We start from the raw sequence: 144,179 nt of genomic DNA, 5'->3' as shown, positions 1-144,179 counted from the left end.
TCTGTAGATTTTGTCATTTTGGATCTGAAGTTGCTGTGACTCCATTCCTATCATATTAGCGTCCATTCCATTCCATGGCTGCTAATCGCTCATAAACTGTAGGGATGGGTCCATGACCATGTCCCGGAAATCTTTACGTCGAGGTTAATGTGTTCAAGTTGATGAAACAAATTCGAGAGAATGATATTGATGGTGAGATTAACATGATTGACACCCTCGCACAAGAATATTTAACAAACTCTTTCACGAAGATGAAGTACACCAATTCCATTCTTTTGGTGGTTTGAATTTGATGTTGATGATTATTCAAAGGAGGTACATGAGTTTTAGAATCAATACCACCAATTGACTCTACTACCATCCTATCAAGCGACTTGGGCGAACATAAATCTGTTTTCTCTGTGGAAGGCGACTTTCCTCAAGAATCTTTAATACCCGCTCCTCCCTTACGACTTAAAGCCTATTCCGCCGGACTTAAAATCGTACAATTAGATCCGGATGGTAGTCACCCAATTATCATATCATCACAATTGGCTGGCGATCGGGAATCGCGGTTAATTAAGGTCATTCAAGAACACCGTTACGCTATTGGATGGTCTCGATGACATTAAAGGCATTGACCCTCTTGTGTGCACTCATCGCATACATCTTGAAGACAATGCCAAGACATCGCGTGAACATAGCGTCGTCTAAATCCAACCATGAAGGATGTGGTGCGGGAAGAAATTTTAAGGTTACTTGATGCGCGGTATTATTTACCCCATTTCGGATAGTGTTTGGGTAAGTCCGGTCCATGTTGTTCCCAAGAAGTGCGGAATTACGGTTGTGCGAAATGATAAAGATGAATGCATATCCATTTCGCATTCGGTGAAGTGGCGAATATGCATTGACTATCGAAAACTTAATGCAGTCTTTCGTAAGGATCATTTTCCACTCCCATTCATTGATCGGATGCTTGAGCGGTTAGCGGGTCATGCATTTTCTTGTTTTCTTGATGGCTTTTCGGGATATTTTCAAATCGTCATAGATCCTGGCTGACCAAGAAAAAAACAACGTTCACCGCCCTTTTGGTACTTTTGCATATAAGCGAATGCCATTTGGCCTTTGCAATGCACCGGTACATTCAATATTTGTATGCTTCATATCTTGATGATATGGTTGAGCGTTTTATGGAAGTCTTCATGGGCGATTTCTCATTATATGGTAATTCTTTTGATAGCTGTTTATCAAATCTTGAAAAGGTTTTAATGCGTTGTGAAAGAAAAATCTCGTTCTTAATTGGGAAAAATGCCATTTTATGGTTACAAAGGAATAGTACTAGGTCACATTGTTTTGAAGGGACGGAATCGAAGTCGATAAAGCAAAGATTGAAAAAATTGCTTCCTTACCTATACCAACTTCGTTAGGAAATCGTGCATTTTAGGACCGTAGGGGTTCTATAGGAGATTTATTCAAGATTTCTCAAAGGTTGCCCGACCTTTAACAAATCTCTTACTTAAAGATGCGTATTTGACTTCACTTTCGATTGCAAACAAGCTTTTGAGACCTTAAAGTGCATACGACTACTGACTCCGATAATTCAACCACGATTGGTCTAAACCTTTTGAATTAATGTGTGACCACGGTGACTCGCTATTGGAGCTGTCTTTAGGGCAACGCCGAAGAACAAAGCCAATTGTCATTTACTATGCTAGTAAAACTCTTAATGGCGCTCAGCGTAACTATACCACCAGCGAAAAAGAATTTCTAGCGGTTGTATATGCCCTGGATAAGTTTCGTCCTTACCTAGTTGGTTCTTCTACAATAGTCTACTTGACCATGCGGGTACTGCGTTATCTATTAGCAAAGAAAGATGCCAAGCAGAGGTTGATCCGATGGATCCTCCTTTTGCAAGAGTTTACTCTAGAAATTAGAGATAAAAAAGGTTGCGAGAAGCGTGGTAGCGGACCATTTATCGCGACTTCGTTAATGATGTCAATAATGAGTCGAACCAATCTGCGATTCATTTCGGATGAACATTTGTATTCCATTTTTCATCTCCTTGGTATCTTTGATATAGTAAACTACCTAGTTACCAAGGAGGTCCCTTCATCTTGGACTCGAGCGGACGAAAGAAGTTCTTATCCCTGTGAAATTTTATTTTTGGGATGATCCCTACCTCTTTAAGTATTGTTCGACCAACCGATCGCCCGTTGCATTTCATTTGGGAACATAATGGCGTGTTATCCTTTTGCCATGAACAATCTTGTGGTGGTCATTTCAGTGGTAAAAAAACTGCAGCCAAAGGTCCTACAATGTGGATTTTATTGGCAATTTGTTTAAAGATGCACCACGAGCATTGCAAAGCATGCAACCATTTGTCGGCAACTAGGGCGCATTACTCAGCGCAATATGATGCCCTTAAATCCAATTTTAATTGTAGAAATTTTTGATGTATGGGGATCGACTTTATGGGTCCTTTTCAAATAGTCATGGCTTCCTATACATACTAGTAGCTGTTGACTATGTGTCAAAATGGATTGAAGCGTTGGCATGTCGTGTGAATGATCATAAAGCGGTCGTATTTTTAAGTAAAGGAACATATTTTTTCTCGATTTGGCGTTCCCAAAGCTATAATTAGTGATGGGGAAAACATTTACGTAATAAAATTTTTGAATCATTAGTAAAGAAATATGGAGTTACTCACAAAGTGGCAACTCCGTATCATCCTCGAACCGGTGGCCAAGTAGAAGTCTCTAATAGAGATTAAATCAATTTTAGAAAAGGCGGTTAATCCATCTAGAAAAATTTGGTCTCTTCGATTATCTAATGCCTTGTGGGCATATAGAGCGACTTTTAAGACACCTATAGGCATGTCCCCTTACGCCTCGTTTTTGGTAAACCTTGTCATCTTCGGTTGAACTTCGAGCATGGCGTGCTCTATGGGCTATCAAAAGCCTAAATTATAATACCCGCCGGCGAAGCGAAAATTGCGGTTAAATGAGCTTGAAGAGATTGAGGAGTGATGCCTATGATCTCTCGAAATCCTATAAAGCCAACATGAAAAGAGTGCATGATAAGCACATATTAAGAAAAGAATTCAAAATTGGTCAAAAGTTTTGTTGTACAACTTCGAGATTACACATTTTTCGGGGAAAACTAAAACTTCGATGGTGCGGTCCTTTTTCCTTTGTCTGGCTGTCAAACCTTATGGGGCTATCTCTTTGAAAAATGAAAAGCGATGATGGCCGAATTTCAAGTAAATGGCCAACGCCTTAAACATTATCATGAGTTGCGTTCTCCAGATGTCGAAAAGACTCTTCTCAAAGATCCAGTCTATAAAGACTAAAGATTCGCTGGTGTATTTTTTTTCCAGGTGTTTAAAACAAGGAAAGTACACCATTAGGGTAGCCGGGCCCTCTTCTATTTTTTTCTCTAAAAGCTCCTAGAGTGTGTGGTTGCAAGCGCCGGAACCTTAGTCCACAAAAACTCTATTTCAGAACTGAGTATAAATGTCTTCTGTTCATCGAGCAAACATGCCTTCTGGTAAACAATGGGTACCAAAAATTTCCCAGCCTTCCTTCTCTTCCCTTTTCTATTCTCTTCCTCGCGAACTCCAGCTCATCATTTGGTGTAAATCTCACCCATCTCGAATAGGTAATGGTAATAATACTTTTGCTTTCAGCGGCGTGCGCGAAAGGATGGGGTGGTGTATGAATTGTCAAAACACCTTTCTGTCAGTCTTGATTTACTATCCGATATGAGCGGTATAAGGTATATTATTGTCGACACACCAGCTCGGCCGGGATAAACTTCGTCGTCGTCCGAGGTGGGATTACTCCCGCAGGGGTGGGATTAAAGTCTTGAGGATCGGCGTTAAAAGACTCACATTCGTCTTGAGGATCGGCGTTAAAAGACTCCACATGTATATACTCGTGTATTTTATTTTCACCCTTGCATTGTGCACAAAGAGAGTCGTGATGAACAACACCGGATAGTCCCGTCGCGCGCGAGGCAATGGATTTCACCGAGGCCAACCCGAATAGTTTTCTATTTGATGACGGTTGGGCGGTTTGAAGGCTATACCATATGTACTAAGAGTAATATTATTATTAGACCATTGCACATTGGTCGGGGATGGTACCGATCACGAACCCTAGGCCCCAAAACATAAAGGTTAAAGCCACGATGGGTTTGGATTGGGTTAAGCCCGAGCCGACATGGCGGTTACTGATTTTCTTGTAATGATTTTTTTTTCTTGTAGTCGGTGTTGTTGTCACGTTCTTTTGTATAATGACACATACATCTTCCCTTGTACATTGCCACGTTCATCTCCACTTGTACATTTGTATATAAAAAATAAAATAAAATAAAATAATAAAAAAAAAAAAAAAAAGGTTGAAGGTGCCTTCTTCATATTCCGATGGATGGCATTTTTAATGCCGATCATTTTAGCATTCGATTCGTTTAATTTGGAATTGAAATGAATCGAAATTCGTGTTGAAATTTTGGGACATAAGCAAAATTTCGAGAATTCATTTGGGCTTGGACCAAAAATTAGAACCGACCCAAATCACGTGTGCGGTCACAAAACCCAAATGTTATCTCCATTAATTATTATTAAAAAAAAAGCGATTCGGATATCCACAAGCGGTCGGATATCCAAAGCGGTCAGATTTTTGCCTATAAATTCCGACACTCCTCATCACCCTTCACTCACCTCATTCTCTCACTATCAAAGCTTAATCTTCACATATTATCTTTTCATTCCAAACAATGGATCGATCGGCGATTGGAAAAGGAACAACGTGAATGGGAACATCCGCAATATTCGTGATAAAAGTATTTGTCATTATTCTCATCGATCATGCATAACTTCATCGAATATCTAGATCTATGTAACCTCCATATCTCTTCCCTTTGTCGCTTTGTATATTACTATGGTGTGTTAAATAATTCTCAACCATTTTATGCGGGTTCGTACTAAATGGAGGAGCATCCTTTTAATAAATTGGGTATATTAGTTGTATTTTTACCTTATCATAAACATAAAATAGTTATCAAAACCATAACAAATAAGAAAAATCAATAGCGCAATAAAATAAATCAAACTCAACTTATTGTTTTCAGAGAAGATTGCGACGCTACGGTGCGCCTAACACTTGTCGCATACGCAACTCAATTATTCTATCTATCTTCTATTATTGAGGTATGATCATAAATTTTGAAATTATGTGTAGGTCTAAATGCCCCCAATGAAACTTTCCTCGAATTCTCTATCATTTTAAGACCTCATTAATTGTTTTGGACACGACATGAAAAGACATACTATGGATACCCATAGTTCTTTGTACATAATTAGGGATACCAACATCACATGTTTCACTTGTAAGTTGAGATCTAGATGCACTTGACATCTGATTAAGTACGGATCCTATATTTGCTATAAATCTCTTCATTTCAGCCATTCTCATTACCACGGTTTCTACACTATCCTTCCATCAATTATCCTTCCAAATGGATCAACCAAGAAAGATAGTACCGAGAAGAACTACTTGAACATTTTTGATGATGGCGATTTTCTCCTTTTTATGACCACGAAATTATGCGTCGAGGATGGATGCCTCTTCTATATCATGCGAGCAGCCTATTCGGAGATTTGGTCTTGATGTTCTACCAATTTAGCGGACCTGAAAATGGAAAATTCTGTTTCCATGCCTATGGACAACGCTTTGAATTAACTAAGGAAGTTATCTCCGACATACTTCAAATTCAATGAATGACTCGGGGTTCGATCTTTTGAGTCCCCATTTAATTCCGTCAAAAATTACTCACGGGCCACCGTATCTCATGGCGAAGTCGGAAATAAAAATCCGTTGTTCTTCAGCGCTCTTTGAAACAAAATCAAGCGAGTGTGCTCCTTTGGTTGGGACACAATGTGGTGGAGTGCGTCACACCAATCTGAAGTCACCAAGCCTCAATTACACCTACTTTGGATTATCGAGAATCAAAGAGATGATTTTTATAATCCAACACCTACGGAGCGCAATCACCGGAAGAACAAAAGGTTAGCACCTCGCCTACTTTAGTCACGAAAATTATGATGCGTTGGGGTTATCCGGCGGTTTCTCGAAATACCTCTTCAAAGAGCATTTGTTACAATACTTCACAAAGGCTGTGCGGTGGTTCTTGGGCGCCCGGATACTCTGCCGGATGAAATGGATGGCCAAAACTCAAACTCGCACATTTCTTTGATGAAAGTGCCATCTGAGAACATTTTTAATCCCATGGAAGGTATTCAAATTCTTCATCAAGGAATGAGGGAACTCCGCCGCGTCGGGGAAATCATCATCAAAAGTCTTATGGATTTCCAAGAGCGTCAAGCGATGCATGATTTTGATCAAGAGGCACTATTGGAAACTCACTCACCGGTCATTAGAAAATCACACTCTTCTAATAGAGAATCAAACTACGATCTCGGCAGCGGGGAACCCTTCAAATCCGGCTTAGCCAACAAATTAATGGCTGAACAATGTTGTCCACAATCTGCATTCCCATCACCATCCTTATCATCATTCTGCACCATAAAAATAAAAAAATAAAAAAATAAAAAATAAAAAAGGGTTTGCGTTCTGTTTTTACAAAACTCAACTTTCCCCAAAATAAATAAAATAAAATAATTATTATTAAGTATTTCTGTTATCTTTGTATCTTCTTTTGTAAGAAATGCCTACTAGGATTGTCATATTTCAAGTTGTGATAATAACAATTTTAGCGTGTTCTTTTAAACTTGATTACGAGGAGGTTTTATCTTCTTGCATACTCATTCCTCCATCGGTCAAAATTTTCTTGGACATATTTCTTCTCATATCTTTCCCCATCACTCCACTCCATCAAACATGGCATCTTCATCAAGCGTAGCATCTTCATCAAAGCGGGACACCTCGAAACTCATCCACGAGCAATCATTTCGGGCCATGATGGATTCCAATACTTATGGACTTCATTTCGTGATTGCATTACTAACATCGGGTGGTCTTCCCTTGTTATTAATACGACCAAACTTATTCTCCAAGTTTGGCGGCCTACTTTTATGCTAATATGGAAGATACACCGGCATTCATATTTGCTCATGGTTTTCTTAGGCGGATTCACAATCAAAGTTGGTGGCACAAACCATGTCTTTTCAGAGGCAACACTTACGACTTTAGATCTTCCATATCGCGAGCGGCAACAACATGGCCATACATTTATCACAACTCTACTCGTTCCTTTTCATGGCCTGCTTTTAGCGCGGATATCACGGTGGCGGTCTTGAAATTAAAGATGAAGGAACTAAACTTGGCGGATGGCGGACATCACCATTCCCTTAGCCGGCATGACCATGAACATGGGAAATGCGATGTTGTTTGTCCTTCTTAACATCATGGGAGATTGGCATTTTTCTACCGCCAATGATCTTTGCATGTGTAGTCTTCAATCGCGCTTGCTTTCGAGGTCATACATTCTTTGATATCTTAAAGCGTGTTATCTCAATTTGAAGCGAGCTCGTACTTTTCGGGATCGGTATATACTTTTACAGAAGCGCTTGCGAATTATGAAGACACATTTCCCACAGTTTTTCGGCTACTTTTCATGGTTGGGTCAAAGTAGATTCTATGTGCCCGACAAACAAGATAATTCGTTCATTAAGGTTTAGGCAATGGAAAGCGTCTGCCGACGATACTTGAGACATGTTCGATTTGTTATCAGCGATGATAAAATGATGAAACATTTGAGCGAATCGGTGAACAAGAATGGGCCACCATTTGGGAATATGTTATCTTTTTTGGCGATACTAAGGAAATGCATTTCGAAGAAGAGGCGGACCTTCACCACATCTGGATGGTAAACTTGAGTAAGGAATTGTACATATATCTAACGTATATAATTGTATATAGTGTGTGCTTTTGTTTTTTTTTTTTTTTGTTTTATGTATAATATATTATGTTACCACAATTTTACGTTCGGCAATCCGGCTCTAATTTTGTTTACGGTTATCGGGTAATTCCTTTCTTTATCTATTTCTATTTTGAAGACTAATCATCACTCTGTTTGGGAGTGATATATATATATATATATAGGTAAAAAAGGCAAGGCAACTTAGTGCGTATATAGTTTCTATTTTCTTGTTAGTAAATGTAATTAGTGACAATGTCTTGTTTCTTTTTCAATGATGAAAATTATCTAGAAGTCTCACATTAGCATTTGAATTATGATTCGTTTTTAAGAAACTTAAGCTAATATGTACGCAATAGTTTTTATATCTTTTTATGAGTATTCATGCCTTTGAGTATCATTGATTGTACATGACAATAAGTTTACGGAAACCACGGTTAGTCTACTTAAACTATCAATCCTGTGAGAATCTAACCAAAAGCCTCGATATGAGTGATTTGTGAGTAATGACCACGAGGAGTAGTTTTTCGAATAGAAAATCAGCGATCGACTTACTTGATCACCATCGAACCTAACCGAGAATTTAGGCATTCTTTGGATCGACATAGCTATAAATTATTACCTATTACAAATTTTACCGCTAGTCACTCCCTTGAACCTTTCATCAAACCTTTCACTTTCACCAAAAATTCCTTACCCATATATTAACCCCAAATAAAAAAGAACCTACCTAAGTGATGAGTATGAGAAATAGGGCCGAAATGTAGAAAAATCAAAGAAGACTTGTTCCAAATAAAAGTTAGTTACTGCTTCAAAAAAAAAATAAATAAATAAAGCAGGATCATGTTTCTTAAGCCTTAAAAAAAAAAAAATGAAATAAGGCTTAAGAGCAAGGTAGGAAAACTCATGTAGGAGCAGGAAAAGAAAACAAGGATTTCTCAAGTGTAAATATCTTGAAGACCTTATTCTCTTATACTTATCATTTTTGATCTTCCACTTCCATTTCTTTCTACACTATCACCTAAGCCCCATAATACCTAATAAAGACCTCTAGCTCGATTAGGAGTAGGATGGTGTGATAATAAGTAGTAGATGTGATTGATCGACCTCGGCTCCTCGATTTGTCATCGGTATGTGAGGAAAAGTGTGCCCACCGCACTGCTGGAGTTAACAAAACACGAGTGGGAAAATTATGGCGAATTTGTGTTTCTACACATACATGTGAGAACCCATTTAGGTACACTCTCCAAAGAATCCAGAAATAGCCCCTGCTTGTGCAATTCAATGTAAATTCTGAATGCATACTCATATGTAGATGTTTTAATTATTGTATGCATATTAACTTGAGTTTGAAAGAATTAATCCTCGTTCCCGCTAAGGAGATGTATAGATATCGAGATTAATTTAGGAAACAAGCTTTTTGTTACTAAGTCATTGTAGTATAAATGAAGTTTGTGAGTATCTTCTTCTGGAAAACTCTCACGAGGCTATAACTTCGTCCACTAGGGAATTCCTAGTGGTTTAAGGCCTTGTTGCATATGGTCAATGCAACCGCGCTCTGAAACGAGACTTAGCTTAGAATGCAGTTTTGGCCACTTATCTGTTTTAATGTCTCTTCTTTGCTTGAGGACAAGCAAAATGCTGTTTGGGAGTGATGTGATAAGCACCCAAAACTGTATTATAAAACACTGTAGAGACATAACATTTCGGTCAATTTTGTGCTTAATAATCATGAATAATAATCGCATCTTCGCTTTTTTGCAGGTTGGAGCAACTAATGTAAAAATTATGATAAAGCCCGACATTTAAGCGCGGAATAGGGAGTATACACATGCCTTCCAATCAAGCCCATGTGAAGCCCAACAAATTCGGACTAAAGCCCAAAGACTCAAATAGTACGAGAATCCAATCGAAGCGGGATTACATGCGCGGAAGCATCAAACTTCGAAGCTCATATCTCTTGAACCGGGACTCGAATCGCGACGAGTGAGCTGCTCCGACGATCGGTCACGATGAACTCTACAAATAGGCGGGAAGTTGTAAAATGCCAAAAGACCGGACTGCTTTGGACGATCGTCATCGTGGACCCACTAAGCGGGCCCATAAGATTTGATGAGTCATCATGCAAGTCAAGACAAAGGTGCAAATAATTGGTGCAATTTTGACACCTTGCATGAAGTTAATGAGTTAGTTGGATTTAGGTGATGATTATCTAAAAAATGAAAGGTGTCAAATGGGAGTTAGTTGTGGATAAGTGAGAAATAAATGAGAGGAGAGTGTTTCGTGGGAGAAGAGAAAAAGGCTCTCTTATGTAAAGGGGGCTGATTTTGGGAGTTGGAGGCTTTTACTTCTTTGACTTTTACTTTTCATTTACATCCATGTCTTTAATTTTGTTTTTTAGTTCTTAGTTTTTAGAGAAAAGCTTGTAACTTGTTAATGGGGAACTCTCTCTAGTTTTTAATAAACTCTTCTTCATTTAGGTAAGCGGGTTGTAGTTTTCTTGTTTCATTCTCTTTCTTTTTCATTTCACATATCTTCTTGTAGTTTAATTCAATCCTAGGATCATGAGCTAAAACTCTCCCAAGGGGAGGGTTAATGATGCTCATGTGAGGATCATGCTACAAATTTAGGATTCCAAAATCACTACTTAAAAGACTTAGGTTCTATTTTTCATCCCGTCCCAAAATAATGAGAGATTGACAATTATCGATCAATTGTTGTAAAATAGAACTAGGAGTTGGAATGATATTTGAGAGATGAAATATCATTTCAATTCTACATGCTAGCATGATATGTTTAGAGATAGGTATATTATGTTAGGGATTTGAGATGGTAGTGACTGTTTCTAAAAGACTTGTAGCTAGGCCTTGCATGAGTAGGATTAATCCTTCCCTATCTCTCTCTCTCTTTCATTTAACTATAAACAAACTTACAAATTTTAGATAACTTGTGTAAAAATCTATCTATAAAATCCTTCTCACTTAGTTCTCCAAAGTGTAGATTCAGTTGTGATCATTTAAATTCTTGTCTTAGAAGTTGGAGCGAAATCCTACTTTCGAACTAGAGTGACATTCTCAAAGAAAAAAAATAGTGAGTAAGGAATTATTGAGTTTTAGCACGTAGTAAGTCAACTTCTAAAAACAATGAAAAGTGCAAAGATCACCAACCGAAGCCGAAAGAAGAGAACCAATATTGAAGAATCCGCCAGCACCGTTTCCTTCGAAACTAGTGAATACCAGAAAAGATGGCCAGTACAAGGAGATTTGCGATGTATTTCAGAATTTACATATTAATATCCCATTTCTGACTGCCATCAAGCAAGTTCCCTCATATGCCAAGTTCCTGAAAGATCTAGTAAAGAGGAAGACCAACATTCCGAAAGAAGCTTTTATCGCTCAAAGATGTTCATCGTACCTACAGAATCTATCGGTTGTGAAACTGAAAGATCCTAGAAGTCCAACTGTTACATGCAGAATTGGAGATTCTTTGGAGGAACAAGCTTTATTAGATTTGGGTGCTAGTGTGAATCTTCTACCATATTTTGTCTATGAGAAGTTGGGCTTGAAGGATCTAAAACCGACTGATGTTACTTTACAGTTGGCAGATAGATCAGTGAAGATACCTAGAGGAATCATTGAAGATGTCATAGTCAAGATCGAAGATTTCTATTATCCGGTTGATTTCATAGTACTAGACACAGAACCTACATCTGGTAGGCAGATACCAATCATTCTAGGCAGACCATTCTTGGCCACTTGCAAATGCACTCATCCGCCGTCGAAACGGTAATATGGCGTTATCCTTTGGTAATATGAGAGTCGAAACCAATATTTTCCATACGTTACAGCAACCCACGGAGGAGGTGTGTGCTGTGAGCAGGCTTAATATGATTGAAGTGGTAGCACGGGATTATCGGACTCATTCATATCCTGGCGGCCGAAGTGTTGAAAGCTCGGCTGATTTCGGTCGTGAGGAACTTAGTGTTGAGGCAATGCCTAATGGACCATATAAAGAGTTTAAGAAAGAGACGCCTAAGCTAGAATTGAAGCCTTTGCCGTCTACACTCAAGTATGTTTTCTTGGGAGATTTGGGAACCTACCCGGTAGTCATCATTGCATCGATTTGAGGAGCGAGGAATCCGTGTTAGTAGCACTTTTAAAGGAACACAAGTCAGCTATAAGTTGGACAATTGATGATATCAAGGGGATCAGCCCTATGATAGTTCAACATAGGATTCATTTGGAAGAGGATTCCAATACTTCTAAGCAACCACAGAGGAGGCTTAATCCGAAGATGAAGGAAGTAGTTCGAGAAGAGGACGTCAAACTCCTTGATGCGGCATTATCTATCCTATTTCTGATAGTCAATGGGTTAGTTCAATTCAAGATGTGCGAAGAAGTCGGAACCATAGTAATCAAGAATGAGAACAATGAGTTGATTCCAACCAGTTGATTTGGATGGAGAGTTTGCATCGACATGAGGAAGTTGAATAGCGATCGAGGAAAGATCATTTTCCATTGCCTTTCATCGATCGGATATTTGAAAGATTAATTTGGACAAGCTTCCTACCGCTTTCTTGATGGTTACTCGGGATACTTTCATATCCATATTCACCACGAGGACCAAGAAAAGACATTCACATGTCCTTTTGAGGATTATGCATCATCATCTCCTTAGTCCTTAAACGCGTTGTTGCGATACCAACTTAGTTACGGCTGGGGGAAAAGTGTCACTTCATGGTAAAGGAAGGGATAATCTTTGGAAGGAATTCTAGTAGATCGGCGAAAATGTCTACGAGGAAGTAAGCATGTTGTCGAAAGATCGTTTTGAGATGGAAACCTAAGTATTCCCCACTGTTAGTTTATGGGATTTACTCCTGTTGACCTTCAAAGGAAGATTATTTGTATGGCTCGTGTAGAGTTCGGTAAAAGTCCATTTGCACATAAGAGGAGAGTCGTAAGCTAGGTTCTTTGTAAGAATTGCCATTCTGAAACTTGTCTGGGTTCTGACCATTAAGAGAAAATTGTTGGTACAAGGTATACTTTTGTCAATCACATGCTGAGAGAGATCAGAAGAATTCCTACAAAGTGGAACCGAGTGGGTGGGAGTACTAGTCTTGAGGATCTGACTATAAAGGACTCAAAAGTCTTGAGGATCTGACTTTAAAAGACTCACATTATGTCTTGAGGATCTGACTTTAAAAGACTCACATTACGTCTTGTGGATCTGACGTAAAAAGACCTAAAAATTTGTTTCTTGAACTAATTATGATATTCGGCATCAATGGTAATATCCTACCTTTTTATCATCCATTTCATTTACTTCTTTATACATTGAGGTCAATGCATGCATAAGTAGGGGGAGGGTGTACTTGAGAAATGAATTTCGAAAATTAGTTTTCAAAAACTAAAATATTTTTGTTTCTATATCAGTAGCATGAGAAAAATGAATTTTAATGATGAGTCTGGGATATAGATTCTATACTACTTAGTGCTGAGTTTGATAGATAGTTGATATTATTGATTTCATTACCGCTTAGACTATTTATTATGCTCGGACATAGTTCTTATTGATAGAATTCTTTATCAAGGCACCACCATAGTACTTGGTCAGTTTTGTGTACTTTTGCTAGAAGAGAGATTTAAACCCCTAGTAAACTGGAAGTAGAATTTTTAGACTTGCCCGTGAGACTTGAGCTTTATACCCATTTTTTGGAGAGTTCTTACGAAAAATCCGAGTCTTAGTGACTTATCATCTTTCAGTTCTTTATGTCGTTGTAATATAGTCTCATTATTCTTTAAGTTGGTTAATCACGAAGTGACATCAACTGGGGAGATAGCCATTAGGTCTTGTAGTCTATTCAAAATAGAGTATCATACTGATAAGTCAGGTAGTGAACCCATTCAGCCTTTATCCCACCTAGTAGGACCATCATGTTAAACCCTTTTGAGCCTTACAATAAGCCATTTTCTTTCATAAAACCCTTTACCCGTCACCCAACTCCAGACAAGGAGTATAGCCAAAATCTTTATCAGCCATACCCATATGTTTCTGAGAATACGAGGGGCACAAGGAGGAAGAAAGACCACAAAAGGAAGATTACAATGAAATATCAGAGAGATACAATGAAGTCCATCATTCTGTTCAAAGTGAAAGAAGCTAGTGGAAAACAAGCATATCCAGTACTAATCAAGGATATACCACTCGAGCTTTTAAAAAAAAAAAAAAAAAAAAAAAGAAGAATGGATGGAAAAGCTAAGACAAAGGAAGAATTTTCTCTGCAATATAGAATTTGAAGAAATCTTCCAAAGAAAGAAGCAAAACCCTTAGTATTTTCAGAAACAACCGTAGAATCCTTTTTACCTTTCCTTCATAAACCAATACCCAAGCCAAGTTACAACCCATGACTTATCACTACAGTATGGTACGAAGTCTAGAATAGGTGAGAGGATGCTAAAGTGAAGGACCTGACACTTCATATGTGATTGACATTCTTTCCATGAGACTACTTTTATTCAGAAGTCCGTTTTTCAAGGTAGTATGTGGGATGTTCGTATGCATTATTCTTTTCCCCACATACATGAGATAAAATAGTAGACCATCTTCTGAGAGATTCTTTTCTGAGAGTATGACCGGTGAGGATTGAAAGTCGAGATTATCTACCTATGGTAAACTAGGGATTCCGTTTCTTGGATAGGAGACTATAGGAGATTGACTAAGTACACACATAAGCCTTGATTAAGAATTTTGTCAATTTTTACTATCTCCCATCATAATCTATGAGTCTTTGCAGCAATGTAGTTAGCAATGGAGACCGTCTGTTGGAGTAAGCACTAAGTGGGTAAGGAATTTCTCTCTCTGAAAAATACAATCATTCTTGAACATGCTATTGATTGATTTTGTGGGTATATCACCTGAAAACCCTCATGAGACTATAACTCGTCCTTTTTAGGGAACATAAAGGTTTAAAGCCTTGTTGCATATGGTAAATGCAATCGCGATGCCTGCGAAAATGAGTTAGGATTTTATTTTTGTTATTAGGATGTGATTTTGATCACTTATTTATTTTTTATCTTATTTGCTAAGAGACTAGCAAAAGGCTAGTTGGGAGTTGTGATAAGTGCTCAAAAAGTGCTATTTAACCCTCGATTATGCCTCTTGTTTAGCCATCTTAGTGGACTAATAGTGTTTATAAGTTGTGTTTTAAGATTCTGGTGAAAAAGAGAGTTTTGTAGAATATTAGAGAAAATGGGGTAAAACGAAGCAATTCGGAGCATTAAGGATCACATGGGAGGCCCGTGGAAAATCATGGAGAAGGCCAAGGAATTAGAGCTGTTAAAGATGCGACTTGGACCTATTTTAAAGTCTATTTGGAAGCCCAAGGCCAAAGGATTCGTTGTTTGGACCAAAGCCCGCAAAAGAGGATAGAAGGATAGAGCAGAAGAGAGAAAATCGGCTTATGCGTCTGGGACGCATGTATCGAGCGTCCAGATGCATTGAGTACGTCTGGGACGCATAAATCGAGCGTCTAGATGCATTGATTAAGTCTGGGATGCATAAATAATGCGTCGGACGCATGAATCGATTTCTTGTAGCCAATTCTTTCTCGGTTTGAAGGCTCTAAGTCGGACTCGGAAGAAGTCTATTTGTATTAGGAAACAAATGACGGTTTGGAATGCTTCTAGAGCTCATTGTAACCCCTATAAATAGAGGACCTAAGTACCTCATGTAATTGGCCAATTCAATTTATATTCTTGTCTCGAACTTGAGGAGAGAGAGATTAATAATAAAAGATAGGTTTTAACTAGCTGAGTCTTAATAAATTAGTCTTTCTAGTCTTATGTTCTTCAACTCTTCTTCTTCTTGTTCTTCTTTCTTTATGGAAGGCTAATCTTCTCCTTCAAGGGAGAAGATGAAGCTAGTGCTTAAGGTTTAATGATTCTTCTGGTTCATGGTGTTCTTCAATCAGGTTAGTTCTTTATGTTTTTAGTTATTAGTTCCATTGCCCACACCAGGGGATGGAAGTATAGAATAGGGTTTATGTTTTGCAATATTCATATCATGCTAGTGTTCTTTATTTTTCTTCTAGTAGTATAGTTCTTTAGAGTTAGGGAAGTATTCTTTGTGTTGCCTTAGAAGGGGTAGCTTCGGGGGGTGGCTGCCTAGGGAAGTATTCTTTGTGTTTGCCTTAAGTGGTGATTCATTAAATGGCGCCCTATTAGGAAGTACTCCTTGATGTTGCTCTTGGTAATACATTGAATGGCTGCCCGAGCTTACATAAAAGGAAAGAAGATATTAATAGCATAAACATAGGAACAACCTTAAGTAGAGTTAATTGTTAACGATGTTTTAGATCAAGAGGGCATCGACACTCGCTCGATTGCCTAATTGTAGTCTACTTGTAAGAACAACCATGAAGCAGAAGGTCATAGATCAAAAGTATTGGTGGATTCTAATCTCTTGAATTCTCTCTCTTATAAATTCTCAATAGTTTAGTTAGTTTAGCTTAGTTTAACATTAGAATCTACAATCTCTACAATATTAGTTGTTAATCCCTCAAACCCCCTTTCCAGTCCTGTTCTTCACATAACATACACTTAAAAGCGGAACGATACCCTACTCATCCTTTACTTAGTGAGGGATAATTAGGTTTTGATACGCTTCTCTTTTATTCAACGATCATCATCTATCTACATCATCCATACACCATCTAAACACACAAAAAGAGGGAGTGTCAACAGCCATCTCCGGTATTCTCGAGAAGTCACTGGCTCATTGTATAGGCAAGGGACATGGAGGGTCTCGCAATTCTCCCATGCATTCTGAATCTCAATAGCTTGGCAAACACTGAACCTTACCCGTGTTGGGTAGATGGTTAACATCGGCGGCTCTTGCTCAAATCCTAATTGTTTCATGGCCCTATCAGTAGGGTAGAAGGTGGTTTCAATTAAGCTGAGCAGTATCATGCAATTGGAAAATCAGCTTCGTATCCTGACATGACCAATAATCTTCCACCAGTTAATTCTCCAATTAATGTTATAAGATTGGACCATGTGAAATCTGTTGGCGATATGAGTTTCTGACGGAGAACCCGGGAGGGAGGTGCGTTGGGGATACATGGCAAAAACGTTCCTGGGCCTTCCCATTGGTTGAGTTCGCAAGAAGTATGGGTGCATAACCACAACTGTAAACAGTACAAGATGGTTAAAAAACAAAAAAAAACCCTTACCCAAAGGAGGTGTGTACTCCCGGTGAAGGGTTGATCGTTCGTGGTGTTATCGAGACCAATGATGGTTTCAGCAAGAACGAGTGCGGCTATATTGAAATTTATGCCTAAAGAATGGGTGGTAACCAACGGGATGAGAGACACCGTTTCTGATGCACGATTACAGAGAAGGACCTTGTCCAAGACATAGACACATAAGCCTATAACTTTGTTTGGTGCTCGTATGACTGTAGATGGAGACAAGTAATGGTGTGGTTCCGAGGAACGAGGGTATGATAGATCGCATTTCATCCCAGGGTGCCCGCACTAATTCACCTTGATCTATAACACCAAGCAGGGCGGCAAATTCCTTCACGGTTGGGACGAGTTCGGAGTCTCCGAATTGGAAAGTATGAGAGGAGGAATATAATTCCAGTACTTTAAAGCTAGCTTCATTGTAACCCAGTCAAGTTCAAAGGGCAGTAATCCCAGGGCATTTCCTAGGTTATACCCAGCGAAAGTATGCATCTCGCTGTCATTAAAGTTCTCCGCTATCCAGCAAGGTATGTCTACCTCTCCGGGAATAAGGTTTCCTACGATAAAGGGAAAGGAAAAGGTAAGATTTCTCTACTCAGAAATAGATGTGTCAGTAATACAGGCTAATTTGCATTGTATATTTGAGTCGTCATATAATTCATTAAGTAGGCCTGCATGTTGTACAGATCGTTTTCATGTTGTTTAGAATTCACGCATATGTAAGAATATTCATAGTCAGCATGCTGTCAATACGTGTGGGCATGGCCCCCACGTGCCCTAAGTTCACGATCATCAGTCATGTGTACAATAATCATGGTTAGTGTATAGATCATCATGCATATTTCGTTTACTTGTTAGGGTGTAAGGGATAATAATTCGTGGCAGTAAAGAAATCAAACGATAAAGAATGGTTTGTTTACATTTAGATTTGGTTGTCCTTAGAGCATTTGCAATGCAAGTGAATATAATCCCCCCCCTTATCACCGCCACCTCAGCACTTATTCACCATTTTTTCATCAAAACGGTGAAAAACAAGATAAAGCTGTGCAATGCAAAGGTGAATAAAATATCTCAGACGGGATGTTAGATTCTGCCTGGAGGCTTTTTGATCCAAACGGAATGTAACATCCTGTCTGGTATTTTGTCTGAAGTTAAAAAAACCGAAAAAAAATCGAAAAAACATGCGAGACGGAATGAGTGGGAAGAAAAAATCGAAAAAAACACACGAGACGGAATCCAACATCCCGTCCGAAGTTAACAAGTCAGCCACTATCTCGGTGGAAGGTTTCACCTTGAAATCAACTGGAAAAAATAGTCACCAGGTATTCACAACTGCATTGCACAACTATTTTTGCCAAAAACTGGTGACTATAGTCACAAACCCCTCATAATTCCCTGTATTGCAAATGTTCTTAACTGTAGTCTGTCATCTAGCATGGTTTAAGGATTTCGAACGTTCTTGTATGTTTTCATCTCATATCATCAGTAGGCCAAACAATAGCATGCATGTGTATATACTATGCCTTTTGTTTTGTTGGCATATAAAAAAAAACACATGACATGAACCAAAGGAAGAAAAGCAAGCTTACCATCGCTGGAAGAGGATGACTGTGAGGAGGCTGCCATATTAACTCTCTTTACCGGTTGTGAGAGAAGTTGTTGAGGTACGTATGTATGCACATCCTCGATCAGGTCTACATATAGCGTTCCTTTGCTCCAAGTTTTAGAAGTTGCAGGTCTTTGCTTAAATCACAAATGGAAAGTGTAGATAGGCCTATAGGGAATAAAGCCGGAATAGAACGGTAGGTGCACAAGGATGCTTTTGTGTGTGGGAGGACGTCATAGTACGTGTTCACGTGTTTTGTGAAGGTAAGTGGATTTGTAAAAAAAGAAAAAGAAAAGAAAAGAAGGGAATGAGGTGGATTTGGTTTCTTTTATGAGTCTGAAAAGTTCTTTTTGTCTCATTATTAGAATTCCTTTCTAGTTTCTAAATAAGAAGTTTTGTCCATTAATATTGGGATGTACTCACAGGCGGTGGGCCAGGTCCCTTTATTTGGGCTTAGTAAATTAACTTGATACAAAATCGAGTTAGTTTTGTTTGTCCAATCTAATCTAACATTTTTGACCCGTTTTCTTTTGGGTTTGTATAAGTCTGAGTGTCTGACCCGATTATATTAGTTCACCCGGTTGGCCTGGTTTAACCAGTTTGGTTCAGTTTAGCCCAGTTTTTCTACCCTTAAAAAAAAATGATAATAATGATGAATACTAGTATCATGGGGTTCTTACCCTCTAGTATGAGGAAATATTCATCAAATTTTTGTTCTTTCTATCGCACTATTGGCAACCACTTGATCATTAATATCATTTCGGTATCTCCATTTGTGCAACATTAAAATTGTTCGCAAGAACAATATCAGCTTTTACTGACAGCCTCACAGATGGATCAGCCTGAACTCATAGTGACAGTCTTTTCCAATCCGAGTACTTGAACGTAATTGATTGATTGATTGATTGAAATTGAATATCATCATCCCCAACATCCATCTTTCATCTCCATCACATCTCTTATCTTCCCCAGCAGTGTTTGTCTGTGTCTTCGTCCATCTTCTTTAGAATCTCATATCCCTTGTGGATCTTCTTGCTCTCCCCGGTGAGTTTTTCCTTTCGTCAGTGTTTGGTTATCACCATTATATGAGAATCTTTAATCTAAGTCAAAATCATGAATGAATTTATCTATCCATTTAATTTCACCATTTTTCCAAAATGAATTTGAAAATATCAGATTTCAAAAAAAAAAAATGTCCCTTGATTTCAAAAAGTTGTTCATCCTTATCCATCACCATTTTTGGCCTAAGCGCCACTATCCTAGTACACACTGATGTAATGAAAGGCGTAAAATACACGCATTAGAAGGTGTGATACTTTCGTTGAGTACTGAAAAAATGTAAGGCGTAAAACACGCATTTGTAAGGTATGATACCATCCTCTCTTAAATGACAACTATTTTCAACTGTGTTTTCACAAACAACTTGAAAAAAAAAAAAAAAAAAAAATTGAGGATTTCAAATATCCAGGGAAAGGCCCTCTTTCAAAAATATTTTTCAAATGAATTTTTAAAAAATTGCATGAGATCTTTTGGTTGGAGCTTGGCAAAAATGGTGTGTCTCCATGGCTTTGCCGTTCTGTTGCAAGCAACCTCTGCCAAAGAGGGGCAACTGTAGACACCCCACTTTTGCACCCCAAGCATAATTCATTCACGACTTCGCCTTGAATTAAATTTGATCATATAAGGTGATTTGCTTTCTAGAGTCTTCATTTCTACATCAAACTTCTTTCTTTTCACCTTCTTTTAGCGTCTTTAGACTCTCCTCATCATGTTCTAGCTATGGCTGAAGTTTCTTTGTTTTTTGAGTTTTGAGTTGAAAATGGCCCAAATGCCCCTGTAACCCTTTGGAGCCCAAATCTCATTTTTTTCCACTCTTTCTTTGGATGAGATTATTTCATATTTGAATTCCCCTTGAAAAATCCTTCGAAAGGAGTACAAGCTTGCCTAGGTTCCTTTTGGATTTCGGAAACCCTAATCTTACCATATCCTGTTCCAACCCGTTGTGCGCGCTGTTCAGTGCAATATATTATTGGAGTAAGATTTCGACCCAAGGGTATTTTTAAGAGTTCATGGGCCTTCCTAATGGATTCATGAACAACTTTTGTGAAGAAGGGTTTGCCTAATTTTGACCCGGTCAAAGGGAATTTGCAGTGTTCATAAAATGGTCCAAATGGGCATTTTTGTGGATTTTGGACCCGTGCTCATGTGCTGTAGATCCATCTTGAGTTGGACCTTTTCATTAGGGTGTCTAGCCCATTTTTCAAGCCTCCAAAAACCTAGAGAACCCTCTTTATTTGTTTGATTTGATTTGATCCCAAAAATCAAGAATATTCTAGAGAATATGCCATTTTGGAGCCATGTTTGGAAACATTGGATTGTGGGCTCATTGAGGACGCGTAGGGTTTGTTTTTTTCCCTAATCCATCTAAAAGATCCAAAAACCAAGGGCCAAGATCGCACCCCTTATTCCACCTCTTGAATCAAGGGCCAGATTTATGAGGTGCATCTAGAAAAATGTCAAGCCATTGGATTTTTCTTAATCAATACTCAGCCATTGGATCAAACTCATTACTATATTGAAATCCATCCCAAAAGCTATAAATATGGGTCTCATTCACCAACAAAAAAACATCTGGAGCTAGCATTTCAGAGTTAATAATCTGGAACTAGTTATTCAGAGCTAATATCCTAGTAGTCTTCTTTTCTTGAGTGTTCTTCTTTTTTTCTTTTCTAGTTCATCATTTTAGGGTATAATTTCTTTAGTTTAATCTTGAGTTGAAGGTAAAATTTCAACTTTGAGGTTTTTCTAATGAAGTTATTCGTGTTCTTCATCTTGAGTCTCTTTTTCTCCTAATTCAATCCTGAGTAGAAGCTCTATTTCACCAAAAGTTGTTTATTCTCCCAAATCACCTGTTTCAATCCAAAAATCAAAGTTGTCAATTTGAAATCAAATTCATTATCATCATTCATCAACAATCAATCAAGATCAATAATCAGTCAATCAATCTACAATCAAGTATGAGACAACATTCCAAACAAGGTGACATCTTTCTTTTCTCTTTTGTTTCATTTAGCATTGCATATTAGGTTATTTTTTTTTAGTTTTATATAGCATATAGTTATTAGTCTTTAAAAATTTAGTAAAGATCATCTAACTTGGTAGGTTAATTTTCAAGCTTTCTCCGTTCTCCTATCTTAAAACTTTACACCTCAATAGAAGTAAGGCTGGTTTTTACCAGGCGAGTGTGGGTGCCTAACACCTTCCCACATCGTACCTTGACTCCCGAACCCAATAATCACCTAGTTTCGAGGGCTAGTCCTTCACATAGGTTTTACTCAACTTTTCCTTAATAAAGTTAGTGGCGACTCTAAAATCAATTGCATAGACCTAGGTACACATTTTTGTGCATACAGACGGAATAAAAGCATAAAGGCTTTGTCAAGGTGGACCCCTGAAGAAGACATCATACCTTTTTCTTTTCTTAAAAGTTAAAAGTGGAATATGATTTTTGCATTATAAGGATTTTTATCCTTTCAAGACAGAAGTAAAAAACAAGTATGTTTTGTCATGGTGGCCCAGTCGGCTGCGACTGCTTTAGCACACGTTGCCATTTTCTGTGCGGACTCCAAATAATATTTTGAGATCCAACTAGTATAAAAGGGATACCTCACCTTTGTTGAGAAATATCTTTCATTTTAGCTTTCAATTTTCTCTTTGTTTTGAGTGATAAGTGTGCAATCTTTTATCCCTCTTGTAATATAATTCCACAAATATAAATAAAAGTTCAGTTTATATCAAGTGTTCTTACTGCTGACTGATCTTTCTACATTAATCAGGTGTTTTACCTGATATCTCTTTTTCTTTGGTATCAGAGCCATGACAACTTAAATTGAGGTTAGTTCATTAACGGCGAGGAAATATTTTACAGTTATATTTAATTGTTTTATTTCCTAAGAAAAGATGCAAGTAAAGGATAACCCCAGTATGATTAAGGAATAAGGCATGTGAAATACACTTGAGGACTACTTGTTAAAAGCTCAGTTTTCCGACAACAAGAATGTCCACCAATTTCGTAAAATACTGTTGACTCTTCCTTACCAGTATTATGAATAGTATCTTGTTAAAGATGGTATTAGGATTACTTAATTTCATTCTTTATGATACAAGACTATTGGCATAAACAATAGGTCATTGTTATTTCTTTACGTTTATGATGGTAACTCTGGGATGTCACTGATAAACGCGTAATTGTACGTTTTTTTGGTTTTTAGTTACTTAAGTCCGAAGTCCACAGTCCGAAGACCGAAGACCAAAGTCCACAATCCGAAGTCCGAAGACCAAAGTCCAAAGTCCAAAGTCCATACAGTCGTTCGTTTAGTCAAGTTACCTTACTCACGTGAGTTTGGTAGGATAGGTCAAGTAAGGGATCGTCCAAACCTTAGGGCTCATCAAGGTTCACAACTGGAATTACAACTTTTAGTGAGTAGGATTTTAGGTTTTTTAGTTGGTTTAATTAAATTGACGGTAATGTAAATAATGTAAATTACTAACGATGATTTCGATGTGAATAAACAAAGATAGAGAAACAGGGAGAGGGTTAATCATACTCATGCAAGAATCATTTTTTAACAGTTTATATTACCATATCACTACAGCTTTAATTCGTCTCGAGTTCATAAACAAACCCGAGACGACGTCGAGTATTAATCCCTAGCTTAAACGCAGCGACATCTCTCGAAGTCGCGATCGCACTAGCATAAGAAGTTGAACTAATATTTTATCTCTGGAATATCATTTCAGCTCCTGGCTCAATTCTACATTAGCTGGACAAATTGGAGAGTTGTTGGACACAAAAGAGTCGCGCGTAAGACATTTTGGGTCTCTCGCGAGACTGTTCTGGGGCATCAGCACTCCAAATTTGTACAGTCTCAATCATTTTGGGACCGGATGTATAATCTACACCTAATTCCTAAGTAGTGATTCTAGAATATTAAAGAGTCAATCCGATTTTTCACGAAGCAAAGATAAACCCTCCCCGGGAAGGGGATTAGCTCATAGTCATTGGAAGAATAATTAAACTTGCTGTATACATTAAATAAATAAATGCAGGACAGAAATTAAACTTGAAAAGAAATGAATTTCATTAAGAAGAAAATGACTTACAGTATTTAAGCTACTGAAATAAAAAGGACGGAATGTAAGTGCTGGAATGAAAACTAACTAAGGCATAAGCTAAAGCATAATTGCTGAAAGCCGAATAATGAAGACCCCCCTCACATATATATAGGCTAGGGACCCTTCACGAGAAATCCCAACAATTAATCAGGTTTTGTTTTTTAGCCCAATTCAGTTTGTTAAGATCAAAACTTCGTTTTTATAAAGTTTTGTTTTATTATCATTTGTTTTGTCCTTTTATGTTTTGGTTTTGTCTTTTAGCTCAATTCCATTCAAACATTAAATTGGTACGTGTCTTTCCTATTGCAAGGTGGCACAAATTTGTGACCATCACTTGCCACCTGCCTATGCTGACTCGTCATGCCTTTTGGGCCCGCAGAGTGGGTCCAGTGGCTGCGCTGATTTTGGCGTTTTTACAATTTTCTATCTTTGCGTAAGGTTCGTCGCCCTGGTCGCTCTGGCAGTTCACTAGCCAACGTCGGCATCTAGATTTATCAGATGTGAGCTTCGAAAGTTTGCTGCTTCTTTATATGTGGACCCATTCTGCACTGGTTTTGTTCTTTTGGAAACTTTGGCTCTAGTCAGGCTTTGTTGGGCTTCACTGGGGTTGAGTGGGAAACTTCAAATATTCCAGTATTCCCGTACTTCGATGCATGTTTTATTATTATATTCATGTTAACTGCGAAAACCTGCAAAAGTACGAAAATATAATTATTACATGATTATTAAATACATAATCAATCAAAATGCTATGTCTCTCGGGGTTTAATATTACAGTTTTGGGTGTTTATCACACCACCCCCAAATAGCACCTTGCTTGTCCTCAAGCAAAGAAGAGACATTAAAATAATAAGTGGTCAAAAATGTGTTGTCCTAAGCTAAATCTCATTTCGCAGAGTGCAGTTGCATTAACCGTATGCAACAAGGCCTTGAACCACTAGGAATTCCCTAGTGGACAAGTTATAGCCTCGTGAGAGTTTTCCAGAGAAGATACTCACAAACTTCTTTTATACTACAACGACTCGGTAACAAGGGTCTGTTTCCTGAAATAATCTCAGGTATCTAGACATCTCACTGGCGGGGGAAACAAGGATTTAATTCTTTCAAAATTCAAGTTAATATATATACAATAATCAAAACATCTACGTATGAGCATGCATGCAGTGATCTTATAATGACATGTACGAGCAGGGCCATTTCTAGATCCTTTGGATACCGTCCTTAAGTAGGTTCTCACAGGTATGTGTTGAAACATAATTTCTCTCTTATTTTTCCACTCAAGTTTGCTATCTCCAGTGTGCATTGGGCACACGTTTTCTCACATACTCAATGACAATCAGAGGAGCCGAGGTCGAGAAGTCACAACTACTACTTTTTTTTTTTTTTGGAAAAAGCTAGGGGTTAAGGATGCCCCAACCTTTATTCGATCATGATCTCAAGTACAACTTACCCTCTTCATCCTCTTTGACCAAAACATGCAGACTTTGGTCTAAAGGGGGAATGAAATACAAAACACTATCATCTATAGAATCACTAAGCTTAGATAAATAATCTGCAACCTGATTCCCTTCTCTGTAAACATGTTCAAAGTCCACCAATTCAAACTCGTCCATAATGCGCTTTATCTGGGCTAAGCTATTCCTCTCCGTCCAAGGTGGCTCCTCCTTCAAGTTCAGAATACGTACAACCCTCATGGAGTCAGAATGTACATGCAGTCGCTTTACTCCCAACTGGGTAGCTCCTTGTAGTCCTCTCATAACTCCTAGCAGTTCCTCGGCCGAAATCGGAAGGGATGTGGACGATCCAAGATAAACCAAAGAGGACCCGCCATCTGCGTTTTCAGATTAGCCCACCATACCCTGCCTTTGCCGAAGTTTCAAATGACCCATCGGTATTCAAAGACGTGCACGATCATTCGGTTTTGACCCGCACCTTAATCGTTCCTCAACCGGCCGGTAGTTTCCTTCTATGCCTAGTCTTTCCAAAGAAGATCCGGTAGCCAAGATAGCTCTCCTTTATAGACTGCATTGTTTTGCCAAGATAAACTTTCATATCATTTAGAATCTGCATACTCAAGATACTCGGTAATCTTTTCCTGCCTTTCTTTAGACGCCAGTTCCTCTCATTCCAAATCGCATGGACTGTTGCGCACGTGAAGGCCCGCAGAATTTCATTTTGCATTGAGTTCGCTCTGCATAGTCTCATTAAGAAGTACCACTCTTCATGTGATTTCTTCACCTGCCCAGACAAGCCCAAGGCTAGCTTTATCCTCGCCCAAACTTGCATTGAGAACGCGCAGTCAAAAAAAAGATGTGAAGAACATTCCGCGTGACCAGTGCATAGGCAACAGCTGGATACATTTATGACTTTCTTGAACATAAGTCGATTTTGGGTAAGGGGGATCGGAGAAGAGCTGCCATACAGTAAAAAAGTGTTTGGGCACCGATAACTTACCCCAAACAAGCTTGAACCATTTCACTTTTCCTCGAATATTCTTGAGCGAGAGATAAGCCGATGCAAGGGAGAAACGACCAGTGCTTGTTGGAGTCCAGATGACTCGATCCTCTGTCAAAAAGCTGTTTACCACCGTTTCCATGATACACTTTTTCAGTTCGCAGCTTGGTAATTGACAAATGGTATTTGACCAACTCCCATTTTCAATAATCGATCCAACACAAGCATCATCAGGAATAGTAGTCGCTAGCAGTTCCTTAGCTTGGGCGTTGAAGATCAAAGGACCAGAACACCACGGATCATGCCGTAAGCTTCGTTTTCAAACCATCGCAATCATCAGATCTCACACTCTTTCGGGCAGCCTCCCTGTGCCTAAGGATGCCTCTCCACACCCAGGAACAATCCTTGGGTTCTTTCATAGTCCAGAAATGTCCCCCTTTTATACGATGCTCCCATGTCCATTTCACCCACAAGCAATCATATTTCCGAGCAATCTTGACAACGAGCCCACAGTATGCCGCTTTATTCCAAGTTCTAGGATCTAGCAGCCCAAGCCCACCTTGGTCTTTGGCCACTCTCATGGTTTCATGACTCGCATGATGCATCTTCCTCTCCATGGAAGGTCCAGCCCAGATAAACCTGTTACATAGCTTTGCCACCTTATCCAGCACCGTTTTAGGCAAAACAAAGGTTTTCGCCCAATACGTTTGGAAAGAGGAGAGGACCGACTGAACAAGCTGCACCCTTCCTGCTCGGCTAAGAGCTGCATTTTTCCAATTTGAAATTCTCCCCGTTATTTTCTCAATGAGTGGGAGGCATTCCTTAATACCCAATTTGGTGGCCGTGAGAGGTAAGCCGAGGTAGGAGACTGGAGGAGTAACCAAGGAGATTCCTAGAACTTCTGCAAGTTGTAGCCCTTCTTCCTCAGACATACTACCCGTGAGGAGGGTAGTTTTTGCATTCTCGAAGTCAGTAGCCTGTTGCATTAGAAAATGCGCCAAAATTTCTTTTATCGCCCGAAGAGACTCCATATCACCTTTAAAGAAGAGCATAACATCATCGGCAAAACAAAGGTTGCGAGATACCAATCTTTCTACACTTGGAGTGAGCATGGATAGACTTAGACCTAAGCCCTTTTGCAGCATAGCACTTAACACCTCCATCACAAGAACAAAAAGATACGGAGAGACCGGGTCACCTTGCCTTAGCCCTCGCTTTCCTTCAAAATATCCTTCAGGTGTCCCATTAACTAGAACGGAGTAAAACGGAGATGAGAAGCACATCTTCAGCCATTCGACAAACAACGGGGGGAACTTAAATCTCTGTAGGATCACCAAGAGGGAATTCCAGCTTATAGAGTCGTAGGCCTTCTTGATGTCCAGCTTTATTGCACACCTCTTTGGTCCTCTCTTCCGGCCATAACCTCGCAAAAGTTCATGAGCAAGCAACAAGTTATCCTGTATAGTCCTCCCAGGCACAAAAGCCGATTGTGCACAAGAAATCAAAGAAGAAATACATAATTTCATTCTGTTAGTGAGAACTTTAGATACACATTTGTAAATAATGTTGCAACATGCTATAGGTCTAAAAGACTCAACACTAGAAGACATTCTCTTCTTCGGAAGAAGACTAAGGATTGTGGAATTTATACCTCTAGGCATCTATTTATGTTGGAAAATGTGCTGGATGGCTCTTATTACATCATTGCCAACAACATCCCAACACTTCTTGAAAAAGAAGGCGTTAAACCCATCAGGCCCCGGAGCTTTATTATCGTTCATATCAAAAAGAGCTACTTTTATCTCTACATCAGTAATAGGGGAAGCCAGCTGTAGACTTGTGCAATTATCCACTTCAGCGATACTAAGCTCATTCAAGACTGCACGGTCACAAAAAGCAGGTGAGGTGATGCCCAGAAGGTCCTTGTAGTACTCAATAAACGCATCTTTCACCTCCATCTGGCCTTCTCTGAGATATCCCTCCTTGTCTTTTATACACCATACAACACTCCTAGACTTCTTCTCCTTTATAGCATTAAAGAAAAAAGCATTACATTTTTCCCCAAAACACAGCCACTCAATATTAGTCTTCTGATAAAGGTCCGCCTCCTCCATCTTGATCAAAAGACAAAGTTTGCGCCTTGTGGCACTCTCTTGGCAGCATAACGAAGAATCTAGAGGGTTCACCTGTAGTCTCACTTGAAGATGTCTCAGCTCTTCTCTAGTTTCCTCCACAAGCCTGTGGGCATCATAACAAAAGGAGCGAGCCCAGCCCTTGAGAACAGCCTTTAACGCTTTCAGCTTGCATGATAGCATGTATGGTGGGTTACCATGGTCTTGGATGTTCCAACATTGAGCAAGGGTAGGTGCAAAATCCTCATGAAGTCGCCAAAAATTACAAAACCGAAAAGGTGGTCGACTTCTAATTTTATTCAGAAAAGACATCACTATTGGGCAGTGGTCAGAAAACTCCTGAGTTAGAAATTCCACGCTCGTAACCAACTGTAAGGAAGCCCAGGAAGAGTTCACCAGACACCGATCTAGCTTTGACCATTTCCTGACTACCTCACCCCCATTGTTCCATGTATAGAAGCATCCTGTTGCGGTATGATCAAAAAGCCCCGAAGCATTTAAGCAATTTGCTAGTGGAGCTGTTTCCCTCTGGTGGACTGCCACATCCCCAATTCTTTCATGTGAGAAGAGAACATTATTCAGGTCCCCAATAACGCACCACGGACCTTGAATGCCATGACTGAGAAACTTCAGCTCCTCCCAGAGGATCAGTCTCTCTGCATTGTTATTACTAGCATATATAACTGTCAAGGTAAACTGGAAATCATATTGTAAGATAGAGACCTTACAGTGAATAAATTGCGTTGTCTCCAGCTCTTTTGTAATCTCCATAACTACCGGATTCCATACAATCCAAACTCGACCACTATCATCGCTTGCATAGTTATGCATACTTTCCCACGAAGGACAGACTATTCCAGATATAGCTAGGAATTTCTCTCGTTTTACCTTCGTTTCCAAAATTCCCATACAACTAATATTCTTATTTCTACTAAACAAATTTAGCTGTCTAGCTTTTGTGTGGTCATTTAACCCTCGCACATTCCAGCTACACACTCTTATCATAATGAGAATCAGTGAGCTTTTCTCTTTCCTTGCCCTCGGCCTCTCTGTTTACCTCTATTACTAGAAACTGCCTGTGTTTGGTGTTGGTTGTCGTTTCTATTCTTCTTTTGGCTTCGAGTCTGTACTGACAGAATAGCTGGTATAGGAGGAGGAGTCCTATCACCAAAAACTCCGGTTCTGCATCAGAAATGTCGTCTTCAAGGTCTTCGCCTGCTGCAAGGCATTCAAACATACCCCCTTCACTGATAAACTATAGAGCAAGAGTGTTATCTGGTAGCAAGTGCTGTAACGGCCTATCTTCATCCCCACTCTGTACCCTCACCACCTCGCAGCTCAGTTCTACCTCTTGTAGCCCAAAAAATAGCTACCACTACATTCAGAAACTCCTACCACCATCAATTGGTTATCCCGCCTTGTTTCACCCCCGTGGAGTCGCCTCTTTGGGTTTGATAGTTAGCACCTTCATTGTGATTCCGACGGCCGCATTTCCACCTGCAGTTAGGTCCACCTCACCTACCTCTAACATTGGTCCAACAGCACTGAGTATCCACAATCGCTTCACCATAGCGACATCTTTGCTCACGTTCCTCATTGCTACTTGAATTGAAATCACTACAAATTCGCGATCTGATCTTCTTGGTTCTCTTGGTCAGTTTCGATATCAATCCCCTTTTGGCTGGGAGTAACTCCTCTTGTTCTTGTAACTCTTATGGTTTCTCCACCATTACGCGAAACTGCCCTCTGTCTCCATATCCTAGTTTGTCTACCTGAGCATTGGTCTGCTGAGTGCCCAAATTTATTACAGGTTGTGCAGGACTTCGGTTGCCATGGGTATTCCAGAGGTATAACAACCTCTCGGTTCCTTGCTTTCACTGTTATTACTTCCTTGTAATCATGGTTCACTGGGAACTCAATGCAGAATCTAGCAAAAGATAGTCTTTTCCTTTTAGTTGTTGCATCATCCATAAACATAGGTGTGCCACCCACTAAGCTTGCGAGGTACGAAAGTCCATCGAAAGTCCACATTTCTTTCGGGACATCCATCAGCTTTACCCATAGAGGAATGGAGGCCACCTTGTTCTTGTAATTATCAACCTCCACTGTCCATGGCTTTACTACAAACACTCTGCCCGCAATAAAAATCGGACCTTCATCTAAAACCATTTGGCGATCCTCTGAGCTCGTAAAACTCATATAGAAAAGCTCTTTATCTGTGGTGATATCAAAGGACCCCTTCAATTTCCACTTTATCTGCAACACTTCTTTTACCATCGGGAATGACAATCTTTTGTCCAGAAAATACCCAACCAAATACTCATCCCACTCCTTTTTACCTTGTTCCAGTAAATCCAATGGAAACTCAGCCACTCCATCAACATAGATTGGGGAGAAAGACTTAAAAACTACTGTGGATTCAGAAGACCCAGACCGACCAAATAGGGACCTCCGGACGTGGTTCGAGGGACAGCTTGCCCATTTGCACTGGTCGCAGAAGCCATGAGAACAAGCTAAGCTTAAAACTGTCCCAGGAGAAAGAGAACCAACACTAAGAATTACCTCAGTGAACTCACACTATAGATAGCGGTGGATTTTACCTTTGAGGCTAAAAGCTATAAACTTCCACTAATAAACTACCACTGTATAGCAATGGAGGATTTTACTATTAGTGGAAAGCAAAACCAGGAAAAACTAGATAAGAAACCTACAAAAGTTCAGTTTTTACTCTATTTTTGGTAAGAAAAGGAGCACCAGATCAAAGCAGCAACCTATGTTATCTCACAAGCTATCGCACCAAACACTATCCCCATGACCGAATAAGTTGAAGCAATCACACTATCCTACTCCTAATTGAGCTAGAGGTCTTTATTAGGTGTTATGGGTCTTAGGAGGTAGTGTAGAAGAAAATGGAATAGAAAATTCAAAAAATGATAAGTATGAGAGAATAAGGTCTTCGAGATATTTATACTAGAGAAATCTTTATTTTCTTTCCTGCTTCTAACATGGGTTTCCATACTTGGATTTTTCAAGCTTTTGTATTCTCTTTTGATTTGATTTTTGGGGGGGGAATTATAACTTTGATATTTCTTTTGATTTTTGGAAACATATTTCTATTTTTCTTTTCTTTTTTCTTTTCTTCTGAAACAGGTAACTAAATTTGATTTGTGACAACATTTTTCTCTTCATTTTTCTGCACTTCATCTTATTTCTCATACTCATCATCTACGTAGGCTTATTTATTTGTGGTTAATAAATGGGTAATGAATTTTTGGTGAAATAGAAAGGGTTAATGAAAGGTTTAGTGGGGCGACTAGAGGTAAATTTTTTTACAGGTGTGAATTTTTGGCTATATCGATCCAAAGAAGGCCTAAATTCTCGCCTAGGATTTGGGTAGTGATCAAGTAAGTAGGCGGTGAACTTCTCTATTCGGAAAAACTACTCCTCTGTGTCATTAACTCACATATCACACATTTTGAGGCTTTTTGGTTAGATTCTTATAGGATATGGAAACTAAGTTGTCTAACCGTGGGTCCTAGAAACTTACTGCTGTGTACATTTAATGATAGTCAGTGCATACGTAGTAAATTAAGTTTCTAAAAACAAGTCCTAATTCTGATGCTAGGGTGAGATTTCTAAATATTTTTCATCACAGAAAAGGAAACGAGAATTTGTCACTAAATACGTTTATTTAGACATAGAGTAAACTATATACAACTATGCATGCTTAACTTTTGCAAAAGGTTCTCACCGCCCCCAAACAGTTGGACACTGTGTCCTCAAAGTGTTAAGAGGAAGAAATAGTATACCTGAGAGGCTTTGAGCAAAAATATAGCTGACATCTTCCACAGACCGAGCCTTCTTTAGGTTCTCAATTACTAGGTCTGTGATGTCGAAGGCGGTATGTTGCTGGGCTAGTGCATGGAACATCTTACAAGCTAACTCTGATGCAGTGGAAAAATGCTAATCCCCCATGATGTTCAGAAGAATAAATAACATGGCAGTTCCAACATTCATGGTCATACTGGCAAGTGGAATAGTAAAGTCTGGCCATCGGCTAGCTACGGCACGTTCCCTGACCTGGGCAAGGCCATCGCCATAACAGGCGGCAAATTTTTCCCAAGAATAGCAACTATTGGCTCATAAAAAGAGTGTCAGGTGTTACCAATACGGACTGTAAATCCGTTCAAAGGGAAACTCTGTACAGCAGGTAGATCTTCTATATGATCGTAAAAATAAGTTGCCAAACCTGGGGAGTATGTCTGCTCCGGGTGTAGAATAAGAGAGTTCCAACCGACTCGAGTGATGTAGTCTCTGAAAAGATGTCCATATGCAGGAGAATTTAGCAACGAATGGAAAGATTGTTCTGGAATCATCTTTGGAGCTTCCATTGTAGAAGATGTGTGAAGAAAGATGCTACCTGTTAGACAAAGATAAACAAATATTAGAATATGATGAGAATAATTAAGAAAAAATGAATTACCATAGGGAAATAGCACTATATTAAAAAACTAAAAAGAAAAAATGACAAAGAATATAAAATTGCAAAATGTAAATTGTGTCATGGGCACAAGTAACGGCGAGGATCCTTTTGTTAAAGGGATCCATTTATAAGATCTTCAATGCCGTCAATTCTGGCAATAGCTCGTTGCATAATTTCACTCTGTGTCTGGTAAATCTCGGCGTGGTTTTCCATTATGAGAGTATGATTTGCTGAGAACAGGTTGTGACTGTGCAAGAATTGTGCTTGTTCCTCTTCCTGCATTGTCCGCAGGTCGTGAAATTCAAGGAGACTGGTGATGATAATGTTTTGACGTTTGTATAATGTCATCAGTCCTTGTTGAATTAAACGAAGGCCTTCCATAGGATTAAATACATTGCTTAATGCATTTTCAGTAAAGATGTTGTCAGCGGAACAAGCTTCTTCGGTTTCTGTACTGACATGGTTTTTTGCAACGTCGGGATTCCAGACCGTTCCTGCAAATTGAGTTAATGGTAAGAATGTTAGATGTTCTGAGAGGTGTATTAGGAGAACTACTAGAAAAACCCCAACGTATCATGATAAGTGTCACAATGGTTGGCAAAGGAGCTGCCTTTTTCCTCGCACGTGCGATAGCGTTCCAGATAAATTTAATAATGCAAAAATCATTGCAGTTAGTCTGCAAGACCCATAGTAGATGGAGGAGGGGCTTTGTTATTTCAGAAGTCTTAGACGTGCCGAGCACATTATGAGCCAGCCATTGGATCACAGATAATTGGTTCTTTTGCAAGGATCGCTGATAAACAACACGGTTTTTCCGGTTGTATTCACCGTGAAGGATAGTTGCAAACATCAGATGTCTGATATTGTCGAATGGTGAATCTTGAAGATGTATCCCTTGGTTTGTAATGGGAATTTGAAGTACCTCGGAGATAATATCCATAGTCAATTCACAATCGCATCCGTTTGCACGAACAAAGAATTGCCCGTTTTGGAAATAACCGCTTTTATAGAACAACATGACCAATTCTCTGGAAAAAAATGTATGTTTATGATGTAAAAGAGGGTACCATCCTCGACGTAAAATTTCTGTGTCAAAAAAAGGATGAAAAAGACCGTTTTGGAAATTTTCCATAAAATTTTGCTTGGGCACGAAAATTCGAGTGAGGGCCATTAAAGATGGAGGGGTAAAGAAAATTTTTAGTGGAAAAAGGGAAGTTGGTATTTAGGGTGTCTATCCTTGTTATAAATAGGTACCAATCCGAAGATATAGAAAATACGGATCGAGGTGTCACAGGGTAGTTAGACCACGTGTACTTTCTAAATATGATGCAAAGTGTGGATGAGAAGAATGGGGCATGTGACTACAAGGAGTTTTTTTTTTTTTAAAAAGAAATAGCGTAAGTAGAACGCAAAGGAAGGTGTAAATATATTATTACAATAAGATGTAAGAACGTACAGAGGATTGGAAACACATCATAATGATACGTGAAATAAAATACAAACCTAAATATTAGATAGAATTATATGCCACATTAACAACATTATTATAATAAAACAACCGATCATGAAGACTTGAGTAGCATATTCAATCTGCTGCTGCTCAAACTTTTCTAGTGCATCCATGAATCTTGAAACTTGGAGTGATCTAAAAACGTTTTTTAGAATAAAAAGTGGAGAGGGGAGAAAGTGAAAGGAGTGAAATATGAAGAATGTGTTGAACTTATTTATAGAAGAAAATTGAGCCATTTTCTGACCGTTTTTAGATGCGATTTCATGACCGTTTTTCAAAACATTGGTTTACGGTAAAATTTTGCCGTTAATTGTGACGTTAAAAATATATGTATATATTTTTATATATCTATATATATTTTTATTACTAATATTATTATATATGGTTCTACCTATATAATATTAGAGATGACTAAAATATCAAGGCGTAAATTTTTAGGAAATAACAGACTATTAAGTTGGAAATGCAAGTACGTAAATCAAATATCTGACATAAATATTATACAAATTTGGAAAAATAAACCGCTCTTGATGGTCCTCGGGGGTGCGCAGAAGAAGAACCAGGAGTCCTGCGACGTCATGCAGTACGAGCTCCCGTGGAGGCTAACTGCTCCTGGATATCACCCAGAGTATCCATCACCTGAGCCTGAAACTGATGGTGGCTCGCCATGAGCATGCGTTGGAACTAGTTCTGGCGAGTAGTCATATGGTCCTGAAATGCAGTCATGGAAGCTCGCATTTCCTGATGGAATTCGCCCATCGTCATGCCGCTGACTTCGTGGGCGAAAGTGGTCATATCCGTCCTTCACTTGCCCAAGGTATGTTTCATCAATACCTGGCGAGTGTACATGTCTCTCATGCCACTGTTCATAGCATGCAAGGCATCCATATGGTGACTCATCTTACTCATAGCAGTCTCATCAAAATAGGGTAGGTGAGATGGGCCTACGTTAGCATGCTCAACAGCCATTGGTGCTGTGGGTTCCCAAGGGGTCAGTATGCATTTCTTGAAGACAAGCATATTCTCATGTTGTGGTATGGGGAGTAGCGAGGTGGCGGACAGAAAACCCAAATTAATCATAACTTGCGTTACAAGAACGGCAAGAGGGGCTGACCTAAGAGTGGCATGTGTAATAATATCAAAAAGAAAGGTAACTATGCAGAAGTTACCCTTTCACTCCTGGAGGATCCAGAGAAGGTGGAGGAAGGTCTTGTTGATGTCCAAGGGCTTCGAGGTGCCAATGACGTTCAGTCCCAGCCATTGAGTCACCGCCAGCTGGTTCCGTCGCACCGAGCTCTAATACGCGCATTTCCCATCTATGTTGTACTCCCTCGATTAGCATGTTGAGCATTAGGTCATAAGTCCGTGAGTACACGGACTGCTGCTGAGTCAATACGTGGTCAACCAGAGGAATGCCTGTGATCCCGGAGATCAAAACAGGTGTGACTTCGTGGCGCACACCCTCGACGGTAACCCAAAAATGGTCGCCATTAAAGCTCCCATTGTCGTAGAATTTCATCACCAAATCCTTGGAATAAAGCCCGCCATTGGCATATAACAAGTACTTCCATCCTCTAGAGTGAATTTCATTATCAAAGAATGGAGCAAACATCCCATTTTCGAACAAATTTCCAAAAAATTTCTCCACACAAATTTGCCTGTTTCCAGCCATCACTGGTCTTAGGGAGAGGCTGGCTATTGATTTATGATGAGGGGGAGAAATGGGACTTGTTGATGGAAGGGAATTGGGGTCGGAGTTGTAGGAGTCTCGCGCAAGACCTGGATATAATGTGGGCCTGTCTCATGCGAGACTTAATCGAGAGGGGACAAGATCCGGAAATTTAGGAAGACGAAGTGTGTGATGGTGACGCGTGTGGTCGGATTTGTCGGGTTTAAAGGGCCCGAGATTTTGAGATTTGGTTGGGCCAAAAAAATTTCCCAAGCCCAAATCAAGCCTAAAGCCCGATTTAAGCCTAAAAAATCTAAACGCTCACCCATGACTCGTTTGGACTCCGAATTGGATGAACGAGATATCGAAATGATCTGCACGAAAAATTCTATCCAATTATATGAGTCATTCTCAAAGGTCACAAGAGTTTTGAAAAGAAAGAAGTGGTGTTTTATTTATAAACAAATGTTTTATTTATATACAAGGGAGATTACGTGAAAAACACTGGATGTCCAGAAGAGTCACCATCTAAATTCATAGGCAACTGTCATGTCGGCTCTGGAGTGAACCCAATCCAGCCAGACTGTGGCTTTACCTTTATGTATTATGGTTAGGGGCAGGACGGTACCATCCTGGACCGTGCGTGCTACGGTCTAATAATATTTCCCTTATTACATACGGCTATCCTCAAACCGCCCCAAAGGGAACTCAAAGTAACCAATTCTAGGGGTTGGTCTGGTGGAATCCATTGCCCATTTGTGTTCCAAGTATGTAACATCCGAGGTTGAACACGAATCTCTATGTGTACAACTTAAAGCACGGGGAATTTGTCAACAATATATACATATCTACAAGGTGAGTATTTTAACGTCAGATCCTCAAGACAAATCGAGTCTTTTATTGTCAGATTCTCAAGACGAGTGTGAGTCTTTTAACGTCAGATTCTCAAGACGATTCCCAACCCATGGAAGAAACGATGCGGCAGCGAAGATTATCCTGCGCAGCTGGTGTCAGACAAAAGTATACCTTAAACTGGCTAATAATGGATAGGAAGTCAAGACCTTGATAGAAGGGTGTTTGGCAATGCATACACCACCCTTTTCTTCGCGCGCATCATTTACGAGCAAAAGTACTACGACCATTCCCTATTCGTGATGAGTGAGACTTACACCAAATGATTAGTTGAAGTTCGCGAGGCAGAGAATAGAAAAAGGAAGAGAAGGAAGGAAGTGAAATTTTAGGCACCCATCATTTACTGACAAGCACGTTTGCTCGTGTTGCAGAAGACATTTATACTCAGTTCTGAAATAGAGTTTCCATGGACTAAGGTTTCGGCGCTGGCAACCACACACTTCAAAGAACTTTTGAGATCATAAAATAGAAGATGGCCCGCTACCAAAATGGCATATCCTCTATAGAAACAAGATTGAGTACACCAAATGAAACATCTAGTCTATGTAGACCGGATCCTAAAGAAGAGTCTGTTCAACATCTGGGGAGCGTAATTCATGGTAATGTTTTAGGCGTTGTCCATTGACTTGAAACTCGCTGCTATCTTGTGGATTAAGCAAAGAGATTGCCCCATAATGTGTCACAGCTGACATAATGAAAGGACCAGACCATCGTGTTTTCAATTTACCTGGAAAAATGTGTAATATGGAGTTGTACAGTAAAACCTTTTGGCCAATTTTAAAATCCTTACGCAAAATGTGTTTGTCGTGCACTCTTTTCATATTAGCTTTGTAGGATTTTGAGAGATCATAAGCATCACTCCGAATCTCCTCAAGCTCATTTAATTGCAGTTTTCGCTTCTCGCCTACCTCGTTGATATTATAATTGAGGCTTTTGATGGCCCAAAGGGCACGATGCTCAAGTTCAACTGGCAGATGACAAGGTTTTCCAAAAACAATGCGGTAAGGAGACATCCCTATAGGTGTCTTAAATGTTGTTTGGTATGCCCACAAGGCATCCGATAAGCGGAGAGACCAGTCTTTTCTTGATGGATTGACAGTTTCCTCCAGAATGGACTTTATCTCTCTGTTGGAGACTTCCACTTGGCCACTCGTTTGTGGGTGATATGGAGTAGCAACTTTGTGAGTAACTCCATATTTTTTCATTAAAAACCTAAAAAATTTATTACAAAAATGTGTACTCCCATCACTGATGATAGCCTTGGGGACACTAAAACGAGAGAAAATATTTTCTTTTACAAATTTCACGACAGTCTTATGGTCATTTGAGCGACATGCGAGTGCCTCAATCCATTTGGACACATAGTCCACAGCGACTAGAATGTACAGAAAACTTTGAGAAATCGGGAAGGGTCCCATAAAATAAATGCCCCAAACATCAAAAATTTCCACAATCAAGATAGGATTTCGGGGCATCATATTGCGTTTTGTAATTCGGCCTAAGTGCTTACAACGAATGCATGCTATGCAATGTTCGTGTGCATCGCGAAAAAGGGTAGGCCAATAAAAACCACATTGTAACACCTTGGCCGCAGTTTTCTTTCCACTAAAATGACCTCCACAATATTGTTCATGGCAAAAGGATAATACGTCGGTGTGCTCCCAGTCAGGAATGCAGCGACGAATGAGTTGGTCGGAATAATACCTAAAGAGGTAGGGATCATCCCAGAAATAATATTTTACAGCGGATAAGAACTTTTTACGATCAGGACGTGACCAGGAGGAAGGAACTTCCTCAGTAAATAAGTAGTCAACGATATCCGCGTACCATGGAGATGAAAAAATAGAGTACAAATATTCGTCTGGGAAGGAATCATCGATGGCTTAAGAATCACTATCAATGTCACCAACCAGCCTTGATAAATGGTCGGCCATGACATTTTCGGTTCCTTTCTTGTCTTTTATTTCCAGGGTGAATTCCTGCAAGAGAAGGATCTAGCAGAACAATCGTTGTTTCGCGTCCTTTTTCGCGAGTAAGTATCGAAGTGCGGCATGGTCAGTATATACGATGGTGGATGATCCAACTAGGTAAAGGCGAAATTTATCCAAAGCATAGACAACAGCTAGGAACTCTTTCTCAGTTGTTGTGTAATTGCGTTGAGCATCATTAAGAGTTTTACTAGCATAGTAAATGACAATGGGTTTGTCGTCACGTCGTTGGCCTAGTACGGTGCCAATAGAAAAGTCGCTAGCATCACACATCAGTTCGAATGGTTGAGACTAATCAGGGGGTTGAATGATAGGAACGGTAGTCAGGGCGGTTTTTAGCGTATCAAAAGCTTGTTTGCAATCGAAATTGAAGTCGAATACTGCATCCTTGAGCAGAAGATTGGTTAAGGGTCGCGCAACTTTAGAAAAATCTTGAATGAATCTCCTGTAAAACCCAGCGTGTCCTAAAAAGTCACGGATATCACGAACTGTACGTGGGAAAGGTAGCGAAGCAATTTTAACAATTTTAGCTTTATCAACCTCTATCCCGTCTTTCGAAACAATATGTCCTAGAACAAGTCCTTTGGTAACCATGAAATGACACTTCTCCCAATTAAGTACCAGATTTTTCTCTTCGCAATGCGTCAACACCTTAGAAAGGTTGGATAGACATTCGTCAAAGAAATTTCCATAAATTGAAAAGTCGTCCATGAAGACTTCCATATAACGTTCCACCATATCACTGAAAATGTGGAGCATGCAGCGTTGGAAGGTGCCCGGGGCATTCCAAAGACCAAAAGGCATTCGTCCGTATGCAAAGGTTCCAAAGGGACATGTCAAAGTTGTCTTTTCTTGATCGGCGGGATCGATGACAATTTGGAAGTAGCCGGGATAGCCATCTAGAAAACAGTAGTAAGCATGACCGGCTAAACGTTCTAGCATCTGGTCAATGAATGGGAGAGGGAAGTGATCTTTACGCGTTCTAGCATTAAGTTTGCGATAGTCAATGCAAATTTTCCATTTTAATGGAATGCGAGTGGAAATGCATTCACCATTTTCATTCTGTACAACTTGAATGCCGGACTTTTTAGGAACAACGTGGACAAGACTAACCCAGTCACTATCAGAGATAGGGTATATGATACCCGCATCAAGTAAACGTAAAACTTCCTCTCTCACCACCTCTTTCATGGCGGGGTTAAGGCGACGTTGCAGTTCTCGCGATGTCTTTAAGCCGTCATCGAGATGTATACGATGCGTGCATACTAGGGGTGGGAATTTGGCCCTAACGACCCTAACCCGGCCCTGACCGACCCGACCCTAAGCCCTATAAAGCCCTCACAACTAAAGCCTCCGCGAGTTTAGGTCGCCCGCCCGCCCTAATGCCTTCTCTAGGCGGGGCTAGGGCTAAGATTCTAAAACATAGGCCGACCCCTAATTCAGCCCTCATTAGCCCGACCCTAACCAAGCCCTAACCGGCCCTGTTTCACACTTTCACTATAAATACACATACCATAATTGTCCAACTTTTTGTTAAATATTTTCAATTAAAATAACATTGTCCTTTGTAATTTATCACTTACACCCAAGGGTACTTCCAATAACTTGTCTTATATAACAAAAACTTGTCAACTTAATAGCCATGAAGAACAATGAGCACTAGCCTAATAAAAAATAAGACTTTATTCCTTTGATCATCAAGTCAAAGTCCATAACTTATTATTCTCAATTTCTTTTTCTCACTTATTTCTTATAAATTATATTTTTATTCACATCCAAGCCAAGTCTAAAACTAAAGATTTCCTTCCACACCATTAAAGCAAAATACAGAGCAGACATTTGTAACATAGAAACCAAAAAACAACCTTTGTCAGAAAAATGACATTTGTAATCTCAAACCTTTCTCCATCACTTGTTCAAAAGCCAATATTTTCATTTCCATATACAAAGCTTGAATCACTTTTAAATTAGAAGAAAGGTAATATTATATTTGTTTGAATCTATTATAGAAATAATTTATGATATTACAAATAGTTTAACAACTTCCATGACCCTTAACCAAAACTATTATGTTTCTTCTTTATATCTATTACTTCTTCCTTTAAAATGATAATATAATTATTTGTCTATGTATTTCAATTTAAAATGTAATTTTAGTGAGGTTTGAGTACAAGGAAGAACAAATTCGAAACTCGATGTACTTGAGTTCATTAGATTGTGGATGTGCATTTTAAATTTTGGACTTATACTGAGGATTATTACTAGATTGGTTGGACTTTGAGTTTGTAGATTATTGTACATTTTTGTAATATAAATAAGTTTTAAAACTGATGTAGTAAAAAAAAAGAAAATATATAGGCCCGGCCCTAAAGCCCAGCCCTAAAGCCTTTAAAAAGGGCTTAGGGTAGGGTAAGGGCTTGAGGTTTAGACTTGTGACCCGGCCCGACCCGGCCCTAATATTTGAAGGGCTTTAAATGTTTAGGGCCGGGCTAGCCCAACCCGGCCCATTGCCCACCCCTAGTGCATACGCTAGGGTCTATTCCCTTGATATCATCTAAAGACCACCCGATAGCGGAGCGGTGTTCACGAATGACACGAATCAAACGTGCTTCTTCATTGGTAGTTAAGTGAGCATAAATTATTATAGGGTGACTACCATCGGGATCGAGATGCACATACTTCAAATTAGAGGGTAGAGGTTTTAAATTTGGAGTTGGAGGATTGGGGATTAAGGATTCGTGAGCAACTGTCTCTTCAATGGAAAAGATCAAGTCCGGTTCTTTTGGATCAGTTAGTACCGCAGTAGTAGGATTAAATAGTGGTACTGACTCTAATAATGCGTGGACATCCTTGATGTAACGAGTCATCGTCAAACTCAGGATTATCAAAAGAAAGAAATTGGTGTACCTCGTCTTCGGGAAAAGAGTTTGTGAAATAATCGTGTGCCAGACTATCAACCAAGCTAATCTCACCCTCCATTATAGGATCGGGAAATTATTTGAACACATTGAGTTCGACAGAAAGGTTCCCGAAAGACAACATTATCGAACCGTCCTGACAATTTATGAGAGCGTTAGCAGTTGCAAGAAATGGACGTCCCAAGATAATAGGAATGGAATCACATGCCACTTCGGTATCTAGAATGACAAAATCAATGGGGTAGTAAAAATCTTGAACCTTGACTATGACGTTTTCTACTATGCCCTTTGGGTACTTGATGGAGCGATCCGCGAGTTGTAGAGTCATATTGGTAGGTTTTAATTCATGAAGACCTAACTGCTTAAATAAGTAGTAGGGAAGTAGGTTAACACTGGCGCCTAGGTCTAAAAGTGCAGTAGCGGTATACTTGTTACCTAACGTGCATGGTACAGTTGGTCGTCCTGGGTCTTTGTATTTAACCACACCATTGATAGTAGTAATCGAGGGAAACTGCTTAGTGAGGAATGCTTATTGAGGAACATTCGTACCTCGTTTGGTGGTACACATGTCCTTCAAAAACTTGGCATGCTTAGGCAAATGCTTAAGCGCATCTAGAAAAGGTAAGTTTATGGTCAAATTTTTGAAGGTTTCACGGATCTCATCGAAATGTTCGTCACGTTTGTTCTTTACCAAACGGGCAGGGAACGGAGCTTTTGGGCGGAATCGCGCATAAGGATCAGTGGCGTCTTTTCCTAGGGAAGTGGGTGTAGATTTGGAAGGAACAACTTCGTCTGTTATAGGTTGCGAGGTAGGAGTTGGAAAAACATTAGACGTGGCTTCTGTCGATTCTTCATCTGGCATATGTATGTTATTGTCGATGGTTCGGCCAGAACGAAGAGTGGTAATGGCATTTACCTCACCCTGGCTTGGATTACTAGATCCTGGTGCATTGTTGAGTTTAAAGGCAGTGTTTGTAGGCTTAGGGTTTGGAACTGCTTGGCCAGGGAACACGCCCTTTTGACTTTTATCCCCGGCTAACAACCAAGAGACCGTTGGATAGATGCTAAGATTTGATTCTCGTTGATTCATGTAAGTCAGAAAAGTTTCAATTTGTTTTATCTAAGCAATGGATTGTACCGGTGGAGCAGTAGGAACAAGTTCACGGTTATTGTTTACAGGTTGATTTTGGTAGCAATATCCTTGATTAGCGGGAACAAGGTTGCGGTTGTTTTGATACCCTATATTTGCGTTGTTGGGAAAATTATTTTGCCCTTGCTAAAATTGTGGAGGATTTCCTTGATGGTAGGAATTGTAGTTCGCTGGTAGTCGTGCACAAGCGTTGTTGACACCCGGAAGAGCTTGTTGTTGGGCAGGGGGTGCCCAAGCCAAATTCGGATGTTGTCGCCAAGGTGCATTAAGGATGTTAAAAGCACAAGCCTCTTCAGAAGATTGGGGAGGGCACTCGTATACCAAGGGATAGTAATAATCGGTGTGCTCCGGACTTAAACAAAGAGGACATGGGGAAGCGTTGGCAGCCATGACCTGTTTGGGTTTTTGATCATTTACTTGAATCGAAAAAGCATCGACCTTATTGTTTAGGGACTCGATCAGAGTTTTTAATTCCGGATCAGGTTTGACCTCGAACATAGATGTAACCTTGGTAGGAGTGTGTTTAGAAGATCTGGAAGAATCAGTGTTTCCCCAATAGGTGCTTCGTGAAGCCTGTTTCTCAAGGAAAGTGTATGCTTCAGTAGCACATTTATCCATGAAACAACCACCGTTCATGATATCTAATATTTCCTTTTGATGGTCAGAGAGACCATTAAAAATGAAACAGAACTAATCTGGCGATTGTCGAAGTTGATGATGGGGACATTCGAGAAGCGGTCGATCAAGAAATCTACTCGGGCTTCGAAAAGGATTCCTGGGAATGTTGGCGAAAGAATTGAATCTTCTAAAGAATTTCTGTAGTTTTCTTCTGAGTATAGAATTTTATCATGAACGCTTGTACGAGTTTGGCCCATGTGTCAATGGATGCGGGCTTTGTCCGCAAGCCAAAACTGAAGCTTTATCAGCTAAGGTGAAGGGAAACAACCTAAGCAAGACTTGTTCGTTGGTAACGGTCGGATGGCGGAAAGTGGTGACTACTTGTTGCATCCGACGAAGATGATTGTACGGTTTTTTATGGTCTAAACCATGGTAAACAGGTAACAAACCGAAAATGTTTGGCGGAATGCGAAAATCACCTACAATCGCATCGAGTTTAATGCAGGAAGCAGGTCTTTCCTGTAAGGCAGTATAGAAATCCGAAAGGGGTTTCTTGACTGTGGGATTTTCCTCGACCATATTTAAAGGAGATAATGGCAACGAAGATGTTTGACGAGGTTGGTTTACGGAAGAGGAACTATGTCTAGGAGATAGCATAAGCAGTTGTTTATTGTATTTCCGACGCCGATATGTAAGTTCTAATTCCTTATGTTTACCAAACCGTAGTCTCATACAAATACAAATTTTAATTCAAGGCTCATAAAGAACGAATTATGACTAGAGATTTTAGAATTAAGGGAGGAGGGAGGTGAAGCACGTCTTCCTGAGTTGTTGCTAACTTGAGCAGGTAAGCTAGGACAACGTGTGAATATTCCAGCAGCCAGGTCACCTGATAGAATTGAGGGAGGTTGTTCGTGCTAGCACGTTCCTTAATTAGGCAACCTCAATTTTTTTCAAGTTTCCTAGGCACTGATGGAATAGGATGATGATTGTGTATTATGCGGGGTGTTATTAAGATGATTAAGATGAAATTTTAATTATTAGGATTTTTTATTTTTTATTTTTTATTTTTTTTATATTTTTTATATTTTTTAATTTTTAGTTTACATAATTAATATATTATGGAGACGTGATTACGAAACATGCAATTAAAAACGATAGATGTCAAAATAGAAACTAAACATACAATTAACACATGCTAGTTTTACCCAGGAAGTCTACATATGCAAATCTATGTGAATAGAAATGTGTCCTACGCATGCAATAATCTATAGCTATCAATACGTGCAACTTAAATGTGAGCTAGTGGAATGTCGAGAACGAACTCATACAAATGAATACCACGTACGTGAATTGATGTAACATACACATACAAAAATATTCTAAATAGGTGGTTTGAAACTACACATACATCCAAATATATTCGAATCATATTAATCGTGTTAACGTGAAGATGTAATGACGAACCCCATTTATATGCAAAAAGTTCTTATGCCAACACACAAACATGCAAGATAAAACAGGTTATAGCAACAACCAAATAATATTCTCGACAAAGTATGAGGAGTTTAAGAATTTGAAACCCTTGGCGTCCCGCGATTCCTCATATATTGATCGAACTAACTCCCGAGCTCGTGAACTTACTGGATAAACTGGACAAGAGAGTCCAAAAGAGTACTGAAAAGGAAAGTGGCTCAGACGCAAAACCGGAGTGTTGATACTCTCGGGTTAGTCTCATGTATTACTAATATAGTCTCGTCCGAGACTCTTTTGTCAGTTCAATGCTTTAAGTTCCTACGGAATACTTAGACTGTGCTAATGAAAATAAACAAGACTTGATTCACAGATATCTGTTAGTAGAAAAAGTTGGGGCAATAAGGTACGTAACACGTTAGTATTACAAAAGAAATGGAAATTAAAAAGATGGGGGAGTAGGGGAGGGGGTTTTTATGTTTGATGTATTCCAGTTATTACGTTAAATGTCTAGAGTCCTTCCCCGGCAGCGGCGCCATTTGATAAAATGATGATTTTTATACGTTTCTTTGGTTTTAGTTACTTAAGTCCGAAGTCTACAGCCCGTAGTCCGAAGTTTGAAGACCAAAGTCTACAGTCCGAAGTCCGAAGACCAAAGTCCAAAGTCCAAAGTCCGTATAGTCGTTCGTTTAGTCAAGTTACCTTACTCACGTGGGTTTGGTAGGATAGGTCGAGTAAGGGATCGTCTAAACTTTAGGGCTCGACAAGGTTCACAACTTGAATTACAACTTTTAGTGAGTAGGATTTTAGGTTTTTTAGTTGGTTTAATTAAATTGACGGTAATGTAAATAATGTAAATTACTAACAATGATTTCGATGTGAATAAACAAAGATAGAGAAACAGGGAGAGGGTTAATCATACTCATGCAAGAATCATTTTTTAACAGTTTATATTACCACATCACTACAGCTTTAATTCGTCTCGAGTTCATAGACAAACCCAAGACGACGTCGAGTATTGATCCCTAGCGAAATGCGCACATCTCTGAGTCTCATCGCACTAGCATAAGAAGTTGAACTAATATTTCATCTCTGGAATATCATTTCACCTCCTGGCTCGATTCTACATCAGCTGGACAAATTGGAGAGCTGTTGGACACAAAAGAGTCACGTGCGAGACATTTTGGGTCTCTCGCGAGACTGTTCTGGGGCATCAGCACTCCAAATTTGTACAATCTTAGTCAACATTTTGGGTCTCTCGCAAGACTGTTCTGGGGCATCAGCACTCCAAATTTGTACAATCTTAGTCATTTTGGGACCGGATGTATAATCTACACATAATTCCTAAGTAGTGATTCTAAAATATTAAAGAGTCAATCCGGATTTTCACACGAGCAGCATAACCCTCCCCCTGAGGGGGGGGGATTAGCTCATGGTCATTGGAAGAATAATTAAACTTGTTGTATACATTAAATAAATAAATGCAGGACAGAAATTAAACTTGAAAAGAAATGACTTTCATTAAGAAGAAAATGACTTACAGTATTTAAGCTACTGAAATAAAAAGGACGGAATGTAAGTGTTGGAATGAAAACTAACTAAGGCATAAGCTAAAGCATAATTGCTGAAGGCCGAATAATGAAGACCCCCCTCACATATATATAGGTTGGGGACCCTTCACATGAAATCCCAACAATTAATTAGGTTTTGTTTTTTAGCCCAATTCAGTTTGTTAAGATCAAAACTTCGTTTTATAAAGTTTTGTTTTATTATCATTTGTTTTGTCCTTTTATGTTTTGGTTTTGCCTTTTAGCTCAATTCCATTCAAACATTGAATTTGTACGTGTCTTTCCCATTGCAAGGTGGCACAAATTTGTGACCATCACTTGCCACCTGCCTATGCTGACTCGTCATGCCTTTTGGGGTGGCAGAGTAGGTCCACTTAGTGTGTCCAGTGGCGGCACTGATTTTGGTGTTTTTATAATTTTCTGTCTTTGCGTAGGGTTCGTCGCCCTGGTCGCTCTGGCAGTTCACTACCCAACGTCGGCATCTAGATTTATCAGATGTGAGCTTCGGAAGTTTGCTGCTTTTTTATATGTGGACCCGTTCTGCACTAGTTTTGTTCTTTTGGAAACTTCGGCTCTAGTCAAGCTTTGTTGGGCTTCATTGGGGTTGAGTGGGGAACTTCAAATATTCCAGTATTCCTGTACTTTGATGCATGTTTTATCATTATATTCATGTTAACTGCGGAAACCTGCAAAAGTACGAAAATATAATTATTACATGATTATTAAATACATAATCAATCAAAATGCTATGTCTCTCGGGGTTTAATATTACAGTTTTGGGTGCTTATCAGTCACCCAAGTCGCGTAGGGTATATGCAGTACCGTTTTAGCAGGATATGCATTTTAGGCCGTTTGCTCCCCGTAAAGCGTTGACAAACGTGGTTTTACTATTATAAACACTGAAAACTTGATTTTGATTTTACTATTTATAATACTTGGTGAAGAAGATGATATATCAATGATTACATCATGAATAGTTTTAATACTATTTGGTATTATTTTTAATTCATTATACTCTACCTATTTTTGCACTGACACCTCAACACCCATGGCACAGTCATCAATTGATGATATGAGTTCAATTAAGAACACATAATTAATTGAGTATGATCTCGACACACAGGATAAAATGAACAAATGGATGATTCCTAATACGGATCCCAAAACTATATATAGATATGGTAATTGGATTGAGAAATTGACAAGTAAAATTGCTGTAAAAACTATGGAGCAAACTATTAGTTTACATTCCATGAGTAATAACTTGAATTTATTAAATCCTCGTGATTTACATTCTTATATGAAAAACTATAAATTTATTCATGTAGGATTGATACAGGTTGCATTTAGACCTTTGACCTTTTTGGGTATGAATACTTGTATTCAAGCAACTCTAAAAGATGTCAGATGTTTAGATTATTTACCATCTCTTATGGGAGCAGTAAAGACTAGTTTTTGTTATGGACCAGTCTATCCTAATTTAAGTTTGTCTTTATCAGATAGAAATCTTTATGATTCTTTATCATTACAAATTCAAGCTAAAGGTTACAACTTTTTACCTGGATCTGAACTGATTGGAATTACTTACAGAATTCACTACAAGGTGTTACAAACTTTAACTCCTAATTCAAGGAATAAATCTACACTAGGTAAAACTGTGTTAATTGATACAAATCTTTTAACTTCTAGTGTAGCAACACTGAGGATGATTCCTTGGAGTGAAATTCAATTTCCTAATTCATGGACTTGCAGAAACGCTGTTCAACTACAGCCAATCATTAATAATGATTTAGATCAAATTATTCAATCAACAGAAGGTGAAGTTATATTAAACTTAAAGAAACCTTTTGTTAGACGTTTGTCCTCGAGGTCTTCTTATAAGATCTCTATACCACAATCTTCTAGGCATTCAGTATGTGAAGCTGAATCTTTATCTCAGTACAATCAATCTATAGAAGAGATTCGTATATCTAATCAACAAATACCATATGGTATTTATAGACAGAACGCTAGGGAATCTCCCACAACATCAGAAATGGAATTTGTTTTATAGTGGATTATACATCAACTGAAACAAATCAATTTTATAAATTAAAATATGAAGAGTTGAGTAAATATTTTACTCCTACAGAATTGAAACCTATGGTTCAACATTATCAGTAACATCTAAGGTTAAAATAAATAATGATTTTAAACCTATAGATAATTATGTTGGTGTTTTAGAATTTCATCAAAAGAATTGGACTACTTCTTATGACAAGGAGATGACAGCTGTTCATCCTCCAACAACACCTTTAAAGTTGAAGGATAGTCTGGAAACTGTGGCTTATATCAAACCACATGATGACCTTAACAAATCTATTCATACAGATGATGTTAATAAACTTTGTAAACAAAATAATTACACTAATTTATGTTTGCAAACTATAGGAGCTCAATTAATTAGAATTGAGAATAATACAGAAAATATCCTTAAGCATATTCCAAGGATAGAACCTAATAAAAATAAGGATAAAGAACTTATAAAGAATATTTCTTGAAAACAGCATATTTCATCTGGTCATATTAGACCATCTATCCAACCTCCCTTGGATGTTCCAAATTTTAAGATGGGACAATCGTCATCCAAGAATGACTTCATTGAAAAATTATATGGTCAATTAAGTAAATTAAATCTTAATATCTTATCTCAAGATTCAGATTCGAATGATGAGATAAACCCCAATAAAATTTTGGATATAGAAGAAAATTTTGGGTCTTCTACTATTAATAAAATATCTTATGTTAAAAATAATTAAATGATGAATTATGTAGGTTATAATAGGCAATATTACCCTCGTCCTACTCCACAAGATCTTCTTTATGAAGAGGATCTTTTTAATGATCAAGCGTCCTTTCATCCTAAAACCATTTATGCATGGAATATTGATGGTAAATCAGAATACCAGATTTATCATACTCTACATGAAATGCTCATGTATGCTAGTGTCTGCAAAGCTAATGGTAATACAGATGCGGATGTCTGTAAATTCATATGCCAGGGTATTGTTAGAACCTTGAAAGGTTGGTGGGATAATGTTCTCACTAATGAGCAAAGATATGAGATTTTTAACTCAATTAAAATTGAGTTAAATTCTGAGGCAAATGTTGAAGTATCTACATCAGATGATGTTTATACTTTATGTTTGACTATTGTCCATCATTTTATAGGACCAGAAGGAATGAACACTGAGAAAAATAGAGAACTTCTCCAAAATCTTAGATGTCCATCTTTATCTCATTTTAGGCGGTATAAAGATGTGTTCCTAGCCAAAGTGCTACAACTGCATGATGCTAATAATGAGCATTGGAAATTTAAATTCATTGATGGTCTCCCTAACTTCTTCGCAGAAAAGGTTAGGAAAAAGCTTAGTGACTTAAATGGAGGATCTACCATTCCTTATAATTATCATACTTATGGTAGTCTTATTAATCATGTCATTTAGGAAGGTCTTAGCCTTTGTAATGATTTAAAGCTACAACATCAACTTAAAAAGCTGAATCTTTATGGTAAAAAAGAGTTATGGGAGTTTTGTGAGCAATTTGCTTATGATATCCCTCATGAGAAGAAGAAAATGATTTCTTCTCATAAAACACAGAAGCCTTACAAGAGGAAATACTCTAGTAAGAATAGAAAGAATTTCAAGAAAAATTGGAAATCTAATAGAGTTTTATAATAATCCACATCAAAAAAATGTTACTTGTTTAAAATGTGGAAAAATTGGTCATTATGTCAACAGATGCCAGACCAAACAGAAGCTTAATAATTTAGAGATTGATGAACATCTTAAATTACAATTAAGTAAATTATTACTTAATACTAGTTCTTCTGAATCAAATAATGAGTCTGGTGATCCTTATTCTAGTTCTTCGGATAATGACTTTCCATGTCAATGTAACATTTTAAAATTAAAATATGATAGCATGGAAGTTATCTTACAGATGAATGGTTTGACAATTAATGTTTTAACCAATGATCAACAATCAGTGTTAGATCTTCTTGATACTATTACAAATCCTGACACTAATATTAAGTTAATTAAAACTTGTTTTAAAGCTGTTAAGAATGATATTGTTGATCCTTCCGAAGGTTATAACCTTAGAGAGGTTTTTGATCGACTAGGAAATAATAAGCCTACTTCTTCAAAATCACATATTCCTCTTACCAATGATTTGAAAAAATAGGTACAGAATCTGTCCAATGATATAATTCAATTAAAACAAAGGGTTTTGCAAATTGAATTAAAACAAAAAATAAATAAATAAATAAATAAAATAAAACAGTTATAAAAGAGAACTCAGACAAAGACTGTGAGAACTGTAATTTTATTTCTACTATATTTTTCAGGAAATGGAATATATTTATAACCTTGATTATTAACCAGAAATATATTCTTACTGATTATATTGCTTTAGTTGATATCGGTGCAGATATGAACTGCATACAAGAAGGTTTAATTCCTGAACATTATTTTGAAGCTATTACTCAAACCATGACTAGTGGTAGTGGTAGTAAAATTCTAATTCAACATAAATTAACTAAGGTTGCTATTAGTAAAAATGAGATTAATATACCTTTGTCCTTTTTATTAATAAAAAACCTTACCCAGCAGATTATATTGGGAACTCCGTTTTTTAATACCATTCTTCCTATTAATAAGATTGATAAGTATGGTATTTATACTAACTTTGAGAATCACCCTTTGGTTTTCGAATTTATTTCTTCTCCTTTGCAGGAACAGAAGAACCAAGATTGTGAAATATAATTCACAAACAGATTTTCTTATATGAGTATCCAAATATTTTGGAAACAACATACTCTTCATTCTTATCTAGAGAATATTTCTCCGGGATTATATCCTGTCAAATCTAAGATATTATTTCATATCTTTTGCTACAGAATACAGAATGCTCCAATTTGGTTCATTGGAGAATCCATTATATGGACAACCCTCAGAGCAACCACTAGTGGCCTCTGAATCCTTACAGGATATTGCTGATGTTGAAATTATCAACAACTTTGAGGACAATTTAGGCCTCCCTAATTGGGACTATTCCAAGGAGCCTGTTAATCAACCTAACATCACCAACAAAGGTAAAACCTTGGAGTCTAATTATATCAACACCATTACGAGTTCTTCACATTCTCTTTCTAGAAAGTCCAACAGTACTGGTAAAAAAAGTACAATTTAATGATCTAGAGTTACCTTATGTCTATGATAACAGGCATAAGTTCTTTACAAACCAGAAGTTTTACAATTTTCAGAAGTCCATTTTGGACAATGTTATCAAATCTTTTGAACAGAACGATAAAAAAAAGTCTTATCCAGACCCTCAAGGTTACTGCTAAATATTTTAGCAAGAATAACCAGAGTACCTTAACAACTTGGTCTGACTTCAAAAGTAAGTTTAATAGATCTTGTGATTTGAAGAGATCCCTTGATTGCATTTCTTGGAGTACTCTCTCCAGAGACTTCTCAGAATCCTTTTGGAATAAAGCCAAAATATCCCTTCCATCACCTTTACCATAACTAATACAGAATGTCCTCCCTTCACATTATCATAAATGGATTCAAAATTGGAATTCAATTGTTTTAGGAACTTGTCCTTTAATTGTTAAAGGCATCGCTCATATCACAGAAGGAACTCACAGCATGCAACCAAATTTGCATAGTTTTTCTCCTTAGTACATTCTGGCAGTATTTCAGGCTTTTGGATATGTATCTAATTGATGAACTATTGGAAATGGGATTTATCAAATCCATCACAATCAGTACAGTGGTATCTTTGGAAACAAGAGTTGATAACAAGACATTATTGGCTTTTCCTCTTGTTCAAGCCATAGATAATGCAATGATGAAATGGCATTCTGATGTTTACTGTGAATTTACCACAGCATGTCCAGAATATACTGAATATGAAACTTATCCTTCAGTTCATTCGGTCTGAATTTACAAACAAAGACCGACTGATATTTCAAAGGGTTTTTCCCTTTCGGAAGCAAAACAAAAGTTTCATACTATTACTACAGAAGACAGATTCAAAGAGATGGCATATATTCGTGCTATTGGTCTTCAACAGATTAAATGATTTATCAGATATAGTTCTGCACAAAAGCATCCAAGGTTCACACTTTTTTCTGAATCTGATAGATTTCTGATCCAAACAGAATCATTAGATAATTCCAATTGAACCAATTTCTATGAAAAGTTGGGCAGAAAAAGTTCTTTGGCACTTAGCCCATCTGCTCTTGAGACTTGGCAACTAATTAATGAAGAAGGCCTTTATGAATTCATCACTCATCTAGGTGGCTTCACTTCAGACTCAGAACCTGAAGAAGGGGAAAAATATTTCCTTTCCCAAGTTGATGAAAATTTACGCACTCAACTTGGCACTCCTGATCATACTTGATCATATTGGCAGACATCATGGCCTATGATAAGGACCAGAAACAGAATCAACATTATTTTGCCTAAGATTCTTATCCTTACAGCTGGAATCAAAACAAGTAATGCTTTGTCAAGAGGGACCCTTGAAGAAGACATCCTACCTTTTGCTTTTCTTCTGAAGTCAAAAGTCGAATAGGATTTTTACATTATAAGGATTCTTATCCTTTCAAGATAGAAGTAAAAGACAAGTATGCCTTGTCATGGTGGCCCAGTCGACTGCAACTATTTTAGCACACGTAGCCACTTCCTGTGTGGACTCAAAATTATATTTTGAAATCTGACTAGTATAAAAGGGATACCTCACCCTTGTTGAGGAACACCTTTCATTTTAGCTTTCAATTTTCTCTTTGTTTTGAGTGATAAGTGTGCAATCTTGTTGTTGACTGATGCCAGATGTCTAGATTATTTACCATCTCTTATGGGAGCAGTAGAGACTAGTGTGCAATCTTATATATAGCCCGGCTCCTAAAAAGAACTTAAAATAAGTACCAAACTAAATACCAAATCTAAAACAACCCACAACTTCACCTATAAAATGATTTAAAACCTAATTTTGTGTGGATATGATCTACTAACCATAAAGATCATCTCTACAAAAATTCAACTTGTTTGACAATTTTTAACATTGTTTGGTACTTATTTTAAGGTCCTTTTAGGAGTCGGGTTGTATATATATATCAGTTTGGCTAGGTAGACAGGCAAAAACGAAATAGCCATCAAACAGCTGAAACACAACCATTAGATTTTATCAAATCCAAATCAGGAACCTTAAGCATTAAATCACGAAATTTCAAAATCAACCCATTTTCGGCTTCAAACATAAAACACTTACGAAGGGTTTTCGCTCCTATTCCTCTGCCCAAATTTTCTCCGAAATCAAACCATTTTTACCTCCAAATTTGCTCCAAAATCAAACCAAATTCTAACAACCTTGATACAATTTGCTCCAAATCACCTCCAAATTCAAACACAAAATTCAAACGGAAAATCTATCTAGATTTGTCTTCTCCCTCCAAATTGATTTGCCTCCAAATTGAGAACTCAAACCCAAAATTGTGCATGTATGGAGTCAATGGCAGAAAATGTAACAACGACGAAGACGTAGTTGTTGGGTCTTCTTCGAATAAATTCCTAGATAGAGAAACGCATAAACTAGTTGCTCTGTTTGTAGGTATGGTTTTTAATAGTGTTGACCACGCAAAAACTTACTACAAACAGTATGGTCTATAAGAGGGATTTGAGACTCGTGTTCAGTCGACGGATAGGAAAAAAGGTGTGGATTTTGCTACGGGTTGTTTAATGGTTTGTGCACGTGAAAAGGTCCATAACAGCAAGAGAGAAGTGGGAGAAGTGGCTGTTTCTAGAAATATGAGCACTGTCAAGTGTAGTTGCCCCGCTAGAATGAGTATTACGAAAAGAAAACACAAAGAGATATACTCTGTAAGCTACGTTGAAAATGAACATAGCCACGGTTTGGTTAGTCTAATAAAGAGAAATTGCATGAGATAGAACAAAAATATGCTTGAAGTGGCGAAGAGGTTGACTGAGATTTTTAGTGAAAATGGTTTACCTGTCGAAAAGGTTGCAGCTATTTTTAGTAAGGAAAAACTTGGGTTTACAAAGGAGTGGTGGAACCATCATTATGGCTTAACTAAAAAGATGCCTAAAGAATGTGATGCAACTACTATGCTTAGATATTTTATGTAGAAGAGTGTCGAGAATCTCCAATTCTATTACGCTATTGATCTAGATCAAAATGGGACTGCAGTCAACTTTTTCTGCGTTTATGGGAGGTCTCGAATGCAGTGTGAGTATTTTCGGGATGTTGTCTCTTTTGATACAACATATCGTACAAATGCATACTTTATGCCTTTTCCCCCTTTTACTGGAGTCAACCATCATATGCAGTCGATTCAGTTTGGTTGCGCATTTTTGCTTGATGAGATAGAAGATACATTCATATGGTTGTTTAAGGCCTGGCCGGCTTGCAGCCATGGGTGGTCGTGAGCCAACTGCAATCATCACTAACCAGGATAGAGTGATGACTGCAGCCATTGCCAAAGTGTTCCCTAATACTCGTCATCGTTACTGTCTTTGGCATATTATGCAAAAATTTCAAGAGAAGTTGTCATTTACTAAAATTGAGACACTGGTAACTGACTTGAAGAACACTATTTCTTTCTCATATAGGATTAGTGATTTTGAAAGAAAATGGTGTACAATAATAGAGAATAATGAGTTGTCTGAAAATCCTTGGTTGACAGAAATGTATAATATACAAGAGAAATAGGTTCCTTGTTATCTTAGTGGCACACTTTTTACTGGTATCATACGACTAGGAGAAGTGAATCGATGAATTCTCATTATGACCAATTCGTAAATTCGACAACTAGGTTGATGGAGTTTGTACATGGTAATGAGAGGTCTTTGGCTTTGATTACTAGGAATGAAAGAGATTATGATTACCGCACCGAGTATAGTTCACGAATTGTGGCTAAAGATGTTTTTCTCCTTATGCATGTTGCGAAGGTCTATATAATTAATGCATTCAATAAATTTAAAGAGCAAATAGAGAAGGCAAAGATGGAGTACAAAATTAATGGGGATGAGATTGTCAACAATGAAATCAGAAGCTACATGGTGAAATTCAAAGACCCGCAGAAGAAGTCCGTTTGGAAAGTGAGTTTCAATAGAGGAACCTTAGAGGGAGACTGTGAATGTAAGTATTTTCAGTTTATGGGGTTACTATGTGGTTACATTTTAAAGATTTATTAGTGTTATGACATTGAAGAGATTCCAAGGCATTTTCCTTTGAAGGGGTGGATGCAAAAGACAAACACGTATAGAGCGGAGTTTGATACTGGATTAGTGGTCGGCCATGAAAACCATGAACCTTTGAGAGTGGTTCATTGTTTCAAGGTTGCTTCTCAAGTGGCTTACGATGCAAGGAATATTGTTCAGGCTTATTTATATTTTATAGAAAAGATGGATGAAATAGCTATTGGAGTTTCAAATTTAAATGAAACTTCTAGTGAAGGAGTCGCAGATAATGAAGAGCCTCCAGTTGAAAAGCATTCGATTGATACTTCACAGGTTAATTGATTTTAATGTTTAATTTGATATAGGTTTAATGTTTAATGTTATTTGATCGGTTTTAATATTTAATTTGATATACAAATTTATTTGATTTTGACTTCAAAATCTTTATTTCAGATATTGATTTTGAATCCCAACATTTCTCAAACAAAAGGGAGGAAGAAGAAAGCGAAAGTGGAGAGATGGAAATATGATATTACGCTAACTAGTGGAGGGATGAAAACACAATAGTTTTACCTACTCTTAACTAGTTATGCTATGAATAAGTAAAACTAAAGCTATTTACTAATATATGATCAAAGTTATCTACTCTCAATTATCATGCAATATGTGGAGTAGAGAATTCGTTCCACTATTAGTTTATTTAGACGTAAGTTTCGCTAGTTTAATCAATTCTAACAAAATCAATGAAAGTAATGGATTGTGATTATACTAATATGGGGATTTAACTAATTAAATTGTTCTAACTTATACTATGACAATTAAATACTAAGATGTGAATATGGAGAAGGAATTAGGGGGATTTGATTCCACTTAGATAAATTCCTAATATGCTAGTGTAGATTATTGCAATCCTAACCAATAAAGATTAAGTAATTGATCCATAATTAATCATGGCAATCTCTACCAACTAATAATTAGCATGTGAAGAAGTTCAACCCATTCTCATGGCGAATCAACTAACCTACTAGAATGAAACTTTTAAAAGCAATAATCGTAACTAATACATCAAGTCTTCATCAAGCTTCATCAAACCCCTCTAATAGACGCTTAGCTAGAAGTCATTAGACTATTATTAATAGATAAATGAGAAGAAGACATAATGAAGAACAATAACTTGAATTTTATTAATCTAATGGAATAGAGTTTAAGAATTGAAACTATATTAAAGACTAAATATTGAATAATCAACTAACTTAAAACTAATGAAAGAGTTATATGAATTAAATCCTAGATAGCTAAGAGTTATGCCTTAGTCCTCTTTATATAAGAGAGGACTAGGTTTACAATTTCGTGCATGAGCTTTGGAGCCATGTTTTGGGCCCTTAAATCAAGCCCAAAACCTAATTACTTAAGTTCAAAAGGGTTTCTATATTGGAAATTACTGCAACAGCCTTTTCGTCTACTTCTGCTCCTCTGATTGGATCAAGGCCTATACCATTAGAAATCTCTTTCCGTGCCGGTCGTTTTGACATATAATAGGCCCAATTCCGAGGTCTGAGTCCAAAAATATGGTTTATGGAAGTTCTATTGACTTTTCTGCTCTATTTCTGTCCGCGTTGACTTTGACTTTTCATCTTTGACTGGGCTTTAAAAAAGCTTTTTCTCCTTGAATCTTGGCCTTTAGTCATAGAACATTTTAGCAACCAACCCTTGCTCCTTTATCTCGCAAAAGTGACATATTTCTTGTCATATTCGACTCCAATGCCTGAAATACATAAAAGTACGTAAACAGTACTAACTCATCTTTTGGTCTAAATGTAATATTATTAAGGGGTTAAAACTATAGTTTTGGGCTCTTATCAAACCACCCCAAAATAGCATTTTGCTTGTTCTCAAGCAAATATGATAAATTAATATAAGTGACCAAAAATGGAGTTCTAATTATTCTCGTTTCGCCAAGTGCGATTGCATTGACCATATGCAATGAGGCCTTAAACCACTAGGAATTCCCTAGTGGACGAGTTATAGCCTTGTGAGAGTTTTCCAGAGAAGGTATTCACAAACTTCATCTATACTACAACGACTAAAAAATAAAACTATTGTTTCCTTATTTATGTATCAATTATCTATACATCTCACTAGCAATGAATACAGAATAATCAAGTCGAAATCTAAGCTAATATATACATAATAATCAATTATCTACGAATAAGCATATATACAATAAGTAATACTATGAAATACACTAGCAGGTCCGTTTCTGAAAACTCCGAATAGTGTCCTTAAGTAGGTCCTCACATAAATGTCAAGACAAAAACCACTCAAAAGGGGAAATGGAGTTTTATAAATGGGTCTGCAATTTTATTATTATTTTATGGGAGAATTAGTGATACCCCCCCACACACACACACACATTTAAAGATCTCTTTTGCGATACCCCCCACATTTGAAGATCATTTGCGATACCCCCCACATTTTCAACTCCGTCGGTCAACAGTTAGTTGACCGAGTCAAACCGTAAGAAAAAAAACTCAAATAAATAAATAAATAAATCAACCTAATTAAATAGTGGATGTTACCAAAATACCCCTCCACTTCGACCTATTATAGTATGTATCATCCAGACAATGGTATGCTACATAGTATGTATCATCCTTACTGTAGCAGACTAAAACGTAATTCCAGTAAGAATGGTGAGAACTAAGTGATAATGGGGATCAAGAGGATGTTATATAGTATGTATCATCTAAAAAATAGTATGCTACATAGTATGTATCATCCTTACTTTGCAAGATTCATCAACTTTTCAAAAATTGAATCCAAAAACTATTAAAATGAATCCATAAAATCTACATAATCCATATCTCTACATAAACTGAATCCATAATCCATATTCTCTAAAGAAAAAAAAAAGAACACAAAAATCCATACACAAAAAATAGTCGAGTTGCTTGCTTCAATTACTCGATCTGCTTGAAAAGTTGATGAATCTTGTAAAATAAAGATGATACATACTATGTAGCATACAATTTTCTGGATGATACATACTATATAACATCATGTTAAGTCCCATTATCACTTGGTTTTCACAATTCTTACTGGAAGTTTTAGTCTACCAAAATAAGGATGATACATACTATGTAACATACCGTTGTCTGGATGATACATACTATATAATAGGTCGAAATGGAGGGGTATTTTGGTAACCTCTACTATTTAATTAGGTCGACTTTTTTTTTTTTTTTTTTTTTTTTTTTTTTGAGTTTTTTGACTCGGTCAACTAACCGGATGTTGAAAATGTGGGGGTATCGCAAATGATATTTAAATGAAAGGGGTATCACAAAAGAGATCTTTAAGTGTGGGGGTATGGCTAATTCCCCCTTATTTTATTGAGGCTGGAAAAATATACTCCAAATAACGAGGGAAAATAATTCCCCAATAAAACTTTTACAAGGGGAATCAAACAGACCCTAACCGCCACTATTTTCTCTCTCAACTTTCTTTGCTTCCGCCAACTAATAATAATCTTCACACTTAAAAGTTATATTAATTTACAGGATCAATCAATGGGTAGAGAAGCAGCTTCTTATTACGTCAATTTCACTCCTCTTAGCAGCAGCAGTCCTTTCATCCGTAAATTCGATCAAATGTCCCCCACTGGTAATAATAATTACTTTACATTATATCTCAATTTTAACTTTTAACTCATGTACGTTTTTTTTTTTTGTACCGGCACAGAGCGTAACACGTCGCAGCGGAAAAGAATAAAGTACAGTGATGACCACTGGATCAACGGATTACATGCTAATTCAAAATACAAGAGAGATAAAAGTTTACGTGATGTTGTAGATTACTCTGACCCATTTTCTGTATCGAATATGATTGGAGAAGTAGATTGTGGTTTGTATGGTAGTGTTAGTAAAGAGATTGAACAACTCTGTATGTTAAGGTTACATATGTTGCAACCTGCATTTTCATTGTATCCAGATATTTTAAACCGTTGTCCTGATTTTACACCCCAATCACCTATTAGTGGGAGTGGGCAGACGGCGTCTAATTGTATTGTTGAGTTGGATGATGATTGTGTTGTTACGTGTCCTCCCGCAGTCGATGATTCTAAATTAGTTTGTATATCGTCTTTTGAAGATGTGCTGCAAGGTCATGGTGGTCGGAATTATAACAACAATGAGGTGGTGATTCTTGATTCAGATGACGAGGATGGAAGTTTTGGGAATATCAAGACAAGATTAGCTTTTGCATCCAATGTGGAGCCATTAAGGGTTGAAATGCCACAAGATTTTCAGTTACATTATAGGAATGATATGCGTGTGGTTTCTGAAACAGTTAGGAGTACTGTTCTTGATGCAAATCAGAAGGCTTCTTGGCAATATCAGGAGGTTGTCTTGATGAAGCCAATTAATGAAAATGGAACAATGGATATTGAAGTAAGTTATTTTTGTACATTAGTGTTTCAAACTTACAGGTTGCAAGTCTTGATTCTTAGTATTTCATCTTAAGAATGACCACTGTGAGCCCTTGTGGCTAGTTTACTTGTCAAGTATGGCACTGAGACTGTGCATATCACAAGCACAGTCTCACCTCCATTTTAAGTTGAGCCGTGCATATCACAACCACGGTCTTCCTCTTTTCCGAAAAGAGGCTTCAAAGCCTTCCTTGGTCCCAAGAGCAACTATAAGAGATGTCATCTCTGGTGACGATAAAGAGGAACAGTCATTCACACTCCCTTTGCTTAAACCTTTACTTTTAAAGAAGTTATTAGCTCACCCCTTGATGAGTATGGAGAAATGCTAGACAGAAATCCTACTGTAGGTGGCTCAGAACTTAGACGTCAAGGAAATTCCAAGAAAAGTGGTCATAAGCATTCATTATGTCAGTTTTATACACCTAAATTTTGCATTCAATAAATCTGGTGCTTTTCTATTGAAGCTCTTTCCGTGTTTGCTCTTTGTATGGTTTTATTTGTGTGTTTGCTAATATGATAAAATAGTGAGTGAAACTTATTTCTACCAGCAAAGTGTATCTCGTATTCTCTGCCACATCTAAACCTGTTCCTTTGATTATTTATCCAGTTTTGATTTCTTTTCTTTCCCTTTTCTTTATTTGATTGGTAGAGCTTATCGTAGTTTAATCCCTAACTTCTTAAACTCCTGTCCCTAGAAAAAGGTGGGAAAATTAACTCCCAAGACTTGACCAGCTTGCCACTGAATGTCTTTTATTTTGCCTATTTTAGGTTTTTGATACTTAAAATGCATTTGATTGATACGGACTTGAATATACATCGATTACCTAAATAGTTATCCAGCAGCTAATTACTAGGACCACAACCCAGACACAGACCATGCAGGACACAAGACAGCAAAAGGCAACGACCAGAACCAAGAAGATAATGAAGGCCAAAAATTCAAAAAAGAAAAACAGGAAGAAGCCAAAGTTCCACCACAGGATGGAGACCTTGTCCAGCAACATGTCACCCATCCTACCACCAGCAAAATCCCCTCTACCCTTCTCTCCACTACCCTGTTCCTGCATCAAAATTCACCATCCACCCTTCTTTTACCTTCTTATTGTAGTGAAGATTTACCACCCAAGAGATGTGTTTTAAGCAGGAAAAGAAGAGAACATGTAAAAGAATGTTCAAACATTGTAAAAGAACTGATATTGTTAGTTGTTTCCTTTGTTTAGATATTGTTAAATAAGGTGAATCTACTACATACGTCTCATATTTCTGGGGTTCCTTTTTATTCATTCTTTCATTCCCTTGACAAAAAATATAGTGCTTAGGGTATGGTTTTGTCAGTTTCTTCATTCTTCTTCTTCGTTCTTTCACTCTATGTTGACATTTGTTCTATAAAAGTAATAATATGTTGTTTTGTGAGTTTCTTCTTACTTGGAAGAGGCATTTTGGGATCTCATTAAAATCTAATTTGATGGATATATAATCGATTTCAGGGGAAAGATCTTCAGGAGGGTAATGTCGTAAGGGAGGAACAAAAAACTCTGAATAATGAAGCCGAAACAAAAAAGGATGAAGGTTTATATGTCGGTGTGCAGGATAATAAACTGAGCCATGAAAACAGTCCACAGAGTGATTCAGATGATGGTCTTGGAGACATATGGAGGGAAATGACACTAGCATTGGAATGCTCTAAGGTATTTTTACATGGCACTTTAATATCTACCCAACCCTACAATTTTTGGGTAGCATTTTGCCGTTGTTTTTTCGTTGTAATGAATATGTATGATTGTGTTGGGTATTTCGTCTACTTATGAATGATAGGCAACTATATTTTCCTTTTCAAATATCTTTGCAATATATACATAATCCATAATCATTAAACCAAGTTTGTACAACGCCACAAAATCGGACCTACGAAGATGAACTAAGACCTAGTTTTTGGTGGATATGATCTACCAACAATGGAGATCATCTCCAGAAGAATTCAGCTCATTTGAACATTTTTAACATTGAAATTTCAGGACGCTAAAAAGAATTTAAAGTTAGAAAATGAATTTTCAGATGAGCTGAAATTTGGTAGAATGTCCATGGGTACAAAATATCAGCCCTTCATTCATCTTGTGGAGGGGTGTTGTATATCTATATTCATTCTCTTCATTTATCTTGTATATACGTGTTATAATGTGTGTTCCCTGGTAAAGTCCATAAGGATTACAATTTAGGCCAAAAGGCCTTCCATTAGGGTGGTTTATATGGTACCTACATTGATACTTGATAACCTTTATCTTGTCTTCTTGTACAAAGTCCTTTGGCTGAGTCGAGATGTGGCATGAAGAAGCTACACCCATGAACCCTTTAGAGTGGAACGCAGATTACCAAACCCGTTCGCTTCTCTAAATATATGGAAATGATATACTTTATTTAATTCGCTTCTGCAGGATCCAAATTGCATGTATAATTTTCATTCTCCTCCAAGGAATTAGTTCCTTCTGGTAACCTTTACATCCCTAAAGGAGTCAGATGCTACCTCAACCTTCTGGTAACCTTCCCTGACACAATTACTAGTCCTTGTTTGGTTGAAAGCAGCTCCACTTTTAATACATCAGTTCCACAGCCCTGGGCATTTTAAGCACACAACATGTTCCAAGTGATCTCTCAGAACTCTTCACATTCAGCTCTATGCCCCTTTACAACTCTCCCATCCGAATTTATCTTCACTGCACCGTTTTCTTGGGGGATCCAGTGTTAAGGCTGTAGCTGTCTCCTCTTTAGCTGTATGTTCAGTCCTATACATGTAACAATACTTCTATTTTGTTGGTTTGTAAGTCTTCAATTCTTCATTGTAGGTTCCTCCTGATCAATCTGTTTGTTTGTAGTACGACTACCTTTTTGTATTTCTAAAGAGGCAATAATAATGTTTGGAGTAACTGATTAGATTAAGTCATCTAAAATGGAAAAAATAACAAGGCATGCGTGATCCAGAAGGGTTAGACGGTCCTTTTTTGGAAGTTTCAACCAGACCAAAAGGCAGCAACTAACAGCTCTCTTAAGTGTTCACTTTCTGTTACTTTTTTACTACAAAAAGCAGAACACTATTTCGACTGGAGAATACCCAGCAGGTCTTCTTCCTTCCTCTTCTTCTGTACAAGACAATGAACCTGATTTCTCTATCTTTATAAATTTTAATTACAAAAGGAAAACTGAACATGAGCAATCTTCTTTATAGTAGAAATAAAAAAATCCCAATTTGACACCCAAACTCAATTGTGTTAGACATAAAAAATTGAATGTTATTTTGATCTTCATAAAATTAGTTTTTTTTTTTTGGTGTAGTTATTTACAACACCTGCAGTTCAGAGGGAGACCGGAGTCGGCCAAAAAAAAAATAAGAAAAAGTTCCTATTCAATCTTCAACAACTAAACAAGAATAGAAAGCTTTGATTTTGGGTGTTTATAGTTTAGTTGATTTCGGTTAAAAGTTTTGCAAATTTCTGTTACAGGGAGAAAATGGAGGAAAAAACACTTACATATACTTAATGGCACGATTCATATGAAAGTTAGATGTGTCGTGTGCTTGATTAAAAAACAGGACCCTTCACTTAGACGGACCCTGGATCACACTCCTTGTCCAAAAGGGAAATGCATTTATATGTCTCTCAAGCTAAATCAAGCTATGATCACATTCATTTGTAACTCAAAAAGCTACTTTTATGCAGAGTTGACATTTGGATGATTTTAAATAAATAAATAACACAATCTTTGAAGATATTGAATCTTTATGTTGCTTAGCAGTATTACTATGTTCATACTTGAATTTTCTGTGGTCAAGAATGTGTGTTTGAATCGATTGTGTGAATTAGTCCATCACATTTGGATTTCGTTATTTCTAGGATACTACAGGAGACACTGTTGAACGCAATGAAGATGAAGGAAAAGATTGTGACCATTCTTTTATTCTCAAGGATGATCTGGGTTATGTTTGTCGCGTCTGTGGTGTTATACAAAAGAGTATCGACACGATATTTGACTACCAATGGGGAAAGGTTTGGACTTACATGTTCTTTTACATTAGTTGAATACTTGATTCACAAGCTGGGAGATATACTTCAGAGTGGATGTTCTGGTATACTGACACTTGCTTCTCCATTTACCAGGTTTCAAAGACCACACGCACTTACATGTCTGAATCTCGTAGTACGAAAGAAAGAGAAGATCGTGAAGCTTCTGCTTTTTCTGGAGTTAATACTTCTCATGATCTTGCAGTGTGTGATATATCCGTGCATCCGAGGCACATGAAGCAGATGAAGGCCCATCAGCTTGAGGGGTTTAATTTTTTGGTTAGGAATTTGGTATCTGGTGACCCAGGAGGTTGCATCCTTGCACATGCTCCAGGATCTGGTAAAACATTCATGATTATCAGTTTCATTCAGAGTTTTCTAGCGAAGTACCCACATGCTAGGCCACTTGTTGTACTACCAAAAGGCATTCTGGCTACATGGAAGAAAGAATTCTCTATATGGCAAGTAGAAGACTTTCCTTTATACGACTTCTATACTTCCAAGGCAGAGAGTCGGGAGGAACAATTAATAATTTTGAAGCAATGGGTTGAGCACAAGGGGATTTTGTTCTTAGGATACAAACAATTTGCCAATATTGTTAGCAAGAGTGATATTAACAGTAGTGCCGCTGCCTGTCATGACATACTTCTCCAGGTTCCAACAATTCTGATTTGTGATGAAGGCCACACTCCGAGAAATGAGGACACAGATGTCCTGAACTCACTTGCAAAAGTTCAAACACCTCGAAAAGTGGTACTGTCTGGAACCTTATTTCAAAATCATGTGAAAGAAGTCTTCAATATTCTAAATCTTGTCCGGCCTAAGTTTCTGAAGTCTGATACATCCAAGAGTATTAAAAGGCGTGTCATGAGTAGAGTAAATATATCTGGTGGGAGGAGGCAAGTTAAGGCTGGTGCAGATACACTATTCTATGAAATGGTTGAAGAGACGTTGCGAAATGATGATAATCTTAAAAGAAAAGTGACAGTCATACAAGATCTGCGGGAAATGACAAGCAATGTTCTTCACTATTACAAAGGTGATTTTCTCGATGAACTTCCTGGTCTCGTTGATTTTACTGTTCTGCTCAATCTCAGCCTGAGACAGAGACGTATCATTGAGGGTTTGAAGAAAGTGGAGAAGTTCAAGAGAACTGCCATAGGGACTGCTGTTTATCTTCATCCACTTTTAAAGGAGTTCTCTGAGGGTGCAGCCATTGGTGACAAGGGATGCAAAATTAACGAAGAGAGGTTGGATAAGTTGTTAAATAGTATAGATCTCAGAGACGGGGTGAAGGCAAAGTTTTTCCTCAATATCTTGGGACTGTGTGAATCTTCTGGGGAGAAGCTTCTTGTGTTCAGCCAGTATCTCCTTCCACTGAAGTTCTTGGAAAGGTTGGTCGTCCACACCAAGGGTTGGAGGGTTGGTAAAGAAATCTTCATGATCAGTGGTGACTCCAGCCCAGAAGAAAGAGAGGAGTCTATGGAGCGTTTCAACAGCTCCGCTGATGCCAAAATTTTCTTCGGATCAATTAAAGCATGTGGTGAGGGAATTTCTCTTGTTGGGGCATCTCGCGTCTTGATTATGGATGTGCATCTGAATCCATCAGTCACCCGCCAAGCGATTGGGCGTACATTCCGACCGGGCCAAGTAAGAAAAGTTTATACCTATCGACTGGTGGCATCTGCTTCTCCAGAGGAGGAAAACCACAATACCAGCTTCAGAAAGGAGTTAATTTCAAAGATGTGGTTTGAATGGAGTGAATTTTCTGGTCACACAAATTTTGACATGGAAACGGTCAATTTGTGTGACAGCGGTGACGAGTTTTGGCAAAGCCCTTCACTTAGGGAGGATGTGAAAGATGTGTATAAAAGGTTAGCAAAAACTCTCCCCATTGAATGTGTTATGGATGGTTAATGTTTGGTTTAAACATCAAAATTTCTTCTTTCCCAGGTAACTAATCATATCTTTGGGGGTTTGCTAGAAGAAGAGGTTGGTCTCTGAAGACTTCTTTTGGGAGACCTTGTGTTTATTGCATATTACCTAGGTAAGACAATCTTATGCCGATTTCCTCTTAAAGTCTTTGATCAGAATTTTCATGATGTTCTTCCACATATGTTTTGGTCGTATTTTTATTAATTTAGCAGATTATGGTGTTGGTGACAGGTAAAATAATGTTGCAATTATTAATTTAGCAGATTATGGTGTTGGTGACAGGTAAAATAATGTTGCGATTTGCTTGGTGGGGCTTGTAGTATTTGCAGTTGCTACTGCTTTTATATTACTAATGATGGAGACCCTAAGTGCTTTCCTCCATGCCTTGCGTTTTCATTGGCTGGAGCATTTTACCACTGTTATGGCTAGAGTCGGACCCTTCTCATTTGCCTCTTCGGCTAAAGAAGAAGTTTGGTCTTTTTTATGTATAAATCACCTTTTTGTTTTTCATTTACAGAAGTCACATGCAAAAAGAAATGAGAGCACCCATAGACCACAGGATAAGCCAGGAGTATTTCTGCTGGGTCGAGGCCGCGAAGAGCTGTTACCATTTTGCAGACAAATCCCTGCTAAGGATGTTTTGGAGGTGTTGTAACTTGAATTTAGAAAGAATTGTAGGCTCTATGAAAGGCAGTCAATCAACAATTGAACTCATGTAAAACTTTCAATTTGAGGTCAGTTAGTCAGTTAGTCAGTGTTAGATTGCACTTGGATTGAACTGGATTTTGCAAAGGAGAAATTATGTTGCGCCAGGAATTTTGCTGAAGTTTCTTTTGACCATTTTGGAGAGTGCGCTCTCTCTCTCTCTCTGATAATCATAGTCACAAATTCGGTATTCTGCATCAATTCGGCAAGTATGAAATCATTAATTTGTACAAATTCTTTAAAAAAATCAGTAAAATCATAAATAATTAAAACATAAAATAGTATGCAGTGGGTGATTGTGCATTATGTCATATTTTTTTTTTTTGGTAAAATGTCATAGTTATTTTGAGCATATATCAAGATCAAAATTTGCAAATATATATATGTAAAGTCTTGTTATTTCTTATAATATTCTACAAATTTTGCAATTTAGAAAATAAAATATTAAAATAAATGTTTTTTATTTTATTTTATTGCTAACCGGTAGGGGTGTTTATGGGTCGGTTTTTACTGGTTTCGGTTCTAGGTTTATTTTTAGCGGTTCCTATCTGGTTCGGTTCTTTCGGGTTTTTTCTTATATTTTGAAAACCCGGACCCATACCCATTAAATAAGTCGGTTCCGGTTCTGGTTTCGGTTCCTTATCGGGTTATATATTTTTATTGCTAAAATTATTTTTTTTAGTTATATAACCGATATAAAAGTTGGTTTACGGGGACTATAACACTTGTCATCGATATTTTTGTCCTCTCATAAGAAGTAATGGTCCTAAATTCAATAATAATATTTGAAAGTTATCTAAAAATTTTAAATACATTCTCATACATTATATGTATGTGTATATTTTAAATCGAACATATGTATATTATACTATACGTAATGCGTCATATATAGAATAAATACCACATATACCACAATTGTTAGTTAGCATTGCACGTATTCGTTATCTAATATATATACATGTAATATATCAAGCACGTACACGTTAATGTATTAGTTAATATAGACAGTGCATAAATTAATTCATAGTATACGACTATATGTATAGACGTAGATACGTAAATATTATTATTAATATTTATAATACACATATTTAATGTAATATTATAAAATATGCATTTAATAACACACATTCACTATTATGCTAAATGTTATATATATTTAGTATAATTTTACACCTAACAAATATAGACTATATATAATACTATATTTAATAATAATGTTTGGGTTTGTTTTTATTTAGTGTAATATAATACTAAATTCTATATATCAAAATCAAACTAATCGGTTCCGGTTTCGGTTCGGATACCCATCGGTTTTTTACTATTCGGTTCTAACAGATTCGGTTTTTTATCGGGTCGGTTCTTGAAGACCCACTTTAAAAGGGTATAATATTTTAGGACCCAGACCCGCTATAAATGGTTCGGGTTCGGGTAATTGGGTACCCATGCACACCCCTACTAACCGGTGTCTGGGCCAGCTTACGCGCACTTCGATTAATCCCGGGGTCCTAGCTGGAAATTTGACCGGGTATTGTCTCGCCAGTGGCCTTGAGGGGAATCGAACTAGTGACCATTGGGGAGCAAACCCAAGGTCGGACCAGTTGTGATATCCCTTCAAGCTATTAGGAGACTTTTACAGTTTTTTACAGTTTATCGTTTAGAAATTTGGTAACCATTGAGTTCGGGAACTTTTTATGTATTTTTTGTAAAAATCGGAGATTTTTGTGACTGAGTAATAATATTTAGGATTATTTTGATTTGCCCCCCTAGACTAACTCATCGTCATAGTCAACTGTCGTTGACCGTCATCTTGTGGTAAAGACAGTTGAAATGTCTTAAATACCCTTTTTAATGAAAAATTACCAAAATGACGGTGCGTTAGTCTGGGGGGCAAGTCTAATTTCGTTTTCAAATTGGGGAGTCAAAATAACCCAAAGTAACCTTTTTAAACTAGAAAATGTACATGACACGTGTCAAAATCTAATTACCCACATCTAACGACTCACATCACTCATTGATAATTAAGCCCTAAACCTTGAGTTCATTAATGGAGATTATTCAATTGTAATGGCGATTTGGGGGGGCATGTCTAATAACACAGATAACAATGATATACACGACACGTGTTAAAATCTAATTACTCACATCCAACGACTCACATCACTCATTGGTAATTAAGCCCTAAACCTTGAGTTCATTAATGGAGATTATTCAATTGTAATGGTGATTTAGGGGGCATGTCTAATAACACGTGTCTAATGTATTAAAGGTTTGTGACCGTTAGATTAGATAGGACGAGATGTCGACACGTGTCTCTTTCTTTCTTAAACATGAAAATGTGTCTTGAATTGCAAAACCAATATGTCATTTTGACTTGCCCCCCATTTGAAAACGAAATTAGACTTGCCCCCTAAACTAACTCACCGTCATTTTGGTAATTTTTCAATGAAAAGGGTATTTAAGACATTTCAACTGCCTTGACCACGAGATGACGGTCAATGACAGTTGACTATGACGGTGAGTTAGTCCGGGGGGCAAGTCTAATTTCCCTGAATTTGGGGGGGCAAGTCTAATGTCGTTTTCAAATGGGGGGCAAGTCAAAATAACCCTAATATTTATTACACTAGAATTTAATCCGTGGCTACGCCACTCAAATCATAATTAAATGAATACATGTAAATTTAACTTTTACAATAGAATTGAACCTTTATTTTCTTTGACATTTAAATTGAACTTGTTAGTGTCATTGTGATACCCTTAACTGAATATGCCTTAGAAAATCATCTTGGGCGAGTATATGTATTGAGAATAATTTGTTCATCTAGAAGCTTCATCCAGAAGCAGAGTGTACTTGCATTAAAAGAAAAAAAAAACGGAGTGTATGTAGACAGCTTTCACTGTTCATTCCTTGTGTAATTCATATTCAATTTATACACGTTTCTCAAACAGTGAGTAGCATTCAAATTTTTTGATACTAAACCATTCTATGGATCATAATCATGGCCCAAATTAACCTAGCAAAAGCGACTCAAGCTACAACAACATTTTAGTTAGATACTAAATCCTTGGTTACAATGAAAACTTTATACAAATACATAATGCTCTCTTATTAGAAATGATTGCATACCTTAGCAAATAAGGTGAGTGACTATTCATGAGCTGATGATTCTTGCCTCTACAGTGATGATGCACACTTAAAATTGCTAGAAGGTAATAACTATATTGAATTAATAAAAGGAGAAGAGTTACATTACAAAGAATTGAGAAATGAGTGTATATGTAATAGTTGATCGAGCCCATTATATAAACTCCATCTTATATAAACTCCAAATGAACTCCACCACCAAAAGTGGATTTATAAGATGAATTGAAGGCTGATTTTGGGTGAAGATAGTCTTTTCATAATAGAGAATCTTCCTACAAAAAATCAGCTCAAACAAAAATATTTAACCTTGTCAAAAGTTGTTTTGAAATTTAAAAAATTTGGACCATTGGATAATTTTATAACACTGTAAGCAAATTTTGATACGTTCGACATCTTTAAATGTGCTGATTTTTTTCTAAGGATGATCTATATTGTGGGAAGAACATCTCCACCAAAAATCAATTTCTAATTCATTATTTTTCATGGTGGAGTTTCTTTGGAGTTCATATAAGTGGAGTTCATATAACAGCCAGGATAGTTGATTATGTAATAGCATACCAACTACAATACATTAAGAGGAGAATCAATTATAGATCAATTATGGTTGTTCCACTGAAGTTAAGAAGTCTGGTATGCTATCCCACCACTTCCCAGTGCCATGAGGTAATTGTTGCTCATGCTGTTGCACATTTTTCGTGCCAAAGTTGACTTCATGTCCAAGCTAATGTGATAAAGAGCCAGAAGTTCTAATGCACTGATTGAGCAAAATGCTTCTACTGCAGCTATTGATATGAGACAAACCATAATTTAATCCAACTTGCTTGAATAGAGGTGCTACTTTTTAGTCTGTCTTGTGATCCCTACTCCTAAGATGGAGTAACAAACGAGGTCGAAGGAGGAGCTATACACTATTATTTAACCATGTCCATTATATTTATACCATGTTAGATATCTCGTTTTCAAAATTTTGAAACTATTTTTTTCCATTTTTTTTAACCTTAGCTTATAACTATTTTGGACTCCACCTAGAAAACCTGCTCTATGTGGCATTAGGTTCTCTTCTTGGCTTTGTTAGCTCTTAGCCTACTTAAGTCTAGCTCGATCAATCTGTTTGGATGTTGTTAGCTCTTGCTTAAGTCTAGCTCTGTCTAGAGGTGCTACTATTTAGTCTGTCTCGTAATCCCTACTCCTAAAATGGAGTAACTAACGTGGTCGAAGGAGGAGCTATACACTATTATTTAACCATGTCCATTATATTTATACCATGTCAGATATCTCTTACTGTTTCTCTTGCTGTTTTTAAAATTTTGAAACTATTTTTTTCCATTTTTTTTTTAAACCTTAGCTTATAACTATTTTGGACTCCACCTGATAACTATTAACTGAATAACGGAACATAGCAGATTGCAGCTAGCATAGCAAAACATTAGAGGCAATTTAGTGGCCAAGGCCATTCTCACAAACCAACAATCGTCTGAAGTACAAAGTAACTAAATACTTGTACGCAACTGCATAACAATTAAAAGTGTCTATTTAATCTCAATTTCAAAAGTTGAACCCCCTCATGTAATGTTTATTTCGTAAACAATTAAACAATTATATAATTTAATATGTGAAATAACTACACCTGATGAAGAGGCTTAACTTGGAGCGGTGGAGAAGAAGCACCCTTGTTGAATTTCTGGTTCTCTGAAGATTTTGCGTGAAGAAAAGGGGAATCATTGTTGAGTTTCTGGTTCTCTGAAGATTTCGCGTGAAGAAAATGAGAATTTTTTTTGGCTTGAAGATTTTTGTGAAGGTTTTTTTGGCGTGAAGAAAAAGGGTTTTGAAGGTTTAGTCGGGGTTTTGTCTATTTTAGAGTATTAGGTAAATAGGACTCTTCAAGTATTATAGTATTAGGTAGATAGGATTCTTCAAGCATATTAGGTAATTTAGAGTATTAGGTAAATAGGACTCTTCAAGCATTAGAGTATTATGTAGATAGGATTCTTCAAGCATTAGAGTATTATGTAAATAAGACTCTTCAAGCATTACCATAGATCTCGAGAAAATCAGGACCACTACTTAAGCTCTTATAACTTTACTTAAAAACTGAGCTGTTTTGTGGGATTTTGAAGGTTTAGTCGGGGTTTTGTAGGTTTAGTCGGGGTTTTGTCTATTTTAGAGTATTAGGGTAAATATGACTCTTCAAGTATTAGAGTATTAGGTAGATAGGATTTTTCAAGCATATTAGGTAATTTAGAGTATTAGGTAAATAGGACTCTTCAAGCATTAGAGTATTATGTAGAGAGGATTCTTTAAGCATTAGAGTATTATGTAAATAGGACTCTGAGAAAATCAGGACCACCACTTAAGCCCTTATAACTTTGTTTAAAAACTGAGCTATTTTGTATTATAGATTGTTTTAATTCTAATTAGCAAAATATATTATAGTATAGTCCGGAAAGGGAGTTTCAGGAGGTCCGTTGTCAATGTAACTACACGACCCATTTACATAGTAAATGGCTCGCTCTCCCAACTAGCAGGTCAAGTAATCCACTAAATGCCATCTATGCTGTCAAAAGGCGACAGACTGACTAGGCGCTTTTCATTGATAAGATTGTTGATTTTTATTTGAAATTGTATACCGAACCACATCCCATTAGACTGCTTGTTGATAATCTTGATGTAGTTCGTATTACAGATGAGGAAAGAGATATTTTAGAGGATGACATGCAAGAGGAGGAGGAGGTTGGGAAGTCATAGAAAGTTTGAAAAGTGATAGATTTCCAGGTTCTGATAGCTTTCCCATTGAATTCATTCTTTAGAAACCTAATTAGATGGGAAGACCCTAATTTCCCATCTAGTGGGGGGAACGAGACTAGAGACTAGTTTTTTTAACTCATAGTCTTAATTGAACTTTTGTGAATCTTGTCCCTAAAATGCGTTGAAAGTATTGGCGGCTTGTGTCCTATTAGTTTTATTGGGAGTACCTATAAGATTATTTCGATTCGTGTAAAGAAAGTGTTATCTCAGGTGATTGCTCATGAACTAGGGGATTTTGTTTTTGGGCATCAGATTTTGGATGGAGTGTTAGTAGAAAATGAGGCTATTGATCGATGATAGAATTGCGAGCAAAGTTCTGGAGATTGTGTGCAAGATTAAATATGACTGAGACATATGATCATGTTAACTGAGATTTTCTTGATTATATCATGAAGCGTATGGGTTTTGGATTGCGTTGGAGGAGTTGGGGTGAGAAGGTGTGTCTCGTCGACTTCTTTTTTCTATTCTCATTAATTGGTCTTTGACGGGTTTTTTTTAGGAGCTCCAGAGTATCAGGCAAGGAGATCCCTCATCTCCTCTCTTATTCTTTCTGGTTGTGGAAGTTTTTGTTAAGATGGTCGACAAAGCGAATCAATTGGGGGCTACAGAGGGCTGTAGAGTTGGTCAGGGGGCAGGTATTAGTTTCTCATTTCCAGTTTGTGGATGATACGGTGGTTTTTTGGGGCCGGGCTCTTTGTTTCACTGCTAACCCCAATAAGTTTCTTAATGCTGATACTTTCTGGCATGATTTGGGTCAGCTTAGATTTCTTAGGGGTATTTTGTGTTGTTTTGAAATTGTGTCTAGTCTTAAGGTTAACAAGGGTAAGAGTACCATTTATAGTGTTGGTCAGAGGGACAATCTGAATCACATGCATCTCGCTCCCTCTGTTGATTGTGGTGGACACCTATACTCTGCCCCGCCTCCATGGATTGTCTTTCTATGGAGGCAGAGTATAGGTCGGGGTCGGGGGTGGACGAGGCGTTTTTCTGCCCTATGGTGATGAGATGATTCTGATAAAGAGTAGTTTGTCTAGCATTTCTGTTTAGTATGTCTCTCTTTCACATGCCTCTGTGTATATATCTCAGAGAGTGGAGGCGATGATACCAAGGCCTGTGATTCCAAATCCCAAGTGCATGATCAAGTAGTAAATACTTGTACTATTAAAAGCATTTTCACTATTAATTACGTACACCACTGCAATATGAATAGCAGCTACTACACATGCAAAGCTGGTAGTTAGGTTGAATCCAAACACAATGAGTAAACAGGAGTTTAGCAGGTAGGAACATTGACTCACAGAAGTTTTGCTCCAGGTGTTAGTACCAGGTGTGATGATAACTGAGAGCGTACAAGTTTGGAAATACGTATCCCCAAAGTCATCATATATAAATTAAGTCAAGCGTGGTCAGCCAGTAGAAGACAAAATAGACTTTAGTTTTGTTCCAATAATAATAATATAATTTCCACTCGCTCATTTCATCTCATTTTGAGTTTCATCTCATTTTGAGTACGTCACTCTAGGTACGCATCTAATTATTTATAATTTCTACCTAATTTTTCATTCTCTATAGTAGTCGTAGTGATTATTATTATGCTCATAGGTGGGTTATTAATTTTTGTTGGGTTTTACATTTTTAGGGTTTTGTTATTCTACATGTCTGGGAATCTTTATACAAACAATAACGACACGCAAGGGAATTTAATTCACGAGATTGTATTTGATGATTTTGTACAAGAGAATGTAAATGTTCAAACTGGTGGGGATCTTGAAATTGAAGACGTAAGAATGGATGAGGTCTCTTTTTATAATGTTTCAGCTGCGACTAGTGGGTTTGAACCAGAAACAATTGCGCTTTTTGAGGACGAACAACGTAATGATGTAATAATGATGCCTATAACTGAAATCTGTGCCGGTGCTAGTACTGTGGAAGTTGGTGGAAGTACAAAATCTGTTTCACATGAGCAAATTTGTACCAAAGGAGAGGAAGTTACTCTGGTGACTGAAACTGAATGTACTCGTGTTGATGGAGATGAGAGGATGGACACACATTCTGTCAAACAGAATCCAGTAGACCGGCCTGGTTCTAGTGCAGATTTGAATTCTGCTGTCGAGGTTATTGGTGGATCTTCTGATGCTAGCAGAGTTGAGCTGGATACCACTGGAATTACAGAATCAGTTGAGAATTTCGAGGATGGTATATCAAAAGCAGAGGTTGTTCGGAGTCATACTTCAGAATATAATGCTGTGGATCAAGATCAAGCTGTTGCACCAGTTGAAAACATAGAATCTTTCGCTCATGATGAACCATGTCCTACACAGAATATTTCCACCCTAACATTACCTGAAAAAGTCCTTAATCAGGTAGAAGTTAATGAGATGCCCTGTGATTCTATAAATTCAACATTATTGCCTAAAGTGATTGAGGAAACTCAAGCTACAGATACATGTGATCTTCCTAGTGAGGTAAAGTCTGATAGCACTCAAAAAGCTACATCTGTTGGGCCTTCGGGAGAAGATAGTTACTTTTCAGAGGTTCAACTAGCTGAAGGTCATTATACAGGAGATGAAGAGCAGAAAATTGGAGTTAATGGCGGCAGCACACGTGTTGGGTTTTCCAATATAATTAGTGGATCATTGGTTGATGAAATGAGAGTTGGCAGTGGAGAGGAGCTTGCAGCTGTGGAGGAAGGAGTGGATCTTGAAGTGAGAGATGTAATATCTGAAGTTTATACCTTGGATGAGGTGGTGCTGGGTGGAAACATTGAATCATTTTCAAGAGAGAAGCTTGTTTTCGAGGAGGATACTTGCACTGTAGATGGGCGTGATACAGTTGTCCACATATCTGAAACGGTACCTAATCAGCTCAAGGAGAATCTGGGCGAAATCTGTGTTACAGTGGATTCAAGCCAAGTACATAATGTTGGCGGTCAATCTGAAACTTCTTGTTCTTCTCAGTTTTGCAGGGATGAGCCTGAAATTGATGCTTCTGTTCCCCGTTCAGCAGATGTCAATTCATTCTTGGAGATTGGAGTTACCAAAGGTCATCCTTCAGAAGATGAAGAGGGAGAAAGTGGTGTTGAAGCTGTAGAGGTGGGGCATGTAGCGGCTACTCATGAAGTGTTGGTTGAGCAAATCCAAGTTATCGTGGGAAATGGATTTGGAATGAAGGAAAAGGTTGAAGAGAGAACTGATGCCGGGGATGAGAAACTGTCTTATGTTGAAGAAAAGCAAATCTTAGAAGCCGAGGCAGTGAGTGGCTTCCCTGAATCTCTTTCAAATGGGATTCTTAGTCACAGAGACGAAATTTCTGCTCAAAATAGAGAGCAACCGATGGTTGTTGAATCAACTGAGGAAGTTCTTAATAAGGTAGTTGGGAATGAGACAATGGACTCTCAACTCGTTGCAGATAATATGAATGGGAGAGTTTGTGTTATTGCAGATTCAAACTCATCTGTCAAGGTCATCAATGAATCTCAAGCTGCCGATGCATGTGCGTTTCAAAGTGGTGAGGTTGAGACTGTTTTTGATCAAGCTAATGAATCTTCTGTGCCTTTGGTAAATGTTCTACATGAGGACCAGAACATAGGCACTCATTTATCTGAAATTTATACTAGTGAAGAGTGGAATCAGACTAGTGATGCCAGAGGTGAAACAGATATTGTAGATGGATTGTCGGAACCCAAAGTTGTTGAAAGTTTAGATAACTTTCCTTGCACAGATGGCAACCAGAATAATGGAGATGAGGTTAAAGAGATGGGTGATTCTGTGAAGTCTTGTTTGTTGGATGATTCATTAGCAGACAGTGTTAGAGAGTATGATTCTGAGATAAGGCAAAATGTTCATATATCAGAAAGGGCAACAGAAATTACTCAAGCGAATAGTTTAGAAGAACAGGCTGTATATGTAGATACCTTGAAGCCCGAAACATCCCATGGAATTGAGCATGCAGCTAATTACACCATGTGTGCAGAGAAAGAAGGCGAGTTTTCAGTTTCTGATTTAGTCTGGGGTAAAGTCAAGAGCCATCCTTGGTGGCCTGGACAGATTTTTGACTCTCCAGATGCATCGGAACAGGCAATGAAGTATAGAAAGAAAGACAGCTTTTTGGTAGCTTATTTTGGGGACCAAACCTTTGCATGGAATGAAGCATCATCACTGAAGCACTTCCGAACACATTTCTCCCTAATGGAGAAGCAAAGCAATTCAGAATCTTTCCATATCGCTGTTAATTATGCTTTAGACGAGTTCTGTAGAAGAGTAGAACTGGGGATGGTTTGCTCGTGCACACCAAAAGCAGCTTATGCGAAGGTAAAGTCTCAACGTATTGAAAATGCGGGATTAGGGAACAGGCAAGAGTAAGGGATGGTCTGAACAACTATCAATGTGTGACGTCTTTTGAGTCTGGTAAGCTTCTCGAATATATCAAAGCATTAGCTCCAAAGCCATGCAGTGGAAGTGATAGACTGGAACTTAAGATAGCTCAGGCTCAACTGTTGGCTTTCTACCGTTTGAAGGGCTATTCTCGACTGCCTGAATTTTATGTCTATGGAGGGTTACTGGAGGAAAATGACAACAGTCTGATACCAGGGGAAAGGAATCAACCCCAGCAAGTGATTGAGCATGAACCTCCAGTTTCTTATAATGATGAAGAAGCGCTATCTGAAAACGCTAAATTGAGAACTCAAGATCAGACTACCAGTAAACATGAGTATGGTTTTGATGGTGGTCTGCATCCTAGCAAAAAGAATAGAAGTTTGTCAGAGTTAATGGCTGGGAAGAAGGCTTCTAGCAGAAAACGCATGGCTGTTGATTCCTTTTCCGAAGAAGCACTGAAAAGCGTGAAACGGATGCCGTCTTTTTCTACAAATGAGGATGCCAAAACTTCAACTCCACAATCTTTCAAAGTTGGAGACTGTCTCCGTAGAATTGCGAGCCAAATGACGGGTTCTCCTCCTATACTCAAATCTAGTGATGTAAGGTTTCGAAAAGGTTCTGCTAAGCTAGAAATGGACAATGAGAAACTTGATGGGAGTGGTGGTTCTCCCTACATTTCTGAGGGGTCGCACAGAAGAAGGGTCACCCTTCCAAAGGAATATTCTTCTCCAGATGAAATGCTATCACAACTCTGCCTAGCTGCAAGAGATCCCATGAAAGGGTACAGTTTTCTGACTACTATAGTTGGTTTCTTCACGGACTTTAGAAATTCTATCAGCCTTGAACTTTCCAATTCAGGGAAGCACAAGAGGTCTGATAAAACAAGTGGTGGGAAAGCTGGTACTGGAATCAGAAAACCTTCCAACATGAAGACCGACTCCACTAAAACATTTGATTTTGAAGATATGGGTGGTGACTCTTATTGGACTGACAGGGTTGTCCAAAGCAGTCCCGAAGAACAACCACCACGTAGGAACAGGAAGAGGAAAGAAGAATATCAGTTTGCGATCGCTGCAGAGTTGGATACTTCGTCGTTTGAAGCCGAAGTTCCTGTTCAATTTAGCCTTGCTTTAGATTTTGAAGGGCAGAACATTGATGAAAATTTTGATCTTGCAAAGGAGAAACCATCTCGCAAGTATCGGAAAAGGAAAAGTAAATCTCAGCATGTGCTTCCAACGGATGAGGACACAGCCTTGAACTCTGAACTCCTGGGTCTCTGTGATTATGATTTGGTATCAGACATGCCCACAAGTAGTTCATACGAGTATGATTATGTGAATGAATTTCCCCCTGCAGCACTTTTGATGAGCTTTCCCGAGTCAGGTTGTATTCCCTCAGTAATGAATCTGAATAAGATATTCAGACGCTTTGGAGCTTTGAAGGAATCAGAAACAGAAGTTATGAGGGACATGTGCAGTGCGAGAGTGGTTTTCAAGAAGCAGAGTGATGCAGAAGTAGCTCTTAGTAGTGCTGCAAAGTTTGGCATTTTTGGACCAGTACATGTCAGTTACCAGCTAAGGTATTAATCCTTACTGCCATTTATCTGTGCAAACCCATTAAGCTAAGAAAGATGCAAATATGTGGGAGCTGAGTAAACATGATGTCTCCATTGCTGAACACTGTGCTGATGGACCTTTATCTATGTAGGAAGTTAATTCCACTTCTAGCAAAAATGGCTATCACACAAATAGACATGTCCTGTAGTTCATGAATCCAGTGTCCCAGATAGGAGATCCTGTAAACAAGAATTCAGCACATTATTCTGAACTGCACCTGAAATTTGTTTGAAATATTGTTAGGGATGAAGAATGTTTTAAAAATAAATGGAGTGGTCAGGTAACTTGAAGCATCGATTGGATACTTGGATCAATCATTTTAATTAAAAAAAAAAATCACTTTGGCTTTTTCGCTGGCTATATTACTCTTTGTGGTGAATGTTTGCTGCACTCCTACTGATCGGCATCTTCTACTTCACATAATGTTTTATCTTCTTATTGTTTCATTTATTTTCTGATGTTGTGCTTTATTTGATTGGTAATATTCAATGCAGTTTTCAAGCTTAACTTGGGTGGAGATGGAAGAACAGCGTCAGAAACCGTGAAAATTTCAATTAGGACATACTGATTAGGTGGTGAAGGTAACTAGACTACAAACCTCTGTCTCTCTTTTATATCAAGTTTTAGAGACCATGAACTTAGAAATTTGGTTTAGTTATAACTTGTATGCATGACCTTGGGGGAATTTGAGTAAAGCTTGATTTATTTCTAAATATAACTACTTTAGTTTGTTATTAGCACAATGAAGCTGCTGGTGTCGAAGGGTTAACATAACCATTCAATACGATTTCTGGGCATGCAAAATCCTTGCAGAAGGTGTAGTTACTAACTTACTATTATAACCACAATCTTCTTCATTTATTATATATATTATAATTCACGTACTATGGTTATAGTGCAGTGGAAGTGACTTGAAATGAACTGAGGGGATCGTAGGACTTGATATTCATTTGTTGTGAATCGTTTATAGTCTAGTCATACGTCCAACTACCCATGAAACTGCATCATTTTGACCATTGCTTTCAAAGCTACTTTTTAAACTTTGATATGAATCTTTATTCATTTATTCATATAACAAGAGAACAGTACGCAATTTAAAATATTGAAGAAAAGTATAATAAGGCTGTGAATACTCTTTGCCTGTGTATGTGAAAAGGTGAAATTGCTTTTGGACAATGACAACATACATATAACATAGATGATATGAACTGAATCTATATATCTAGTTCGAAACCTCGGCATATGGTTAGACAGATATCGCCTAACATAGATGATCACAGTAGTAGTAATATTATTGTTAAACTCGGGTACAAGGTCTGGTACAAAATGGACCAGTAAAGAAAACTGTAATGTGGATTACCATTTTTAATTAAACAAAACAATTCATATTTTCACATATCAATATGTTATACTTGTCGATTTTGATGAAGCTTCATCCTATGTTAACTACTGTAGATGCTTAATACTATGTTGATGAGTTTGGAATGGAGACTTTGATTCAAAATGTAGGACAACTTAGACTTGAGGGTATTTTGTCAATTCTTATACATCTGCAGCATTACCTTATTTCAATTTTACACTTTCTATCAGCACTGCACCTCAAACGACCTAGTAGAATCCTTCATCTGTATCTGCGAAAGTGTATGCTCTCATCTTTATGCTCATACCTAAGACCAAGTAGTTCTCATCCTCAAAGTGATGGGCACTATCTAGAGTAAGGCCCTTTAAATGTCCTTGGCTACTGTGTTTATTTTACTTGCATCTCTGGTTGGTTTTGTGGTTGGTGCTCTGCCGGTTTAGTAGATGTAATTGTGATGTAACCATCGTTGGAAGTGTGAGATTGTAACTTGCAGGAGGACCACCATCACCAGATTTGTAGACTTTTGGACAGCTTTGGTTGTGGCACATGATAATCGGCCCAAGGGTCTCAACCTAGTTGAGACATGATTTGCTTGTAATCTCAAGTTTATAAATTATAATCTGTAATTTCTTCCTAGAAGGAAATTTCATAGATAAATAGAAAGAGTGCCTCTAGAATAAAGTTTCACCAGCTGAAGAACTTTTTAACTATTGTAATTGTTTTGTTTTCATTCTCATATTTTTGCTTTCTTGTTGTCCTCATATGGTAGGATACATCTTCCTACAACTCTCTTGCTTTGATTACTTGTAATATATCTGTACAAGTATGTTTTTAACTTTTACTCTTTTGCCCTTCACTTTGTATCTCCTTCATTGTCAGTTATTATTTATGAACATTAGTATGTCGTTCCAAAAAACGTTACGAATGTTGGTATTAAAACTTCAAAGACATGGATTGAATGCTTGTTAAGATTGAAACTTTTGGATGCTTTTGTAGGAGTAATGACTAATGAGGAATCGAGATTCTAAGTCTCCATTATTTGTTTAAATTTTTCTCTTCCAAAGCTACACTTGTCATTCAGATTGGTTTCTGATTTTGTTTGTCTGTGTTTATTGATATTTTTTCCTTGTTGATTATCTTGTTTGTTCAAAATTATACTGCATACTTTGCTCCTTTACTTCGCGTGTGATGTTATGAAAACCTAAAATACTTTGCTCCTTTACTTCGCGTGTGATGTTATGAAAACCTAAAATATTTTGCTCCTTTACTTCGCGTGTGATGTTATGAAAACCTAAAACTGTAGTCCTTTTTGTGGATTTATGTCATACACTCTCTTCATAAAAGTTCGGTTTTGAGAGTTGCAGTTTTAATGAAACCGCTGCTAGCTCCTCTAGCTTAAAGCCAATCCGGACTAGGAGTTTCTGTAGCTTTTGCACGACTAACTTTTGTACTTGATGTTTATTTGCAGACTCTCAACAAGTACTAGCGAGGATATGCCACAGATGGTGTAATTATGGACTGCATCTGCATGACTGCATGGTAGCGGGTGGCCATGGAATGTGTAGAAATCGGCCCTACTTAAGATTTAAATTTTGGAGATGCAATGACTACAAAAGTTCCCTGGGAGGCTATTCAAGTGTGTAGGTGACCAGTTGTCGGGAGGTGATCAAGACAGAAAGGGATGTAATTTATAAAGGACAGGAACAACCTTGTGTGGAACCCAAAAGGGCAGGCACCATTTTGTGATCGTCCCCATCAATTGATATCTTCCGGGGATAAGCTGTAAGAGGGGGGGGGGGAGGATATTGCTCTGTTGCATATTTCAAAAAGTGTGGTTTGGGATACAAATTTCATGCATTTGGCCTCCTAGTTGCAAGTACGGTAGCCAAATAAAAAACTCGTGTTCATGTGATTATCCGAGTCCCATAGATCTTGTATGGACTTCGCAAACTGGCATGAGATCTTCTTGTCTACCTTTCTGGGACATTCAATAGTTTGTATACCTCTTAAAAGATTTACCCAATTGTATAACACCTTGACATTTAGTCCTATTCCGTACAGTGTAGGTGATGAACTGGCAGTGACCAACTGAGTTCACGTGGGTATTGTTTGTTGCTTTTCTACAGTACTTGAGCATACAGTGCTTTGGTACGAATTTCCGTGCTACTGCCTTTTTGCCTTTCGCCTTCCCACTGGCTGTCATTTTAAATGACTCATGGAGTCAAGGGTACGATCTCGTTAATGGAAAGTGTCGTGCTGGGCTGCTGGCCCAGTTGATCGTAGTCATAGGCTTGTGACTAACTAACTCCACTAGATACTAAGAGTCTTGAATCTTGATGATACGCAAAAATTGATCTCAAATTAAGTCATCGCTGATAATTGGTCCGAAATTCTTTGAGGGAGTTTTGAGGCAACAATAACTACTTTCAGTTCTTGGACCTTATTCGGCCGTTTTCATTTTGGTTAATGGAAATCCGAACAACACAAAAATCTCACTTCTCAAATTACGTTGAACGCTTGAATCTGATTTTGAGAATAGTTGTCCTATGCTAATTTGATTCAACACGGACATAGGACAAGGAAGAAGCACGGATATAATGAAAATTTGATGTAGAAACCTCAGATTGTACACTCTATGTCTCTAAGCATATTTCTGAATTGATCAGAAAGTTGTTTTTTCCCCAAGGAATTGGTTATAACTTGTTTAGCAACCATATTTTGGTGTAAGCCTTTGCTGTTTTGCCCTCTGCAAGGGTTCCCCACTTCCCTCCCTCACTTGATGCAAATGATTATACAATTTATGGCGTATGTATTTTCTCAAAGATTAAAAATTCTTTATCATCCAATGATAATTAAAAATAATTCTCTAATTTATCCATATCCGAATTTTGTACAAGGTTGAAACATACATCAACTTACACATTAACAATTCATAAATTACTTCAGAGTAAAAGATGATGAACTACATCAGGATTCAGCAAAAAACTGGGATATAGAAGCAACGGAGGAATTGATTACTCCTTGTACTTCTCGGACCACTGTCCCCAAAAAGAATCGAGTAAGGGATGCTCCTGGATGACGCAACAGGGGTGCAAGGGAAGGAAAAATGAACCTCCCCAAAGTGCTCAAATAAATTGGTTCAACTGCTAAAGCGCAAAGGCCAACAGTACACTCCGGGAGGCAAGTCAAACACGTAAAAACAAAATTGACAGGGAGCATAACACTTGTGTCAAATGATGAAACAAAAAACTAGTAAAAAAAACTACAATCTTACTGGATCTATATAACCACTGTCAAAAAGAACTTTGTATTGGATAATAATCCACATTAATCCCTACTTCTTGTTACTCTCTGACCTGCGGAAAGGTGGGTTATCATTTCCATGCAAGATGCAGAGTAAATCTTGCTAGCTTTTTAAAGTTTCACAAACAACGGCCTCATGGGAAGGAACTCTGAAATGAGAAGACAATAATGTCAGTAATGAAGTTTCTAATATGAACTGATTCAAAAGAGAGCATAAATCTGTTTCAAAGATGCAAATGGACAAATGCTTTCAAATGAAGTTTGTGAAGATTTTCTCTCATAGCAAGACACTTAAAACCTGGGCGAACCATTTCAACAATTATTCATAACTAGGAAAAATAGCTACTTAAGTATAAAGATACAATTTCAATGGCAACATCGGATATGTTAAAGAGATGATGGCGCAGGTTTGATTCCAGTATTCCTATGTCCAAATGTTTGAATTACAGCAAACAAACACAAATATGAATGGGAAGAAAAAAGGGAAAGGGGGAGGAGGAAAAACATATTAGATGTATAGCGACTTGCAAGGCTATACATCTGATAGTTAGACTGCATCTTTATATCCCAAACAATAAGAACAAAAAAAATTTACCCAGTCAATTATGAATAGTATTAGTACCCTAATTGTATATACAGGAAAAGTGAACGCCCTTTCACAACCAAATCCCACCAATTTCATCAACTCAAAGCACATGTAAGGTTCCTAATAGCCTAGAATGTTATAAAAACTATTCCCTTCTCAAACCCCTTTAATGTCCTCAGGCCTTGGCGAGCAGAAACTTATAACTGACATACACCTTTGGGAGTAGCAACTTTGGTCTGAAGAAGTGGAAGCAAAACGCCACCAGATTAATGTCATTCCAATGTGGATTAAGATCTCTAACATTCCAAAGCAGCTATGGACTGATCAACGTATTGCTACTTGCTAGTATGATTTGGTACCCCTATTTGCCTCTGATGGCTTTACGCTTAAAGAGGCAAATACTTAATTTTTCTAGAGTTTGTATTGAATTTAATGTCAATATAATACTTAATCTGCCATAACATATAGAATTGCTGAAAAGGTGGTGACTGTGGGATTTGAATACCCACACAGAGTTACTTCTATCTGGAACCTTAGGCGGTGTAATGATCCCTCAACATTGGGGCATCCAACATCCAACTGGTGATGAGTCAGGAGGCCCAGGAACTTTTATACTATAATGCAAGGCTCTAAACATCCCATGTGGGACTATACTAAACATCTCAAGCGTTACTTAAGCCTAACACGTGGAACATACTTGGGCGGCATGGAGTAGACGGGCCGAACTTTTAAACTATAATGCAAGGCTTAAACATCCCATGTACGACTATACTAAGCATCTCAACAATCCCTTTAAAGCCAAAGAAGATAGTAAAGTAAAGATAGAGAATGATTGATATTTATATTGTCTACTAGAAATCAAAGTGAGGAAAGATAAGTTTGACTTCGTTAGAAACATTTGTTATCAAGGGAACTATTGTGATAATTATAAGAGTGATCCAAGTGCAAGGATATGGATATGTTGGGCTGCTGCTTTTCTTCATGTAGAGAAGATATCGCAAACAAGACAAAGCATTCCTACTATTGTTGCTGTTTTATCAAATGGTATGAAGTTCCAACGTACAGTAATTTATGCAAGTAATGCAAAGTCCGAATCATTAATTTTGTGGAGGTTACTAAAACATATTAGATTCAGCTTCTCAAGACCTTGGTGCGCTGTAGCCTTGTAGGTGACTTTAGTAATGTGTACATCTCATGAAAGATTTGGATGTGTTTCTGTTCACCCAAGAGAGACTGAAGACTTCATATATTGCCTAGTCAATACAGGAATGATCTAAAGTTTTTTGGTGGTCTTTTCACATGGTCAAATAATGCAGATGGAGCTTCCAGGGATATGTCCATAATTGAACGGCGTCTAGTTAATATTGCCTGGAACGGTTTGTTCTCAACTGAAGCTGTGTTCCCCCCTCAGGGAGTATCTGATCATTCCCCAATATGCTTCTAACAAGTTATGGATTACCATTTAGGTTTTGCAATATATGGTATATGCACCCTGAATTTCAGGCAGTCCTTCAAGTCTGGAGCACGCAATTCTATGGGAATCCTATCTATATTCTCAATGCCAAACTAACACTATTCAAGAAAGCTGGTAGGAGTTGGTCAAGAGGCAAAATTTCTAAAAGAGTTAAAAGTACAAAAGAACACTTCGAGCATCACAAACTGATACAAATTAGTCCTACAGACTTTCAACTTGCTCAGAAGGAAAGGGAGACATAACCAAATATAGAGATCTTGCAAGAATGGAACAGGTAGACCTCAGGCAAAAAGCTGATGGCGATTTGCTTAAATTTGGTGATCAATGCAACTCTTGCTTCGATAATGCCATACCAAAAGAGAAGGGGTAGAAACTTCATCTGGGCCATTGAGAATAAAGATGGGAACAGGGTGAATTATCCGGAACTAGTGGCAAAGGAATTTTTCACTTTTTATCAATCTTTGCTTGGCCAATAATCCATAATTGATAATGGTGTTGATTTCTTCAATAATCTACAAGTGACAGGTATTATCTCCTAATTAGCTGGTGAAGAACTTGACAACGAGATCACTTCTGAAGAGTTTAGAAGAGTCAAAGAGACTTATTGAAATGGAGGATAACAAATCTCCTAGAACAGATGACTATAATGCCTTCTTTTTCAAGAATTGCTGGTCCATAGTAGGTGATGATTTCACTAATTCTGTAAAGTACACGTTCAAAGATAACACCATTCGTAAGAGTATTAACTCTACTTTCATATGCCTAATTCCAAAGATACACAACCCTACAAGAGTAGGTGATTTCAGACCTATTGTATGCACTAATGTACTGCTTAAATGTGTAGCTAAAATGATTTCTCACAGGCTTAAACATTTCTTGGATAAGCTCTTAGAAGCCAGCCTGCATTTATACCAGAAAATTCTGTCCAGGACTAAGTTACATCGACACGGATAAGTGTGTCCGTATCCGACACGTATACGAAGTGTCTGACACGGCAAAATATAAAAAATTGAGGTATATAATATACAGTGTGTCGGATATGTGTCCGACACGGACACATGGATACGTATCCAACACAGATTATTTCAAAATATGGCGTGTCCATGTAACATAGGTTCAGGAATCAGGAGAACATTTTTCTCCCTCATGAACTTCTTAGAAGCAATACAACCAAGCATGAGAATCCTAAATGTGCAATCAAGGTGGAAAGCCTATGATACTGTGTCTTCTGAAGCAATATCTCACATGGTGAACATTTCTGCTCTCCCCCAAAGTGCAATCAAGGTGGAAAGCCTATCTACTTTTCATCTCCTTATTTCTATATATTAGCAAATTTAATTCCTCGTGGCTACGTCTTAGGCATGAAGTACTCAATTGTCTGATGGTGAAGAGGATGAGTGATAAAACTATCTCTTTATTCGTATCATGGAAGTACTCGATTGTATGATGGCTAAAGGGATGAGTGATATAACTATGTTTTGCTGATGACATCCCCATTCTTTCTGAAGGCAGTTTATCTCAACTTTCGGCTGCTACAGAGTTGAAGCCATAAAGGCAGTCCATCTCAAATTTCTGCTGCTACAGGGTCGCATATTAATCTGAACAAAACTTCAATGCTTGTTGGAAGTATGACCACCGAAGAGAGACATGCTCTAGCAGTCTAGCTGATGGAATTCTAGTTGTAGCTCCTCTTATCAAATACTAAGGCCTATCCCTGGTGTCATCTAGGCCTATGAAGCACCGACACTCCTCTAGAGGCAAAGTATCGGTGTCCAACACCGCACGTGTCCGACAAGCGATTTAGAGTGTCGGATTTAATAATTAATTTTTTGAATTTCCGACACACCGGGGACACGTTGGGACACTTGTTAAGGGGATTTTACTTCACTCGCGTGATTATGAGAAAGGAGACATGATTGCACCAGCACCTTTCCTCGTTCTTCGCCTCCTTTCATCTGGTTCGTCTCCAATCTCCATCACCAGCACCTCTCCTAGTTCTTCGTCTACATCAGGTAGGTAGGTCTTCTCTCATCTCTCTCCGTTCTCCTCTCTTACCCTCTCCTCTTGAATTTCTCTTTCATCACTAAGCCTTAATTCATTTTTCTTCTATTTCTTTTGAACTTCTTATTAATTTTCCATTGCTTATTCCACTTCAAATTATTGTACTTAACTTCTTAAAAGTTATTGGGCTGTTAGACATGTAAGTTGATGCTTAATGTGTTAGAATTGGCCATGTTATGAACTAGAGTATATAGAGGGATAGAGCCACATTCTTATGCGCACATTATAGCCACATTTTCGACATACAAATGCATTAAGACCTGATATTTTATGGAGATGATCTCCCTACCATGAAGATCATTCTCACAAAAAATCATAATATTTAGTTATGTCTAACCATGTAAAAATTAGTGTTCATTTTTGAGCTTTTCATCTAACGCTCCAAAATTTTTGTGAGTATGTCCTAAGATTAGATTTCTTTGAATGAATTAAATTTTTGTGAGCATGTTCTCTATGGTGGGGAGATCCTATCTACAAAAACTTAACACTTCATTCAACTTTTAGGTCCACAATTTTGCTTGGATTTGTTTACGATGTGGCTAGAATGTGGCTCTATCCCTCCCTATATATATATATATATATATATATATATATAATTTTCCATTGCTTATTCCACTTCAAATTATTGTACTTAACTTCTTAAAAGTTATTGGGCTGTTAGACATGTAAGTTGATGCTTAATGTGTTAGAATTGGCCATGTTATGAACTAGAGTATATAGAGGGATAGAGCCACATTCTTATGCGCACATTATAGCCACATTTTCGACATACAAATGCATTAAGACCTGATATTTTATGGAGATGATCTCCCTACCATGAAGATCATTCTCACAAAAAATCATAATATTTAGTTATGTCTAACCATGTACAAATTAGTGTTCATTTTTGAGCTTTTCATCTAACGCTCCAAAAATTTTGTGAGTATGTCCTAAGATTAGATTTCTTTGAATGAATTAAATTTTTGTGAGCATGTTCTCTATGGTGGGGAGATCCTATCTACAAAAACTTAACACTTCATTCAACTTTTAGGTCCACAATTTTGCTTGGATTTGTTTACGATGTGGCTAGAATGTGGCTCTATCCCTCCCTATATATATATATATATATATAGTCTGGATCTTAGAAGTACATACTTATTTTAAATTCAAATACGTACGTAAATAAAACTTCACCTAGAAAATGAATTCAAACCCAATTTTTTGTAGATATCATCTACTTACCATAAAGACTATCTCCACACAATTTTAGCTCATTTGGAAATTTCTAATCTAGATAAAAATTGTTGTTATCTTTAAAAAGAAATCTAACGGTCCAAAAATAGTGTTTTTGCAATAATCTTTTGCCTAGGTTAGAGATTTCCAAATGAATTGAAATTTGATAGAGATGATGTTTATGGTGACTAGATAATATCAACAAAAAATTAGGTTTTAATTCATTTTATAGGTGAAGTTTTACTTACGTACTTGTTTTAACTTAAGTACGTACATAATATATACAATATATATATGTGTGTGTGCGTGCGTGTGTGTGTGCATTCTTTTTGAGATGTGTATACGTGAGTATATGATGTGTTAATATTGTTTCACCAATGGGCATGTGTAAAGTTGTTTTCCTAATATCACGTTATTAATGATTAAATAAAATAATTGTGATAATTGTTAGTTTTAAACTATATTGGGATTTATGTAGAGGATGTCTTTATATAATGATGATCTTACTTCAATAGCAAACAAATTTTTTATTTTGTCTTATAAGTGTGTTTAATTCCTATAAATTATGACATGATTGATAAATATTGTTAAATTAGTTTCATATTGATTTTTGCATCTTCAAGTATTTTTAAACATGTCTTGGATTTATTGTTCTTAATTAGTATATTGAATTTTATTCATGATAGTATAACTTGTTATTGGTGATATATTAGAAGTGGGTTTATATTATCCTAATTTTTTAAAAATTCGTGTTATAAGGTAGCAAATCTTATTTTAATTGTCATTGTATATGAACATTGATTTTTTAACTTATTCTCTGTTTAAAATTAAGAATTAGTAATAATAAAAATAACAATGAATGTTGATTATTTCTTCTTAATTGTTTTGTTTCAGTGTTTGTTTCAGTGTATGTATTTTTGATAGATGTATATAAAGAATTATTTTTGAAATACGTGTTATATTTGATCTAGTTGCATGTATGAATTAGGATTCAATGGTTATTTTAAATTTAATATTTCTAATTTCTATAGTTTTAAATGATTCATTTTTGTTTGCTGAAATGAGAGTATTATATGTTTGATTGCTTATTTTTCTTTATATGTTTGAATCATAGTTGCAGAAACTTGAATTAGAGTTCCTTAATATTTTGTTTGACAATAGAAAGAAATAACATTTGTAAATACAATAAAATAATAAAATAAAAGGGTTTCTGATAGCATGACTAAAGTAAATATAAAATTTTATTATTTGAGGTTGTTACTATCCTGTGAAATTTCAATAGATTTCTCATATGCATAATAATTAATGGAATTCATCTGTTCTCTATACCTTTTATCAACTAATTAATTTTATTCTTGTATATTTAAAGTGCATTAGTGTGCCGACATTTTCTTACACCACGTTTATTCTCATGGTTTACCATAATTAGTTGTCATGAATGAAACTATAAATTATATGTGTTTTGTTGTTTAAATTTTTTTATGAAATACGTAACATGTCCGTTGCTTAAATTGTCATCCATAATAATAAGAGAAACTTGATTTGTTTGTTTATTAAGAAAATAAGAAGAAAAAAATAGTTAAAAAAATGATTCTCGCGTAATATATTTATAATCTCGATTACTTCAAATTTTTACTTGTAAATGAAAATGAATTTTGATATATTCATGAGAAGAAATTGATGTAAAGCTGGATAAAAGTATTTTTATATATATATATATATATATATATATATATATATATAGCCCGGCTCCTAAAAAGACCTTAAATAAGTACCAAATCTAAAACACCAACAATTTTACCTACAAAATAATTTAAAACCTAATCTTTTGTGCATATGATCTACTAACCATAAAGAACATATCTACAAAAATTCAACTTATTTGACAATTTTTAACATTGGCAAAAGATGATTGCAAAAACTAGGCATTTCTGGACTATTAGATATTTTTTCAAAAGTGAACAACAATTTTTATCTAAGTTAGAGGATATCAAACGAGTTGAATTTTTGTAGAGATATTCTTTATGGTTAGTAGATTATATGTACAAAAAATTAGGTTTTAAATCATTTTGTAGGTGAAGTTGTGGGTTGTTTCAGATTTGGTCCTTATTTAAGGTCTTTTTAGGAGCCGGGCAGTATGCGTTATTGATGACGATACATAAGTGTTTAGATTAATACAATGTTATTGATTAATATTATTGTTTATATTTTTAATTTGATGTTTCCCTTTCACTTTGACTCATATATTTCGCTTTTACTCATATGATTTGACGGTTTGGTGCCCCGACAAGAAAGTGATCTTTTCTACCAAGTCGTTCTACCTTTCTCGTCGTTCTTAGTATCCCCCAAACAATGGGGTTGTTTCCATTTCGCATTTTCCAAATTCAAGAATTTGGGGTTCCAAAGTCCCTACTAGAATTGCTTTCTTTGTTTGGTCTGCAGCTTTAGAGCATATTCTTATTGTTGATAATCTTTTAGAATTTTTTTTTTTTGGGGGTCTAATTTTAGACTTCTATCCCTTATTTTCGAGGAGTTGGTTAGTCATGTGCTTTTGTGTTGTCCTTTTCCTTTACTGGTTTGGCATTGCTTTCATTGGGACTTTGGGTTGGATTAGGTTTGTCTCAATAAGGTGGTTGATCTCCTTACTCAATGACACGCCGGGCCATTTTCATCTAGATGGCAGAGGATATGAAACATGTTACCTTTTGCAATCATGTGCGGTATTTGGTTGGAACATAATATACACAACTTTGAGGGCAAAGCTATGGAGATCCAAAAAGTCGTACTAGCCATCAAAGGGCTTCTTTGTTATTGGAGTAAAATATTTGTAGACCTCATAAACATTCGATTTGAACAATTTGTACTTAGATGGTAGAATATTATGTATAGAGTCTTTTTTAGGGTGGCTGCTTCACTTTTGGATTGTTTATGTCTATTTATACTGTGTAATTGTAGGTTACCTCGACCTACGTTTCTTTGATCTAATACAATATAATTTTTACCAATAAAAATAAAAAAAAAAATAAAATAACTTGTTTCTTAAGCTAGATATATCATAAATCATAATAGCAGCCTTCTAAACTTATTAGAACTCAAAAATAAGACTTCTAGACACTTATAAAGTAGGCTAAACAAGATTAACTTATTTTTAGTACATATGATTTTCTAAAAGCAATTAAACCATAAAAAGAAGTGTGAAATCCTAGCCCAATAAATGTGAGAAGAAAAAAGCACAGAGTGGATAAATTGTAGTCTACCAGCATGACTCAAGAACCTGCTCTTCCGGTTTGAGATCCTGTTAGTAATCTTCTCCAATAAAGGAAGGTAATCTCTAATACTTGGCCTAAATCTATGAAGCACGGACACGCGACACGAACAAATATTGGGCACGGATACGTCATGGACATGTTAAAAATAAAATAAAATAAATAAATATATATATAAACATATGCCTACCGTCCTGCAACAATGTTAATTTAATGATAACAATAAACATACTCATATCAAATAAATCCACATAACCAAGGTTTACGTCACATCTCTTAGTGAGGCAAAGGACATTTAGTACCTCTCCTAAAAGATGGAACCTAGCCATAAATTCTAATCCCACATGTACGTCACATCTCTTAGAGATGAAATATGTTATCATCATGAGTATGAGAAATGTCCATCTTATTCTACTGAAGTCATAGTTATTCTAATGATTTCACATCCATATATTATATTAATTACAACAAACAAAATAAATTTCCAAGATCAAAAGTACTTCCCGTGCAATATTTCCTATTTCACTCTAAAAAGCTATGGTTTTCACAAACTAACTCAATTGTCATGCCAACATACTAGTATTATCAAAATCACACTTGAGATAGATACATAACAAATTCTAGATTGTATAAAATCATGCACAATAACTGAAAAGAACAATAAACTCATAAAATAAACCATTTTCCATTTACTACTTAACCAATACCAAAAGGCTCGTCTTTCCATGCCTCGACTGACATCCCACCGTTGGATGGGCTTGAAATCTTAGTGGGTATGACTACTATGGTGCTAAATATATAGATCAAATTTGAGGAAAATCCATAACTAGATCATCCTTCATCTATGCCTAAATTTATGACTACACAGTGCAATTTTCTGGCGTAGTTTATACTACGACCAGTCACGATTAGGCGTGCATCGATAGAAAACCAACCATTTTGCAAAGATTGGTTAGAGATTTGACTAGAAAAGAAAGTTTTTAAGTTTTGAAAACATTGCTTGTGTAGAGATTTTGCATGTAAGGAAATATTCTTTTGTGAGGTAACAATTTCTTAATTTAAGGGAGAGAATATGGAAGGGTTTTATTATAAATGAATTATACCTAGTTGAGAAGAGAGATTTTAAATTATAGAAAATAGTTTTATTTGTATAAGGAAATAAATGTGTAGAGAATTAATTGATATGGAATGGTATTTAGCTTAATTTTGGGATCTAAAAGAAAATGATTTGCTTAGAATGTAAATAAACAAAACAAGAAAAAAAGTGGAAGAAGAAAGAAATAATGAGAGAATGAAAACAAACTAAAATTAAAAAGAATAAGGCAAAAGAAAAAGAAGGAAAAAATGAGAAGATAAGAAAATGGTTTTCAACATTTGGTGTTTCTTTAAGATTTTCATATGGAGTATTTTTATTGCTTAGTGTTGCTTTGATTCTACGTGCAGTTTTCTTGAATTCTATATGGAGTATTTTATTGCTTGGTGATATTGGACTTTATGTGGAGTATGGCTTTCTTGTTCTATGATTATTCTTTCGCGTAAACTAAAGGTGAGTAGACCTCACTTATTATTATTTTCAAATAGGAATTGTCGATTAATTTTATACATTTGTATAAAATGATTGAATATGAGGAGATATATAATTATGCAGTTTAAATTTTAATAAATTAATTGGTATTAAGCTGCGGTGTACGTATGAATAAGTATGAGAAGATGGTAGCATATATTAATATTTCGATTTAATTGTATTTGCATGAAATTTATTATCATTACTTTGTTCTTATAAATGATGTATAACCTATATGAGAATAATAATGGGTGTGTCTTGTCATTGTGGTTTGAACCATTATGTTGGGATTTTAAAATAAGTAATGTTGGTTGGGTTGAAATAATAGATTTTTTTTTGAGTTAATTGTGAAATACGTATTAAGTGAGATGGGTAATATTGTTATTGATTTTGATGACATGTGATATATGTAGTAATACATGAAGAATATTGTAACGGAAAATTTATTTGTTGTTAAGATGTGTTTGGTGTTTGGAATGGATTAAAAAATAATTTAGACACGAATCAAAGTGTATGTATATTTTTGGTGTAACATAACACTTTTGAAATGCTATAAACCTATTTCTTATTTTTGATATGTGATAAATTCATACTGTAACCCACTATGGCATTTCTGTAAATGTTGTAACATATTGTTTGGTACTGTAGCATTGTACAAATGTTGTATTACTACCTGCAGTACTTTTCAGACAATTTATAGTATTTAGTGAAAGTTATAATTGTGCTAATAATTACTAGAACCGTTTTTGCAACATTTTTGATGAATCATTCACGACATTTTATAGGTGTTATTATTGTGATTATCAATGCAATGATTTGTGATGTAGTATACTCTTATCCATTATGACTTATTTTATGATTTATATAATTGTGAGGTGTGATTTTTAAAGTAGCGTTGTTTATTACGCAACATTTTAGGAGAAATGATTACGTAATAAAATTGGCATTATGTTTATAATTGAGTTGCTATGAAATACTGTAACCATGTTTTTAGATAAATTTAAGACAAGTTTAAATATGACATGCATGATATATTCAAATGTGATGTTTAGTATAATATATTTTATTAACACGTGATAAAGTGGAATAGATGATATATTCAAATGTAGTGTTTAGTGCAATATATATTTTATTGGCACGTGATGAAGTGGAATGGATGGTATATTCAAACGTGGTATTTGGTGCAATATATTTTATTGGCACGTGATATAGTGAAATAATTATGAGAAATAAATAAACGATATTTGAAAAAATTTCGTAACGAAAATTCTAGCTCCTAGCTACAACAACTGTTGTGATAAATATGAAAGATGTCGTTTTAAGAGAATGTGAATTTAAAGGAACTTAGAACCCTTGTAGTCAAATGATGACTTTGATTATCTCATTACCAATCTAGAATAAAACGCGCGATATTTTAGGCCTAATAAAGGCTTACTCACATAGTTTTGACATCCGTGTGGGGGTTATTTTGTATGAGGCATCCCGCTTAGGATAACTGCGCCGGTGTGGTCTATTATGTGAGTGAGGCATGCGGATGTGCATGGTCGGCTCGATAGAGGGGAGCAATTGTGGTAGATAGGAGGAACCTAGGTAAAACATAGAGACGACGTTATTCTAAAGACACTTGAAGAAACTCTAAATAATAGTTATTATTTGTCAAAGTTTATGTTAACACAATAATAAATGATTGACTATGGTTGTGAAATTTGTCGTAGAGTTTGTTTTCCTTGGTTTGATGGACTGATTTGGTTTTGTATATGATATATTTTGTTTATATTGTACTTTCTTTTATTGTATTTTAGTTTTATTAAATTGTTTTGCAGAAAGGTGGGTTAAATTAATTGTTTTTGCAGGAAATGACCAACTCTGTAATTTGGCCAATGTAAGTGTAAGTATATTGTAAGTTTCATTTTTGTTATTATTATATGATGTGGATTTAATCAGAAGCTAAGACACCTTGGTGGAGAAACTAAATGCCTTAATATTATTGAATTGGAAGCTAAAGCAACTAAGTGAAAGAACTACTTGTTTTAATTATTATATGTATGGTTGTTGCGTGATTAGTTGGAAATTAAAGCGCCTCGATGGAGGAACTATATGCATTATTGATTACTAGTATTTGCTCGTCGTGTGACGGTACGATATAGCGCCTTTGTCCCCTTTGTCCCCCGACGCACATCATACGCGAATTTTGGGCAGACGCATCCGCTCCCCGATACACATATCCGGCGCTAATAATACTATAACATCTTACAACAAAGGCATAGATATGCGTGCCTTTGGTGCCCCGACGAGCATCTGCCCCTGTAAGGCACAAATACGCGCGCCTCCGGCACCCCCGATCGCATCCGCCCCCCTACTAAAAAAACTCCAACCGAAACCCGACTAAAAAAACTCCAATCGAAGCCCATTAGAAGCCCGACAAAAAAAGCCCAACCGAAATCCAGCCGCATTTGTTGATTTCATTGTTGATTTCAAGAATGATGCAATACTCTTTTTCCACACTATTAAACAACCCACACCTCATAAGCCTTAGGATTCGCCACCTCATAAGCTAGATCCAAAGGTTAGGGGGTGGTGTTGCACCACCCTTCTTTGTTGCTAGGGTATGGTATGCGCCTACGCCCGGACCTCGAGACCTCACACACTCATGCACTACCCGACGACAACTCATCGCGCTTCGTCCGTATGGCGCATTACCGCATCTTAGGTGCAAGACCTGCGAAACAACTCAATTTATAAGTTCAGCCGTAAGGTCATCCCAATTACCCATTATCTATAAGCCCAAATCAATTGGAGGCCTAACAGTTTATGGGCTAGCCTAACAATTTATAAGCCCAGCCGCAATTGTTAACTTTTAGTTGATTTTTGGATAGATCCCATGGTATTGATTACACTTAACAAAATTACACAAACTCTCCAAACACTTGGATCTGCCATCTCACAACTTACTAAAAGACAATAACAACCACTGGATGGAGGCCCTGCGGGCCCCACACCATTGTTTTTTATTATATAGATGTATATGTATGTATAAGATTGATCTGTATTTTAAGACTGCTCATACCAACATTGTTCATAATGTTGACCCATGCCTCACTCACATAATGGACCACATCGGCATAGTTACCCTAAACAGGATGTCGCATACACGGTAACCCAGGTACAGTAAGATTTTTGAATTCGTTGTAAACCAGATTTTTGCGTTGTAAACCAAATTTTTGAATTCATTGTAAACCCAGGATGACTCAGATTTCCTTGTAAACCAGGTGCAGTAAGATTTTTGAATTCATTAGCGTTAGTGCTTTGCTTGATAAGTAGTAGGATTTATTTTACCTGTATAACTAGCTGGTGTGGATCAAAGAGAAATTTTGATTGTTCTTTTTACTATTTAATTATGTTAACAGATTGGTGGAGAGATCTCAACAACACATTCTTTCTTCTTTTTCTTATGATCGAGCTAATAGGAGTTGTCATCAACAAACAAACTCTTTCTACTAGGTGAGTTCAGTGATCATCTTCTTATTCGTATTCGTTATGTGTATTTTAACTGTTAAACTGTTTGAATATTTTGGTAATGTTATTTAATACTTTACACACTTTTCTTTTTCCCATTTCTGTTTGTTCTTTCTATTGTCTTAACGTTTCCTAGTGTACGATTTAGAATTGAAAAGTAGGTGTGAATTAGTGAGTTACATTGCCAATATGGTGCCTCGTAGAGTGGCAATATTCAATGTTAAGGACGGGTTAGGGGTGACAAACTTCATATATATACATTGAAACCCTTTAATTTACTTTATTTCTTATTCAAATAATTTTTATAGCTGAGCAATCCTAATGTATATACATCATACCTGTTCTCATCGGAGTGAGAACGATACAACATTTTTCAATTCCTCTCCCATCACACTTATAACAAAATTCAAGATGAATATCTCTCATCATTTCTATAATTGCATGTTATATGTTGATGTATGAAAATATCCGTTTGATGTTGGAAACACTATGATAAAATTAAATATGCCAAACACTACCAGCCCGTGAAGGACTTTTTAATTTTTTTTAGGGAATTGTTATATACATACCCCATATATCTCAAGGCAGACCCCATTTTAGAAAATTTTAATATCGGAAATGTCCCCAAATAATCTCTAAGGGCATACTCCACTTAAAAAGTGAAAACATCTAAATTTCAACTTTTGTCTTTTTATTCTCTCTCAAGAAACCTTCCTTAAACCCACACTTTTTTTCCACTCCACACGGATGCCAAAACTATGTAAGTATTTATTATGTATAAAATATTACACATCTCATTCTTAATAGGCGACGAGATAATCAAAGTCATCATTTGACTACAAGGGTTCCAAATTCCCTTAAATTCACATTATCTTAAAAAGACATTTTTCATATTTATCACAATAGTTATGGTAGTTAGGAGCTAGGATTTTCATTACGTAACTTATTCCAATATCGTTCATTTATTTCTCATAACCATTTCACTATATCACGTGCCAATAAAATATATTGCACCAAACACCACGTTTGAATATATTATCCATTCCACTTTATCACGTGCCAATAAAATATATATTGCACTAAACACCACATTTGAATATATCATCTATTCCACTTTATCACGTGCCAATAAAATATATTGCACTAAACATCACATTTGAATATATCATGCATGTCACATTTAAACTTGTTTTAAATTTATCTAAAGACATGATCACAGTATTTCACAGCAACTCAATCATAAACATAATGCCAATTTTATTACGTAATCGTTTATCCTAAAATGTTGCGTAATAGACAACAACACTTTAAAAATCAAACCTCACAATTATATAATTCATAAAAGAAGTCATAATGGATACGAGTATATAACATCACAAATCATTACATTGATAATCACAATAATAGGACTTATAAAATGTCGTGAATGGTTAATAAAAAATGCTGCAAAAACAGTTCTAGTAATTATTAGCACAATTATAGCTCACTAAATACTATAAATTGTCTTAAAAGTGATGCTGGTAGTAATACAACATTTACACAATGCTAGTACCAAACACTAATGCTACAGTACCAAACAATATGCTATAGCATTTACAGAAATGCTACAGCACCAAACAGTGAGTTACAGTACGCTACAGTATGAATTTATCACATATCAAAAAGAATAAATAAATCTATAGCATTTCAAAAATGTCATGTTAGACCAAAAATATACGTACACTTTGATTCATGTATATTATTTTTTAATCCATTCCAAACACCCTTTAAACACCAAACACATCTTAACAATAAATAAATTTTCCAATACGATATTCTTCATGTATTACTACATATATCACATGTCATTGAAATCAATAACAATATTATCCATCTCACTTAATACGTATTTCACAATTAATTCAAAAAAATCTATTACCAACACTAAATTGCTTATTTTAAAATCCCAACATAATGGTTCAAACCACAATGACAAGACGCACACATCTTTATTCTGGTTATACATCATTTATAAGAACAAATTAATGATAATAAATTTCATGCAAATACAATTAAATCGATATATTAATATATATGCTACCATCTTCTCATACTTATTTATACGTACACCGTAGCTTAATTAATTTCTTAAAATTTAAAACCACATAATTATACATCTCATATTCAATCATTTCATGCAAATAAAATTAATCGACAATCCCTAGTTGAAAATAATCATAAGTGAGGTCTACTCACCTTTAGTTTACGCGAAAGAATAATCATAAAACAAGAAAGCCATACTCCACATAAAGTTCAATATCAACAAGCAATAAAATACTCCATATAGAATCCAAGAAAACTGCACGTAAAATCAAAACAACACCAAACAATAAAAATACTCCATACGAAAATATCAAAGAAACACTAAGTATTGAAAACCATTTTCTTATCTTCTCATTTTTTCCTTCTTCTTTTGCCTTCTTCTTTTGTTTTCATTCACTCATTATTTCTTTATTCTACCACTTTTTCTCTTGTTTTGTTTCTTTACATTCTAAATTTCTAAACAAATTATTTTCTTTTAGACCCCAAAATTAAGTTATATACCATTCCATATCAATTAATTCTCTACACATTTATTTCCTTATACAAATAAAACTATTTTCTATAATTTAAAATCTCTTTTCTCAATTAGGTATAATTCATTTATAATAAAAACTTTCCATATTCTCTCCCTTAAATTAAGAAATTGTTATCTCACAAAAGAATATTTCCTTACATTCAAAATCTCTACACAAGCAATGTTTTCAAAACTTAAAAACTTTCTTTTCTAGTCAAATCTCTAACCAATCTTTCCAAAATTAAACTTTTACTTTTTAAACCAACGGTTCGATTTCTGTCGAGGCACGCCTGAGCGTGACTGGTCGTAGTATAAACTACGCCAGGAACTTGCACTACGTAGTCATAAGTTTAGGCATAGATGAAAGATGATCTAGTCATGGATTTTCCTCAAATTTGATCTGTATATTTAGCACACATAGTAGACCCACTAAGATTTCCAGGCCCATCCGACGGTGGGATGTTAGTCGAGGCATGGAAAGACAAGTCTCTTGGTACTGGTTAAGAAGTAAATGGAAAATGATTTATTTTATGAGTTTATTGTTGTTTTCAGTTATTGTGCATGATTTTATACAATCTTGAATTTGTTATGTATCTATAGTGTGATTTTGATAATACTGGTATGTTGGCATGGCAATTGAGTTAGTTTGTGAAAACCATAGCTTTTTAGAGTGAAATAGGAAATATTGCACGGGAAGTACTTTTGATCTTGGAAATTTATTTTGTTTGTTGTAATTAATATAATATATGGATGTGAAATCATTAGAATAACTATGACTTCAGTAGAATAAGATGGACATTTCTCATACTTATGATGATAACGTATTTCATCTCTAAGAGATGTGTCGTACATGTGGGATTAGAATTTATGGCTAGGTTCCATCTTTTAGGGGAGGAACTAAATGTCCTTTGCCTCACTAAGAGATGTGACGTAAACTTTGGTTATGTGGATTTATTTGATATGAGTATGTTTATTGTTATCATTAAATTAACATTGTTGCAGGAGGGTAGGCATATGTTTATATATATATATATATATATATATATATATATATATATATATATGCCTAGGTATGTCATAGATGCCTGAGATTACCTTCCTTTATTGGAGAAGACCTCAAACGCGCGCTGACTGCACTACCCCGATAACTTCATGGTTTAATTGCCGTTTGCAAAAAGTACATGCATCTTAGGCGTAAAATATTCGGCGCAAGACCAGCGAAACAACTCAATTTATAAGTCCAGCCGCAAGGTCATCCTAATTACCCATTATCTATAAGCCCAAATCAATTGTAGACCTAACAGTTTATGGGCTAGCCCAACAATTTATAACCCCAACCGCAATTGTTGACTTTTGGTTGATTTTTTGACAGATCCCATAGTATTGATTACACTTAACAAAATTATACAAACTCTCCAAACACTTGGATCTACCATGTCACAACTTACTAAAAGACAATGACAACCACTAGATGGAGGCCCTACAAGCCCCACACCATTGCTTAATATATATATATATATATATATATATATATATATATATATATATATATATATATATATATATTTAACATGTCCATGACATATCCGTGCCCAATATTTGTTCGTGCCGCGTGTCCGTGCTTCATAGATTTAGGCCAAGTATTAGAGATTACCTTCCTTTATTGGAGAAGATTACTAACAGGATCTCAAACCGGAAGAGCAGGTTCTTGAGTCATGCTGGCAGACTACAATTTATCCACTCTGTGCTTTTTTCTTCTCACACTTATTGGGCTAGGATCTCACACTTCTTTTTATGGTTTAATTGCTTTTAGAAAATCATATGTACTAAAAATAAGTTAATCTTGTTTAGCCTACTTTATAAGTGTCTAGAAGTCTTATTTTTGAGTTCTAATAGGTTTAGAAGGCTGCTATTATGATATATCTAGCTTAAGAAACAAGTTATTTTATTTTATTTTTATTTTTATTGGTAAAAATTATATTGTATTAGATCAAAGAAACGTAGGTCGAGGTAACCTACAATTACACACTATAAACAGACAAACAATCCAAAAGTGAACCAGCCACCCTAGAAAAGACTCTATAAATAATATTCTACCATCTAAGTACAAATTGTTCAAATCGAATGTCTATGAGGTCCACAAAAATTTTACTCCAATAACAAAGAAGCCCTTTGGTGGCTAGTACGCCTTTTTGGATCTCCATAGCTTTGCCCTCAAAGTTGTGTCTATTATGTTCCAACCAAACACCGCACATGATTGCAAAAGGTAACATGTTTCATATCCTCTGCCATCTACATGAAAATGTGGTGGTCCTTCTTTGGAAAGTATAACCGAGTAAGGAGATCAACCACCCTATTGAGACAAACCTAATCCAACCTAGTGGTCCTAATGAAAGCAAGACCAAACCAAAGAAAGGAAAAGGACAACACAAAAGCACATGACTAACCAACTCCTCAAAAATGGGGATAGAAGTCTAAAATTAGACCCACAAGTTGTAAAGAGCTTTGTAAAAAAAAATTTCTTTCTAAGATTATCATCAACAATAACAATACGTTTCTAAAGTACGGACCAAACAAAGAAAGCAATTCTAGTAGGGACTTCGAATCCCAAATTCTTGAACCTGAAAAATGCGGAATGGAAACAACCCCATTGTTTTATATATATATATATATATATATATATATATATATATATATATATATATATATACTAGGGTATGCCCCTTGAAGGACCAACAATTGTTTTTCTTGAGACCTCAAAGTTGGATCGAAAAAACTTTGCGCGCAGTGTACTACCCCCGATAACTCATCGCTCGATGACTTTTAGAAATGAACAAAGCATTCAACCTCTTCCAAAGTGAATTTACCGCATCTTTACATTTCAATGAAGTAAAATATTATCGTAGCGCACCAAATTAAACAACTCAATTTATAAGTCCAGCCACAAGGTCATCCTAATTACCCATTATCTATAAGCCCAAATCAATTGTAGACCTAACAGTTTATGGGCTAACCCAACAATTTATAACCCCAACCGCAATTGTTGACTTTTGGTTGATTTTTGGACAGATCCCATAATATTGATTACACTTAACAAAATTATACAAACTCTCCAAACACTTGGATCTACCATGTCAAACAAGTAAACTACAAAAGTCATAACACTTCAAACAAAGATCCCTAATTAACACAAAAGAATCCACTTACTATGTATTGTCTTGATTCTCGCTTAAAGACAATGACAACAATTTGGATGGAGGCCCTCACACCCCACACCATTGCTAATATATATATATATATATATATATATATATATATATTAAGCAATGGGCCCGTAGGGCCTCCATCCAGTTGGTTATCATTGTCTTTATATATATATTTAACATGTCCATGACATATCCGCGTCCAATATTTGTTCGTGTCCTAAGGGTGCTTCATAGATTTAGGCCAAGTATTAGAGATTACCTTCCTTTATTGGAGAAGATTACTAACGGGATCTCCGTAGGAAAAAAGGGGTTCTTGAGTCATGTTTATAATGACTACAATTTATCCACTATGTATATTTTTTTCTTCTCACACTTATTGGGCTAGGATCTCACACTTCTTTTTATGGTTTAATTGCTTTTTAGAAAATCATATGTACTAAAAATAAGTTAATCTTGTTTAGCCTACTTTATAAGTGTCTAGAAGTCTTATTTTGAAGTTCTAATAGGTTTAGAAATTTTCGCTAATTATTATGATATATCTAGCTTAAGAAACAAGTTATTTTATTTTATTTTTATTTTTATTGGTAAAAATTATATTGTATTAGATCAAAGAAACGTAGGTCGAGGTAACCTACAATTACACACTATAAACAGACAAACAATCCAAAAGTGAACCAGCCACCCTAGAAAAGACTATACATAATATTCTACCATCTAAGTACAAATTGTTCAAATCGAATGTCTATGAGGTCCACAAAAATTTTACTCCAATAACAAAGAAGCCCTTTGGTGGCTAGTACGCCTTTTTGGATCTCCATAGCTTTGCCCTCAAAGTTGCGTCTATTATGTTCCAACCAAACACCACACATGATTGCAAAAGGTAACATGTTTCATATCCTCTGCCATCTACATGAAAATGTCCCGGCGTGCCACTGAGTAAGGAGATCAACCACCCTATTGAGACAAACCTAATCCAACCCAAGGTCCTAATGAAAGCAAGACCAAACCAGCAAAGGAAAAGGACAACACAAAAGCACATGACTAACCAACTCCTCAAAAATAGGGGATAGAAGTCTAAAATTAGACCACAAAAAAAATTTCTTTCTAAGATTATCAACAATAACAATACGCTCTAAAGCTGCAGACCAAACAAAGAAAGCAATTCTAGTAGGGACTTCGGAACCCCAAATTCTTGAACCTGAAAAATGCGGAATGGAAACAACCCCATTGTTTGGGGGATACTAAGAACGACGAGAAAGGTAGAATGACTTGGTAGAAAAGATCACTTTCTTGTCGGGGCACCAAACCGTCGAATCAAGATCCTGCTGGTTGAGGTTTACCACTCCAAACCGAGCAATAAGAGAGGCTAACTCATCGATGACCCCATTGAAATCCCTACGAGAACCGAGGTTCCAAGAAATATCTCCATTAGATCTAACCATGCATTCGCTAATTGTGCGCCTCCTATGGTGAGACATGTTGAGCATATCAAACGTCTCTTTTAGAGGCCTATCTCCCAACAATGTCTTTCCTAGAAAAGGATCTGATTATCACCTGAACCAAGACTATACCTAATACCTCTTTTAAAAATGGGATTGATGCCCTCCAAACACCACAACCATAAGGAATGCAAACAGGATCCGCTCTCCAAAATTTGTCTAGTAGACAAAAGCTCCTTGCTCATGCGAGATCACACGACTGGTCACTCTCCAATCTAGACGAAAGAATTTTTGAACTGATTTTATAAGCACTCCCAATTAAACTAAAAGACGAAGAGCCCCAATGTCCTCCACATCATCAACTTAGGACCAAAGTTCCAAAAGCATTATCAATGGTATGAGCAAGAAATCCTGAACAATTAAAACCCACAACCATATTCATAAAATCAACACTAATTATCTCCCAAGATAACAACCTGTAAAACTCTATGGGAAAACCATCTGGACCCGGAGAACGATTGCACCCTATACTACAAATGGCAACCCAAACCTCATCCTCATCAATGTCTCTTTCCATTTCCATCTCGTATCTATCCTGCAACGAGATACAACCGAAACGAAGATCATCTACCAAAGGTCATACTTGAGATGGCTCAGTATAAAGATCTGAATAGAAATTCACAATTTCTACTATGAGACAAGCTTTCCCTCTTATATCTTTGCCCTTGATGTTAAGACACTCTAACTGGTTTATCTTATTTCTGACGCTAGCCATTTGATGGGAAAAACTCGTATTCTGATCATCTTCAACAACCGATTTAGTTTTGCTCTTCTGCCTCCAAATGCCTCCAAGAAATCTCTTCCCTCCTAGCTAACAACTCAAACTCAGAATTGAGTTCAATCCTTCTTCACCTCTCGGGAGAAGAAAGAGTATTCTCTTCTTCCTACAGGTCAAGAATTTGTATCTCCTTAAAAAACTAATTTTTTTTCCTATCCACCACTAAAATATTTCTTCATCCAACACTTTAATCTTTTCTTTCAGAGCTTTCAATTTATTAGCAAAAATAACACCTAGCCTATTCTCAAAATAAAATTAGTCACACCAATCTTTAATATTAAAGATGAATTTCGGATCCTCAAACCAATCCACATAGGGCTCAAATCTTAATGGGGAAGGTCTCCTAACATCACACCAACACTCCAAAACAATTGGATGATGATCTAGAGTTGCATACAGGACAATATACTGGTTTAGTCTAGGCTACTCTTCCTCCCATTCAATCAATGTTCACCAAAAAAAAAACGGTCCAATTTTGAAAGAATAGAATTGTCCATATAGTTAGACTAGGGGTACTTGCCACAGATAAGAGGGAGGTCCATAAGTTCACATCTATTCACGAACTCTTCAAAAACTTCTCATCTTATTACTAATATGACTCCCACCTTTTCTATCACGGGAAAATCTCATAACATTGAAGTCCCCACCTATACACCAAGGCAACCCACTGGCAAAACCGAAAGTACAATCAAGTTCACCCCAAAACATATCTAAATTATTTCCATAAGCAGGATGACACACACTGGTGATAGCCTGACGAAGGAGCCCTTAAACACACAAAAAAAGAAACATAGAAAGAACTGATTGCGGACTCAGACATTTGCACCTTATCCACACAAATACCCCCAGAGGTATCTTAAAATCCAATCAACAATAGGAATCCCCCAAATATCGTTAACCAAGCGAGAAGAAATAGATTCCAACTTGGTTTCTTGAATGATGGCCATACCAGCCCAATGAATACAATCCTTGACAACGGGATGCTTAGATTCCACACGATGACCTGTCGTGGTGGTTTGGGATTCCGTGGTTGTCGTGGTGATTCGGGATTCGAGATATGGTACTTCTCGTGGGAATTTTTTGTTGCCAGTGATTCGTGGCTAGGCCTTTTGTTTTCTTTGGCAAACTCATGATTATTATACTCACGTGTCATCATGAGTTTGAGAGGGGGTGTGAAGGGTACAAGTGTGAATAGATTGTATGTAAGGGTATTACAGTAATTTGGTATAAGTATGGTTCTAGCATATATGCAATGATGTAATAGTTGGGCATTAACAAAGCAAATAATATAATGTAGCCTCTTTTGTAATATGATAACACAGAGAATTACATTGGATTAATGTCTTACTATTACACTATTGAATATATATACATAAATCCTAGTTACAACATGTTACTACAATAGTTGTACATAACTACCTGATTACAATTCTATCCTTCACACCCCTTCTGATGACACGCCCGTAAAATCATGAGTTTGCCAAACAAACTGAGATAGCCTAGCCACGAACCACCGAATTGCCACGAGAAACCGAATCACAGAAAACTCAAACCCACTCAAACCCGGGAAGAATCAGGAATAATCACGAAAATTCAAAAGCACCACAAATGACCACAATAAGAACTACCACAGATTAGCAAAGGAACCACCAGAAAATCACCACAAGAGCCACTTCAAGAAATCACAATAACTGCAAATGGAAAAGAACATCAAAAGAACCCGAAAGAACCTGAAATCATCAAAAAGAACCCCGAAAAGAAATCCGAAAGAACATCAATAACGAAATTAGATCCACAAAATAGACACTATATCAAACATCAAACCCCATCAAAATCATGACCCACAAATTACACGTCGAAATCCATTGGAAAGTCACCAAGAAAATCAGATCTAACACACTGAGAAACCTCCATAACATACCCATAAACTCTTACTGTAAAACTCAATTTTCAATCTTAGATATCAACTAAACATACCCATTCCCACGACCCCAAGAGCCATAGCTCCGATACCATGATAACACAGAGACTTACATTTGGATTACTTGGATTAATGTCTAACTATTACACTATTGAATATATACATAAACCCTAGTTACAGCATAGCCATTAGACAGGCATTTCCTCCCTAGAATCTTCTAATGCATTTTAGCAGGTTTCTAATAAGTTATGAAAGGGGTTATTATATAAAGAACTCCTATTATCAATAAACTCATTCTCAAATTTATTTTCCCAGTGTTCTATTGAATTTTTTTCTATTGCTCCCGCTACGTTGTGCTGCTTAGAGCCCTAAAATAAGTATCGGTTTGTATGGAGTGGACCTAAGATGGAATGAAAAATGCATCAGACTTATAGAGAAAATCTCCTTTACAACAGGAACGAAGATGGGCCTTGGCATTATTGATCAAGTTACATGGAATAGAAGTGCTTATCGTGGACTATTATACAAAATCACTAGTACTTACAGGAGCTTATGGGCTAGTTGGATTAGGAGAAATTAGATCAAAAATAAATTCTTCTGACCTATGAAGATTCCCAATACTATTCTTAAGTAGCTCCAAGGAGTACATCTATTCTTGATTTAAATTGAATAAGATCACCTCCAGTTACCATTTTCTTCAGCATGAGTGGAACTTTTTTGTCATTTCCGCTATGTTATAACCTGACAACCACATTTTATGTGTTGGCAGTTCAACAAGCAAGAAAAATAGCCAGGAGCAAATACAGATATTGAGGCAATATCGACATCCATCATGATTATAAAGGATGAAACAATCATTTTCACTGTGATTAAAACCTAACCTCGACTCTAAAAAGCTAGTAATCTCCGGTTTTGAATTCTTACCTTGTTTTAGGTTATTTAAGGCCGACTATTATCTGCAGGGTAGCTTCCAAGAACTCTCAAGAATGTAGCGAATTCCTGTCAAAGAACTAAGCATTTTAATAGCTTTTACTTGTCTCACTCACCTGAACAAAGGACGAATTGGAAGAAACCATACCTCTAAATGCCTAAGTGCATTTTGAGAATTGGGATCAGCCATTGAGGCTTCAAAGTCCACATAAAAGAGATAGTCGAAGTACCTGGATAGTCAGAATAAAGACTTTGAATCAGAGTAGTGTCTAGTGCAAAGCATTGTTCTAATAGGGATTCTACACACAGTTATATCTCGGTGTACAATGTTCTGTAGAACTTAAAATAGTGCAAAATTTAGAGTCTTTGTAGTAATCACTTTGGAGATCCATTATCGTTGTCATCAGATGCTCGCATAGGTTGCTTACGCCGAGGACGGCTTTCAATCTGGTCAAAAGAGGCAAAAGCCATGAAAATCAGTATCATCTCTCATGCATCAAACTAAGATGAAAACTCCAAAAAAGTGGTTATAAAAGGAAAAATAAAAGGTGCTTACCTTTGTCAGATTAATTTGCCTCATTGCAAAAACAGCAAGTGCCTTGAAAAGTACACCAGGCCCCTCCTCTAAAGAGAAAACTATACTCGTCTGTGAGTGATAAATGAGATTTAATACCAATGCAAATTCATATGACAGTAGATGACTATACTTTGGTCCAGGTTCTGGGACACATCATGTAACAGTTGATAGGGTATGTGACAATGACAGCTCAAGTTCTCATTTCTCCATACTTTTAAACTAGATTTTGATCCTTCTACTATAAAGAAGACGCACCTTGAAGGGCCTATCAGTTCTTGGAATAATGGGTTCTCTTGCCAGCATCAGAAATCGAGTGACATTATCAGAATCATCCTACAGGAGATATTGTAAAAGAATGACTTTACAGGTTTGTGAATACTGAGGGTCTAATCAATGTCAAGAACAATCAGATACAGACCTGAATATCTTCGGCAAGAATATTCAACCCATAGATCCTGGAAGCGCCAGAACTAGCCACTGCTCCTGCATCTTGAAGTTTGTGGAGAGCAACATGCTACACAAAACACATCACTTTTGACTTTTTAATGATTTTGTTATAAGAAAAAACTTTTAAAGGGTCTTCTTTTCTACAAGTCACGTCTCGTGAAGTAAGTCTGTCAGCAAAAACAATTACAAAATAGGATAACTATATCTTTATAATTTTGTTAACACTTATTTATTAGATGCATGGGAGCGCCCACTTGGGTAGGCCAATATATCACCTTAGGAACAGTAGACGACACAAATATATCCAATATGTATCAGTCAGTATTCAAGTGTCTGAAAACTAACCACTACAAATCAGATCCACAACACTTTAAAACAGTGTCCCTTATTTGAAACTTGAGACATAGTATGGGAAAAGAACGGCAATGCTAAATAAAACTTCAAAAATAAGATAATATGTAACATATAGATTATAGAAGCACTACCGATTTATAAACATATGAAAAGTTGAAATTATTTCAAGAAGTTACTATAGTTTTATACAAAACGCAGTAATGTTTCTTTTGAAAATGAGTATAAAACATCATGTCGCTGAGACCCTCACAGTCTGGTCACAATGACACCATTATCAGTGGCATGGTCTAACATCTGTCTTAAATGTAAAAGTCTCGGAAATTTAAAGTCTCTAGCTAAATGGTTCCATAGTAAAACATGCCATTATAGACATCTGAACCATAAACTCAGAAAACCATAAACAAATTTACAAACCTGTGCAGCACCAGCAGTGTCATCTACAGCTTCTCTCACTACTCCCAACTTTGTCAGTGTGTTTTCACATTGTGCAAGCGCCTGAGACATAACTAGGATTATGACCATATAGTTTTTTGACACGAAGAAGGGAAAAAAAAATGTTTCAAACCAGACAGCATAAGCACCTGTGGATGGCTAAGTACCCTTTTCAGATCTTCTAATCGTACACCGTGGTTAGCTAGTAAACAATGTCGTACTGAAAGTCTTACTTCCCCAACAATATGCAAGCTGTGTCGTAGTAAGAGGTCATAATTTCGATGAATGCTACCCCCCAGGGAATTCTCGATAGGTAAAACTGCCCTATCAACAAGCCACCGTTCAACGGCCTGCAGGTTGTAAACTAAAGACAAGTTATAAAATTGCATATTTCTTAAGATGACTGTTGTTATCAAAGACACGCAGCTTCAAGCTAAAGCCTATGTTTCACCTGATGGATGAAACAACTCTATCCGGAAAGAAAAAAATAAATTAAAGTATATATAAACAGAATGTAGAAATGCAAATTTCTAGATTTCTCAACCGCATTCTATTCCATAGCTGTGAAGTCGTACATCACATCTGCTTTGCCTATTTATTTTCTTGGAATACATTCTAAAATAGAGTATTTGACATTGGATTCAAAGTTCATGTGCGTACCACTAAGGGGCATTGAACAAGTAACAGTTCTGCAAATCATTTTCGTTAAGTATAACACAACACGCACACAAAAATGCAGCAAAACCTAATATTACAAACTTCAGTTTTCTTATGGTGATTGTTAAGAAAGACAGACAGAAACCTAATATTACAAACTCTAGTTTCTTAAGGTGATTGCTAACAAAGACAGGCAGCTTCAAGCAAAAACCTGTTCTTCACCATGATGAAATAACTATATTTATAGACTTTAGCCTGTGTACTTATAAAGAAAAAAAAAAAATCCAAGGCTAAATTAGCATATTGACATGTGTCTTTTTCTCATTGTATTCCACACTCGTTCGTTACGCGTATGTAGCCTATATACATTTTTCCAAATTGCATTCTAAATTATGTAACAGTGCTGCCACCGACAACCAATCTTATTTAACATGCGCGTAACGAGGGAGTAAAAACATTCAGAGAGAGAAAGAGAAAGAACAATTACGGCAAAAGCAGTCTCGAATTGTTCGCAAGGAACCGCTTCACAATTAGGATAAGCTTTTGCAGCAGCAGATTCACTATATGCACCAGGCAGTCCCTAAAAACAAAAAAAAAAAACAATTTAATCTTAAATAAACACATCCTAATTACTTCCAACCATTTAATTTCACATATAATATATATATATTAACCTGGTAAGCAACTCGAAGAAGACGAGATCCCTGATTAACTGAACTCGACAAATCCGTTACTGATAACGGCCCTGCAAAAAAAAAATGTGAATAAATTAATCTTAAACCTCCTTAAAAGAACAGAAGTACAGTTTGAGATGTCTTCTGTTTTGTTTGCTTACGTGGACGAGATTGAGAATCTTCGAAGATTCTCTGCAACTCTATAGCTTGAGAAGAGGAGTTGTTTTTGTTTTTATCTCCTTGACTCGAAGAAACAACCGTCTTCTTATACGTCGAGATTCTTTGCGTGAAGAAGAATGTTGTAGTTCGTTGAGAGTGATGAGAAGAAGAAGAGATTCGTTTTGAGGTTGTGTGTGTTAGTGAAGGTGGAGATGATATTGTTGCCGCCATTTTTATTACAGTTAAAATGAGAGAGAGTAAACAAAATATTGCAGAAGAGAAAAATGAAACGGCAGCTAGCTGAAAGCGAGAGATTGCTCTATATTTATAGTTGGCCTAAGGTTCAAGTTTACGAAAATACCCTCGTGAATCCACGTGTGAAACAGGTTCTCAATATGCCCTCTGAATATTAATTAGTTGAAGGCATTGATTTTTGTCCACACAAGTATTCGTTTGACCAAACTGGTAATCCTACTAAAATCAGATCCTAATTCGATTATTTGGAACAAATTAAAATAGACCAAATGTCATTATTATGGATGATTATTGTCTGCTGGTGGATTACCAACTGCAAGACATTATTGGTTAACACAAGAGAAAAGATTATCCCCACAAATGAGAGAACAAAATATACAAGAAAATTGTGAGGTTGCTAGAAGCTTAACTACATGATGGGGTTATATACGGGTGATAATATCTCCAGCAAGAGTGGCCAAATTTTAATGTTAGAAAAATGATAATATTTTTAGGGAACTGACTTTTCTAGGAGCGTTTTTGTCATTTCTATGGACTTTTAGTTTATTGGACATAAATACCCCTAATATCTATACTCGTATTTAAATTGAGGATAGTTTTGTCCAATACACTGAAAATCCCTAAAAGTGGTAAAAAGTCCGTAGAAAATTATGCTCCCTATTTTTACTACGAGTATGCGAACCGTGCTACGCATCGGTGTTTTTTCAAATCTTTAAACCTGTCGCTCTAACATCTCTCTGATAGTATGATTTTTTGAATTCTAGTTATAATCTAAAAAATAATATAAAAATATTAGGAGGGGTTGAATATAATTTGAGTGACGTAAATGAAATTTTTAAAATTATTTTAAATAATATGAAACTAATTCTAATTTCAATAAAGTGAGAGAGTTTTTGATAAATTGTTTAAAAAGGAGGGAGCTGATTATAATAATTAAAGGAGGTGGTTCTAAAATCATAAAATAGAGAGATTACAAATACACAGTTCGGTTTAGAGATTTTCTAAATTATTTTAAATAATATGAAACTAATTCTAATTTCAATAAAGTGAGAGAGTTTTTGATAAATTGTTTAAAAAGGAGGGAGCTGATTAGAATAATTAAAGGAGGTGGTTCTAAAATCATAAAATAGAGAAATTACAAATACACAATATTCGGTTGAGAAATTTTCCTCTTAAAGATCCAATTTAGTATGATTTTTTGAATTCTAGTTATAATCTAAAAAATAATATATAAAAACATTAGGAGAGGGTTGAATATAACTGAAAGTGATGTAAATGAGATTTTTAAATTATTTTAAATAATATTAAACTAATTCTAATTTCAATAAAGTCGAGAGAGTTTTGATAAATTGTTTAAAAAAAAAATGAGGGATTGATTAGAATAATTAAAGGAGGTGGTTCTAAAATCATAAAATAAAGATATTACAAATACAAGTTAGGTTGAGAGATTTTCTAAATTATTTTAAATAATATGAAACTAATTCTAATTTCAATAAAGTGGGAGAGTTTTTGATAAATTGTTTAAAAAGGAGGGAGCTGATTAGAATAATTAAATGAGGTGGTTCTAAAATCATAAAAATAGAGAGATTACAAATACACAGATTCGGTTAAGAAATTTTCCTCCTAAAGATCCGGCTATGAGAAGTTTTTTTCTTGTTTTTGTGATTTACACGAGTATGCGAACCGTGCTACGCATCTGTGTTTTTCAAATATTATTTAAACCTGTCGCTCTAACATCTCTCTGATAGTATGATTTTTTGAATTCTAGTTATAATCTAAAAAATAATATAAAAACATTAGGAGGGGTTGAATATAATTTGAGTGACGTAAATAAGATTTTCTAAATTATTTTAAATAATATGAAACTAATTCTAATTTCAATAAAGTGAGAGAGTTTTTGATAAATTGTTTAAAAAGGAGGGAGCTGATTAGAATAATTAAAGGAGGTGGTTCTAAAATCATAAAATAGAGAGATTACAAATACATAGTTCGGTTGAGAAAATTTTCTCCTAAAGATCCGGCTATCATATAGTGTAGAGATATCATATTGACTAAGTTATATGCTGCAGTAAAAGATGTAGCCATTCTTTGAACTCGTCGTACTCATACGTACTTTGAATTTATGAGTCATCTCATCTAGAAATGGCAACCCATTAGAGACAATCTCATGACTTTGACCCAGCCATTTATACTCATATATGACTCTAAAGATTGTTAGAATATATCAGTATTAGAATATGTCAGTATTATAATATGTCCAATATGGAAAGTCCCATGTTTCTATAAGTGTGGACATCCATATCTAGTAGTTTCTATTATTATGTTTTAGGTTAGTATAAGTATGTAACTCTGGGTAGATAACAATCTCTCTCAGACTCTCTCAACCTAAGAACTCTTTAACCCTAATAAATCTCTAGTCTTCTTTGGTCTTCTTCTTGGTGTCTTTAATATATCAATATCACAACTCTCCTAGCATCACCACTAACACAGAATTTAACAAAGATCTAGTCAAAAGAAATTCGATTAACATCCAAAATTTTAGCTTGGATTTTCATTTTTTTTTCAACAACGTCATACTTTAGTAAGTATTTTAAATATATCATACAAAAGTAGTAGCGTATAAAGTGATACAAATTACACTGCAAGCCCCTTCTGAATAACGAAAGCAATTTGCCAAAATACATATTCATTCGAACCATCAATTTGTAGCATGTTTGTCCGCTAATACTTTTGTATAAACTATATATTGATATTGAATAAACTATATCGTTGTTGAAAAATATATATGAACAAACAAATTAATTAACTCACCTATTTTTTTCAACTCGCCTATTTTTTTTTTCAACTTGCCCATTTAACCTAACTCTTTAACAAACCCTCATACACACGCCTTCATGGATTTGAATGTTCGGTTCACTCATTCCCCTAGCAAACCAAAGTTCATATTGTTAAGATTGTCGAACATGTGACTCAGATAGAGCTCCAAATATTCAAACATGAAATGGATTCAGCAAAAGCCCTCTGTCTAGAAACATTGATCGAATACATTATTCATTGACGCAAGAGAACCACAAAACCTTAACAAAACTTTGAAGGTGTGAGCAAAACACTAAATGAATGTGTTGGTGGAAGCCGAGGATTTTTTTTAACAGTTTTCTTTGGGAAGTATGAATTGACAAGGATAGCTAAACCCTTGTTCAAGAAAGTTTGCAAGGTAGTTGATTTCCCTCATACTCATGAACTTGCATAACTGTTGGGAGATTTTACTAGAAAGTCACACCTCAATATAGCTACTTTCTATCCCAAATGATTTCAACTTGGAGTTCACACCAAGGAAATCACTCACCCAAGACTTTGATAGTTATCACAACAAACTCAAACAAATAAAGCCACTAATTTATCATCACCCATTACAAGCAAACAAAAAAGAAGGAAGTAAATATGCAAAGAGACACAAAGATTTAGGTGGTTCGGTAAATGTTACCTATATCCGCACAAGAGCCAAGTTTCCTTTATAGCAAAGATTGAAGAGTTTACAAGAGATATCAAGAATCAATAACAAGAGGCCTCACTCAAACCCTAGCTCAATAGAGTTCCCACAATCCCCAAGAAATGAATCTCTCAAAGTTGTCTCAAAACCCTATTCTATTTTCTTTATATAGGTACACATAGAAAAAGGTGAGAAAATGGGCTTTGGACCGAAATATCAAAAATCAGTGAAATTTTTGGAAAGCATGAGCGCGGGTGCGCCCTGACCAAGGCATGGGTGAGCGCGGGTCGTGCCCAACTTCCAGTGTTTTCAGCGCATGTCGCGCCTTGTCCAAAGCATGGTTGAGCGCGGGTCGTGCCCCCTTCTCCAAACTGAAAAAATGAAGGTAACAAGGTCGGACACCGGAGCAAAGCTCGACGGTTCCACAAACCCAACAATCTCCCACTTGAAACTTTCGAGATTCTACATGCACATCACATCTCAATTGTAACAACTCAATCCAAATCCAATTTACTAATGAAACACTTGGCTCATCCATCATGGTCTTCAAGCAAGAAGACCCACCGAAGTTAAACACAACTTCAACTTCTCAGTAGGCACGGTCTTGGTCAACATATCCGCCGGATTCTCACTCCTTTGGATCTTCTCAAGTGCTAAAACCTCGTCCTCTAACAGAGATCGGATAAAATGATATCGGAGACCAATGTGCTTGGTCCTGGAATGAAAGGTGGAATTCTTAGCAAGATGTATAGCACTCTGACTGTCACTGTGTAACACACTCCTCTCTTGCTTCATCCCAAGCTCTTCCATCAATCCCCTCAGAACCAAATCATCTTTTGCTTGCCTCAGAATGGACTACATACTCGCTTCGTGGGTAGACAAAGCAACAATCTTCAGAATCGAAATCCAACTCATCTGCGGAGTACCCCATTTGTAAAGACATAACCAGTAGTGCTTCTTCTGCAATCTACCTCACTTGCAAAATCGGCATCCACATACCCTTGCAAGTTCACAACACCCCTTCCATACACATAGGCATTTCTCTATAGTACCTCTCAGATATCTCAATATCCACTTCACGGCTTCCCAATGTTGCTTTCCAGGATTAGACATAAATCCATCGACAAATTCTAATGCTTGGGCTATATCCAGATGCGTGCAAACCATGGCATACATAAGACTTCCAATGGCAGAGGCGTATGGTACCTTAGCCATGAAGTTTCTTTCCTCGACAGTCTTGGGAGAGTGTTCTTTGGACAACTTGAAGTGGATTGCCAAAGGTGTGCAAACTGGTTTCGCACTACCCATGTTGAACCTCTTCAATACCTTCTCAACATACTCAGTCTGAGACAACTCCAGAATACCTTTCTGCCTATCTCTTCTGATCCTCATCCTTAGAATTTGTTTCGCTGCACCCAAGTCCTTCATAGAGAATTCACTTGCCAACTTCTCTTTCAATCTCCCAATTTCTGACATATCAGAACTCGCTACTAACATATCATCAACATATAGTAATAGGATGATGTAACTGGAGTCGAAACTCTTGAAGTAGCAACAATGGTCAGCATTGCACTTATAGTAGCAATTTCCTTGCGTTAAGTTATCAAACTTCCTGTACTACTGCCTAGGGGCTTGTTTCAAACCATGCAAACTCTTTCTGAGCCTGCATACCATATTCTTTTTACCCTTCTTGATGAAACCCTCCGGTTGCTGCATGTAAATTTCTTCAACTAGGTCACCATGGAAGAAGGCGGTTTTAACATCCAACCGCCAAGATACAAATCTTCGCCGCAACAATACTCAACACCGGCGAATAGTATTGGTTTCACCACCGGGAGAATATCTCTGTGAAGTCAACGCCGCTTTTCTGAAAACCCTTGACTACTAGCCTCGCTTTGTATCTCTGGGAACCATGTTCCTCTTTGACTCTAAACACCCATTTGTTCTGTAGAGCCTTTTTGCCCATGGGTAGTTTGGCTAACTCCCACGTGCCATTAGAGATGAGGGACTTCATCTCATCTTGCATAGCAAGCTCCCACTTGCTTGCATCACTCGCCTCCAATGCTTCATCATAGCATTGAGGCTCGCCTCCATCAGTAAGTAGCAAGTAATTCACATAGAATGTGGCCTGGATGTCTTCCTTGGGGCACGAGGTGGAGATGGACTCGGTGGTGTAGTATCCTCATTATTCTCTGAGTCACTACTACTGTCATGTTTGACTGTGGAGATCCCACTGTACCACGACTTACATCGAAGTCTTCTAACTCAACATACTCTGTGCCGCTCTCTGTACCCGATTCCTTGGTTTGTGCTTCATCTTTGTCTTTGTACATCACCTTCTCATTAAACACAACATCTCTACTACGAATGATTTTTTGATTTTGATCATCCCAAAAGCAATACCCAAAATCATCACCGCCATAGCCGATGAAGGTGCACTTTAGTGACTTAGCATCAAGCTTGCTTCTAGCTTGGTCACTAATGTGGACATAGGACACACAACCAAACACCTTCAAATGGGAAAGGTTCACATCCTTCCCACTCCACACTTTCTCTGGAATCTTAAAATCCAAAGGTACTGATGGTCCTCTATTGATCAGGTAAGCTGCTGTGCTAACACTTTTTGCCCAGAACTGCTTGGGCAAGCCTACTAGTGTACGCATACACCTAGCTCTCTCTGTCAGTGTTCTATTCATCCGCTCTGTAACCCCATTCTGCTGAGGTGTCCCTGGCAAAGTCTTTTCCATCTTGATGCCATTGTCAGCACAGTACTTCTTAAAACCTGAATCCTTATACTCTCCACCGTTGTCGGATCTCAGCTTCTTTACTTTCAAGCTTGTCTCATTCTTAACCATGGCCTTCCAAGTCTTGAACACTTCAAATACTTCTGCCTTGTGTCTCAAGAAATAGACCCACACCTTCCTAGTATGGTCATCAATGAAAGTTACAAAATATAACTTTCCGCCAAGTGAAGAGACATTAGTCGGCCCCGGACATCTGTATGAATCAACGGGCCTTCTAGCTTTTGAGTCCGACCCATTCTCTAAAAACTCACCTTACGCTTTCCAAATATGCAGTTCTCCACGAAGCCAATTTCGGTCGGATCAGTAACTTTGGGAGTTTACCGTAAGAGTGAAGGATTTTCATTCCTTTCTCACTCATGTGACCAAGTCTGCGGTGCCAAACATTCGGATCCTCTTTGCCATGTGCCACGACAATCGACTCACACCCATGTGTAGTCATGTAGAGAGTATCATCTTTCTTACCATTTGCAACAACCAATGAACCCTTCGAGACCTTCCAAGTGTTATCGGTGAAGACTGTAACAAATCCTTCACTCGCCAATTGCCCCACAGAAATCAAATTTTTTCTCAAATCCGGAACGTGTTTGATGTCCCTCAATAACCATGACGAGTCATTCATCTTGACATACACGTCACCCTTGCCGACCATGTCACAAGATTGGTCATCACCGAGAAAGACCGTTCCAAGGTCACCTTTGGTGTAGTTCTTAAAAAACTCTCGATGTGAGGTAGCATGGAAAGATGCGGCGAAATCAAATACCTAAGACTCCTTCTTTTGCTCCATCGAACATATTAAGGCATCATCTACACTACAAGAAAAAAGGCTTTATATCACTGTTAAAAACAGTGACAAAAAATCTTTTGTCACTTTTTTTTTTCCAAAACCGTGACGAAGTGGGGTCATTTTTTTTTTTCAAAACCATCACAAATAATTCCCCTAGATAAGCCTATATCCACCACATAAAACTGTAACAAACACTTAAAAACAGTCACAAAAAACATATCGTTTGTGACGGTTCTAACAAAACAATAATGTAATCATCTTGTAACCGTCACATAAAAGACAACTATTCATGACGGTTTGGTTAAAACCATTATAAATATATATTTTGTTTTAAAAAAAATATCAAATACACGTGAAAACATACCTAGATATTATCCATTAAATCATCTTGTATTGTAGTTGCAAACTGCTATCATATCTATTTCCAAGGGGGCTCCAAGGCAAAACTATATAACTTAGCACCTTGCCTCACTCTGATCCGTTGTGTTAGAAGGCCTTAGGTCAAAGAGTAATCGTAAACATTTATTGAGAAACATGACACAACATTAAGATGTAAAGGAAAGATGGGCAGACGAAATGCATAAGAAATAAACATATACAAGATTGTCTACACAATGACATTCACTTTATTAAAGTGGTACATTAACACAACCTGTCATAAACCTCCATTACTTAAGAGAAAGATAGGTAGAAACTGCTTGCTTGTCACCAATCTTGTCCAATTTATTCAGCTAAACTCTGTTGAGCAAACAAAACATTCATTGAGTAAGGATTTAGGCTCTACATACCGAATGACACAATGACATGTAAACTGAATTTTGAAATAAAGTAAATAGTTCATGTATAAACTCAAGAATACGGGACACCCAAGTGGAGGATAGTCAGTTAGTCACTCTTAAGGACTAAAATCTATGCACAACAAAGACACAGAAAGGGAAAGGAAAATAATTAAAGGCTTGTGATTGTATCTTTACCCTAGAGATGTTTGGGGAATTCGAAAAACATCAGAAGTTCAACAGTGTCCATATGGCTAGAATTGATCCAGTCTGCCACTCAAGCTAACTTGTGTGTATCCTCACCAGCATCTCCAATGTTATCACCTAATAGCAAAAATCACAGAATAATAATTATTTTTTTATAATACAATGCCTTAGCTTTTATCGACAGAAGACTACATATACCAAACAAAAAGGGAGCGGAGAAGAGATTACATCAACTTTCAGTGTCAATATGCAGCCAACACCCATAGGTCTAAAAGTTGAAAACAATTGGGGGATAAATAAATTGTCCAAATTTACATAAGAAATTTAAACTGATTGAACCTCCGTAACATAATCCGTTGAAGTGAAAACCAGTGGGATTTGCTCCAAATGTCACCATTCCAACCATACAAATTTACCCAATAAACAAACAGAACTAGTGTTCATAACCTGCAAAGGATGCAAACATTAAAAGCAAACAATAACTAGTAAAAGGACAACCCACACTACACCAGAAACTTCATAAAACAACACTTACAAGGTGTTGTTTTTCATAAAAAAAAGACACTACCAGAGTGTCGGATAGTGACCCATTTTTTGGGCAGTGGTTTTTTTTACTCAACCACTAACAGGTGTCCTTTATCAAATTTTCAATTTTTTTTAAAAACGTTGAATCAGGGCTAAAAGAAGCCCAGCCCAAAGAGAAGAAAAAAAAATAGAAGCAAACAGAATAGACATTTCTTCCTAAACATACCCATTCATACAACAATTACAGTTACAAAACTCTAACAATTCAAAACTTAAAATTTCATACAAAACAAATAAAGCAATTGGTAGTTACAATAAACAAATAAGAGCATAATACTTCTAAACAGACCCATGAGTGGAGTCTGTTTTTCTTTTTAGAAGGGCTCTAGACAAATTCACCATCTAAAACATGTACAAGGTTGGGAAACGAGGACGTAAGATCCCCCTTTTTCTTAACCAAAAGAATCTAAAAAGAAAAAATTGCATCTAGGGAGTAACAGACCTGGTCTCCATCATCATTGATGCTTCTTTCTAGCAAAAGCCTTGACTCTAGCATAAGCCACATTGTCCAAAACATCAGGACCATGCATTCCAAACTTGCAGGTTGCAACTATCAGTACCCTTAAATCAAAGGTTCTACAAACTGCACATTTCCAATGGTAGCAGTATAACACCTGTCTGCAATTTGTAACAGTCTCTGTGGCCTGAAAGTCCCCTCTGCATCAATGTACATTGCTTTACCTTGGCCACCCCCTTGATTTAAAGGAAGCTGGAATACAAACATGCTTTGCAAATATCAGTTTTTTTTAAAAAAAACACGTAGGATGTTTGATTAATAATAATAATAAAAAAACAGATATGTAATCTAGAAAGTAGAGACTATGCTTATATTATTGGTGCCGAGACACATATAGCTAATAGGCACTTTATTTGGTTCATTTGCTTGGCATATCAAACCAAAATACTTATCATACATACTTGACACTTACCCTTCTAAAATCTAGTCTAACTCCTTCGATTCAGTCGTAATCTGAATGATTTCAAGTCTCTGTGCATGGATCTTGCTAGTTAAAAAAACAGCTAATTGGCAAGAGAAACAAAAAATGGGTACGGTTCAGACCACAATACCCCATCAGGTTCCATGATATTACTGTATTGACCCGCCAAGATTATTAAAATCGTAGGTGGTCTCCAGTTTCTAGAATCCATCACTAGTTCCCTTTCTAATAAAAACTGATAGCTACAAGGAGGAACATCAATTCCAAAAAAGTGGCCAATCAAACAAAGAGCTTGTACCTCTATTCTCTTCATAGCGCTTTGGTTGGAACCTGTCTAGGTGTAACAAAGATATATTGGCAACAATAATTATATTCCTAGAAGATAGAACATCAGCCCATCTATGTTTAGCAAGGAAAAAGTCTCACATTGAGAATCTAGAGATGAATACATTGTAGACATCTTTCAGAAGTAGAACTGAAGTGAATGATAATTGTGAAACAAGTACGCATTAGTTGAATGGCAAAGTTGTTGCCAATATATTAGCTCAAACCCAGACACATAAACCAACTCCTTCCCAAAACCATCAACATAGTTATCATGAGCAAGTCTAAGTAATTTGGTTAAATTCTATTATATCATCGTGACCATAGTATAACTTTCCTACTAGGAAAATACATTTTATAAACTTATAAGCAACCATTAGTAAGTAATGTTCTATTAAATAGTCAAGACTTGGGGTGAAAAAAAAATATTGTGCAAAACATATATCTCAAAAACTATATGTAAAAAAACTCACAACCCACAACACATAATTACTAATAATCAAACAGAGAGCTGGTCGACACCATTGGTAGTTAATCCTTGATAATAATTACCAAATTCAGGTTTAAAGAATCCATACCATGAAGCGATTCCAAATTCTACATAAAAATAAAATTCACAATGGCTTGAGGAATGTCAGTTACAATGCCACATATAAAGCTTTAAAACATGCCTAACAAATTGTTAAGGTACATCTACATATAAGTTAAGGGCATGTTTTAGAACAAGACAAATAAAGGGTACCTTGGTTTTAAGGAGAATCAAATGTTTGTCCTAAATGTCTCGAGCAAATTCAAGGATTATTTGCTTCACATGCTGGTACCTAGGCTGCACATATAATAGACATAGCCACCAAATAAAAAAAAATAGTTCAAACTAAAGATTTTAATAATAGTGTTATTACTTATGAGTGAAAGGGCAACGATGAGTCCGATTAAATTGTTTTCTCGAAGTCCCTTGGAGGTAACACACAAGCATAGTAATAATTAGCCTATCTAAATAAAACTGAAAAATTTAAATAACGATATACTTAGATCAATGAAGAACTAAGTACGAATCAAATTTGAAAGTACATGCTTACCGTGCTTAATCATTTAGAGTGGCACACACTTGATATATGACAAATTCATTCAACAATTGGCACAACATCAATGTACTGTTTCAGTTAGTGACCTATTCAAAACTAACAAACTTTAATCTATCAAATTCAAATATCAAGTTATGCATTACTACTCAAAAATAATTGTTCAGGAAATCTAATTGATACACAAGTACACAAAACTGATTGCTCTAAAATCATAAATGTTCTAGATATTGCATCACTATTGTCCTTGACAATAATTTCCACAAAATTAGTGATAATTAACATTTTTCCCTAGATTTCCAAAACAACAGTAATATTCAACATTTTGCCCTAAGTTACCAAACAATCAGTAACAACATGGATTCACTAGATGGTTTTAGTCATTATTAATTCAAATTGAAACCAGATTACTTGATGAACTTACAAACAGAGAACTAAATCGAGTCAAACCTGCAAATTGACAAAACATAGAAGCTTGCTTGATGAAATGGAGAACCTTTCTTTGATTTCTGAACCGCTGCATTTCCAGTGTCTGGTTTAACAATCGATTCAACTTGAGATTTTTTTCTTACAGAAGTAATCGGAAAAGAAGAGAAGAGCTATTACGGATCCAAGTAGAATCGAAATAACTAAAACTTCTACTATTACCATTTTTATATTTTTATCCATCACTGAATTAGTTCCAAATGAGAGAAGGAGAAAGAGAAAAAAGAAAAAAGAAAAAATGGTTAATTGGCGGACGAAGCTAAGTGGGTGAAGGAGAAAATGGTTTATATTTTTTTTAAAAGTGTGTTTAGTGGGGGGATTATTTTAGACGGGATTTTTTTTTCCTTTTGGTGCACGTAGTAAGCGGGAGTCTGAACATGGGCTCACTCGGGTGTGTTTGTGTAACTAAGTAGTTATTTTTTAGTGGAGTTGTGGCGCGGACTGAAAACTAAATGAGGTCATTTAAGATGGTGATATAAAGTGTGGGAGTATGTAACTATTTTGGGAGAATAGTCACAAATAATCTTCAATACACGAATTTTTTCCAAGAAAAAAAGGATTTGTGACGGTTCTAGATCCGACAGTCACAAAAAGCATTTCAAAACAGTCACAAAAGTCTTTTTCTGCCATTTGTGACCGTTTCGAATAGAACCGTCACAAATAACATTTTAAAACAGTCACAAAACCTTTTTTTTTCTACTAGTGCTATCATCTCAACAAAATTAGCTTCTTGATTCTTTTTCTTGTTCTTGTTCTTGTTAATGTTGTTGTTGTTTCTTGGTGCCGGGCAATTGAGACTATAGTGGTCAGGCCTACTACAGTTGTAGCATACAACTTCACTTAAGTCTCGAGGTTTGTGTTCAACGCTTTGCAATCGGGGGGCTTGAGATTTCAATCTCCCCCTCCACTTTTTCTTACCACGACTTCTGTTTGAATTCCTTCCTCTACTTTCAGTGCTCAATGCCGACCCTGAAGATGAAGGACAATCCTATATCCGGATTTCCTCGGTTAGTATCATACTAACAAGCGTGCTCAAATTTCAATTTGGTCATTCCCGCAGAGCCACTAATAACCGCCATCATCGCCTTCCAACTTGGAGGCAATTGTCAAAGTATCGCCAAAGCTAACACATCATCACTAAATGTAATCTCAACCGACTCCAATTGGTCCTTAGTTTGGTTGAATTCATTTAGGTGATCCTTGAAAGAGGTCCCCTCCGACATTGTTAAACTAAATAACTTGGTGATCAAATAGACTTTGTTTGCGGTCGAGAGTTGTTCATACATCGTAGTAAGTACCTCCATGAGAGACTTCGCCGTCTTCTCAGTCTTAATGTTGAAGGCTACCGACTTCGAAAGACTCAATTGGATTGTGGCCAAGGCCTTTCTATCTTGCAAATCCCATATACCTTGCGGAATCTCATCGGGCTTCTCACTTATCAAAGTTTCCATCAAATCCTTTTGATAGAGTACGTCCTCGATTTGCATCTTCCAATAGCCGAAGTTTGTTCCGACAAACTTCTCTATCTTGTAGTTTTCCTTTCGGTTGTCATGACTTCCACTTGAACCAACACAACGGTGGAGAACCTCTCAGAGGAATTTCTTCAAACACCTAGCCTCCAATGCTAAAGGTGGAAACTTTCCTCACATACCTTGTTCCAATGATTCAACTGTAGCTCTGATACCACTTGTTAGGAGATTTCACTAGAAAGTCACACCTCAATCTAGCTACTTTATGTCCCAAATGATTTCAACTTGGAGTTCATACCAAAGAAATCACCCACCCAAGACTTTGGTAGTTATCACAACAAACTCAAACAAACAAAGCCACTAATTTATCATTACCCATTACAAGCAAAAAATAAATAAAGAAGTAAATATGCAAAGAGACACAAAGATTTAGGTGGTTCGGTAAATGTTACCTACATCCACATAAGAGCCGAGTTTCCTTTATAACAAAGATTGGAGAGTTTACAAGAGATATCAAGAATCAATAACAAGAGGCCTCACTCAAACCCTAGCTCAATAGAGCTCCCACAATCCCCAAGAAATGAATCTCTCAAAGTTGTCTCAAAACCCTATTCTATTTCCTTTATATAAGTATACATAGAAAAAGGTGAGAAAATGGGCTTTGGGCCAAAATATCGAAAATCAGTGAAAATTTCGGAAGGCATGAGTGAGCACGGGTCGCACCCGACTTCCAATGTTTTCAGCGCATGTCGCGTCTTGTCCAAAGCATGGTTGAGCGCGGGTCGCGCCCCCTTCTCCAAAGTGAAAAACTGAAGGTAACAAGGTCGAACACCGCTAGCAAAGCTCTACAGTTCGACAAACCCAACAATAACATATTTCATTTTCGCTTAGCAACATATTTTACTCTAAGCAAATTTCAAAACCCAAAATTTCTTATAAGTCCTAAAAGCAGTGGAGACACAAGCATATATATCTTTTGATGTTTTATCTGGAGCGATAAGAATGCTACTCGTTCAAATCATCCCTAACCTGCATTTTGTGGATGAGGCTGTCATTTCCTTCATTGGTGTAGGATTTTATCGATATCTCATGCATAATTCCTACGATATATATAATTACGTTATACCACATGCATAAAATAGCGCAGCGGAAACAGAAGATCGTACCTTGGTCACAGCTTTCAATTTGAAGTTCCAAGCTTTGATCTACAGGAGAAGATGTTCTTGGCACACTCAAGATCTTCTTCTTCTTAACTTTCCGGAGTCAAGTTCCAACCACTTTAAGCGGGGAAGCAACCTTTTTTCACGAACCAAGAACCAAGAACTGACAATGGCTAGGGAGGATACCACCTATGGAATCTCCACAAATTATCGGGCTTCTACTTTAGAAAATGTTGTTGGAGGTCGCCATTTAAAGGAGAGAGCTTTTCTTGTTGTTTTGGATTATCAATATATGAGAGGTGGGGGTCTATTTATAGAGGTTCCCACCTCCTCAATATTGGATAGGATAGAGTCATATACTCATCTAATATCTGATAGGATAGAGTCCTATACTCATCTAATATCGATAGGATGAGTCATATACTCATCTAATATCCGATAGGATAGAGTCCTATACTCATCTAATATCGATAGGATAGAGTCATATACTCATCTAATATCCGATAGGATAGAGTCCTATACTCATCTAATATCAGATAGGATAGAGTCTATATACTCGTGGTTTATCCTTATCTTGGTGGCGCGTCTATCCAACCTTATTTCCAACATCTCCCCTTTCACAACGGGCGAAGAAGAAGGTTTCTAAGAGAAACATTTAAGTAGAATGCTTAGCCATTTGTGTGTCTCACACGGCAAATGGTTCGTGTGACCCTAGCACACGTATCATGATATCTGTGAAGTAGCAAGTCGCAATGAAAAGCACGACACAATGATCTACCATGAAAGTGATTTTAAAGAAGATGAATCCGAAAACCTAATATCCGGAGAGTGTGTGTATACCCCAAGATCTGTTTGTTTCATCACTTTGACAAATATCACTCATCCCTATGAGTCCACACTATAAAGTCAAAAACGTATCACATGATTCACAATTATCATCAATTGTCCTGGCCAGGTAGAATCCCAGTGATTGTGTGATAAACCTTCAGTTCTTTTACCCTTTGCAGACACAAGTCATTGTCGCCGAGTTCTACCAACTTCCCAAGATGCATCGGTCGGCCTTTTAGTAAGAGCTTGTGGGGAGCAAACCAAAGTTACGAGTAGTCCTCTTATTTTCTTGACAAGGTCAAAAGTTCAAGGAGGGTACCATTCGATATGTTTTAAACAAAAAATATATCAATAGAGCTCACATAGCAAGAATTTTAGGGATATTTCTTTTCTTGCTCTCAGGTGGTCAAACTATACACATGTTGTGTGAAAACATGTCATGGCAAGAGTATCTAATTTGTTTACTCAACAATAGATATCTGTATATCCTCTCATACCATGCAAGTGTTGTCATCCCTAATGACAATTCCAAGGATACTATGCTCCCACTTGGCAACAACCGTTTGTAGGTTTAGGCGAATCTTCCCTATGAAGCCTGTTTTTCTTCTTATCCAATTATAAGAAGGGGCATGACTCTAACACTAGGTCCACCCTTCCTATAAGGTTTAGTGACTTGTCAAGCTAAACTCCCCATTGTTTAAAATGGAAGTGATTTGTTCATGTGAGTGAACGGTCAACCCTCTTGACATACATCCGAGATGATAAAGCGATTATAATGAGAATGCAATCGATCCGGAAAGAATGCACTTTTATTCATTAAACCATCAAAGTGTTCTTAACATAATCACATCCTCTTTAACCCAAGCATTTTTACATGTGCAAGGAAGAGTTCCTTTGGAATAGGTTTGGTCGATGGATCATGAACCATCGATCGGTGGATATATGTTGTAGAACCACTTTCTTTTTTTGATATCATTTGTCGTGCGTAGCGGTATTTTAACTCTATATGCTTGGTTCTTCCATGGTACTTTGGATATTTAGCATATGCAAGAGCAGCCATCTTTGTCGATCCAAATGTGAAGGGTTGGTTGTGACTCTTGAGAACACCGACAAGTGTTTGATGAATCGTCGAGCCACCGCCTCTCGTGGTGGGCGAGCAACATGCAATATACTTAGCTTTTATAGTTGAAAGTGCTATGGAAGTTTGCTTCTTCTTTGCTCCAGGGATATAGCACCTCCATTCATTATGTAGGTATATCCGAAGTTGACTTCCTCTCATCAAGGTCTCCAACCCGGTCGGCATCGGAGTACCCAATTAGCTTAAGATTTTTCCCTTGGTAGACAAAGTGAGTAGTCCACGGTGCCTTTTAGATACCTCATTATCTTCTTGATGACCTTCCGATTAATGCGACCTAGGATTTGTTTGGAACCTTGATACTAACCCAACTGCATAGCAGGATGTCCGGCCTTGTACACAACATTGCATACATAAGGCTTCCGATCGCTTGAGTATGGTACATTTTTTCATAGCCCGAGTTTCAAGTGGGATTCTTGGGAGAAATTTTAGAACTCAAAGACTCTCCTAGACTTACTGGGAGATCCACTTGCTTACAATCAGTCATGTTGAATCTTTCCAAAACCTTCTTGATATATGTCTCCTGAGACAAAGATAACAAGCGTTTGGGCGGTCCCCGAGTTATTTTAACTCCTAAGACATAACTAGCTTCACCCATGTCCTTCATTTCGAAGTTTAATGACAACCAATCGCTTAGTGGAATTTATCAATGCCTTATTGTTACCGCTAACAAAATGTCATCCACATATAGAGATAGAATCACAAAACCATTTTTAGATGTCTTGACATATACGCAATGGTCCTCATTTACCATTTCGAATTTGTCTTGAAGCATTGCTTCATGGAATCTCAGATTCCACTGTCTAGAGGCCTGTTTTAAACCATATATGGATCTGTTCAGTTTACACACTTTGTGTTCCTGACCCTTGATTGAAAAACCAGTGGGTTGATCCATATAGATTTCCTCTTGTAATTCTCCATTGAGAAAAGCAGTTTTGACATCCATCTGGTAAAGCTCTAAATCTAAATGGGCAACCATTGACAAGAGGAGACGTATGGAGGCAAATCTCACTCATTGGTGAGAAGGTGTCCTCATAGTCTATTCCTTTCTTTTGGGTGTAACCTTTTGCAACAAGCCTAGCTTTGAATTTGTCTATGTTCCTTCCACATTTTTCTTGATCTTGAGAACCCACTTGTTCCCAATAGATCCCTGTTTTGGAGGTAGATCAACTAAGTCCCATACTTTGTTTTTCTTCATCGACTCCAATTCTTCCTTCATAGCTTCCATCCACTTACTTGTATTGGACCCAGAAATAGCCTCCTTGAATGTTTTAGGTTCATCAGATATTTCTGTAAGTGCATTGGTCATATTTATCTCCCTTTCAATCTCAAACCGACGTTTGGGGATATGGCCTCTAACACTCTTACGAGATTGGGATTGATCAATCATTTGACCAATGCCATTGTTACTAGAATCAGGGTTGATGAAAGTTTCATTTTCGCCTTGTTCATCAGCAGTTATAAGGTTATCAACTTTGTAAAGTTGTATATCCTTATCAACCTCACCCCTCATTGGGTATTGATTCTCTAAGAATCTGACGTTACGTGCTTCTATTTCTGTGACATGCCCTTGAGTATCCTCCCCTAGGAAGACATACCCCTTAGAAGTCTCATCGTATCTTATAAAGATACACTTCTTTCCAGAGCACTCAACTTTCCAAATTCTCGATTTTGAGAAGTGACAAAGGCAAAGACACCCCCATGGTCTAAGGTAGTTCAAAGCGGGTTGTCTACCGGTCCATAGTTCATAGGGTGTTTTGTCAGCAGTTTTTGAAGGAACTAGGTTAAGTATAATGCTTGTAGCGGCCGTTAACAATGCATCACCCCAAAATGAGATAGGCAAGTTAGCCCGAGCCATCATAGATTTAACCATGTCCAGCAGGGGTTCTATTCCTTCTCTCGGAGACACCATTCTGGCGAGGGGTATAAGGAATAGTTAGTCGTCTAGCTATACCCTTCTTTTCACGAGTTTCTTAAATTCATCAGAAAGATATTCACGTCCGCGGTCAGTTCTTAAGGCCTTTATTGTCCTATCAAGTTGATTCTCAACTAGGTTCTTATACTTTTTAAAACAGTCCAAGGCGTCGATTTGTGAGACATCAAGTACACGGTCCATGCGCGTGTATAGTCATCTGTGAAGGTAATGAAATACAAAGCCCCATGCCTTGCTGTTACATTCATTGGTCCACAGATGTCTGAGTGAATAAGTTGTAAAGGATAAGTTGCCCTTTGGGCTTTCCCAAAAGGTTTCTTGGTGGCTTTTCTAGCAAGACAACTTTCACAGGTTTCCATTTTAACAGAGGTTAAGTTACCTAACAACCCTCCCTTGCTAAGCGGGTCTATCCCTCGTGTCCAATATGTCCTAGTCTAGCATGCCACAATTGGCAACCAACCATTTTAGACATAAAAACTTCAGTTTGTGCTAAGTGTAATGTCATAAAAGAATTCATTAAATAAGCATAACCTATCAAACTGTTATTTAAAGATATCTCAAGCGAGTTCTGGGAAAAATTAAACACATAGGATTCTTGAAGTAATTTTAAAACTGATAAAAGATTTCTCCTAATTGAGGGTACAAAGAGTACTCCTTCAATAAGGATGGATCTCCCACTCGCAAAATCCAACCTACAAGTGCCTGTGCCCAAAACATCAGCTACACTTTGGTTTCCCATGTGGACTCTCCGAGTTCCTTGTGGAAGTTTCCGGAAATCTTCAAACAGGGACCTATCCCGGCTTATGTGGTCTGTCGCTGCTGAATCTACAATCCAATATTGTGATGAATTAGATAGCATGACAGTACTTATCACATTGACAGTACTTAAAGTAAAACTCACCTCAGGAGAAGGACATGCCCTAGCATAGTGTCCCATCTGATGACAACGGAAGCATTCAACACTAGTCATGTCTATCGACTTCCTAGGTTTCTTTTGCTGTGGGTTAGGCTTGGCCTTTTCCTTGCCTTTCCCTTTTCCACTTTTCTTGTTCCAAGGAGCCTTCCTCTTTTTGGAGTTAACAACATTTGCTTCAGTTTGAACAACATGCTTTTCATTGAGAAGCCTTTGTTCCTCAAGCTCACATTTCCTTTGCACCTTTGCAAAGTTTGTGATACTGTCGTCATGCGTCAAGATAAGACGAAATTGTTCCCAAGTTTTAGGTAAAGACCTAATGACAGCTTGAATTTGTTGTTCATTTGACAAGGACACTGTCTGCTTGGGCTAACTTCAAGAACCATGTTTTCATCATCACCGTGCAATGTTGTGTCATAGAGGTATGGGGCAGCTTGATAAATTTGTCAAAGCTCATTTGTAGCCTCTCGGTGATGCATGAGTCGTACCCCCAAGGTCCGCCTTTATTGCTTCCTATAGCTCTTTAGCCGATCCAAGGCCATCATACCGCATCATGAAGTCATTCCTCATGGTGCCAAGTATGGCAATTCGGGCAACATTATCTTTGCTTGTATACTCATTGTACTTCTTAAGAATGCAAAAGTATAAGCGGCTTGTGTTAATCCTTCCGGTGGGTTACGCTCTCGTCTCGGTTATTACATCAATGACCTTCCTATGCGCGAGAATTAACCTAACTTTCCTAGACCAAAGTTCGTAATTCTTATCATTTAACAAATCCTTTTCAGGTAGCATCGTAAACGGGGATTTTCCATCGGGTGCCATTCTATCAAGTTTGAATTCCAAAAATAAGATACTACGAATAAGAATCATCTCTTAAATTAAATCTAAGTAATCCACATTTTCACATATGAGATGATCATGATAATCTACTAGCATGATTCTACCATTAAATAAAATCAATGCATTTGACTATCAATAACATAGAATATGCAAAAAATCTACTACTTAAATTTCCATTTCATAAAATTGTTTCTACAAAAAGGAGTTTCCTATCTTTCAAAAAACAATGTAGAACTAAACAGAGCTAGTCAACCATGAACATAGAAGTGTCCTGGGTGCCCAGGGGAGTCTTCCTCATCCTCACAGTCACTATCAGCCATTTGAAAATTACTAGCCACTTCCTCTGTTTCCCCGTGAGGTGGGAAAATAAACCCTGATGACACATCATATGGATTTGGTTCCTTAGCATCGTCCCATAATCGATGTAGGAGAGATTTAAGTGGTCGAGCCTCATTCCTATCCTGAATAGGACTGGGGCTCTTTGGTGTATATTCTGGTGATGGTGGCTCTGTCTCTATCTTATCAGATTTCAAGACAGTACTCTTGAAAGTTCTCCTATATTGCTTAGCAGTCATGCGTTTCTTGGAAGCCCGTCTCCCAAGATCTGGTTCAGTTTTCCTACAAGTTTCGGGTCTATGTAACTTAGGCATTGTGCCTTAGTTTTCATATGACCGTTGATAGAAAATAAACAATTTTATATACATGCAATAGTAAAAATCCAGATTCAAATAATTACTGCATGGTAAAAATAAACATCCTAATGTCAATTTTTAATTGTGGAAAAATACATGTGAAAAAAAAAAACCTAAAATTTATAGAGAAATAATCTCATAAATAAATTTCCATGTAAAAATTTCTAAGAAAAAATTTCCTAGAAAAAATTTCCACTAATTATTTCCCATAAATAATTTATTTTGCAAAAAATTAAGCAATATCTAATTAATTTTAAACAACCTAATTATTTAAAAAATTAATTAAAAATATTTTGAAAAAAACCGCAATTTTTCAAAAATTGTAGATCACAAGATCAAAACCGCAAAACAAAAGCATGCAAACCATGGAAAACCGGCTCGATGCCAATGTAGGATTTTATCGATATCTCATGCATGATTCCTACGATATATACAATTACGTTATACCACATGCATAAAAAATAGCGTAAATGGAAAGGAAAGATCGTACCTTGGTCACGACTTTCAATTTGAAGTTCCAAGCTTTGATCTACAGGAGAAGATGTTCTTGGCACACTCAAGATCTTTTTCTTCTTAACTTTTGCCGGAGTCAAGTTCCAACCATTAAGCGGGAAGCAACCTTTTTCACGAACCAAGAACCAAGGCCCGACAATGGCTAGGGAGGATACCACCTATGGAATCTCCACAAATGACCGGCTTCTACTTTTAAAAAATGTTGGAGGTTTGCCATTAAAGGGAGAGCTTTTCTTGTTGTTTTGGATTATCAATATGTGAGAGGTGGGGGTCTATTTATAGAGATTCCCACCTCCTCAATATGGATAGGATAAGTCCTATACTCATCTAATATCGATAGGATAGAGTCATATCTTTCATCTAATATCGATAGGATAGAGTCCTATACTCATCTAATATCAGATAGGATAGAGTCCTATACTCAGTGGTTTATCCTTATCTTGGTGGGCGTCTATCCAACCTTATTTCCAACAATTGGCATGATTACTCATACCTCTCATTTCTTTTTATTTTATTTTTATTTTTTGCCTAGACCACCAAGCTCTATGGCTAGGTGGTGATGTATATATGCTAGTGCTCACTTTCACAAGTCCTTTATTTATACTGACAAAAAGAGGTCAGAGCTTCAGAGAACACACAGAATTACAGCTCAGTTGTTCGAGTGATGTTTTACATGTAAATCTCTAACCTAATGTTACCATTGCCAATAAGTATTGGTATTGTGTACTTTCGAACGGTCATCTGAGATTGTTTGATAGAGAGTTGTATGAAGTTTATTATAGATCCAGTAAACATACGAATTACATACCCTTTGTCCAAACATTTATCGGTTGCTCAGACTTCACAAGAATAATGCATTGACTCATGTATACGATAAGGCACATGATCCGCTAATAGCCACTATATGGCATATCCTAACTTCGATGCATTAAGTGTTACTCTCGAAGGGTATGAAAGATGACTCCATGCAAGGTTTATTTCTTATTTCAATTCATTTTGCTCTGACATCTACAAAGAAATGGCCTGTAGATTCTCTTTTGCCCAATTTGCAGAGGTAATTTAACTTTTTGATTATGATCAATATTGGTTTATACTTGACACAAATAATCAAAATGAAAGTAGCCAAGTTTACTTGAAATTTCTTCTATGCATGTCTTAATGCAGTAAGTTCGTTTGAATGCCATCAAACTGCTCATTGAGGGGTCAAATGTACAAAGTGGGAACGTGTAATATGTTTTTTTACTAGATGTTGTAGGCACTATTAGCATTGACTTTTCATTCCCTGATTTTTCTGTGCTCGAGACTCCGCGTTAGGAGTGTGCACGGGTTGGTTCGGGTTTGGTTTGGAGTGAAACCAATGACTGAACCACCAGTTGAGTTAATAATATGGAAAACTTAATTGACCCGACCATAAATTAAAAACCGATCCAAACTGAACCAAAAATTTCAGGTCGGTTCATCGGTTAGTTTGGTTCCAAAACATATCTAAAGAAAGCTCTCATTTATATCAAGTATTTGAAAAAATTGTTTAACCCACTTTATGTGTACTCTATTCAATACCTTATATATTAGATTTCTTTACACACCAAGAACTTTCCCTCAAAAGAAACCACAATGAAAAAAAAAAAAAAAAAAAAAAAAAAAACTATTTTATATTGAGAGAGAGAGATATGGAGAGAAACAAAAGTAATTAGTTTTAATAAAAGTGTCGAGAGAAAATTAGAAAAAGATTGAGATTCTGATCGTAGAAGAGAGAGAGAGGGAGAAGAATGAGATAGGGTGGCTGGTGAGAGTGGAGTAGAAAGTATGTTTATGGTTAGTAAGAGCATCTTTAGTAGTGATATCAACCTAGCATCAAACATCAAATTCTCATTTTTTCAATTTTAGGAGAACTACATGTTGATGAAAACATCAAACCAAACACCAAATCGACCAATATTTGGTTCAGGTTTGATGCTGTATCAAATCACTTACGCGGTTTGAGAAACACCGCGCGGTTTTAGCAAAACCGCGTGGGCTTGGGCTGCTAAATGGGCTTCTATGGTGCGGTTTTGGCAAAACCGCATGACTTGGGCTTTAATGGGCGCGGTTTTGCCAAAACCGCGTGCGTTTTTTCTGAAAATTAGAACTGTGGTGCATAGAACTTGAAAAATTATGAATTGTGCATAGAAGTTAAGAAATTAACAATTGTGCAATTAAAGAAATTAAGAATTGTAATTCAAAATCGAAAAAATTAAAGAAATTAAAAACCTATGATTATGATTATGCAGTCTAAAATCTATGATTATGATATAATCATATAATATCCAAAATAATCCAAACCTATCATATTATATCAAATTTATTTAGCTCTCTTCTTACGCCCCTTACCACTCGATCCCTCTCCTCTCTCTATTTGGACGTTCTGAAGCTGCTCCTCTAAGTTCCTAATCTGAGAATCATGATCTTCTAAATGTCAAGACGGAGGTTAACTACGCCGACTGAAGTTTCTCATATCCCCGATGTTCTTTGCGTGTACACTTGCTGCGATATCCTCATACGCTTTCCGAATCTCGTCATACGCACGTTGGGATTGCTGATATGTCTGAGAATATGCCTCCTCTCTTTCTTGGCTATAATGATACAGGGCAGTCCTCATCCCATCAAACATAAGAACATGGTTCTCATATCTTTCTAGAACCTTAGCCTAAAAATCCAAGAAAATATAGTGTGAATACATATTATATATATAATGAAGAAGATAAATAAAACAATTAAACTCACCATGGTATACTGATCAATATGCGGCTCTAACTCAAAGAAACGAGCATGAGGCACCTCAGGAATGGAAATATAAGTAGGCTCCCCATCAGGTCCACACACGGCAAACATTTGAGGATTCTTGGCGGAATTACGTGATTTTGGATGATATGCATTCGAGAGGTTGTGGGTTGTGAAACGGCGTGGCGGATGAGGAATCACGTAGCTCACGCCTCATCCCTTCCAGGCCCACAAACTCGAAGTTGCTAGCCCGACCAACAGGAGGCAACAACGGACCCATGGAGACACGGTTCCACTATCTATAATACTGATCAGCAGTCTGCTCAACAACAAAAGAAGATGCATCTGGCCAAGGACCACAACTAGCATGAACTTCATGAATATGAGTTATACCCCCACAACTTCGCATCACTAACATCTGGCATGGGAACACATGGAACTCCATAACGTCCAGTCATCTGCCTCCAACATCTGTCGCCACAGTACCAAACCTGATAGTCACGTGCGGCAAAAATAACTCTGTGACGTGACAACACACAAGCATGTTGTACAACTGGATCGTCAAAGGCAGTAGACAAACGCCAAGGTCTCCACTCAATAGATGACAATGATCTAATATCAATCTGAGCACGAGCCATACAGATATTATGCCTAATCTGCCCTCTGTTACGAGTCAAGTGAGGCCCTGACCAACTAGCAAATCTAGGGCGAGTATCAGCAATTATGTCTATGTTAGGACAAAGACATCGAAAGTACTCATAAAACCAAATCTCTAAAAGTCCCGTGAATCCGCAATCGAAGACTTCTACTTCGAGAATGTCGTGAAGCTTTATCTAACGCCGATATCAATGTGACATATCTTGAGCTACCGGTCATAATCTCTCATAGTATGCAAATCGGATACATAAGCATAATATCGGTCGCATGCAGTAGAATGACCATTGGGAAACAAAACATGTCGATAAAAACATCAAAAAGCCCTAACATACTGATCAGCACCCTCACTACCCGGTAGAACAGTCAAAGCTAACTCCGCTCGTGTATCAGGATGCAGTCTTAATATGAGATAGCTTAATCCCAGAAGAATCATAAGCATCTGCACCCAAACGAGGAAAACTCATAAGCATACTATCCATATTCTCATAATTTGTATGAAAAGGTATCGGTTGGCCTATACCGATACTCAACCCATAAATCATAGTTAAGTCTAGTGGTGTGAACCCTAACTCCGCACAAGGGAAATGAAATGTATGAGTTCTACTCCACCATCTTTCTACTAAAGCTATGATTTTGCTTAATCGGCCTTCTCATAATCCGCATCAATCAAAATACCCAAAGGTGCATACAAAATACTATCTCTAATATGTACAAACTCATCCAAACTCTTAATAACCTTCCACCACTCTCTAACACCAAGTAAAGCCGATCTAACTCGGTAGTCAATAACATGCTGATATTATAAAAAAAAAAATAATGCGTATAAGATAAATAATTAATTGGTCCAACTCAACTAATTAATATTCAAAATATTTAATCAAAACTAATTAATTACCTGAGTATTAGTCACTGCGCTTGACACGTGTTTTGGGTCACGCGTAGAAGACACAACTTCCATATCAAGTGCTTCTCCAGGTGCAAATTGCCAATCAAAGTCGTTCATCTGATACTCCAGTACATATAGATGTCTATCAGTCGGCGCGACATCCTCGGGTTCTTTTCCCCCCCCGTATTGTACTTCCTCGGATTCTTCTCCCTCATCGCCAATGTCATTTGTGTACTGCCAATCATCACCGTCGAAAGGTTCAAAAAGATCCATATAAAATTTCAAAAGTTTAGGTAGGTTTTTTTAACTAAGGAGAGGGTTTATAATTGAGAAAAGAGTTGAAAGTGATTAAACCGCGCGGCTTTGGTCCTGATTATATAATAGTAGCACGCGGCTTTGAGAACACCGCGCGGTTTTGGCAAAACTACGTGGTCTTGGGCCTGTTAGTTGGGCTTTAGCGGCGCGGTTTTGCCAAAACCGCGTGGGCTATATGGCACGGTTTTGGCAAAACCGCGTAATTGCTTGGTGTTTTTTTTGATATTGCTCCTCAAGTTGCTTAGTGTTTTTTTGGTTCAAAATTTTGGTGTTTTTTGTTGCTCTCCTAAAGATGCTCTAAGGTGTTAGTTGTATTATATGTTCAGATCCAACGGTTGGATTTTGATATAACGGATATCATATAAACTTATTATTAAAATATAACATAATAAGGGTGGGGTCGGGTGGGTTCTCACAGGTTTGAAATTTTAAAAATCGATGACCAAACCGTACTTGTTGGGTTTGCACTTACCCAAACCGAACCAACTATTACAAAAAAAAGGGTCCTATTACTGCTGGACCCCAATTTGTGTTGGGCAGACTCCAAAAAAAAACAATTATTACAAGTGTGCCATTGGTTTCAAAAAATCTAAAAAAAAAACAATTATTACAAGTATGTCATTAGTCCCCAAAAAATTGAATTCGAAACACCAAACTTAAACGACCCGGCTAGGTCGTTTGGACTAAGTCCCAAACGACTTGGCCACACCGTTTGGGACTTAGTCCAAACGACCCGCCACACATCGGTCAAGAGCCCAAAAAACAGAACTTTATATTTTTTCAAAGTTCAAATCCCAAACGACATGGCCACATCGTTTTGGACTAAGTCCAAACGGTGTGGCTATATCGTTGGAGACATAGTCCAAACGGTGTGGCCATATCGTTGGGAATTTTTCTAAGTCCAAACGGTGTGGCCATTTTTTTCTAAGTCCAAATCCCAAACGACATGACCACATCGTTTTGGACTCAGTCCAGACGGTGTGGCCATGTCGTTTGGGATTTGAACTTTGAAAAAAATTTAAAGTTCTGTTTTTTGGGCTCTTGACCGGTGTGGCCGAGTCGTTTGGACTAAGTCCCAAACGGTGTGGCCAAGTCGTTTGGGACTTAGTCCAAACGACCTAGCCGGGTCGTTTAAGTTTGGGGTTTCGAATTCAATTTTTTGGAGACCAATGGCATACTTGTAATAATTGTTTTTTTTTAGATTTTTTGAAACCAATGGCACACTTGTAATAATAGTTTTTTTTGTGGGAGTCTGCCCAACACAAATTGGGGTCCGTAAGTAACAAATACCAAAAAAAAAAACAGCCAAAACTGCTTAGTTCGGTTTGGTTCGGTCCGGTTAAGTCGGTTCCTTCAATTTTATGCACACCCATACTCTGCGTTATGTGGGATTATTGTTTTTTATGCTTTTTATTTATCCACAATTAATGCCACCAAATCTTTTTCAGGTTGTTATTGTGAAAGACATTTGAAATAAAGTGGAAAGAGCTAAGATCTAATTCTAGTGGTTCTATAGTATCTTCTAATTTTGGTTATGAATGAACATTTGATAGCGTGGGAGGTTATTTTGTTTAATAAGACTAGAAAACATGCTTATAGACAGCCGACTCCTAAAAAGACCTGAAAATAAGTAGCAAATCTAAAACAACCCGCAACTTCACCTACAAAATGAATTAAAACTTAATTTTTTGTGGATATGATCTACTAACTATAAAGATCATTTGTACAAAAATTCTACTCGTTTGACAATTTTTAACATTGGCAAAAGATGATTGGAAACACTTGACATTTTTGGATTGTTAGATATTTTTTCAAAAGTGGACAACAATTTTTATCTAGGTTAGAGGATATCAAACGAGTTGAATTTTTGTAGAGAAGATTTTTATGGTCGGTAGATCATATTCACAAAAAATTAGGTTTTAATTCATTTTGTAGGTGAAGTTGTGGGTTGTTTTAGATTTGGTACTTAGTTTGGTATTTATTTTAATGTCATTTTAGGAGTTGGGATATATATATATTAATGATTTTTTGTAGATATAATCTACTCTTCATGGATTATATCTCTACAAAAAATTAGCTCAATCCAATATTTCTAGCCTTGTCAAACTTAAAATTATTTCTAGACCGTTATATAAAATTGCAAACTTAAACACTGGAAGATGACAAAGTTCCACATATTGGATTGAGCTAATTTTTTGTAGAGATATAATCCATGAAGAGTAGATTATATCTACAAAAAATCATATACTAATTCATTGTTGAAATGCACTTTTTGATAGGATGTACAATAAGGATGTCACAGTTAGGATGTCACCCTAGCCAAACCGATATATATATACAGCCCGGCTCCTAATATGACCTTAAATAATGATCAAATCTAAAACAACCCATAATTTCACCTACAAAATGATTTAAAATATAATCTTTTGTGTATATGATCTATTAACCATAAAGAATATCTCTACAAAAATTCAACTCGTTTGACAATTTTTAACATTGGCAAAAGATGAATGCAAAAACTAGACATATCTGGACCGTTATATATTTTTTCAAAAGTGGACAACACTTTTTATCTAAGTTAGAGGATATCAAACGAGTTGAATTTTTGTAGAGATGTTTTTTATGGTTAGTAGATCATATGCACAAAAGATTAGGTTTTAAATCATTTTGTAGGTGAAGTTGTGGGTTGTTTTAGATTTGGTCCTTATTTAAGGTCCTTTTAGGAGCGGGGCTGTATATATATATATATATATATATATATATATATATAACAAGGGAGAGAAGTTTTATGACCTACGGCTTGGATTCCATCCTACGGTGGACTGAGTGGTGGTTGGGATTACATATAACGCCTCGATTCTGTGTTGGAGTTTGATGGTAATTAAGACTTCCCATTAATTTAGCAAATCAATTAATAGTAATTAAGACTTTTATTTATTAAATCAATAAATAATGGTTTAATTGGTAATTAAAACTTTTCATTAATTTATTAAATCAATAAATAATGATAGTTAAAATTTTCTATTAATTTCGCAAATCAATAAATAATGGGTTAATTAGGCCATTAAAAAAAATAACTTTCCAATAATATCAAATTAATTAATAATGCTTTTAGCAATATTTCAAAAATTAAAATAAAAAACTCAGTTCAATCAAAATTTTCAAAATTTTTTTTTTTTTTTTTTATTTTTATTTATTTTTTTTTTATCAAAGTTGATATTTAAGGAATCAAAAATCCTACACATTGATTGTTCCCACATAGTCACCACATTGTGAGGTTTTTTGACACCGACAACAAGTTTTCAGGAGGTCACCCCGTCCTATGACTACTCCTGCATGAGCTTCACTACATAGTTTCCACGAATCCATAAATCCGGAAAAAATCTCTATGTTGGGATTTGGGGGATGAATTACTTACGTCTCAGATCTCAAACAACTTCATAGATGCTAAAATTCATACATGAGTCTACCCTTGCCCCATGGGCTAGGCACCTTTCCAAGTACCTATTTTAACCTCGCTTCACGGGCTAGGAGCTATAATATACTAGGGTATGCCCATGCGTGCGACCCTGAGGTCTCGATCAAGGGCGCTACCCTCGGCCTTCGCGACTGGCGACCCCAGCCTGAGACAAATACCTTGTTAAAACAGTGGAATAAGAACTCTTGTAAGTATAGGTATTGGTTTGAGGGATCCTCTAAGTACAAGTATTTGTTTAAACTTTTGTTTGAACAACAATAGCTTCTTTCCTGATGAGCAGAGATGTGATAGAGAGAGTGAGGGAGCGGCAGCAACTAAAAGCTAAAGAGAACAAGAAGAGAGAGACGATCAGGAGAGTTTGATTAAATTAAATCCAACGAGATCGGATGTTGTTGTGTAAAGCATCAGACGGGCCTTTATGACTTAGATTGTCTACATCATAAGCCAAGAGAACAGGTTTAGGCGTAAGATGGAGGCCATATAGGCCCCACACTGCTTTGTATTGTTATATAGATTCCCATGGGCCAGGGTATTACACTATATGCCAAAAATTTAGACTATCTAAAATACTAAAATAAAAGTAGCAAATTATTTAAGGTTTCTACCATTTTTCCAAAAACAATTTACTAAAAGACAAGTCTACGAAAAAATCAAAATAAAAAATAAAAAGTAACAAGTTTATTAAGAATTTCTTATAGAGATGATCAACAATTTAATGAGGTTTTTTCATGGGTATTTTAATTTCTTTATTGATAGCTTACAAGAATTTAAAAACGGGTCGAAAAGTTATGATAAGTATGAATTGGATATTACTACAGAGTTAACTGGTTAAAATATGGGAAGAGACATACTCTAAAACAATAGGATTTCAATCTTAGTCAATAACATGTGAAACGTTAAAATATGAGGACGACAAAACCATTATGCAACATTTTAAAATGGATAGTTGGTTTACATCGTCTCAATGAACAGTTGGAATTATAGAAAAATTATGAGTTAACGAAAATGAAATAAACAAATAAGCAATTCAAAACCATAAAATGAAATCAAATTACGAAATTTAGGAAAAGTACGTACCGCTAGTGCATGTAGTCATTTAAACTTTTCAAGAAATCAAGGAATTTAGTTGCTTAAAATTAATTTGTTATGAAATGCATAGTGTAGTTAGGTTTTTCAGTCCTAAATGTACCATATTCCATTTGTAGATGTAATAACAATATATATATAAGATCCAACAGGTATTTGGCTAAAAGATCACCTTACAGCCTCCGTGCCGAAGGCACGGATATTACCTAGTATATATATAAAGTAGTCATCATCATTGATGCAACACAAAAATTAGCATATATCCCCATCCCCTTATTTTGAAAGAGGGTGGTAGGAGATGGGAATCTATTTATGAATATTAGATAGCAGGTGAAGTTATTGTTTTAAGAAAAAATAGCCAAAAAGATACATTAACTAACTCCACAAATTCAATTAAGGTAATTAACTTTTTTATTGGTCAATTAGGGTAACATACTTAGCGAATTGGTCAATAATGGTAATCTGTCATCCTTCCGTCCAAAATCACTGTTATCTTTTTATAAATATGTTAATTAATAAATCTTTTATAATTAATAAATATGTTATAAATCTTTTAATTAATTATTTTCTTTTGTACAACTCGCCAATCATTTGGACACCTCAATTTTTTGCACAGATCGGATGATTCCTTATCTTTCTCCAAAACAATAAAATTATTCATCTTCCATGGAATAAAAAACAAAAATGGTACCTTCATGGAAATCTTATCGGACTTCTCACTTGGTTTGCTCTCCTCCTGCACAATCAATACCTTCGCGGAAACAGACTCACTCTGATCCTCCATAATTGGTTCCTTCTCGGATACAGGCAATCTCATCCTCCATAATAATCTATTCCTGGCCTCCTCCTCCTCCGAATCATCAAAAGAATCAATAACCCGGGTATGTCCATAAAAACAAATATATATACTTCTTAACGATTTCAGCACTTTTACACTATTTGTATGAACCCATTTCATACTTTTTATTCTTATAAGTCTCGACTCCTCTTTTTTATGCTGAAAACGAAAAATACTCATGATTTGAATTCCTCAACTGAACCCATTTGGGTTGCCTATGTACCCCTTTACCGGGGGACCAAGCTGGGCCGTAGTTCTCCCCTATCTCCTCCCTCTTGTGTCTCTCTCTTGGAGTCGCCTCCTTTATCTCTTCTCTCTGGACGTCGTCTCCTCTGGTCATCATCTCCTTACTCCTCTTCTCTAGATCTCTCCTCCTCTTCTTTCTCCTCTCTGGACATCGTCTCCCTACTCTTCTTCTCTAGCTCTCTCTTCCTCTTCCTCCTCCTTTTTGGACATCGTCTCCCTACTCCTTTTCTCTAGATCTCTCCTCCTCTTTGGATGTCGCCTCCCTACTCATCTTCTCTAGCTCTCTTTTCCTCTTCCTCCTCCTCTCTGGACGTCATCTCCCAACTTCTCTTCTCTAGATCTCTCTTCCTTTTCCTCCTCCTCTCTGGACGTCGTCTCCCTACTCCTCTTTTCTAGATCTCTTCTCTTTTTCCTTTTCCTCCTCCTCTCCCTGGATCGTCATCTCCTCCTCCTCCTCTTCTCTTTTCTAGATCTCTTCTCTTTTTCCTCCTCCTCTCTGGACGTCATCTCCCTACTCCTCTTCTCTATATCTCTCCTCCTCTCTGGACGTCGTCTCTCTACTCCTCTTCTGTAGATCTCTTCTCCTCTTCCTCCTCCTCTCTGGACGTCGTCTTCTCTGGACGTCGTCTCCTTACTCCTCTTCTCTAGATCTCTTCTCCTCTTCCTCCTCCTCTCTGGATGTCATCTCCCTACTCCTTTTCTCTAGTTCTCTCCTTCTCTTCCTCCTCCTCTCTGGACGTCGTCTCCCTACTCTTCTTCTCTAGATCTCTCATCCTCTTCCTCCTCCTCTCTAGACGTCATCTCCTCTGGACGTTGTCTCCCTACTCTTCTTCTCTAGATCTCTCATCCTCTTCATCTTCCTCTTCCTCCTCTCTGGACGTCGTCTCCCTACTCCTCTTCTCTAGATCTCTCCTCCTCTTTGGATGTCGTCTCCTTACTCATCTTCTC

At 36.9% G+C, this 144,179-nt stretch overlaps 4 protein-coding genes and 1 long non-coding RNA gene across 17 annotated transcripts; 2 read left to right on the top strand and 3 right to left on the bottom strand.

Annotated features, from left to right (window-relative positions):
- Positions 1 to 25,366: 25,366 nt before the first annotated feature.
- Positions 25,367 to 25,696, bottom strand: LOC147475219 (uncharacterized). The gene has a single exon (XM_086585323.1). The coding sequence runs from the start codon at positions 25,694 to 25,696 to the stop codon at positions 25,367 to 25,369; it is 330 nt and encodes a 109-aa protein (XP_086441449.1).
- A 33,768-nt stretch (positions 25,697 to 59,464) lies between these two features.
- Positions 59,465 to 67,377, top strand: LOC147475218 (protein CHROMATIN REMODELING 35-like). Of its 4 annotated transcripts, XM_086583169.1 has the most exons (8): positions 59,465 to 59,722; positions 59,801 to 60,507; positions 62,033 to 62,233; positions 64,430 to 64,582; positions 64,694 to 66,471; positions 66,551 to 66,644; positions 66,764 to 66,814; positions 67,050 to 67,377. In XM_086583169.1, the coding sequence occupies exons 1-6, from the start codon at positions 59,629 to 59,631 to the stop codon at positions 66,552 to 66,554; spliced, it is 2,937 nt and encodes a 978-aa protein (XP_086439295.1). In that variant the 5' UTR covers positions 59,465 to 59,628; the 3' UTR covers positions 66,555 to 66,644; positions 66,764 to 66,814; positions 67,050 to 67,377. The 4 variants fall into 4 exon arrangements, with proteins under 4 accessions (XP_086439295.1, XP_086439291.1, XP_086439293.1 ...); XM_086583165.1 differs by lacking the exon at positions 66,764 to 66,814; XM_086583167.1 differs by lacking the exon at positions 66,764 to 66,814 and having other exon boundaries at positions 66,815 to 67,377.
- Positions 67,378 to 74,572: 7,195 nt separating this feature from the next.
- On the top strand, positions 74,573 to 82,590 carry LOC147475217 (uncharacterized). The gene is given in 5 exon segments (XM_086583134.1): positions 74,573 to 74,709; positions 74,827 to 77,519; positions 77,522 to 79,142; positions 79,674 to 79,760; positions 82,008 to 82,590. Coding segments are annotated over 3 exon segments (4,311 nt in total). The 5' UTR covers positions 74,573 to 74,709; positions 74,827 to 74,842; the 3' UTR covers positions 79,687 to 79,760; positions 82,008 to 82,590.
- A 761-nt stretch (positions 82,591 to 83,351) lies between these two features.
- Positions 83,352 to 112,059, bottom strand: LOC147475216 (arogenate dehydratase/prephenate dehydratase 2, chloroplastic-like). 5 transcript variants are annotated; one of them, XR_015208030.1, is made up of 13 exons: positions 111,754 to 112,059; positions 111,593 to 111,663; positions 111,406 to 111,498; positions 110,411 to 110,611; positions 110,244 to 110,324; positions 109,447 to 109,542; positions 109,284 to 109,361; positions 109,008 to 109,097; positions 108,831 to 108,898; positions 108,600 to 108,681; positions 108,446 to 108,520; positions 99,757 to 99,859; positions 83,352 to 83,991 (listed from the first exon to the last, which is right to left on the bottom strand). XR_015208030.1 is itself a non-coding variant. In XM_086583135.1 (12 exons), exons 1-11 carry the CDS (start codon positions 111,980 to 111,982, stop codon positions 108,461 to 108,463), a joined length of 1,149 nt encoding a protein of 382 aa, XP_086439261.1. In that variant the 5' UTR covers positions 111,983 to 112,059; the 3' UTR covers positions 83,352 to 83,991; positions 108,446 to 108,460. The 5 variants fall into 5 exon arrangements, 3 of the variants coding, with proteins under 3 accessions (XP_086439261.1, XP_086439262.1, XP_086439263.1); XR_015208029.1 differs by lacking the exon at positions 99,757 to 99,859 and adding an exon at positions 108,124 to 108,262 and having other exon boundaries at positions 83,389 to 83,991; XM_086583135.1 differs by lacking the exon at positions 99,757 to 99,859.
- Positions 112,060 to 119,637: 7,578 nt separating this feature from the next.
- On the bottom strand, positions 119,638 to 123,847 carry LOC147475215 (uncharacterized). Of its 6 annotated transcripts, none has more exons than XR_015208952.1 (4): positions 123,447 to 123,847; positions 120,296 to 122,740; positions 120,059 to 120,184; positions 119,638 to 119,822 (listed from the first exon to the last, which is right to left on the bottom strand). It is a non-coding gene; the product is annotated as an uncharacterized LOC147475215 (long non-coding RNA). The 6 variants fall into 6 exon arrangements; XR_015208951.1 differs by having other exon boundaries at positions 120,059 to 122,511; positions 122,657 to 122,740; positions 123,447 to 123,846; XR_015208948.1 differs by having other exon boundaries at positions 120,059 to 120,514; positions 121,095 to 122,740; positions 123,447 to 123,845.
- Positions 123,848 to 144,179: the final 20,332 nt, after the last annotated feature.

Source organism: Coptis chinensis, chromosome 9 (genome assembly GCF_015680905.1).
Source record: "Coptis chinensis isolate HL-2020 chromosome 9, ASM1568090v1, whole genome shotgun sequence".
NCBI lineage: Eukaryota > Viridiplantae > Streptophyta > Magnoliopsida > Ranunculales > Ranunculaceae > Coptis > Coptis chinensis.
This window is presented reverse-complemented; position numbering and strand designations above follow the sequence as displayed.

What these genes read in the sequence shown, in the direction of transcription:
- LOC147475219 (XM_086585323.1), bottom strand. Translation starts at nt 25,696, where the DNA reads ATGAGAGGACTACAAGGAGCTACCCAGTTGGGAGTAAAGCGACTGCAT.
- LOC147475218 (XM_086583165.1), top strand. Translation starts at nt 59,629, where the DNA reads ATGGGTAGAGAAGCAGCTTCTTATTACGTCAATTTCACTCCTCTTAGC. An exon ending in TAGCATTGGAATGCTCTAAG is followed by an intron (nt 62,234 to 64,429) that starts GTATTTTTACAT and finishes CGTTATTTCTAG; the next exon opens with GATACTACAGGAGACACTGT. An exon ending in TTGACTACCAATGGGGAAAG is followed by an intron (nt 64,583 to 64,693) that starts GTTTGGACTTAC and finishes TCCATTTACCAG; the next exon opens with GTTTCAAAGACCACACGCAC.
- LOC147475216 (XM_086583135.1), bottom strand. Translation starts at nt 111,982, where the DNA reads ATGGCGGCAACAATATCATCTCCACCTTCACTAACACACACAACCTCA. An exon ending in TTCTTCGAGTTGCTTACCAG is followed by an intron (nt 111,499 to 111,592) that starts GTTAATATATAT and finishes TTTTGTTTTTAG; the next exon opens with GGACTGCCTGGTGCATATAG. An exon ending in AACGATAATGGATCTCCAAA is followed by an intron (nt 108,682 to 108,830) that starts GTGATTACTACA and finishes CTGACTATCCAG; the next exon opens with GTACTTCGACTATCTCTTTT.